Genomic DNA, 144,179 nt, shown 5'->3' on the forward strand with positions numbered 1-144,179 from the left:
ATTCTAGCGTCGCTTCAGATGGGATACTATTTGGTTCACTTTTGATTCCATACTTAAAATAACGATTCACCGAGTTTCGTGCTATGTCGCTAACTAGTCGGCATGAACCATAATTGGTTCTTCTCACAATATCATTGTTGACTTGACATGTCTGGTGCTTTAAGCCCAACTTAAGAGCTACTTAAATGTTTGAGTGGATAAGACTGTCTGCCGTGCAATGCGAATGAGTGGTTGCAGAGGTTACACGCACATAGTACTCTCAGATAGGACAAACAAGAATGAAATATATGCTTGTACTTTGAAAGTTATTTCCTGCTACAAAATAGACTCTTTGGCTGTTCCGAAACATACTTCACAATTAGTCGGACCATTTACATCACTTTAAGCGGGCAGTGCTTATGTTTAATTTAGGAAGTGTAATGCGGTTCAAGGGTGCGGCGTACGACAGGAAAGGGGGGGGGGGGGGGGGTGACAGACAAAGAGAGAGAGAGAAAGATTGGGCACATAAGGGTAAGGTCAGCGAAGGTTTACAATTGTTCCCGGGATGGAGAAACTCGCACTTTACCCAGTTAATCTTGATGGCTCCGAAAGCAAGAACGGCGTAACCAGTGGCGATGCCCACGCAGAAGGCGCCGGCATGCGCGAAGGGCTTGAAGTACACGTCGTTACCGGCTTCCACCGTCTTGCTGCAAGTGAAGATGTCAATCAATACGAGCTTCTCTTGTGAGACAGCAATTAATCCCTTCTTGCGAAAAACGTGTCAGTCACAACTAAAGCAAAACTTATGACTACCTTAGCTTTCCCGATGGCGAATAAAGCTGAAATGGCACAAAATCGATATGTGTACCGAAATTCAAAAGAATTAGAATGGTTCGGTAACATTTTAATATTATATCTTGTCGGTGTTTAATTTAAACAAATGTTATATGAATTGATTTATAGTGATTTTTGAAGTTCCAACTTGATGTTGGATCGAGCTAAAAATGGTAAAACGCGCTGCTGTTAAAAAAAAAAAGAAAAAAAGGTTTTAGCCAGTCGCTAATACACATTTGAATAGAAATGGTGGGCCCACGAATGCGCGCTGAGTGTGAAGTGCTTACACCACTTCCTTAAAGGACACATGCAAAGGAAATTTTTTAAACAGCCTGGTTGGGAAAAGGAAGTCATAAAACGAATTTACAACAAAAAAAATTTTTTGGAGCTATATTTAAGGCGCTATACCAATTTGTAGTTGGCGCCCGCAGAAGAGTGGCCGCTATTTGTCACGTGACTCGCCGCTATTTGTCACGTGGTACTTGCGTTCTTTCGGAAGCTTCCTGTGGTCTTTAAAAAATACCTGTTCATCTTTCTTGCTCCTGAAAAAGTGCAAGCAGACATGATACACCTGTGCGCCGGTCAGATGACGGCGACGGCGCCGCGGAGCAGACGAACTTGCTTGGCGGCGCGGCGTGGAGAAACGCGTTGAAACGGCGGCGCACAACGATCAGCGTGAGGCGGCGGCGGCGGCGGCGGTGTAGCGGCGGCGGCGGCGGTAGCGGCGGCCTGACTTTGAGGTGGCAGAGGCATTGCGCGACGACGCACATGTCTACCACGTGACCCGCGGCGGCTCCCGCGGGCGCCAAATACAAAATTCGTTTTAGAACATTCTTCTTCCATCTAAGCTCCCCTTTTTCACTCTGGTATATATATATATATATATATATATATATATATATTATACATGTTTCGCATTTTGGGTTTATTGCAAGTTTTTGTACTTGATGTTCGAGTCGGTGTAGATGGCAGTGGGACCATAGTGATTCATCTTAGTCTGGACTGCAACAAGCGTTGAAGTTGCCAGGGTGACCAGGAACAGCAGTGCGAATCCCAGCTTCTTTCGCCTTGCACAATGAAAAAAAGGAAATATTATTTGTTGCATTCGGCGCAGACCTTTGGCGCTGTAACTTACCTCAGCATTATCATTGGTATGATCCAAAGCACGGAATAAATCTGCCAGTCTACGCTAACGTACCAGAGGTGTGCCAAACACTGCAAGAAAGCGCTCGACTTAGGAACGTGCGAGAGGCTTGCGTGTATAACTCGATGTCGACAAGGTAACAACACTCGCCATGTCGAAAAATGGAATCCAGTTGTTGATGTGGAGCAGCACTCGCCACCAGTTCTTCTCGCATTGTCCGAAGAGCACGTCCTTATACTCGGAGTACAGGGGACCCGTGGCAAAGAGCGGGAAGAGCAGCCATATTGCCACCACGAACATCACGGGAGCTGTAATCCTATGGGAACCGTGAGAGTGAAGAGAAAGTTCGTGCTTTAGATCGCGCTCGAGGCTGCTAGAAGCGAGGCTTGTCTGACTTCATGAGATTGGACTGTCTATAATACAAGGAAAGGCGTCGCTATACGTGCTTACCTGACCAATAAGTGCCCAGCTAAAGAAACGAAGAAACAAGCCGAGTACGCCTGTAATACTTGTCGCGGGTTTTGCAAGCTACGGCAATGCAAAACTTGCATAAAATTAAGCACAACAATATATAATGATGAACACTTCGCTCAAGGTTGCAGAATGTATCGGAGCATAATGCTATAATCAACAAAAGAGTTGCTCTTATTATCGTGTTTTCAAAGACAGTAATTTGGCACCTGATTAAACTGGCCCGGAAATTCACTCAGGGGAAAATAAAACACTTGCGTGTATATGTATTGGATCTGTGACACTACACGTCAGTACACCATTGTGTACACAAAGCTTGAAGGGGAGGGAAATTATAATTCTACGCGTGGTTCTGTAACCATATGGCGTAAGGTGTTTACCATAGGCAAATAAGTAGTTGTGATAATTTATTTGTCCTAAGAGTTAATAGTTATAACTACTACGCTTATACCTGATATAGCGCCGCACAAGCAGCAACACGATGGGAATGACCAGCGTTTTCTTGTAATCCTTCAGGTACTTGAGAACATTGAAGGTCACCAGGAATCCGCTGAAAGATTCATTCATATGGCCTCATACCTCGCTGTCGCTTCAAGATAGAAGATACATAAAGTGTTCAACCGTTACCTAATAAATAAGAAGCTCTGAATGCACGGGTATGCGTTCGCGATCATGAGGAAGGCTGGATTCTGATGGTACTTGACGATGTTGAGGGATTCACCTGCAAAAATTAATAAATATATAACACCAAAAAGTTCTACTGCCCCGAATAGAAGTAACGCTTTCAAATTGGGGCATTATTTTAACTTTGAGAAACAGAGAGAAAGGGGCTTTTAGAGGGGAAAACAAGCTGGTAGAAAGAAAAGACCAGTCAACTCTGATACAGTTGGCAATTCTGAATAGTGTACCGAGGTGTATCCTCTGCCAGTCGCTGCTGCATCCCTTCGAATGGTCCGTTCCATTCAGTCACTTAGGAGGTGTACAAATGATACAGTTAGTGATATCCGGACCTTTCCTAAGCTGTGCACTACCACTCTTGGACTAAAAAAAAATTAAAAAAAAAAAATTTTTTTTTTCTTACTTTTATGGAAAAAAATCTGGTCAAATGTGTTCGTTCACTGGTTAAATAAATCTAATTGTCTACAGAAGTGATGGATCCGGCCTGTGAGGGGCCGCTACACTAGGACGTATGAGATGAACTATGCGACAGCCGGTAGGGGAACTTCGTTAGTTCTGTTAAGTTTAAGTACGACTCCGTGGTTCGACTTCGGACAGATTCGGTTAGTTGGAAAACAAGCACGAACCCCCAATCCAGTAATGCTAATAATGCTTGGAGTTGGGCTAGTTGGTTTGACATTGATGGTATGCTGCGCTGCGTAGTTACGCGGAAAAAAAACAACACTGGAGAAATGAAGTTAAAGCAGAAGTTGTTAGTCTGCGCCAATTCATGCATGTTTTGTTTGTCCTTCTGCTTTAACTTCATTTCTCCAGTGTTTTTTTTTTTTTTTTTCGCGTAACTACGCAGCGCAGCATACAATCAACCCCAATCCAGGCTGCTTCAGATGTAATTCCGGCCGCATGTGGCTCTCATGATCGGAGCATACGCACATCCAAAATCATATCCGAAGAAAATTAGTTCGTACTGGAGACGATGACCCCAAAAAGACTTCCTTATTCTCAGTTTGTTAATACTTGTCACAACTTAGGTGTCTGGAAAGCGTATTGGTGTGCCCATGCATCGAAAAAGGTCCCGAAGTAGTAACAAATGATATCACGCTGAGCCGAAGTGTCATGCTGTTGGATGTCGCGATCCTGGCGGTGGGTGGTAGAGGTTCAGGGAAAAAGTACTAGCGAATTTCGCGAGTGTCGCCGTCGTCACGGCGTCACAACTCTTGGGTGCTGAAGCTTCCGTGAAATGTGGAGCTAGAGCGCGACCTGCAGTAGAACAGGCGTCAGCTGTATGTACCTCCGATCTTATGCCATCACCAGAATCACGGCAGACAACAGCATGACACTTTTATGACGTTGTCAGGGTGAAAACAATGAACCACACTTTAAAGGGACACTGACCCCCCACCCCCCCCCCCCCAATTGTTTTTTGCTAGGCAATTTATTATCGTTTCAGAAGACTACCTAATCAATATTTTGCTACCGCGTCACATACATATTTAATAAAGTAAAAAGACGCAACTGCTCGAAACCGAAACTGGACTGGGGAGGAAGAAGGAATATAGAGGAGAAAGTCACCGGAAGTCACGTGGCTGTGCAACTTTTTTTGTTTTTTCCATCAACGTATTTGCAGCTTTTTAGAAGCCACAAACATGGGTATCATATATTTGTCTACTTTTAGTATTGAGTCTGTGCCTTCGATGATCCACGACTTTAATTACCTTTGACGATTGTGTCTAAACCTTAAAACGCGGCACGTGACCACGGAGATGAGAGTGAGCGTGACTCAAACCGGTCAGTTCGCGATTGGCGGTTTTCGGACGGAAAGAAAACGAATTTCAAGCCGCGAATTGCGTTCTGGGTAGTTGGGCTCTCATATGTTATGTACAAATAGAAACCTTGGCGAGCATAAATACCCTGTCAGTGTTTCTTTAAGGACGCGGTAAATGCACTACTGTCAAAGACGTGTTTCAGACACCGTAGTTATAACTTTAGAAATTTCACGCAAAAATGATTGGCAATGTTGAATAAGAGATGGTTGACTTGCTAGGAAAATAATTCACGACTATAAAAGAAAAAAAAAAATGAGAAGCTAGTTTTTCCAAAGATATATGTGCTGCAGGTGTTCAGATCCCATTAGTTCCGGTCCTAATAGTAACAGCCTGACCTTTATGAAACGCGAGCAAATACATAAGAGCAGTAGGAACAAACCGTGGGTACAGACGTCTACAGCGGCTACCTGACTCCGATCGCCAGAAAGCTGTCTCGATGCACTTACCAAGGGCAGTAACGCTGACGAGAAAATACGTATGACCCAGGATGACCCAAGACGAACTCCAGAATCGCATTCCGTGGATGAACCGCAGTTTAACGCTGTCCGAGCCGGATGCTGCCTTCGTGGTGAGCAGCATCTTTGTGTTAGACACTACGGAGAAGCTCACCAGGAGTTTGGTCAGCAACACTGCAGGGGTGAGAACGTGTAAGAATTCACTCGCATTTTCAGTGTCCATAGTGCGCCTCTGATTTACACACAAAATAGGAAGGGTATTGTCAGAATGTGTTCCCGCAATCCAACGTGCGCGCTTTATAGGTGTTAAAACTTACTTTGTAGGTTATAGTAAAAACGCTTAATTAAACGGTAGAGGGACGGAGGAGCAAACTGAAACTGTGTACTTGATTTTTGAAGATCTGAGTATTTCGTAAATACAGGTATTTTTTGGACAATTATCTTCCGCATATATTACCTGGAAGTTTCTTTTGCTTTTCATTGGGGAGGTAGTAACGGACGATGTCGTACGCAGTTCCCAAGACAAGAATCACAGACAGCACTCCTATAAACATCCTGAAAAAAATTAAAACGTATCACAGCACAGAACAGCTGAATGAAATATATATAAAAAATTATGCAATCTGAGTTTGACTGTACTTCTCTGAATGGTTCACAAAGGCTAGTTACAATGAATCCTTGGTTTGCCTGGATTTTCACACTTCATAATGCCAAAGTTTGTTAGAAGCTTCAGTTGCATGTCAACGACATTTTCAATGGTGTCTATTTTTATTATAAATATAAGCACCCATTATAAAACGATGATACGCAGGACAAGTTACAACAGTTGTCGCTAGATCATTAATTGTAAGCACGCGAAAGTTCGAAATTTCATAATTGCGACTCGCTTTCAATGATTCTCCGTTCGTACCAAACACCCCTATCGCTCATCGTATTTCAGGAGCAAAAAAAAAAAAGAAAAAAGAACAACCAAACATTGGTCTAAAACGCAGATGTTCTGATGAAAGTTCAATATAGCGACGATTGACCCGAGGCCTGGTGTCGAAATAATGAAATTAGCTGAATAGAAGGAGGTTCTGAAGAATGCAACACTTTCAAACTCTCGCGCCTACCACCTGCCCCTTTGTTCATATTCTACGCCAGATTAGGTGCAAATATCATGATATGAAAATGCGTACAACATTGTATTTGAAATCTAAAGCATTTAAGTTAATGTCCCCCGAGGTATCTTGTTAGAGATGTACAGTTTATCTGACATTTCAGTAAATTACCTCCGTGATCAAACATCCTTTTTTGTCACTCAGGGCGTGCACCATGAAACATTCTGTGGGTGTCCGGACCTCATCGCAAGTTATTCGCATTCTAATGCTTTCACGAATCCTGTAAATGGCTCATATTGCCAAGGAAGTCACGATGATGTTGCCCAGTTGACTGGGTCAATATATGTAACCACCACCCGTTCAAGAAGAACACACAAAAGTTATCCAGTTACCAATAAATTCGAAGCTCAGACGCAGGCATACTTTCCGTGTACTCTTAATGGTGTTTTTGTAATTCAGCCGAGGAACAACACAAAAAAGCAGGGGATCGCTAAACTAAATGGCTTGATACTAATTATTAACACTACACTCTCTATAGTAAATTTCTAACTCTTGCCTTTAGCTGTGAGAAGCTATCACATTCGGCTAACATCCATTGGCAACCGGCCCTTACCAATAAAGCGAAATAAGAAGACCCTTTGAAACTGACTTCTACAAAACAAGACCTGAAGACAACAAAAACGAAACTCAAGAACCATCAAAAACAGCAACACGTAAATCGGCGTAGCGGTTTCTCTTTCTCTGCGCCCCGGGGGACGGAGAGGAACGGAGAGTGGACAGGCCACTGACAGGATTCCTCGCTGGGTGACGGTGAGGGGCCCCTTGTCCTTGACCTCGCATCCGCGGACGACCGTGTGGAAGCCGTAGCGGTGCAGCAGCGTGGCCGCCATGTGGCGAAGCTCGCCGCCCGTGCACTTGGACGGAATGCACGTGCCCAGCTGGATCCCGAAGAACAGGTCCTGGTTCAGCCAGTTCAGCGGGTTGTAGGCACCCTGGGACAGCGTACAACGGCTCCAGCTGTACAGCCGTGGCCAGACAACGTGGGTTTCCCGTCGAGCCGTAGCGCCTTAGACTAGGTTTTAGGGCCAAGTTTATCGTTTGTTTTTGTTTTATTTTGACGGCAACTTTGATGTGAGCGGAAATGTCCTAACTCGGGGGTTTTGAAACTCTTCGACCCTGAGGAACCTTTACCTCTCTTGATTGATGTCTGAGAAACCCTTCTCGGTCATGGCACCGATGGAATAAAATCGGTGCAGGAGCCTACATAACTCGTATGCAATCATGGCCCGCTGGATTTTGCCGTCCTTACCGGCCGCTGGCACCTCGTCAGGTGACCTGTTTGCCTTTTGTGCCAGCGGACCGTTCAAGTCAATTTTGTATTTGACTTGAAAAAAAAAAAAGATTGATTGATTGATTGATATGTGTTTGATTCATGCATCAGTGACCCATACAGCACAGTTCTCCGGGCCGAAATTCGGCTTTTGTTTGAGAATTCAGGACTTTGAAAAGTCTGAAGAAGTCATGATAAAGCCAAATTTGGCCTTCTGTGACAAGTGTCAGGATATCTTGGTTCTAAATTGAGTGCCAATGCTAGGCTTCACTGCCTGGTGGTTCGGCTGTCCTCTGGAATCTCTTGGCCTAAATTTCCAAACGAGCGCAGGAGTGGCTTAGGTCCTCGAAAATACTGCTTAAACAACGAATAACACTTTACTTAAGAGCAGGGATGATCATAAAAATTTGACAGCTCTGTGAACTCCTGAGGGTAAGCAGGAAGCCCTTGGTTACCTCAGACATCAGGTTAGTTATGAACCCGTGTTTTAACTTATACGTACGCCATATTTCTTTTAATACATTTAAAATTAATATGCCGCGAAGAACTACAACTGGCATTTGTGTGTTTTGTTTAGGTGGTAACAGGAAAAACTACGAAGCGCAGAAATAATGTTTTGTTATGAAGACATGTTGCGAAATTTTTGTTAGTTATATAGAACAACTCTGGCGCTTTTGGTTACTCTCACTTTTTTTATACATATCTCTGCCTGTAAGTATATCGCGTAACTTTAGCAGCTTCTATCGATCTAGGCTTTTACAACAAGAAAGCTGGTCCCTTAGTATAGTAGCAACTTATAATTAGATGATTTACGAGTGAGGTACAATAAACCTAGCGCACTAAAAACTTTAGTGCGCATACTTTCCCGCAGAACACTTCGGGGAAACCGGTCTGCGCTGTGATACTAAGCATTGCGAAGGCTCGTGAAATGTCATGATGTGTCACAGCGCCGACTTCTTTTTAGATCTAAACGTATCTTCCGCCTCGTCATTCCCGAAGTCCCTCCGTATATTACAACGATTGGCTTTCAGAAATGTCTTGTGGAAAAGTAAACGCACCCGAATTCTTAAGGTGCTGACGTTTAGGGAAAAAAAGCAAAAAAACTCAGATAGAAAATAGTTAATTGTTGCTCCAGATTAGAAAAAACAAAACAAAAAACTTTCTTGAATGTATTAATAAACGCAACAACACACCTGAATTTCTTCTGCGATTTGAAAGACGATTCAAACTTGATACAAAAGATAATTACAATGCCGTGCATTCAACTTTTGAAAACAATTATCTCCTGGAAACAAAAAAAAAAAAAAAGAAATCAACCGAAAGTTGGAATAAATGAACTACGGGTTGTTATGGGGAGCAGCAGGGTGAATACCCGACTTTTTCCGTTTGTCTAGTTTTTGAGATAAATGGTTCAAATTCTTTGCTCTGTTGAGGTGGCAGGTGACCGCTTCGGTACCGGGTACTTCGGAACCGTACGATATGGTACGCCGAACGTTCTGGTATACGTGGTCGTTTCGACACCAAAACAGTCGCCCCGAAACGTCCAGTCGTGAAATGTTCCATGTCAATGTATCCTAGACGTCGTTGGGATGACTACAATATGGACATGACGTCACTTCTTTGAAAGAACTACTGGAACACTTTGAACAAGAAAATGTCAAATACAATAGGACTGCAATGAGATATTCAAGAATGTGAGGCATGGTAGAAATTTAGCTTCAGACTTGAACAGGCTGTCATTTATACACTTGCCATCTTACATTGGCATTGTGTACGCATATGCGCTCTCTGAATCCTTACTCCGCCTGGCATGACACGAAATAAATGACGACTGTATCCCGTTATCTGCACAAATTCATGAAGCCTTGCCTAAGCACGTGTAGTCACAATAGGTTGTGAAGACAGGTAACAGAATACCGAACCCAGACGTGCCTACACAGCAGTCACTGAAAGTCCTAACAGGAGTAAACGAACGAAAGCAAGAGTCATTGACGTCCGAAATAGGAAAGTTCTAGTCGGAATCCTCCGTCTCCCTTGAAATTCCAGCAGCGAGTTGAACAGAGACAAGGACCGGGGGTTTCCTCGTTCATCGGGGTATATTTGAGCTGTCATCGAAGGATCAGCTTTCAACGTTGCAGTCGTCAAAAATAAGCCCCGAGGTACGAGACATCACGCCGCCTCTGTCAAGGTTGTTACCCGTCGCGTGGGAACAACGAAAGTCGTAAGTTACGCAGCCACCTGTATGCTTGCATTCCCTTGTTCTTGGGCGATAAGAGGAAGAGATGTCTTACGAGTAGCTCCCCCTTCTCCTGGAACTTGCTGATCATCTTCTTGAGGAAAGGAACTCCCCTGGGGTTGACGAAGAGGCTACAATACTGGCCCGTGAAGTCGACGTCTCCGTACAGGTCTCTCACAACCACATCGAGGCATTCGTCGTAGCTGCCCAGATCGGCGACGGTCCCCTGAAGAAGACCCGCCGGCGGTTTGCCGTTGGAGTCTGTCACTGCGGGTGAAAGACAAGGGTAATCACAGTTATAGAACAATTAAAATCTACGATGTTCCGTTTAACTTAAGTTTGACCGCAGCCGACGCTTAAACGCGATTATATGGGGCCGACCAAGCGGTACCAAAAGGGCGTCGTTACGGCGCTTGTCGTCTTTGGGCGTTTGTTATCCCTGGCTTAACCAACCAATCGCAGTGTATGCGCCATGAACCGGCGCTTTGTTTTGTTCCACATTAGTTTTTGGTCGGTGGTGGCAAACGAACAAAGACGGCTAGCGCCATGACGGTGCACTTTTGGTGCTGCTTGATTGGCTCCATCGAATTGCGTAGAGTCGGCCGCGGTCCCATTTAGTGTGAAATGGATTATACACTCTAAAAAAAAGACTGTGCGTCTACTTTCCCGCACAGCACTCAGAGAGCCAATCACCACAACTTACAGAGGCAGCTTAGCGAATGACGATGCCGAAACATATGTATAGACCAAAAAACGCAGTCTGAGTTTGGACATTAAGCAATGCAAGTGTGACGGTTTGCATTGCTTCATGTCACAACTCAGACTGCATTTTTTTGTCTAAACAAATGTTTCGGCATCTTCGTGCGCTGAGCTGCCTCAGTAAGTTGCGGTGATTGGCTCTCCGAGTGTTGTGCGGGAAAATAGACGCACAGACTTGTTTTAAAGTGTATCAACTGAGCTAACCAGGTGTTAGGCGTCAAAAGAGCAAACGGGTTTTATCAGCTGCCACCAGTCTAATACCAACAAAGGTGAACTGCCTGCATTTTAAGGTTATGATGATAATGCAATTAATTCAAAAGCGGAAGCGAGTTGGACAAGAATGATGAAAATAATCCCTGGAGAAGGGAACGAGGGGGACAAAGGAAAAACACAAATCTCCAAACATGACTAGGTTACTGGTGGCAGCTGATAAAACCCGCTTGCTCTACTGACGTCTAACTCCTGGTTACCTCAGCTGGTAGAGCTCTCCACTGGAAAAAGAGAGGCCTCTGGTTCAATACCAGGACCAGGCGGATTATTTCGGTCACGCACCAGTCACCTAGCTGTGTTTGGACACTTTTATTCGTCCTTTGTCCCCCTTGTTCCCCTTTTCCGGGGATGATTTTTGTCACACTCATTACCTTTAAAATTAATTTTGTCCCAAATAAAATGACACAATTGTTGTTAGTCTGTCATTTGTTAACTTTCATGTTTATAAAATATTCGTCTGCTTGAAGTAAGTTTTACAAACCAAAAAAGAAAACAAAAATTAAAATTTCCTTCCTTCTGAGCGCAGTTTCTGGACAGGCTGTATACGTGTCACGGACATCCAAGACGATCTCATATAACTGCGATCATCTTCCGAGCGTCGCAATATGCCTTGATCGCTTATTTTATAAATACGATAAAACAAAATACGATAAAATGATTTTCACAGTGGTTGTGATACAAAGAGTTCTTTGTACGAAGGTAAGCAGACGGCTTATAAGATGCCATCCAGATGCTTTTTTAACGTATATTCATACTTAATTTTAGGGAAGCTGCGAACTTTTTCGAACCGAAGTTTTGATTATCGAATCAAGCGGTTGGAAAGGTTCGAAAGATTTCCAATTTTCGTACTTTCTATATTGATAAATATGATAGTCGAATTTTCGACCTTGATGAACTAAAAAGTTCGACGCTTTTCGAAATTTGGAACTTTGCACATGTAGAAGTGCAATGTTTTTCGAACCTTCGACCTTATTACGCTAAAAATTCGATCCATTTCAAACTTTCGAATTTATTACGCTGCGAAATTCGATGCTTGTCGAACTTTCGACCTTGATAGACTAAAACGTTCGAAGCTTTTCGAATTTCCTACACTAAGAAATTGGATAATTTTAGAGCTTATTTATTTAGAGAAATCTAAAATTTTCGATTCCTGAAAAGTCAAAAGTTCGACGAATTTCGAATTTTTAGAATAAAAGTTCGCAGTTCATCGAACTTCGATAGATTGGTGGGCGGCTTCATTTGAATTCAAACAGTGAGGTACATTCGTAACTTTTTTTTCGAATTTTTACATGCGTTGTCGCATTTTTTGCGAAAGACAATGACGTCTATTTCAATTTTCTGGCATGCTTAGTTAAAAAAAATATATAATTCCCGAAGGAGCTAGTAAGGACGACGGGTTTCTGACGATTTTCGTTTGTGCCATATTTGAAGCGCGCTATAGCCGAATCTATTTATGGTAGAGATGTTGAACTTTTTAAGGATGATCTATGTCTAGCCTAAGTAATTGTGTCGTCTTAAGTTATGATTATTGTTAATCAATAGATTTTCGAAGAAATGTCCAAACACGTATCTACGGGCATGATGGACATTTTTTTTCTGTTCCAATAAGCTGTATCAGCCTAATCTGGTAATCCTATAGAACATGACCGATATACCGCGGCGTTTATTTTGTGTACTAAGTAACACCAGTAAGCTGCGTCCGAAGTACAAATGCCCAATTATCTTTATTAAGTACGGTCGGAACACATTTTATTTTGCGCAATAACGACGCCGAAGTGGTCAACTTCCTCACCGATTACCTAATGAAGGGCTCGATTTAGAACGAGCGCATGGCGCCTATTAAAATACTATCAGAAAATAAAGTGGACAGTTCTTGATACTGGCACGTTTCGATGAAGCAAGAGACGTTTTGTCACGAACATTTAATTACATTGAACGCTTAATCAAATTTCGCACTGAACGAAGTTCCGCAAGCATTAGTGTATAGTTTCATTTCGAAGTAAATGTGCGGCCTTACCAAGGAAGTCTCGTAAAAGATATCTTTAGTTCCTATTGCTGTGGGCCGTGGACGCGGTTAATCACCGCACTCTTTCAGAGTTGAATCCACAGGGCATTTCTCAGCGCTGTTTGGGATTATACAAGAACTTGTAGTAATTAGCAAATGAGCGGAATTGAATTCAACTTTTCACAAAAGGTGGTTCATTTTTTATACCCAAGTTTATGAGTGTTGGATGCTGGAAAAAAAATGCAAGCCAAAAATGCCCCGTTATTTTTATGGCCAGGGGGAAAAACGCAAATAAACCGTTTGATTTTTGCCGCTTTTCACAGATGGTACCACAAACGCTAAAATTTACTGAATCTGATTTCGGGTACTCATGGCAAAGAGGCTTTCAAATTTTTGTTTCGTGCTGTGCCATCCGTGGATATAGCACCGTCAACCAGACTGTTTGTCTCCGTTTTTTTCCCCGCAGTCATAGAAACAACAGTTTTTTTGGCTGGAAGTTCTTTTCCGAAATTATACACTTACGAATGTTTAGTATGGTAAATGCACCACTTAGAAACACCTTTGTGAGAAGGTTCATGACATTCCAGTCATTGGACTTTTTATATGTATTGTTTTACGCCCAATTAACACTCAGAAGTGTACCCTGTAGACTGTCACGAAGACTTGCATGGCACGATTGCATGTTGTCTTATTACATGAACTAAATTACTTCGGAAACAGCAAATTTGCGATTGCTTGATTATTTTATTTTTTGAAGTTTGTAAGTATATATGTTAATTACTTCCAGATTAAATTTTTAAAGAGTTATTACTAATGGTCTAAATTTAGTGTATAAACATCTAGATGGCTGTTTTCCCTACGAATAAAGGTAGCCCCACGCCCCCTCCTCCTTTCTCCGCCGCGCCTTTTTCTCCTAAACATTATTGTTTGGACAATATTTGGGTGTCGGGTTCCAAATCCATCCAAGTTTGGCAGTAATCTTGGCTTTCGAGATCAATTTACCATTCAATAAAATACTGAAAAATGATCCACTGCCATGTCTTGTGATAACCTTGCGAATGTAATTCTAATTTTGTTCAAGAACGCATGGAAGATATTCACGTCTGTCTTTAGCGTGGCGACCTTCTAAACAACAACTTTTAAGTATGTACACTTTTTTCTTTTAATGCTGGACTCAATCACCTATCTCGGCTGACAGACGCCTCGAATTATTTGCCTATTTCATTTTCGGCTCACAATTACTAAGACGACATTGAAGCCTTATTTATTTAATAGCGAGCAGGTGTAGCTTCATTAACACCACTGAATCATAAGACAAACTTACGACGTCGTGTTGCGAACCCATGAAAAGTATCCAAGGTCACTTTGCCTTCTCCCTCAATTCAAGTTGTTTAACCAACTCAAGTAGAGGCGACAAACAAAGAGAAACACAAATACGGTTTGTCAGCGGCACTGCCCGCTAGTACAGATGTCTCAGGTGGATCGACTCGCGTGTAGTTTCGTCTTTTAGTCTAAAATTAGTCCATTATTTTCCTCTTCACATTGACACGACGACACTAACGCCGTATTCTTATCAACGGCTGTTTCTCCTTTTTAATTTAAGGAATATCGTTTTTTTTTTTTTTTTTTTTTTACTGGTAGGACTTGTTTTTTATATTTGTTCTGGTTCAGTTTGTATTTTTAACCATGTCAAGCTAGTTCTGGCTTAGGGTAAAGGTAGCGATCAGATATATAGGTCAATACATTTCCCTCTTAACTACAGACCCCAACAAGATTATCCGACTTTGCGGTTTGTCTCCGGTCTTCTTTTAGCCTTTCGTTATCTGTTGGCGTCTTTCTTGAGGATTCGACATTTAGGTTTGCCCTGTACGCTGGTTTGAAGATCTGTAGAACGGGTTTTGGACGTTGGGGTAGCTAGAAGCGTGTACGTGACGTGACCCGGTAAAAGCTGTCGGGCTTATCGCTTATAAATAGACCGTTCCATATGAGAAAGTCACGCATTGTTGAGCGGGTAGCCAGGGGACATGAGCACAGCCTCTTTTGTATTCCCCTTTCAGCATGTCGCGAGGATTAGTTAACAAGATGCATCCATTGCCTGGTATCCGTTGCACAGATTTTCAAGCTCTGCAGAAAATGAACGGAAGTGTCGTAATTGTACTCTGATAAAGGTTCCATATTCGAAGATTGTGCTCCAAATTTTAATAACTAAGAGCCATATCTTTCTTCTATTTTTGGTTAAGGATAGCTCTTGCAGCAAACTTCGTAAATTTTAACGTCATATTCTAAAAGGAAAATGAAACTTCTAGCATCTATTTCTTAATAAAGGAGGCATGCAGATTATGGAAGAAGTTATTGATGACGACAAAATAAGTGTTATATTTAAAATATTCTTCGCTCTCAGATGCCCACAACTACGGTAAACGGCCTAATCGCTTCAGTGGTTTTGAGACGGCTGAGTCGACAAATTAAAATCTCGATTAAGGTATTCTGTCATTTGGCTTCAAGTAAGTATGACTTCAGTTGCAATTGCTAAGGATCTCGGTGTAGACCAGGATAGTCAAATCATTGGTTTTTCGTTCAGACAACCTTCGTGCTCTCTGCATGTGAGTCGTCCCATTTGTGTTTTCCATGCATTATTCGTCTTGATTATCCTATGTCTAGATTAATTGATTAATTTGACCACATGCAGCGATTGGTCGTCAGATCAAGCCGCAAAAAAGTATACAGGAAATTTCACACCACATATTTTGACAAAATTACACCCGAATGGACCGCTTGTTGTGTATGTTTTGATCGGTAAGAATGAGAAGCACGTTGTTTAAGTCCTGTTCGGTAGAATATAAAAGAAAGCATGTCGAAAAGCTTACGTATTTACTCGAGTAATAACCGCACTGTTTATGAAGAAAACCTGAGGGTTCGCTTTTCCGCGGAGCACGCGGATTGCCAATCACCGCGATCGACAGCATGATTCCAGCGGTTTACAGGACAGAGATAACGTCTTCGCGCGAAGATACCATCTGTGAAGGTTGCATTTGTATGGAGACTCATGTTCTTGATCTGGTTATTCGCTATGTTATTTATGCGCAACGCGATGATTGGCTCTAAATGTGCGTTTCGGGAAAGTAGACACAGGGGCCTAGTTCATAAATAGTGCGACTATTACTCGAGTAAATACGGTACGTAATGTGGGTTGACTTGTCTCCGTGGCCCCTACAGCGGCAATAATTTGAGCCTCTCATTTGATTCAACTTTATCGCTAAAAGTTCCATGCCCCTGTCCGCATGACTCTCAGTTGCAGTAAGCATTTGGCTTATTTGCACGAGAAAGCTTTGAATCGCACAATATATATGGGTGTTTTCATCTCAATTCAGAGAATTTAGGGAATATATAATATTGGACAACAAAAATACATCTTTTTGTGACCATTTTTTTTTTAATGAAAGAGCGCAAACGGCAAGCTTGGTGATTTATTTTTTTCAAGTTACTGACATTTTTGACGTCAATAACTAGTTATTGTTATTGGCGTTTTTCCCACCTGTCGGGGATCGCATGTATGTGCGCTCGCTATTTATCACTTCTGGCACTACTGCACTAGAACACTTCTGTGACTCTCAAAATAGGTTTATTATGCTTAATAAATTGGAAAAATAATCTTGTGTTTTAGAATAATGTTGAAAAAGAAAATGTCGAACTATATCCCTTTAAGAAATTTTGAAAAAAGTTTGGCAAGTCCTTACACGTATAGCTATTTGAAGTATTTTAATAACTTTGAAGTCACCAGAAAGTTCAAACTGAGCTCTTTTTGTTGCATACAAATTCAATATTATATGAACAATTTGAAATCCGTTGTTCTCTATAAGGTGGCAAAGTATATCTCACGCTATAATGGAAGCCAAAAAAAAAGAAGACGCTTGCACAAAAAGAATAAAAAAAATACCGAACGTGCATTGGGCAGGTCATTTTTACCGTATGAAATATCAAGACGTAGTCCTCTTTCTCTAAAGGTTGAGAGCAACAAACTTGCCAAGATCAATGTCGGGCGTGTCCGCAGAGGACCGCGTTAGCGACACTATTATTTGTTGCGCCATCTCCCCAAAGGCGCAGCGGGCACGCAACAGAATGGATCTTCTGTTCGTTTCGTCTATCGGGAGATGGCGTCACAAGCTAATGGCGTCGCTAACCCGGTCGTCTGCGAACGCGCTCGACATTGACTTTGGCAACATTGTTGCTCTCATTTTTTTTACAGGAAGAGAAGTACACATTGAAAGTTCATACGGTAAAACTGACCTGCTCAGTGCACATTTTGTGAAAGTTCGAGCTTTCTTTGTGTAGGCGCCGATCTTTTTCTTTTAATTTAACAGCGTCAGGTTGACCAGTGCCACCTTATATATTTGAATGAGCGAACTTTGCGAAAACCTAGCGAATCCGGGCTCAATTTTGTTTTTAAACCTCATTTAATATTTGTGTAATTTTGTTTTTATAAGTAGTGAGGCATGAGAGTGATCTGTCATAAAATGTTAATAGGATATATAGTGTTTTGCTTTATATGACCGGAAATAAAGCTTCAATCATGTTAAACGTGCGTTGTGAAACGGCAAGCTTTGTTGCCGAGTAAATCAACTCTTACTACGCATCACGCAAAATTTAAATTATATTTAAGCTTACACGTGAAGTATTATTTTTAGGCAATTAACCATACACTTGCTTCAATATTGGCTAGAATAGCACCCATGCGAAGACAGTCACAACACAGAACTTTCAAGATAAAATCTTCAATCGCGGTCATACAAACAAAATACTATATTTTCTTTTTATGTTTTCTGTTATACCTCAATCATGGCCCGCTACAAATAAAACATAAGTAGATAAAAAAATATTTTTTAACAAATAGGTCCCGAATTTTCTCAGTTCTCTAAACTCATTCAAATGCATATAACAATTTTTTAACATATCATATTGAATTCGTATGCAATAAAAATTGCTATTTTCGAGCTTTTTAGTGTTATCAAGGTCATCTATGTATATCGAATAGGTCACACGTAAGAACTTGCCAAACTTTGCCAAAAATAATTAAGAGGACACAGCTTTACACTTTAATCTAGTTATTTAAAAAATATCTTTCCAATTTATTAGCAAAGATGTGTTCTATTTCTTGAGTCTCACAGACGCGTCCTCATGAAGTATTTTGAGAAGTAACAAAATAGCGAGCGGTCAAACATGCGATTCCCCACAGGTGAGGGATATGTAAGTTTTCGCCTTTGTCGCTTTAAAACAAAATCCGCAAGCTTGTCATTTGAGCTCTTATTCATTTCAGGAATTCACTGAAAACATCTACTAAAAAAAGAAAAAGAAAGGGTGACTTTTAGGTGATATGTTAATTCAGATGAGAACGTTATGATGTCGATGCAATTAATGCAAAGACGTCGCGAGCTGGACAAGAATAACAATAATAATACATCGAGAGAGAGAGAGAGAGAGAGAGAGGGGGTGGGGGACAAAGGACAAACACAAATCTCTAGACACAACGAGGTGACTAGTGCGCGACTGAATAAACCCGCCTGGTCCTGGTATCGAACCAGGGACCTCTCAATTTCTGGAGGAGCGCTCTACGAACTAAGCTGAACAGCAGTTGAACGTCAGTGAAGCAAACTGGTTTTAACAGCTGCTACCAGTCTAGCACCAACAAGGGCGAACGGCCTGATTTCAAAGTTATGATGTTAATTCAGTTAATGCAAAGATGCCGCGAGCTGGTCAAGAACAACAACAATAATAATCCCTGGAGAGGGGGGGGCAAGGGGGACAAAGGACAAACACAAATTTCAGACACAAACACAGCTGTGCATTATGCGAAGTAAAAGTTATTTTACTTGCCTACGAAGCTTGCCATTCTACATTTACATAAAGATTTAAGCTATATTTCAGGTCATATATACAATTTACTATATATTATATTTTATATTTTATCATAGAATTATACCTTGCTGCTAATAAAAAAATTTAGAAAATAAATATGAGGCTCTTCGAAAAAAATCAACTTCGAATTTGTACATTTTTATGCAACCATCGCTCATTCAAATGCACATAATGAATATTAATTTGCACATATAATATTGAATCTGTATATAATAAAAAAGCCAAATTCGAGCTTTCTTCTGATATCAAGGTCATTAAAACAACTTGAACAGATCATATGTAGGAACTTTCCGAACTTTGCCTAAGAATGATTAAATTGATATAGTAGTTCCACATTGTTTTTAAATAATCCTTGAATACGATATTTTTTAAGAACTTATTAAGCGCTATAATATTTATTTTTAGATTGTCCAGAAGAGTTCTAGTGCAGTAGCGTGAGAAGTGTCAAAATAGCGAGCGGTCAAACATGCGATCCCCAACAGGTGGGAAAAACCTACAATTTTCGCCCTAAACTCTTTCATAATCAATTACTCAAAAGAAGAAAAAAGAATTCACAAAGCTTGCCGCTTGCGCTTTTTTTTTCTTTTCAAGAATGTTCAAGATACATATATTCTTTTGAAGTTAAAATTAAAAATTCTATCCACAACTTTCTCAGACTTCAACGACTTGCGGATGTTTTAAAACAACTGAACAACAACAAACATCTCAGTGTTCCTCAGGAATATTTTAGATAACAGTGATAAAATATCAGTAAGCATTAAGCAATCGTTTGGCCGCCTGTAGTTTTTATTCTACGGCTCTACAGTTGTTTGCATCAAAGCCTAGAGGCCACATTCACAAAATTATAAATTTCTGCTTTTCTTGGCAAAACATCGTAATGCTCCCGAGGTGTGTAATTGCCTGGGTATCAGAAAACGCAAATCAACTAGAATTTTTACAGCAAAGTTGTTCTGTGCTAGGATCTGGGGAAAAAAATGCGTCAACAAGAAAACTCCAGTTTAAACGGCGCTCCTTCGTTTCGATTGGTCGTGGTTAGTATAAATAAAAAGAGGGGGCAACACGCGTGAGTCAGCCTTCCTCGGCATTATTAGATAGTGAGGTCCTGATCCCTTGTTATCATCTACGGTCACCGACTTATTTTAGCTAAGAGTGCGCTGTGATGAGACTGAGGTATTTTCTTTCGCTTCCGCGACGCTGATAAAGAGACTTGGCCTCAATCGGAAAAAAAACTGTCCTCGAGGTGTGCCTCGAAAAATTGGGTTTACAACTTACAACGTCATGTATTGAAAGAGCTCATCGCCTTTATGTAATGTCTTTGTCTTTATTCAATCATATAGCAATTCGCTGTAATGTCGCTGTAAAACCTGAAATAGCTACCAACCAATGGCTGTGTTCCTTTGTCTCTCGACGTAGCCATTTCCTAGTAACGTTATCAGTTGCCCTTTGGTCTCGCCTTGGGTATAGGCCGCGTGTTGTTCGCTCTCAAGAGGAAACGCGCGCCTACAACGACCGTTGGCGCGCTCAAGAGCGCGAATGTGTGCGAAAGCGTCGAGAAGCCGAACGCGCTGTGGCCCAACGTGGTGCGGTCGATGGTGTGGGTCCATCGGCTTCGATTGATCCTCCACTCACCGAGGAAGAACGTGCCCGCGTCTATACTTCGGCAGCAACAGAAGCGGGAGTGTTAACGTCGTCGCCGGATGAAAATGACCGACGAAGATCGGGCCGCCGATGCTAAGCGGAAAGTAGTTGCTTTTGTCGTAAAGATAACAGCTTTGCTGGTCCTCCATCTTCACGTAAAATGGATGGGCTCTACAATTTAATATTTCCTTTATATATTTTTATTTCACGGAATGTCCCCAAAAAGTTGGCCATGGAACCGAAGACCCTGCCTGCAGATTGAGATGAAAACACACGTACATGGAGGTCTGTATTGCGTAAATGTCAAGCGCGCTCGTAACATTAGGCGGGTCGAACGTTCGCGGCAATCTACGCGCAGTTATACTGACCGATACATCTAGGCTGATGTTATCGGCCCAGATCGCTCAGTAAACTGCGCGTCGTTGCCTCGAATATTCGACCTGGACAAAACCAGACGAACATGCGGAGCGCATGTTCTTCTGCTTTTCGCTCACGGGTTGCGATGGCATCAAAACGGCGAACTCTGATTGGAAAGATAGTGGATAGACTTCACATGCTAGCCACCTTGAGGTCTACCCATTATCCTTCCAATCGAGCCAATCAGAGCTCGGCATTCTGGCGTCAACACAACCCCTCCAAAGGAAGCAGACGAACTTGCGCTCCGCATAGTCACCACTGGCAGCTGTAAGAAACGCTGGGCGTGGCGAGTCCCGTGCATCTCATTATCGCTCAGCAGCCAATTAGGTCGCGCCATTGGCTGACGCTGAAGAACCAATCATGAATCGTCAGGATAATAGGCCACGCCCTACGTTTCTTAAGCTCTCGACTACTACACGAATGTTGAACTTTAGCTAAGGAAGGCTTTTTGTTCATTCGCCACATAACCAACGTTCCGTGGCTATGTGTTCGTGTCCGATAAAAGTAGCCGTGGCGTTGTCTATGAATGGAGACATGATTGCTACAAGCTTGCTGCCGCCCGCGGTGAGTGATATTGTCGAGGAGCAACGGATTACGAACCTTTGCCCGAAGAGAGATATAGATGCGCCTTGTTTTCATGCTAAGCGTGTGAAAGGTCGTGTCATAGACAGACGCTTCGGTGCATGCAGGCTTTCCTTGGTTAATCAGTTTCTGGCTTACCTTTTGTAAAAGGTTATGACGCGAGAGGTCTGCCCAGAAGCGGCATTGGCACACAAGAACTCATGTGCGGAAAAGAGCGTTTAAGTTTGCTAGATTGGGAAAGACTGTTTAAAACCAACAGTTATATATATTTTTTTTTGTGCGTGTAAAACTTCGGTTGTTTGAGCCATAATAGATATCTAGCAACTTCCGCGCAATGAAGATGAAGGTCACTGGAAACAAAGACGAGCAGGGCCGTTATTAAGCTAACAGATAAAATGACTTATACGAATATATATTTGTCTCGGTTCTAACAACTGCTACACCATATTTTGATGACAAGCAGCAAATTTCTATTCGCACTGCACTAATAAACTTTTTACAAAGTTTATTAGTGCAGTTTAAGTAATTAACTTGCTAATTGCCACTTTGCACTCGCAACCCGACGTCCGCCGCGGGAGATAACGTTATTCTGCGGAAATAATTTTCTTATCTTCAGTATCTTCTCTTTCTAAATTACTTTCTCGTTTCAGAAATAAAAAAAAAAAAACACTCTTTATATATGCAGTGTTCATTTAAATTCGAAGATATGAATTAAAAAAAGAGTCATAAAAGGAACACTAGGACGGTCTTTGTAGGCAGAATAAACGACCGGGTAGGACATAATTTACGGCGTTAATTGTCACGATAAATAGGATAATTAACTATAGTTTGTTAACGTTTGAAATAGTGAAGATGAACATATGGTTCCAATTAGAAATTTTATAAGCGTAATCGACTGCTTCTAAGTTAGTGAGTTTTCGAAAGTATTTTTATCACGTGAAAAGGGCGGGCGAGCTCTTGATTTACCGTTTGTGCAACAGGCGTAAGGTTAGTGGTATAAAATACGTATGGTAAGGTAATCACCCGCGTTTTCTAACCACCAGCCTTGTGCCAGCTACACGAGTGGTAACTTCACTCTAAGAAATGCCTGCCCGTCTACTTACCCGCAACACTCAAAGAGCCAATCCTTCGGATCTACGAAATCAGCTCAGCGAATAATGACGCGAAACATCCGTTCAAACCGAAAAATGAAGTCTGCGCTATGCAAAGCGTCATGCTTGCGTTGCGTAATGCCACAGCACAGACTTAATTTTGAGGTCTACACAGATGCACCGCCTCATCATTCGCTGACCTCATTTCGTAGATCGCAGAGATTGGCTCTTCGAGTGTTTTACGGGTAACTAGATGCGCAGACATTTATTACAATGTTTAGCGCACTCCCGTGCATTCCACGCGGTTTGCGATTACGCTCAAAAATTTTTTAATTGAAACCACACTAAAAAAGAAAAAAATCCATCCTTGAAAGGTTTTTTGACGCCTCAAGAAATTTTTCAGCTTGTGAAGAACGGTTTCGCATCAAGCACTATCGCCCCCTGGCGCACTAAAAAGGCAACTAAAAAAAATAAAAAAAACTCGTTTACAAATAAAAAAAAAAAAAAGCTTGAAACAATTTTTTATGTTTTTCACGAAGAACCCTTTCATCAGGTGCTTAAAATTACTTTTTGGGGTGCAAAATATGGTAAAGCCACAGAACCCCCAAGAGTTCTTATACGTCCAGATTTTGTTTCGAGTGCATATATTTATTTTTCCAAATTATAAAGCTAATGAACAAGTTTGACTTAATTGTCTCATTTTCTTGACGATTATTAGTCGCCTAAATTATGACCACTTGGATGCATCACCTATAAAAATTATGTTTTACTTTTTATTGAAAACGTGTTGACTTCTTGTTGGCTCTAAATACTTATTTTTGACTGACTTCCTGTAGACATGGTCAACAGAAAGTTTGTTGAATTTCTGTTGAAACTTTAGTGGTGATTTTCTTCGCCCTTAGTCAAAACAAAAACTTGACTTTCGATTAATTTTACGCTGATTTTTTTTTCTGCTGACTTTCTGTTGACAGCGTCATCAGAAAGACAACAGACGTTGTTCACTTCGTGTTGGAAATGTTCGGTTGACTCTCTGTAGCCAGTGTCAATAAAAGAGCTACAGGCTTTCTGTTGCTTTTTTATTGAACATAGAACATCTTGAATAGATGTCAAAAGTCAATAAGTTTCTAAATAGTCTGAAAAGTTGAGAGCGGTAGGGAGGAGCTTCAATTGACCAGCCTCCAGCGCGAGGCTTCTACCCTTGACAACGCTTAGGCGTCTCGTGCAACTCGAGTGCGCGCGCACAGTCAAAGCACGACGGAAGGCATGGGGCACGTGCCGGAGGCCAGGCGTTCGAAAGACACGCCCTGCCGTTCTCGCTTTGTAAGTGACTATAGTGACTTTATTGGCCCCATTAAACTAGACAACTAGTAAAGAAAAGCAAAATAACTATTTTAAAGTGTAGCAACTGCCTTGACTCGCTTCGTCCTGAGTGGTGCTATGCAGAGAAGCGATGACGTTTCTCCTAGGACCCGTTTTTGGGGATGTTTTAGCGACTGCGCCGACTTATGATTAGTTGTACCAATGTCTATTAGTAAGAGACAGAGTTCACGAGCTTCAAAACACTCTTCCCCATTCATAGACTCCCGAGAAGGAGATCAAGTGCTGAGACGGCCACCGACCAAAGGATTGCCTTCAAAATGCAGGCTATATAAGGCTCTGGAGCACTCAACCGGACTCTGATTTAGGTGTTGAGTGCTTCATGGTGTTTGTGTTTGTGTTCGCTTCTGATGTGTACATTTGTGGGATATTGTGCTGCGTTCAAATGCCACAGGACACTATTTCCTATAACAAAATTCAAAATATGTAAAAATCGGGTGTCCTTTTTTTTTTTTTGTTTTACGTTATTCTGCGGCAGCTAATTTGGAGCAGAGTGGAAAGCCGCAGTAAGCCTACAAAATGTGTTGAATGAATAGCTAAAGTGTAAAGCATTTTATTTTATTTTTAAACGGCGTTAGTTGTTCAATTATGGAGCTGTAGCTTTTCACTTGAAAGGCTACAGAAAAAGCATCTTGAAGGCGACAAAGTGTGCCAGTATTCAAAAGAAAGTCAACAAAAAAGCAATAGAATGTCAGATAAAAATCTGTTGACATTTTATATCCTCTAATGACATTTTCTAACAACCTTTCAACAGAAAAGCACCACCGTCTTTTTTTCTTTGTAAGGGATAACTCACTTACACAGACCGCATTCGTGTACCTTTAACTACGTTTTGTTTAATTTATCTTTTCGAATTAAAATAAACAGTCTCTGCAGAGATGTTCATTTGGAGCTTTGATGAACTCACAGAAGCTTCTTGAATGCAGGAGATCGAGAGACATCACTGACACCGCCTTTATTCTCGTTCTCTTCGAGTTCCTCCTTGAGGTACCAGAGCAACGGAATACAAAGTTGTCCTCGAACCGACATGGAGGACATGAATCCATGGAGATAACAACAAAGGAGTGTAAGTGGCGGGACAAGTGGCGGTTGCTCCTAAGTTGACTATGATTGACCTCGGCTTGTTGTCACTTGCAGCGTTTAGAGCAACAGGATGCCTTTCGGTTCTTTCGCTTCCAACACGAGCGCGCCACCTGATGGAGATATTCCACCATACGTGTCTACATCGGATCGTTTGCTTTGCTTGTAGATCAAAGGCACGTGTACTAGTGCTACGTGCTGTGCAGTGCTGATATTGATACGTCCGCTGTTAATGTATAGACGTTCCGAATTATTTTTTTTTACCGTAGTACATGATACAGTACATAATGACATCTCCACTAAAAATGTGAAGGAAGCCTAATGCAGAGAGCAAGTTCGTTTGCTTTTTGCACAGGGGTTCCGATGATGTCAGAACGCCGGGCTGTTATTGGCTGATTGAAAGAAATTAGTGGGCAGACCTCAAGGCATCTAGCATTGAGGTCTACCCACTATCTTTTCAATCAAAGTCAATCAGAGCACGGCGTTGTTTTGACTTCACCGCAACTCCTGCGCAAAAAAACAGACGACTTGCACTCCGCATTGCCACATGAAGCCAGCTCGCTGGTGATAGAGTAGAGAATCCAAAACAACTTTTACGAATAGTGACGTATAGAATGTATCGCGGTTTTAACATTGGCACGCATATTGAGTACCATTTCCATACTCGCAAATATAACCGTCCTCCTAGATTTGAAACCATATTTAAAGGATGAGTCTCCGCTATAACATGCCGCCCTTCAAATTTGCGATCTTAAACGAATCTGCTCAAGAACACAGTTATCCGAACAGACCTCTCCCAAAAAATGTTGTGTTCTACTGCGAGTTATTCAGCTCATGCAATGTCAGTCAGTGCAGCCAAAACGTTATTATTTTATTGGGCGTTCGGAGAAACATTATATTACCATTCCAATGTTAAAAAAAGAACAAAACAAATCACAGCTCAGCGTGCGACCTCCACAGCCCAGCCCGCGCGTGTTCGTTGCCTTGGAAAGGAAGGCAAGCAAGGGCGTACACACGAACGCTCAAAATGACGCCGGTCAGAAGCTCGTTTCTGGCGAATATAAGCCGGCCAAGCCGTCTAGAAGAAATACCCGTTTAGTTCGGACGTGTGAATACGTTATGGATGGGTCTGCACAGTGAACAAGAAAAGCGGGAAGGGCGTCGAGGAAGCTTCGAAAACAACAGGCAGGAGGTTTCGCGTGGTCTGAATCCTTAAAAGGAGTTCGTTATCGAACGAGAGAAAAGCCCTTACTATGTGGGGGAGGCTCTTTCAGTGACCTCTGACCCTGTTTCACCCTACAGTGCAACTTGCACGCCCTACCTTTAGAGAGCAGCAAGCTCATTCTCTGGGTAATGGATGATTGCCTGCGTTTCAGATCGAAACAAGTTCTCCTTGCATGGGAGTAGATTGCACGTTGTTCTCGTACCCGAGGAAGCGTGACTTTATATATACCCTCCAGGAAACTCTGCTGTATTCTGGTCCTGCATGCATACTACCCGTAGTAGGCACAAGCTCGTTGCGACCTGCTTTTTATCTTGGATCACTTCTACTCGTGCATTCAATTGAGCGTTCAACAAGACTCTGCGTTCAATTTTCTTTTTTGGTTTGTGCGGAGAAAGAGAGAGAGGAAACTGAATAAAAAGAAAAAGATCGACGGCGCTGACTTTGTGATTTCTCCATATAACTTCGCGTTCGTTCGTGAGCTCCTGGTTAGTGCAGTATTGTACATTCTGTCCCCCTTGTGCTATGACGGCTTTTTGGTTGTAGTGGGGCATTTAAAGTTTTTCGTGAAAGATAACGAGCGAGCATGTTTAGTCAATTATAAAATTAAAAAAAGTAAATACCCGGAGGCAAGCATGACAAGCTCGGGTGCCTTTCTATTCGTTTGCAGCTTTGTTTATGTCTTATTCATCATAGTACTTCTGGAGCAGACTTGTACCGTACGCATTACAAGTAATCAAATTACTTGTAATCAATTACTTTTTGGAGTAATTCTGTAATCAGTTGATTACTTTTATTAGGCAGTAATCACAAGAGTAATCTGATTACTTTTTGAAGTAATAAAATTACTTGTAACCGTTGCAATTTGTCCACGGTCCCCCCCCCCCCCCCCCCCCCCCCTCCCCGGGCACACGCCTTTTTTTTTATGCAATGGCAAAATTAAAATTTGCTTTTTTTTCTTTTTTTTTCGAACGGAAAAAAGATAGATTTTTGCGGAGCTGTAGGCAACAAGGTCAATATATTTCTATGTACAGTTTCTGTGGGATGTCCGTTTTGTTTTTTCGAGCTGGGACTGGGAGTTGGAAGCCCCAGGAAAGCCACAGTGCGTGACAAAGGCCATTCAGGTCGAAGTTTGAGGAAGCAGAATGTAGCTTTGTGAGTCCTTCGTTCAAACTAGCCCCCTCACACACACACACACACAGAAATAAAAAAAAAATCCTGCTTAGGGTACCTACTCGCAGCCCGTAGGAGAATGAGAACCGAAGAATGCCTAAAGCGGACGCAAAATATAACAAAAACAGTTGAAATATTTCCCCATTTCCCCTACGTGGTCAATGTTTCCAGTTCAGAAGTGGTCGGGGCGATCTCTTCCGCTAATAGATACTACACCTGATCCGTTTCAAATCCTGGAGCTGCTGCTCCAGGATTCACATGCGAGCTCATCCACATGTGAATAATAAAATGAGCAACGCGAACTTTGAGCGACAACCCTTGCTCAAGCTTAACAAGATCTAGAACCCCCTCTGCTTCCCCCCCCCCCCCCCCCCACCCCCCCCCCCCCACACACACACACTGGCGAACGTCCAAATCATTAAACGTCTTCAAACGAATTCTATGCTTGTGTCCGCATTGTGAAGGTGCAACGATCTCGAGGAGGGAGCCACTTTTTCTTCTTCAATACTTGTGCAAATGTGAAATATAGGTTGGAAGTAGTTCATTGTTATGAGCGCTAAAAATGTGTCTTCACACAATAAAGTAATCGGGAAAGTAACGATTACTTCTTTAACTAATGTCCAATTACTTTTGCCGTCGAGTAATCGAGTAATCTGATCGAATACTTTTTTAGCCAAGAGTAATAGTAATTGTAATCGATTACATTTTTTTTTAGTAACGTGTACAAGACTGTTCTGGAGACATATTTGTTTGTCAGCTTATGTTATTCGGATGAATAAATCGAAGTTTTTTTTTTAGTGGGATTTATTGGCATACGTTGCTGCACTCGAGGATGTTTTAATGTTTCACTGGTGTTCCATCTTTGGCTTAGTTGGTTCACTGCTTATTAGCCTTTTCTGTCGGCTTATACAAATAGCCAGACTCTGACGGAAAGATAACTGTGGTCTGAATTGTGGTGTGTGCCAAACGCAGCAGATTTGAATTCTAAGCCTGACCATAGGTTTCCACGTATATTTCTCCCATCAAAGCATCCCGTTTTATATTCCTGTTTTCGAAACTTTGTATATGTGTGATCCAGACTTGGTAAATCTTTGGGGCCTTCAACGAAGACATGTGTTTCTATTCTGTAGCTTACAGGTCCATGGAATTTATTTTCGCTGAGTTTTGGTGCCGTCCATCGATTAATGTTTCACAAGGCAACGACGCGAAAGAGCGTTAACTTCTTGTTTTTATTCAGCACGAGAGGCTTCGGATCCCAAGATTATTTGTAATGAGAAAATACAACTATCGCATCACGACCCCAGCGGCATCGACGCCGCCTAACGGCACCAGCGAGAATTTCCGAACGGAAGTCCTTTCGCCGTGGTCTCTGGATTTCACTGCGTCGTCCTCGTACTCATAGACAACATCGTAAAATTCAACAAAAAACATCACGCTTCAGTGGTGCCGCAATAAAATAGGGGACGAAGATGGACGTCACTGCACTCCAATAGTGTGCCATTTTTTTTATCTGCTAGATGGAAAACAATGCCACCTCGAAATACGTGCATGTTCCCACCCGTAGCTCGTATCGAAGACTGTTGACAAAAGCATATTTATACAAAAAAAAAAAAAAAAAAAAAGAAATCGGCGAAAAAGGGAACTTAAAAAGAGAGGAACAAATAAACGCCGTCGAATGTAGAGGATATTTTTCTGAAGCGATGTTGCCTTGAAGTTTTACATTGCACGGTGCTAGGTGAATTATGCGTGCGTTGTGTTATAGCGGTTGTATGGAACTGAGGGGCTTTCCTCGTTTTTGTGAATAGGTAATTGGCTTTTATCTCTACCATTAATCTGGACAATGGCACTGTCGCACTAAATATTGATGAATGCTTCTCGACTGGTGTGGTGATGCACGGATGACTGAGAACAATCAGATGATTAACGCTGGTAGGACGAGTGAAATCCGCATACGTAATGCTCCTCAAACTTTGTCTGCGACACGTAGAGCATTTTGCAGGTTGCGCAGTTCACTCCCCAGACACCAATATATCCTAAAAAAACGGTTACAGGCTTCGTGCCAGATCCTCTGAACATAGTCGATGTCTTGATCTTTGAGCAGATGACCTATGATCGAAATCAGAGCCTGTTTGCTGGGGAGCTGGTTTAGTGTAGACACTGCTACCCTCTAGCGCGAGGAGGAACTCGACGATCAATGACAGGCTTGTTTATGTCCTGGCCCTTGCCACGCTTCAAGGTTATGATGCACGTACTACTTGGCATTTTTTTTTTCTTGATAATATCACGGGAGCGTCGACCGGCGAGCCGGCCAGCGCCGTACGTAACACGGAGCTCAGCGGCGTTATCGGCGAAAGTGAGCGCGGCTTTGTTTTGGCTTTGTGCACACTCGCTTACTCTCGCTGATAGAGCTTCTGATCGTAATAATAAAAAATAAAGATATAACAAAAATAATAAAATAAATATAATACTAATTAAAATAAAGAGCTAGATGAATTCGAACGAACCATTTCGGATGTCATCGTACTTTTTTCAATTGCTACCACATGCACGATCTCACGCTTCGAGAGACGACTGTTTTAGATAAAGAAATATCATCACAATACACCACTTAGGAACACATTGTTACCATCTACCTCTTTGTTTTTCAAGATTAGGCAACATTTACAAAATACAGCCCATCTTCGCGTCCACTACCTATATGCGAACTCTTCGATACGTTTAACAATACCATGATGGAACTCTTTGCCCGACCACATAGTCATTGCTAACAATATTGATACGTTTAGAAAGCTGCTAAGCGAATATTTGGAATCCGTGCGGTTGTACTCCTACTGAAGTGATAACGTGCTTTCAGTTTATTTTTCTATTCTTTGTATGCAAAACTTTTCCTCACTTTTATGAATGCGAAGATCGTTCTTAAAAGGGCACTGGCAGCCCACAGGTCGTTTTTTTTTTTTATCCAAAACGATGTAAGTTTTAGTCATAGACACGCAAAAATACCACAACAACAAAACCAAGTTTTCCCACGCGCGCGCGCGCCTTTTATCTTTGCCGTTTTTCTCTCCCTCTTCTCACCTCCTGGCTTCTTTTTATTTGTGACGTAATCGATTATAAAATTGAGAAGCTTTGTAATCGACATTTCTATAATATTTAAAAACGGCATACGTAAAACATGTTTTGTAACGCCATTGCGAACGGCCCCTTCTTTTGAAATATTGAAAATTGGAGTCCGTAAATTATGTCTCCTCCGGGCTTTTTGTACTCCCTCGGAATACATGGCGGAGCTCGGTACATGCAGCAGCGAGGGTGATCGAGGAGTCGGGGAATCGGACGTAGTTTTCCTTTCGGTACACTACGACCTCTCAGACTTCGAAAAGCAAATCGTCAAACGGTCAAAACAACTGGGTTTGGTGCCTGTGCACCTACTCTCGGTTGTGACTAGAGATGTAAGCGGTTGAAAAAAAACATTAAAAATTTCGGAAAAGTTTTTTTTAGCCAGAATAAAATAAAAAAAAAAACAAAAAAAACAATAAAACAGAGCTCTCGAACTGTGAAACGCTGCCGCGCCGCCTGTCCACCTCTCGCTGGACATGGGAAACTTCTGACTAACGTCGCAGAATACAGAACCTGCAAGGGAATTTGGTCAAAAGAAGGAGTTTAGGAGTTTGCGAAGCACCTGGATCTATCTACGTGGTCAAGGACTTTGCTTCAACCAACCCTTGAGTCCCCTCGCCTTTCGCGTACTGGAGATCCGCCCTTCTTCTGCGGCATGTGAACGAAACTGGTCCGAGTTTAGAAATGTGCACACCAAGCTACGCAACAGGCTTGCAGGGGATTGCGTGCCAAAACTTGTGTAGTACGTGCACTCTAACCTGAATGTCTGGAATGCTTCGTCCGCTGCACAGCGAAGCGTTGATGCGTCAAGCGGAAATGAATCGGAATTATCGGGCACGGATTGATATAAATGTCAGTTGACGCTTTGATGTGAAATCAATACCTTGACGTGAAATCGTACCGAGATTTAGAAACCGGAAGCTCTGCTGGAGCCTGGGACTTTTGTAGTGCAATAATGTAACAATTAAATTATTTTCAGTGTTAACCAATTAAATGTATAGGGTTTTTCATAGCTCTGTGCACAATCGTATTTTTTATATTTCGTATTTTTCTGAGAAAAACATGAAAAAAAAAAGTTTTCTTTTTTCAAGCCCCTTAAAATTGTACGAAATTTTACATCTCTAGTTGTGACACCGCCGGGGCAGCATTTCACTCAGCACTGCCGTGACGTGGCACCTAACGTCACTCACAAAAGTCCACTGCGCGTTCTTTTCGACCTCACACCGTTTCGAAGAAGTTGACACGCTGAAAGGGCCCTAAAATAACTTTGAACTCGAAAGTGACGCGTTGCCTGCTCACAGCGATACGCGGCACCCACGGAGAAGAGCGGTTGATCGCGGGACGAAGGAGAACACGACACTTCCGGTCAGGACGGTTCGGAGGCGGGAAAGAAACTCGAGTTACAGGACGACTCAACCTTTGACGTCACTGCACTGGTGCGGATCGCGCGGGAACTTCAAATTCGGCTTTTAGGAAATTGTTTTTTTACTTCGCAAATACTGAGTTCCCATGCTTCTAATTTTTAGTGCAATGCAAGGCATTGTTTTTAATTCTTTCGGATAATAATGATGAAAAAATACGATATTGACCTGTCAGTGCCCTTTTAAGTGTATAACCTTTGTCATCCTCGAGTGTATTTGCAACTTTATCTACGACTCAATTTTCAGCAGCCCACCGCTTGTGTGATACTTTAGGGTACGTTTTTCGAGGTATTAATGCTAGATGAAAATAAAAACGACCCAATTTAGGCTATAAGTCAACTCTCGAGAATCATTTGCACTTTCAAAGAGAGAGAAAAAAAAAAGATGCTAGCGCTAACAAATAGAACAACCCTTCAAGATTTATAGTCACTGTCAACTTAAGAAACGCAGAGTGCGGCTCATCATGTTTACGTTTCTTGCTTCGCGATTGCTTCTTTGAATTTGGTGAACGCCGCAATCCTATACGAAGAGCAAGTTCGTCTGCTTCTTTCGAGGGTGACGTCTAAGCGCCGAGCTCTGATTGGTTCTGAATGAAGAATAGTGGGTAGACCTCATGGCAACTTCCTTTGAGGTCTACACACTGTCCTTCGATGAGAGCCAATCAGAGCTCGTCGTTTTTCTGACGTCACCGCAACTCCAGCAAAAGAAGCAGACGATTTGCTCTCCGCATTGGCTGCTGACTGATCATAAGACGTTCAAGACTCGCCCTGATCTGCCTTTCTTAAGTTTACAGTGGCCATAAAAACGCATATTAGCGCAGAACAACGATATAACTTTTTCCTAAAACGTCGAACGTCTCAAACACATGCCCGTGAAAACGCAAGCAGCCTGTGGGAACGACGCTATATTTGAACGCTTCGTTTCCTGCTCTGTCTTGCTCAGATTATTTCTTGTGGGGTGGTTTTCTGATAATATCGGAATATAATTAGGATGTTGGGAAGGGGGGGAGGGGTGTTACAAATGGAAGAGCCGAGATGCTTAGCTGGATTAACTTTTCGTGTGGGGGGCTTAGTTTCGTCGGTGTGACAGCGGTCGTCTTTCCAGGTCACTGCGTGGAAACTGATACCAGAAACACGCTTCTCACAATTGGGGCCACCGATACGCGAACGCCCATTCACATCGCGAACGGAAATGATGCAAGTCAAAATTAAGACCTCGATTTGATATCTCCCCGATATAGATTGCGCGGGTCGACGCCTATATATTTGAACGATGAAGCGGATTACGCGAAGAAGTGTGCGCGGTCAACAGCCTCCCGAATGTTGGGGCGCACCTGCGGGGAGAACGGGCTTCGTGACTTTGAATAATCGATGCGCGATCTCTAATAAAAGGAAGGAAGCGGAAGGAGGACGTAACAAGTTAGGTAACGAGTTTGATGCCTATATCTCCTATACACACCAACGCCCGGCTCCGACGATGAAGCAAAGCGTTAGTAAATGGCCTTTAGGTAATCCGTTGGCGCGAAGTTTTCAAAATGGAACTCGTTGTTTTACCTTCGCCGAGGCCGATAACGCATTTACAAAAAAAGAAAAAAAAAAAAGAAAAAAGATTGATATATTTTTAGTCCCCTAATTTAAATAATGTTTTTTTCTTTTTTTTCTGAATTAAAACAAAGACGAAAACATATTGTATATCTGCACTAGAGTCATTGACAACTTAAAAGCGCTGGGCGTAGCGGATCCCTAGCATCTCAATATTACTCCGCAGCCAATGAGATGGCGACATTAGCGGATTCAAAAAAGAAAATAAACGTCAAATTGCCAATCACTAAGCATGATCACGAATAAGCCCCGCACCGGGTTGTTTAAGCTGTCGGTGAATCTGTACACTCTAAAAATCGTTTGCCTATAGGCTATATTCTTTTCAGCAAGGTACTTTAGGAGAGCCAATCACTGGAACCTATACGGAGGGAAGGGGCTTAGCCAATGACGAGGCTGAAAAGTGAAAATATGCTTACGCCTAGAAAAAAGACTGCGGTGCGACACCGAGCACGTCGTTCCTCGTGCTCGCGTCACGTGTCACAGCGCAGGTACATATATATATATATATATATATATATATATACAAAGTTGAAAATCCCAAGTCAGAGAAACAAAAACACGGAAGGTTTATTTCAACGTTTCGGCAAGAGTCTTGCCTTCGTCAGGCCTGACGAAGGCAAGACTCTTGCCGAAACGTTGAAATAAACCTTCCGTGTTTTTGTTTCTCTGACTTGGGATTTTCAACTTTGTGTACTCCACGCCTTCGGCCAACCCTACGCGACCATGCCCTATATATATATATATATATATATATATATATATATATATATATATATATATATATATATATATATATATATATATATATATATATATATATATATATATATATATATATATATATATATATATATATAGTAATGAGGTCGCACTTCGAAACGTTGTTGAAGTTTTAGAGCATTTAGTGAGTCGACGTTTCGGCCTGAGACAGGCCTTCTTCAAGACTTGTTGCCAGAGTCGGTTACAGAGTTGTTTTCGGTATCAGGTATCAGATGTATCAGGTCTGAGCCAATCGAGCGCTTTTTTTCTCCTTGCGGGTTGAATAAATTAGCCCGTATCATTCTAAAAAAAAAACAAAAAAAAAAAAAAAAAAAAAACGCCAGTGCGTTTACTTCTCCGCAGAACACTCGGAGAGCCAATCACCGCAACTTACGGAGGCAGCTGTGCAAATGACGATGCCGAAACCTATGTTTAGACCAAAAAGCGTAGTCTGAGTTGTGACATTAGGAAGTTTTCGCAGACCGCGTATCCCCCTCCGCTAAGCCCTCCGCAACGAAGAAGCCGCTGCTGCGCCTGCGCGCCGATTGCCTTGACTGTAGAGTTCCGGGTATCGTAGCGGGTTGCGGAGAGCCTTGCGGGAAGGCGAAAACCATCTACGAAAACTCCGTATTAAGCAATGCAATCGTGACATTTTGCATTGCTTAATGTTACAACTCCGACTGCGCTTTTTGGTCTAAGCATATATATCGGTATCGTCATTCGCTGAGCTGCCTCCGAGAGTTTGCGGTGATTGGCCCTCCGAGTGTTGTGCGGAAAAGTAGACGCACTGGATTTTTTTTCAAGTGAATAGCGGTGAAGTGAAGCAAAATTGCACCATTCACATGGTACGATTTTGCTCGCGAATTAGCGGCTGCGACGTCGGGCACCGCAGCTTCCTTCCCCCAGGCTTTTGGTTTTTTCCCCATTTTTTTTTTTTGCACGAGCAACGTCGCAACTGCGAAATCGCAAGTAAAATCGCATGCGTAAAACATTGAGCGTAAAACGGGGTAAAGTAGAAAAGGATTTTCTTTTTTTTTTCAGTCAGCATAATTATGGATGAAATTGGCAGCTAAACCCCAATATACGTCACCATAAAACCGTCGCGGATATGTCAAATTCAAGTTAAATTAATTTATATTTTTTTTACTAAAAAGGGAGAGGCAGGAAAAAGAAAAAGTAAAAGCAACTCGGGTCTTGTTTGACAGGCCTCTGCCTCCGCCACAGCAGGAGGGAAACAACATGAACGTATGCCCTAGTTTTGTCGTTCTTTGAGGGACAGGCCGCCCTGATGTCTCAGTAAAGCTCGGTTTCGAGTAAAATGCATAAAAATAAAAACGCAGCTGACTTTAATCGAATCGCCTGCAGCGACTCTGCGTCTATCTCGACCAACACCGTGCCAGACGACGGCGCCTATATAGAATATCGCAGCCTAATAACAAACTGGAACGCATCTCTCGAGCGTATCGTTGATAATGTTCGCCACGCTCGATAGTGTGTTCCCGCCTCCGGGAAGGTGCGGCGCACGGAATCGCATGTTTCCAGGAAATTCGGCACTTTTTCGGTGCCCCGACGCACGTGGCTGGACGCAAAGAGAAGGGACTCTGATCGGCCTCGGAAGTCAGTCGCGGAGGGAGGAACTGGTTCTTCCGCGCATCACGTACGGTGCGCGAACCGATCCGAGCCGAGACACCCTTCGTGACGTGCTTTCGGACGCGGTGCGTTAGGGCGCAACGCGCGCCCGCCTCACGCCTGTCTGCTTCGTGCTTCTAAATTAGATCCAGCGTTTGTTTTCTTTTTTTTAATCTCCGCCCGGTTTTTTTACGCCGACGCCTTTCTGTCTGCGGCGTCAATGGCAGTGTCTCGGGCTGCGCAATACCGTAAAGGTTGAGCGTTAAGCTAGATATGCGCCCTATTTTGTAGAGTATAGATATATGTGTTCCCAAGACGCGGAAAGACGCTTTCCTTGACGTATACCTTCGCGATTCTGAACGATGTTTTTCTTTCTGTTGGTGTTTGGCTTGTGGCAGGTAGTTTTACGTATTTATAGTTTAATTAATTGAGCACGGAATATAAGGCCGAGGGCGTTACCGGTGGACGTCTGCTATTTTGCGTTTAAATAATAAATACTGGGAGATCCGTGTTCAAACCAGAGACATATACTGGAATCGCAACAGGAACCGAAAACCGTTAGAAACTGAAGTTTTGGGGGAGCCGCAACCGGAACAAAACCGATATTTATGTTTCACGATATGCCTAACGAAAGCGGAGCCTATACAGAAAACAATATTAATCTGTTATCGGTATTTACTATAACAGATTGCAAGTAATAAAATATTCCTAAACACAAAATAAAAACAAATCCTGAAATGCTGTTTTCAATCGACATTGGTTTGTAGAGTTTATACGCGGATAACTAGTGGGGTTGCAGCCAATAAGCGAGGGGTACATATAGTTATAAACCACACAGAAACCCTTTTTTTATATATATATACAGAAGAATTTAACAAAGTTGGGAGAGCGAATAAAAAGGTACGTACCGAGTGCCAACAATTTCGTGTGCGAAACTGGGAGAACGATGCACAGGTGACATCAGGACATACGTTTTCTACAAATATAAGTAATACAGGGAGATATTTTAAGCATAAAAATAATAAGCAATTTCGCATCAGTTGGCTAGACGCTCATTGAAAAATATGCACGCTTTTTTTCATCCGTTCAAGTTTATACTTGGAAACTGTTGTGCTGTCTTTTGAACTGTTGTAACTAGATGTGCATGCTTCGGCTTCAATATCTGAAGTTCTCAACTTGGGCCTTTTTTTTTAATATGTATCGTTCCTATATATTCACCACAGACATGTGCTAGGGCAGGTCTTATTGCAGTAAAGAAGAAATAAAATTGCCTAAAGTTTCTTAATTAGATACGTAATGATCATCTAGGAATAGATAAACATCAGTACATTTAACATTGTTGCCCTAGATCAACCAAACGTTATCATAAAAAACGCGAAAGCCATATATAGTTCCAAGAATGACGCTAGAATTGTTCTTCTCCGCTAAATTTCCCCATCATTTTTCGCTAAATTTAGCGGGGAAAAATTTCCGCTAAATTTAGCGGAGAAATTTACCCATCATGCACCGCGCGGTTACGCCGACGGCGACGGCGACGGCGACGCCGACGCTGTTCAAGCCGGAAACGGGCGCCTAAGAGCTGCGCTCTAAAAAAAAAAAAAAAGTGCGGAGTGCACGCGTTGACGAGGTAGTCAAGCAAGCTCCGTGACTGGCTGAGACAGAAAGGGGAAACAATAATAGTGTACTGTTTTGCAATAAACCCATTTCATTCATTCATTCATTCGCGAAGAAAATAAGAATCCCATAAGCTCATCTAATTGGTAAACCGAACCACAAGATGCGAAAATTGCAAATGCGCTTGCATACGGACCATATTTGCAATGGTAATCGCCCCTCATAATCACGTAATCTTTAATACATAGATAGAGTAGCTTAAACTAGCTGAATTTGTACGAGTAAGAGTGAGTAAGGTTTTTTCGACAAAAGATTTCGTGGGTACTTTATTTGAGATACTACACCTTCAGAAAAAGCCCATGCGTCCATTTTCCCGCACAACACCTCAGAGAGCCAATCCCCACAACTTACAGAGGCAGCTCAGCGAAGGACGATGCCGAAACATATATGTTTAGACCAAAAAACGCAGACTGAGTTTGACATGAAGCAATACAAGGTGACGTTATGCATTGCTTAATGTCATAACTCAGACTGCGTTTTTTGGTCTAAACAGATGTTTCGGCATCGTCATACACTCAGCTGCCCCCGTAAGTTGTGGTGATTGGCTCTCCGAGTGTTGTGCGGGAAAGTAGACGCACGGTCTTTTTCTTTAGAGTGATACCGCAAACATTTAAAGCCTAACCACTAAAGTCGAATTTCGCTTGCAGTGATCCGAGCTTAGTTTTTTCTGTATTTCAGCGATCTCCGATTTCTGACTTTTCCTATTTCGAAAGTTTTAGCCTGTTCCGCGTTGGTTTGCTTCATTATTTATCTGGTCCTAATTGTTGGTCACCTTTTTTAGTCAGACATCTTCAGACAAAAATTATTATGTCATTTTATGACTTAAACGCGTCACGGCAGCTGGTCAGCTCCTTGATAATACCTTAACCAAAGACCGAGCACGACTGGTTCAAAAGTTACCGCGCTAGGCAACAATAGGGAGTTTTAGTAAAATGAATTCCTCTCTCCGCTAAGCTATCCACAACGAAGAGGCCACTACTGCTTTTGCGTGCCGCTAGCCTTGACTGAAGAAACCCCGATCTCGTAGCGGGTTGCTGGGGACGGCTGAAACAATCTACGAAAAGTCCCCAATGTCAAAGTGGCGTGACTTGGGAATTTTGCACATCTCTTGCTGGTGACGTACTTCGTTTTATATATAACAGTAACCTAAAGACTTACGTGCGCATGCCATTTTGTAGCTATGCACTCTTCCTCTATCTAACAATATATGTCCCACTTTTGTTTGACAAATACTTTCCAAGCAGTAAAACCGAACCCGCGTTACGGGTGGCTGTTTCAGTAGTCGCGCCGACATCTTGTCACTTGTACGACATTAGAACAAAGCGTTTTTGTTGTTGTTGTTGTTTTATTTATTTATTTTTTTTTGCAAAAAAAAACAACAACAACAACAATAACGAAATCTACTCTGCGCAATACTCCGTTTCACCTTACGGTAGACCCGAGCGGACGCTACGAATAATCCCAGTCAACCGTGACTCCATGTTCCACGCGTCGCTGCGCCCCTCCCAAACGTCACGTGACACTCCCACGTCATTGCATTGGCCTCTATGGCTATTGAAGTCCCCTGTAATTCACCGTAAGGCCAAACGGAGGGAGCATAGTGTCTTCAGCGCGGACAGCGGCGTTGGTGCCCGGAGCGCGTCCCGACTCGTGTGTTTACCGCAGCCTCCAAAGAGGGTTCCTCGATTTCTGCCCGATGACGTCATAAAAGTGTCGTGCCGTTGGCTGCCGTGATCCTGGCGGTAACAGAGCAGCGGAGGTGGATGTACGGTTGACCCCTGTTCTCCTGTAGGCCACTCAGTATACTATACTTCGTCTCACCATACGATGGACTAAAGGCAAAAGCTACGGACCGCCAGATCCAATCACGAGCCACTTAGGAGTTGCGTGGTATTGCGCTTCGATGCACGCATCTGTGCCCGCGTCTCGGATCACTAATGGGGATGGGCGTACAGTGATTCGAACCGAAGAGGACTGAGTGACTCATCAAATTTACATTGCAAAGTGGCCATGACATACAGGCTCTTTGGAGTCTCGAAGCTATAGAAATAATGCAGGGCGTTTTGATTTGGGGCATTATTCGTACACCCCTAATCAATGTTAAGCATGTCAGAGTTTCGCGTGGAACGTGATTGTACCTGGAGGCCCGTGGCTTTGGACTTTGGTCCATCCTATACGATGAGACAATATATAAGATTGTAAGCGCTTCCGGAAAAAAAAAACCTACGTTACTTTGAAATGAAAGAAACGTGTTACCGTTACAGATAAAAACCAACGACGTGTCTTTCGCGTTCCTTTTAAATTTATCAGACGGCAGCGTTTTTCGCCACTGGGACAAAAAGAAGCAAAATTTTGAAAGTATGTGAGATCAGTAAGAATTATAAAATAACTCCTAGAAACAACGAAAAAAAAAAAGAAGTAACGAATAACGTATCGTACTTAACCCTACAAATAAGTATCGTAAACACGGTATGCGTTACTGTTCAAAGCAGAAAATGTAACAAGTACGTTACTACGTTACTATAAGTAACGTGTTACCGATAACGCCGTTACTTGTAACGGATTACATCCAACGCCGAACGGTAACCAAAGGAGACGCGATATGGGACATCGCAACGACAGCGACCCTTGCGTCCGCTCGGCGTTTTCGCCAGCATTTCTACGGCCGACCGCCAAGATCGCGACATCCTTCAGCATGGTCAAGGCGTCGACTGCTGTGACGCAATTTGTTGCCGCTTCGGGACCAGCTTCGACGCATGTGCCGGCATACGACGGTTCATTCGAAAACGCGTTCCAGGCACGGCAGACGTTAAAAGCTTCCTGTGCCATTCTGTTCGTTTTTACATCCGTTCGATTATCTCAACTGGGAAAGAAGCGAACAGTCGCAAGGAGAAAGGAACACTCTGGAAGACGATTACTGCTTTCCGGTCCGTCGACCCCGGCTAAAGAAATGCGTATCCTTCGCGTTGTTTTGTCTCCCAGCCTGTAGGAAACAACGAAATACACGGGACACGTCGTTATTCAACCGGAAACGGCGGCAGTTAACGGTCTAGAATATTCCCGTAAATTAGGCGCCTACGGTGGGAAATAGCGTGTTCTGCCTCCGAATAATAAGTCTCGGGTTAGTGGTGCAGATCGTGAAACGGCTTTGGAAACGAGCGTCGTATGAAGAGTAGCAACTCTAAAACAAACCGCGACGATGTTTTTTTTTTTTTTTTCTTATTTTTACGTGGTTTTTGAGCAGCTAAGCTGCAGGCTTACATACTGCAATGAACAGTTCGGTCGTCGTGGGAAAGGGAAGGACATGCAGCAACAAGCTATGGATGTTCCGAGTGTCGATAACTTAAAATCATGCTTGGTCGGAATAATGTTTACGAAATAATGACATATAGCAGGCTGAAACCCTTTAAGACACTATATGTATATATATAACAATAGAAGGCGGTACCTGCGTTCTTAGTCCATCGGAAAAATAATACAAATGTTTAACCGTCCTCAGCATACTTTGAGCGGATAATGTTTCGCGGGAGGGCACCTCGAGAGTGCTGGCGCAAGAGCGCGTGCGATTAGGGCGCGCGACACGAGAGCGCTGAACTAGCTCAGCGCGCGTCACAAGAGCGCTATCGGGGCCGAATAATACATTGTACCATAAGAATCCCTGGAGAAGGGGAACAAAGGGTAAACAGAAATCTCCAAACACAGTTATGTGACTGGTGCGCGACCGAAACGATCTGGCTGGTCCGGGTATCGAACCAGGGACCTCTCCACTGGAAATGGAGGGGTCCTTGGTTCGATACCAAGACCAACCGGATTTTTTTGGTCGCTCACCAGTCACCTATTTGTGTTTGGAGATTTGTGTTCGCCCTTTGACTCGTTTGTTCCCCTTCTACAGGGATTCTTATTGTCATTCTTGTACAGCCCGCTTGCACCTTTGCAGGTATACGTGCAGGACGAAATTGTACCACGCTTTAGAAAGATGGCCCAATCCAACCATAGCCCCTAAGAATAAACTCGGTGCGCAATTCTGTCCGGGACCATTTTGTACAAAAATGATGTTGGCCAGGATTGTTTTCGCTTCCCTTTGCCCGTGCCTCCTCAGGGTTGTCGATTGTGCTATTCATAACTAAATTGGGCTATTTGTTTGTAGGTGGCATAAAAGTTTGCTGTAAGCCATATTTCCACGCGCGTCGGCGAACGAGCGCGTACGTGGCCGAGTGGTTGCCGCTTTTGACTTTCGTACGGAGGCCCAGGGTTCGATTCCTGTGAGTCACGCGTCATTTATTTATTCTTTCTTTTTATGTTCCGGTAAATTCGAGAACCCTGTTGCTTGTTCGAAGTTAGAATGTTCTAGTCGCCGAACGTTCTACGCCTAATATTCCAGAAACACACGCGGGTACGTAAGGACTCCGCATATCGAGTCGGTCAGTCTCGCCACGGCGCTTGATTCTGCTGTTTCGCCGACATCGACGCCTGCGACGCTAGCCTTTCTCTATTTTGTTTTGGGCACAAGTTCGCCCCATTAAATGTTTAGTTTCTTCAGTTATATGCCGCCTCATCATTTGTCATTCGAAACAATATCTTGGGTTACTTTTGGGGAATTTACAAGTCATGGCTTGGAATCGGCAGCAAATACCCTCAAAATAAATTCTTGCTGGTAAAAAGATGAGGCGAGATTTTATTTGGAATATCATCATATTTCTGAAAGCAGTACCATTGTGCCAAGCGAGCTGTACGGGCCCGCTTATTCTGAAAGTGGTGCCGTCGCCGTGCTATATACTTGTAGTCATCGCTTTTCGACTTCCCGGCTGCATACGGCTGTGCTGTGCGTACGTCATCGTACATCATCGTTTAAAGTGCCCCAGTGCCCCAGTATCAGCTTGGATTCTCCCGCATGTGTGTGCTTCATATTATTGTGTTGTTTGTGATCTTTTGGTCTATCAGCATGCGCAAAAAAGCAGTTCCGGTCGTCTTATCACTTTAAAATCGCTTTGTCGTCAGCTTCTTCGTCTTTGTGAACGCGTGAACTCACTGCATTCACGTGGTGGTCCCAGTACGGCCGCGGGAAAAACAACGACGCCACTACTCGAGCACTCCGGTTGCTCGGACGTCTCAATGAACTCGGAAACAAGTGAACCTCTAGGTAAATGGCAAAGAACACGAACATTCGAGAAATCATCGGCTTGGTGTAGGCCCGTAGCACCGCGGAACAGCATCAAGTGTGTCTGTGGAAAACTGAGCTTAATAATACTACAGTGACCTAGAATACGGTAGTGAGCTCAGCGCCCTCTATCGCTCACGCTTCGAGTTGAGGCGGTTTATGTCTGAGGCCGACGAAGGCGCCGCTGTCGACTCCTCCTGAAACATCCTGAAACATCCTTCATCCCGGCTACGACAACACCACCGTGATAACAAAGCCAGAGTGCTGGATGAGATGGCGTCATCGGCGAAGGCCAACGGTGGCCACATACCGGACACGATGATTGTGTCAACCTTCGGCTCAAACTTGACTCGAAGCTGAGCCCTTACGCAGCACTTATTTCCACATTGTTTCCACCGCTCGTCTTTGCTGGTTGCGCAAAAAATGTCTATACGGCCTTGTCTACTAGGCGGTGTTGGCTACGCCCGGCCACGTGCGTTTGCGTTCGGCTTCGGTGTTGGTGTTGAGGGGATGACTGCAATTCATCTGTGCTCCTCTGCGTGCCGTTGCATTGTGGTCACTGAGATTACTGTTGTTTTGCGGTTTTGTTCTTTGACTCAAATGTATGAATGCCTAATTGTTGGCGAAACTGTTGTTTTTGCGCCTGGCTGAAGAACAGGATACGCTTGCGTGAAGCGCACGCCAAGGGTGTCTTCGTTTGGTTAACCCAAAGACGAGGAGCGGTGGAAACTGTGGGATAAGAACTTGCATCGAGCGGACAAGACGTTGGATGAGACCTTTGCTGTGTGCGAATTACATCTTGAATCACACAAAGTAATTAGAAATTACGTGCACGTCGTCAACGGTGAAGAGGTACGCGTTCAGCGTGGGGAACCAATGCTCTCGGTCGACGCAGTTCCTGCTATTCGTCCGAATCTTCCCAGCTATCTGACGAAGAAAACACCGACGCACACACCCGCTGATACGCACGCGATCGCAGAAGCGCGCGGGAAAATTTCAAGAGGAGTCGACCGGAGCGCCATCCCTCAAGTTAGACATGAACCGCCTTAGCAAACTGGCACGGTGAGCCCGCTACCTCATTCAAGGCCACTGTAATGCTCAGGCTTGTGAATAACGTTTAATCGAGAATGAAAAAGGAGGAGCTAAATATACTTTCTCGGGGAGCGAGAGTACTCTAAAAGTCGTTCCATTCTAATTGACAGCCTGTGCTACAGGGTACAGATGAACTGCGGGGGCCTGCACACAAAGAAGAAACGATCTACGGCAAGGCCATGCCTGACGCGCCGTAGCTACTTGCATCTGTCAAAAACAGGCAACCATGCCAGATGCCTGAAAACTGGGTGGAGATGAGCTTTCGTGCTCTGTTTTTATTCAGTTTTATTTTGTTTACGCAAGCTCCAAACGCTAACAGACTCCCGACGGTGGAAGTTTTTTTCTGCGGTCTGGATTGGTGTTAAATTGTTAAGTAACGCCAACCTAAATCAAGTTATGGCATAATAGACCACCACAAGGTGGGTGAGGTTCGTTTGCTACCTTCTTGGGGGTAAGTGTTGCGCTTCTATAATCACGTTTTGTTAAAAAACAAATTAAAACTTGCTGTCAAAAAAGTTGTTTTTATTTCAAGTGATGCATGTCGGTAATCACTGCTCTTTTTGTTTTAGTGATTGTTATGATAATTTGAATTACAGGCGCGCTTGATACATGTCGTCGCAATAAAATTTATAATTACCAAAATACATGGAGCAAAAGGTGTTATAAAAACCGCCGCCCCAAAGCAGTGCAGATAGACCAACGGATAGACCGCTACTGAGTGAGTGCTCAGGAAGTTTCCAACGTACGGAACATTTCGGCACGCCCTATTGTGTCTCGTGCCCTGTAATATTACACTCTAACTAACGTCCAATGGGGTGGATATACATTATGAAGCAGATCGCGGAACAAATCTAAAAACACTCTTTTTTCCTGCCGCTTAGTCTGGCTCTGTTTACATTCGTTAGCCTCTCTTTTCGGGGGATGCTTTCTTTCGGGAACACATAATAGCCGATGCCTTTTTTTTGCCTGGTGCTGTTATTGTAGCACCCTGGCACACAACAGGTGAAGCCACCCATTGAAAATCGTGAGCAAACACCCGATTAAAAGTCTCGTGCTAACTCGAAAATTTCCAAAGGCCAGGCGTAGGCGCATTGACGCGACCGGAAAACTAGAAAGATTTCCAAGTTCAAAAATGCACCGCGGCGGCGGTAGCGTCGCGCACCTCCTGGTGAGATCGATCGATTGCCTTTGGCCGAACACCACCTACTGAATGCTTCCCTCTTTCTTGAATATGAGTCCCTAGCAGGGCACGTAGCAAGGGGGGGGGGGGGGGGGGGGGGCGAGGTGCCCATGAAGCCCGCCCCCCCAAACCTTGCATTTTGCGGGGACCTCCTCTCTCCCCTCCCCTTCATACAGCATTTTGTCATGGGCGCCCCCTCCCCCCCCCCCCCCCCCCCCCCCGAAACAAAATCCTGACTACGTGCCTGGTCCCTAGGTAGCTCTGTTCGCCTCGAGACCCAGATTGTATTTAGGGGAATTTTAGGGGGGAGGCACGTAGTGATTACTTCTGTCCACGGTGCTTCCAAATACTTGGTGCTTCTGTCCACAATGTGGGAGGAGACAAAGCATCCACACTAGGGTGCCTCAATGTCCTTCTGTTTAGGGTGATGCCACCCTTTGTAGTACCCGATGCCGACAGCATGCGCTCACGGGTAAAATACAAAGAAATTGACGAAAACAAAATGTCGCCATAGCACAGTCAATGCCACAAACGCGTGCAGGGACACGCTCTCTCAAGCGCTTCTGAACAAAAAATAAAAATAAACGTGTGGGACAAAATGGTGAGATGTCTCCACCCTAAGCAGAGCGCCCATGAAGGCACCCTAATCCGCACTAACGGCACAGAGCACGAGTACAGAGCACGAGCTCAGCAGTTGATTCCCGTGCGCGAGTGCTGCATTGGTGCCTCCATGGCTTTGGCCTCGCGTGCGTAGCATTTGTCTTGCTCCAAGTAAAACAAAGCTTAGTTCTGCTTTTCACCACATGAGCCGTGCCGATCGAATCTTGAGACGAAAAGTTGCGAATACCGTTCTCGAAACTTTCTACGGCGCGCACGCTCCCGTGACGCGCGCTTAACTGATTGCGCGCTCTCCTGTCGTGCGCTCTAGAGGCCATGTTCCGCACGCTTCGTTGGCAAACTAACTGACGGTATTGCTTGCGTATCCTCCGTTCGTGCATACAATTTTACTCCGATCACAGTTAAGCATGTTTCACATGCAGCGGTTTTGGCCCTAGAGCGGCGCGATTTCTGCCGTCGCGGCGCTCTGGCCAGCCGCAGCGGTTGAGCGGCACGAGCGCCGCGACGGCAGAAATCGCGCCGCTCTAGGGCGAAAATCGCTGCATGTGAAACACGCTATAAGGCTGAATGAACTCCATGGAGCGAATTATGCGACGAATAACTGACGAATGCCGCCCGATGGCACGCTCGCTTTGCGCGCGACATAGCAGCCACTGTGGTGATGCCACGCGCAGACCAAAAGCCGCCGGGCAAAATTCGTCGATTTTTCGCAGCATATTCGTCCCATGCAGTTCAGCCTTTAGATGGACACTTCGCGGATTCCGCGCCGTCTACCGCGCTCCATTTTGACGCGGGCCATTTTCGGAACTCCGCCAAAATATTCCAGATTGACGTCACGCCGCTCGACATGATTCTGACGTCACGCTGCGCGTCACGTCACCTGTTACCTGGCGTCAGCTGGCACCATAATGTGACATTTTCATGTCAAGTCACGTTGCACAGTGACGCCACGCGACTTAATGTCGTCATGTGACATTCCGAGTCACGTGATGTCATGACGTCACGTTATTCTGTTACCTCACGTGACATTCAGACGTCACGTGGCAATACGTCGTCACGTTACACCATGATGGCGCGCAGGAACATAAACATGAAACTGCTGATTATGAGAACCATAAAAACGAAGCGTTTTCGCTCATTATATCTGGAAGATCTACGGGCGATAAAACGAATATGTACAGCTAGGTGGGTGCTAAGCCGGTGAAACCACGGGCGTGAAATTAGGTGGAGCTACACGCTTGAAACTTGCGTGCGCGAGCTCGGAAGTGTTCTTCAGTGACCACGAGGAGGCGTTAGTTTGTGTCCAGTAACAGTGGATAAAACGTTCAGGCAGACGCACCAACAATAGGGAACGGTTCACTCGCGCTGCAGAACCCAGGGATCCTGGGTTCGAGCCCCACCCCTGCCCGTTTCGATCTGGATGAGCATCGTACCGGCGTGCGGTCGTGTATCACTACTGCGTGGTGCACGTTAAAGACCCCAGGCTAGCGGTTGCACCGCACTGGCTAAATTTCTCATCTTCAGCTGGGAGACTCGTCGCCCCTGTGAGGCAGACCAAGTTCTAGGCTGTATAAACATACACACAACCCAATTATGCATTCTCATGCATTTTCGTCGTTCCCTGGATTTTACGCTTGGGTGTGCGATTTTTGAAGTGTTCCTCACGTACCACGAGGCAGTCGTAGTTTGCGCCCAATAAAATTGTTCCCCAGGTTCACGAAATGCTAATTAATACACGCTCATTGGCTACAAAGCGCTCTGAAATTTTCGTCTGGTGTGTTACTCGGTTTGATACGAAACGGCCTATGCGGGTTCTATTGTGCGCGCTCACTCCCTGAGCGTTCGTTCATTCCATCCGCTCTGAAATGCCACCTTAGCGGCTTCGACGTAGCACCTCAGCTGTCGCCGTATTTCAGCTTACGAGTAGCGTAAGTGTTTACCCAAATTTTAACCTCTCTAACCGCTGATTCACACTGAAAGCGGATCCGCGTTCGCAGAGCGGTTGCGAACGCGGTTGTATAGACGCTTTACACACGCGCAAAATTACAGCCGCCATTGCTGACCTTCTCTTGTCTTTTCCATATGCCGAGCCACTGAAGCGAGAGTTGACAAGCCTCCACAGAGGCCAAGGCTGTGGAGAAGGACGCAGTACAACCTAAAATATCGATAACTTGCCCTGCTGTGGTTACGATGAAGTGAAGTAAATGTAATAAGAAGAAACAAAAACTGTAGGTCAGTTATGGCGGCGCCCATGCACAGCTGCTGCAAAGCGTCTATAAAGATCCAGCACAATGGCACGCGCACTCGATGTCATCGAGTGCGCCCGAAATTGTACTGGATCTTTATACAACCGCCTTCGTAACCGCTTTGCGAACGCGGATCCGCTTCCAGTGCAAATGAGCGGTAAAGCCAGGTTCACACTGGTCGCACATCATACAAAAGACAAACTGCAAACAAGAGTCACCGGAATATCCGTGGTTCGAATCGTTGCCCTGCGGCATTCGAAGCACAGACCTCGGGATGACTCGCGTTCGAATTTTTATGCAGACTGTCTTTTTGTATAATGTATAGGCAGTGTGATCCCGGCTTCAAGTTGCTTGTATTTTGAAGACACACTTACTTCTATTGTTTTATAATTAAAATCTATGTTGTTCGGAGGGTATTTATTCCGACACTTGTAACACAAAAACAATCTAGTATTTCGTTCCTCTATAGAAGCCGTCTACGTATGTATTTCTTAAAAAATAATAGTTGTTTAGTTTTTGGTGAGGTAAATTCCCATTTATTTCACTGGGCGTCATGAAATGTTGATTTATGAATCAAAACTTCTGTCGTAAAAACCGGACTGTAAACTATAAATATTAAGTGCTAAGTGTAAACCAGGCATAGGGTTTCCCGTAGTAGCTTGATTTATATAGAGTTTTACCGAAGGCAAGCCATTGGTTGTAATATTAAATCTTTATTTGGGTTCATCTGGACAGATTTCATGCTGTTTATGAATTCCTCTTCCTCCTCATAACCGTAATTTTTAGCCATGCTTCTCGTGAAAACTATTTTCGGAGCTCGTTGGCATATTACGTGACACTAACACAATAATCTGACAAAAAGACAAATACATTTGAAACCTAGTTTGGAGAAAAGATTGTCACCAGATGTGTAGCTACAAGTGCTCTTTAGAACAAATTACACGCAAGAGATACAACATGTAATAACGAAACCTTGGAACGACATTGCCGTTTTTATTTTAAACTTGACGTTATTTGTTTGGAAAATCTTAATATCCAGTTTCTAAGCAGTGACATTTACCAAGTAAGACCGGTACCAAGGCTAACCAGGGTACGCGTTATTTTTGCCTATTTAGACTGAACGAGTTTGACCGATGGACGACCATCTACAAAGTACTGCTGATCTCCTCAGGCATAAAATGCCATGGTTTGAGGTATTTGTGTGTCTCGTCAAACTGAAGCGTGCTTTATCACCAATATCTAGTAGTTGCCCAGAGGTTCCAACCATTTGAAGAGATATGTTTCTGACCGATCGTTTTCATTATATGAATGTATTGCATTATTATTTTAATGTGTTTGTCTTGCAGAATGTTGACCACAGCAACATGAAGACGCAGAATTTTAGTGGTACCACTGGTCCCCCTTTTTAGAAATTGTAGAATATGGTGCGTAAAGTAAGGTATGCTAAAACATGCAATACTAAAACAACAACAAAAACAAACAAAAAAAATACATCCGTGCCAAAAAAAAAACAAAAACAAAACCGACGTCATAGAATTTCATATAATTTTACTACGGTCAATGCGCACTCACTCGTGAACCAGACAGGAGTTGATTGATATGAGCACGGCTTATTTGTTTAGCAGAATAATTTAGGGCCCTAAATATGTGATTGTTATTGTTGTGATTTATAAGCTATGTGAAGTTTCATAGCTATGTAAAAGCTACGATTTAAAATATATTGGTCTTTAGGATGGTTTTTTCTAATGTTTTTAATATGGCTGATGGCGTTCAAACTCAAAGATTTAGTGGCTTGAGCAGTTCTTAAATAGTAATCTTCTACATTGCTCGCCCAGCAAGCATATTTTCTTATTTCATATTCTGATCTGTTTTGAGTTACCTGGCTTGTTCAAGATATGTATTAAATTAAAATTGATTTATGCACACCCACCCTCATGCCACGTGGTATAATTACTTACCCGAAAACATTTTCAAGGACTCTGCGCCAGAGGTCGTTGACCTGTAACTTATAGTACACCGGACTACAGCCTTGTATAGTTAATACATATAAGTACTCCCTATTAAATGTCGTATGTCTAACAATATTCCGATTGCTCAGTGAACTCCTTTCTTCCCCCTAAGAATGAATAGGTCGTATTCGATAACAACTTGCCTTAGTGCAGGCATCCGGTTTAGGCTACTTTTAGGAGATGAATACTGACTGCCGCGCTCCTTAGGCAAATGTCATTAACCGCGTGAAGAGCGTACGCTTAACGCCTGTTACACAACCCCTCCGCACCGCTACGGCGAAGCGCCCGCGGACGCTCGGATATTTATGGGTCGGCACACCATCGGCAGCGGGAATCTTCGAATGGTCGCCAGCGCGGAAGTAACTGCGGAGGCAGAGGAGGCTCCAAGAGTTGCTGTAGTAACCTCACGCACGTGTCCGGCAGACTTCCTGGTTCCGGCGGAAGCTATGTCTGCCGACGGCCGGCCAACGCGACTACGGAATTCGAGATAAGTATTCCCGCCGTGAATGGGGTTAATGCCACGGCTCCGAAACACCGGCGACGGCAGGAGCTATAAGCCGGCCATTATTCTTGTCCAAGTATGTGCTCATGATGTTCGAAATGGGAGACGCTTGGAATAGATCATTCCAACCATCCCTTTCTGCGCGCTGTCATATTTGTCTACTGTGTTTTGGAGCGCGCTCTGAGCACTTGCAGTTGCTCTCGCGTCGCGCATGCGTCCATAACGAAATGACTCGGCATTTTTCGCCTCGTTCATAAGTGTTGGAAAGGTAAAATTATCCTGGATTATTTTAGTTGACGGAAAAGGCAGGAGTCGGGTATTTACTAGGAAGTCTAATGTCATAGTTGAAATGTTTGAAATGCGAGTTTCTTGCGAGGAGTGTCTACTATGGTTGTGGCTACGGATCATAGAAATACACCTGGTTATACTCTCAAAGATATGTCACTACAAGTATACTTCCTGACGGTGTTCTGCGGCGCTAATATTTGACCTAGATTTAGTCAGTTTAGCCAGTCAGGAGCACGTGCGCCACAGCACTTAAGTTATATCTCAGTTTCTGTAGCTAAGGTATTCGTGTTTTCGCAGTAAAACTACGTTGCCATTAATACGGGACATGGCCAACTGGTTTTACCGCGTAGAATTGCATTATCATTCTAGTGTAATACCGTGAAACATCCTCACGGGCTAAGCTGAATAGCAGCAAAGCAGCGAGTGATGTTCTGACGACAACGTAAACTCTTATACTTGAGGGCAGTTTCGAAAGCGAAAGACTACGGGATTGCCAATTGCAGCTTGAAAGATCGCTGTAAAGGTTGGCCTGTCCTGACACCAAAATATTATTAGTCCGTGTTCACTTTAGACGGGCGTTTGTTACAAATCAGCCAACTTCCTTTGGTATCGTTACTTACGGGTGCCCTGAATTACAAGGGGTCTGTTTTCTCCGAAACTCGAATATAGTAGGAAAGACTAGACTCCATGTTTTTCTCGGCAATTATCAAGCTGAAGTGGGAGCTAGCAAACCGTTTTGAAGGGTATGGGTTACCTTCTTATATTTACGCAGATTACTCTGCGAAAAATAGAGAAGAAATTTACAACTTTTTGATTGTTTAATATACAGAAGCATGCTGAGAATATACGAAACTATAAAAGCATTAGCAAACAATGATGGATTCTTCAATGTAGTCCACTAAGCCCGCAGGGGTGCAAGTTTAAGTAGGAAGCTAATTACGATTACTTGCAGTTTGAACATGCGTGCCAATAAGAATTGTTCAGCCGCACATTAAAACAAAGACACAAACAAAGAAACAACGGAAATTTTAAATATAGTTCGGTTCATCAAAGGCTAAAATAGCACGTGGAGAGAGTTCAATAAATGCGATAGCCAATTACGCTGTTAGCGCCACCATACCTAAGATATAATTCAGTTTTACTTGTACCCTATATTAGTGCTAATCTATTTTCTTTACGTACTTCATTGAACAACATTTGAGTGCATTTTTTTTTCACTGCGTGTTTTACGTACCTTCATTTGTGTATCAAGTCCAAAGCCGGGGCCACACTGCTCATACATATAAGCTTCGTTCGACTTACCTTCACCTCCTGCACCGGTGCAGAAGGTGCAGAAAAATAGAACGAAGCTCTCCTACAAAAAACAGTCTGCAGACACGAGTCACAACAATATCCGTGGTTCGAATGCCGCGTGCAAAGTTTCTTCTTGAAATCATTGCCATGCGGCATTCGAAGCATAAATCTCGTGGCGACTCGCTTTCGAATCTTTATGCAGACTGTCTTTTGTATGATGTACATGCATTTCGACCTTGGCTTTACGGTTTACCCAAAGCCCGAACTAGTGAAAGCCTTAACATAAGCCCCGAGCAAGAAGCTCAATCTATTACGTGCTTTCTCAACCCTGTGCTGTTTTAGGAACGCCATCGATCATGTTGTCCATCCGGGCGGAACAGACAGGCGAGAGCATTTTTAACGCTCCCGAATCCAACGACGCTCTCACGACGTCGTCACGTCTGAGCGGGTAACACCATTGCGCATTTTAGTACGCCGTGTCTCTATAAGAGCATTTCATTTCTCCTTCGTCGAACCTGCCAAGCGCGTCGAGCACGCGAACGCTGCTAATGAAATGGGTTTGGCCGTAATTTACTTGGGCGAGTCTCGTGCTTCGCTCGGTGCGTCCGGGCGAGATGAATGCTTCCGTTCACCGCTCTCGCTACCTGCGCGCGTTGTATTGTGCGCCTGCATCCACCAGCCGAGGCTCCGGACCATAAAGCGATTCGCCGGAAGAAAAAGGGCTTTCTATTTCGGGAGAGCGAGCTGGTTTTAGGTTTCTTGCCGCTCGCTTGGGGGCGTCGATTTGCCTGTTTCCGGATCTTGTTGCGAAAGGTTATTTTTTTGTTTTTCGCCGAAGTTCTTTTTGTCGCTGTACCCTGAATGTGGCTTCAAGAGAGGTCTACGCCCTACGCGTTGTTGTTGACAGCATAGTCAGTGAGGGGATATGAATGGCTGGGCCTCTCTTTCGTACGCCCAGCCTTCAGCATGCGCTCGCCGCCTTCCGCTGTGCTTTGACTGTGCGTGCACGGCTGGAACTTTGTCGAAGGTAGGAAGCTCGTGCTAAAGGCGGAACTATTCAAGAGGCCTCCCTGCCGTTCTCATACTCTCAGTGACTCTAACGTAGTATTTACGCGCCTGTCCATGGGCTGATTGATGTCTTCGTGTCGCGTCTGCGGACCCCATCTAATCGCGCTGTCCGAGATGCCTGGAATGGTTCGCCAAGAAGGAACATGGAATATTTTCCTGCTGTCCGCGAACGTGGTCATTTGTCTCGTGCGGATAGCGCGGGGTCGAAGGCGTGTGACGGATGCTTTCAAAAGGAAAATACATCGGATTTCAGGCTTAGTAATGGCCACTAAAGCTTGGAGTGAAGACCGAACGTTTGTTGTGCCAGTTTCAGCCTCCTTTGTAGTTGGCACTAAGATTGACAGGATGCAATCAATTCTTCTTTTTTTGGCACGCGACCGCAGCCGATAATGTTTGTTCGAAGAGATGTAGAACCTACAGGAGGGCAGTACAAGAATCGCAAGTCTTCTAGGAGTCTTCTATTTTGTAGTTCTGCGGATTGTGCCGCCTCTAAAGGACGAAAATGTTTTCTCCGACCCTATAAATTATACCCATGCCTACCCTATACTCCAGCCGACCCTATAATGTACAAATGCATTTTGACCCCTCCTTCCCCTCTCCGCACCCCAAGTCATGGACATCCCAGCCACCTTAACCCCCCCCCCCCCCTCCCCCACCCCCCCCCCCCTCCGAAAAAAAAAATCCTCGGTTTGTCAGAGTTATTTTTGCTTTGCTTCTCAAGCATATTACATCGAAGTCTTATATGAATTGTTGTGTGAATATTGCAAATAATGTAATATACATATAAACATGCAATGTAAAAAAACTGCCGCATTCCGATCAATCTCTTTCTCTCTCTCTCTCTCTCTATATATATATATATATATTGTAAAATGGAGGTAAATGGTTTAAAACGTATTCATTAGACAAAGTTTCAAGCGGGGACCACTCTTTATGAGGTCGTAATGTTGCACTGGAATCTGGAAACTCGCTACTTTAACACAGTGGTTAAAAAAAACACACACACACACACAACAGAACAACAAAGAGGAAAAGCAAACAACTTTTGAGAACCGACCATGGGTGGACGAAGCCCACGGCCAGGAAAGGGGCAATGCTTGCGCCGCCAAACCACTTTGTGCTAAGCGCCGTTGGAGGTCGGCAGTGTCCAGAATGAAACAAGGGAAGAAAACAAAACCAAGGGGGCACAACAGCGCTATATATATATTTTTTTTTTTTCACGAGTATTTTTCATTATCCTTTGCCTAATGAATCAAAGTTTTACGAAAAACTGAACGGCGGAGCCAGGATTCCAGCTCTGGGGCCTCCAATGTCCGACTGGGTGTGCTAACCACTACACAACTCCACTTTTTTTTTTCTTTATTGCCTGCTTAGACACATTTTTCACGAGAAACAAAAGAGAAAGGCTAAAAGATGTTAGCCATAAAATGGTAGCCGTGGCTTGCTAAAATCTTTTTTAAAATGGCCAAATCATCTAACAGTGGTAACCAATCCAGAGGTGTGGCCCAGGGCGCGGTGAACCTCTCTTACATACAAAATGCTCTCAATAAAGTTTTCACTCCCAGTGCGAACATTCACATCCGCGTGCCTTATACTTATTTTTGTTTTCCACATACTGTGGAGGCTCACATTACACAACTCTACCTTGTCTTTTTGGCGTTTCCTATCTGTCTTATTAATGCACAAAGAAACGAAATGTTTCCAATCAGACGTGTTCTTCAGACACAAACTATGGGCTCGTGCAAGCAATCTTATAATAAATAAAAATAAAACCATGCCTTCCTTTAGTTGCAAAAATAGGAATCTTGACCTTCGAAGTGATATTTATTTAGAGTCCTCCGCCTATTGAAATAGTTAGTAAGTTTAAAACTTAAGGGGTGATTTTCACGAAGCACATGTCCTGGACTGAACATGTGAATTATATCATTCCTAAACTCCCGTGTATCAGTGGTTTATTACACAGACGTCGCCATTCCCTTCTAACTGGAGTTAAGATTGCTTTTATATAACTCATTATCTGAGCTACTGTAATCTAATCTGGGGTACGACAACTAAAACTAATCTCTAACACTATTCTTCCCAAGCAGCACATAAACGTGAAGAAAACGTCGAAAGAACGTCGAAGACGTCTGTAACGTGACGTCGTACAACGTCGAAGGTCCGGACGTTACCTTCCTTCGACGTCGATAAAACCTTTAAATGTCCGCGAGAAAAGGTGCACAGAAGGTCGAGGGGACGTTCCAAATGACGTTTGTTGCACGTCACATGCACGTCTCAGTGGGCCGTTGCGTCCTACTTCGACGTTTATGATACGTGTGTTTACGACATCCGGACTACCAACGACGTTCACAGAACGTCGAGAAACCTTTCCAAATTACGTTTCCTAGCCGTCGTGAGAAAACGTTGTGTCCCCCCCCCCCCCCCCCCCAAAAAAAAAAGAAAAAAAAAAAGAAGTTTTTTGTTAGTTTTAGTTTGTTTATGTGAAGGCAAGTTGCTATCATGCAAGTACGAAGGAAGTAACTAAAACACAGGTTTGGTACGAACTGTTTATTTGAGCATGGTCAGACACGAGATACAATCCGGAGCACCTCCAAAAGACGTCCCTGGATGTGCCAGCCTCAAAGATATAAAAGAACAAACAAATTCACGTAAATAAGTGAACAAGAGACGATGTCACGCGGCGCGGAATGTTCCACCGCTTACCTCGTTCTGCTTCTGATTAACGCGCTGACGCGCGTGCTTCAGCCGTCCCATTGCGCGTAGCTGGTACTCTCGCTGCGTGCACGGGAACGGTTTCACAAGGGGGTCCCTTCCGCTGGGCGTTCTTGATTGGGATCGTCGGAGGCGTCTGAAGGGTCTTGATCGGAGACTGGACTTGACGCGCCGTTATGTGCACTGCCACTTGTTTTCCGAGGGGCGTCATTCATATCCTCACAGGCACCTTGATCCGAGCAGTAGTACGATTCAACGTGTGAAGCGTTACGGCCTTGAAAAAGGTCCTCGAGCCGTGACTGAATACGACGGCATTTTTGGCGATCACCGACTTCTTCATGGGGGCGGCTTGAACGACTCATCCAAACGCAGCACTTATACTGTATGCAGACTCGAAAAAAAAAAAAGAAATCACGGCGACCATAGCAGCCTGCCTCGTAGACCCGTAGAAGTGACGGCCGGTGCTAGTGACCGGCTTTCGGAAAAAGCCGGACGGGTCCCAGAGCTGTTCTCTATCGGCCAATTCGAAGAACAGAACATTCAGTGAAATATTTTGGGAACGACTGAGAAAATACGTGCACCCGGTACTTAGGCTTGTCATTTGTTCGTCCCCCGTCGCTATCTTCCCCCACTTTTCTCTCTCGCCCTCTTCTTGCCGAGTTTCCCGACGCATCGCATGGGGCTCTATGGAGATGCCACTGGCGTCTCCTCTGCCTACCTTTCCCCCTCTCTCTCGCGCCGTGCCGGCTGGTTTAGTTTTTTTTTCTTTTCTTCTTTTTTTTTTTTTTTGTGTGTTTTTTTTTCGGCACGTAAGTGCGGACTGGGCTTGAACGCTTTTTGGACCGTCATCTGGGCCATTCAGGGGTTGGCATCATGAATGTCGATTTCCACAAACCGTTGACAGTATCTACCAGATTTCTTCATTGCCGGGCATTTTATTTATTTTTTCTTCAGTCAACTCCAAAAATGCGCAAGTGTGCAGTGAAGTTGTGCTCTGATATAGTGTGTGCTGGCATGCGATTTTCGTTTGGGTACGTCACCAGTGGAAACGAGAGCCAGATCTGTACTGACAGTCACGTGACAAGACTTTGCGCCCCGATCTACCGAAAGCGCTAAGGCGCTGGATGTTGGTGTTATGGATGAACTGTGATGTTGATGCGAATTTTTTGGTTGTGCGCAGGTGAGCATGGGTTACAAAATACGAAGAGAAATTGACGAACCTTAAAACAATCTCGGGTGGTCGCGGAGCAGTATGGATGCTCTTAGGAAAGGACGCAGGCCTGAAATCACATGGAGAGGGGATAGTGTAGCGGCGCCCCTGAGGCGCATGCCAGGGCCCAGGACCCATGGAAGACGACAACGCGCTTGCAAAATGCAATAATGGTACAATTCGATCCGTTCTAGACGCCATGGGCTTCGCAAATTAAACCCGTAACAATATTTTAAACAAACCAAAATTATAACAAGCACATCTAAAAGGAATGATACTCCCAACATGCTTTCATATTATTTTTTTTCTTCCGTGTACATTGAGCTTTGTAAATGCCCTCTTTAGCGTCATCGATGTGCAATTAATAGCATTTTGAAATGCGCAAATTAATGTATGAATAATTAAACTTCTCAACCTCTCAAAAATTAAGTTTTGTTTGCGGCTCTTGAGCACTGTCACCTTGACCACACTGATTCTGCGGCTGGAGATTGAGCTGCAAAATCTAAAAACATCGAACAAAACGTGAGTGGTCGACGTTGCCAGCACGTCTTGTATGATGTTTACGACATTGAGGTGTGAACGCGACGTCGCTGAAACGTCACTGACGGGGCAATAATGTAACGTCACCCTGGACTTCATTTTAACTTTGAAGACACGTGAGTGTTCGACGTTGCTAAAACGTCTTGTCTTGACGTCGTGGCGACGATGACGACGCTAAAGTTGAAACGTGACGTCGCCAGCACGTCACTGACAGGACGATAATGGGACGTCATTTATAAACTTCAGTTCAACGTCAAAGAAACGTGAGCGTTGGACGTTGTGAGAACGTCGTGCATCGACGTCATGGGAACGTTGACGACGTTTGAGTTGAAATACAACGTCGTCACAACGTCACTGATTGGACTCTAATGGAACGTTATATAAGGACGTCACCTCAACATCGAAAAAACGTGATCGAAGTCATGCGGGACGTCACGGACGTCCGGGACTTTTTCTCGACGTTTCCAGGACGTTTTGTGCTGCCTGGGTTACTTCAGAAAAGAGTGATAAGAATCGTGTGCGGTGTTCCTTATAGTCATCATACTAACCAACGTTTTGAAAGGCTGGGTGTTTTAAAAACAATATGTATATATATTTGTAAACTATGAATTTTGGCTTTGTAGGAAGTAGAAACAGGAATGGTCGTAAGACGAATAGCTTTTTAGTATTTTTGACATCACTTAGAAACAAACCAATAGCATACTCCACTCGCCACTCGGATCTCTGGGTATAGACCCTCCAAAAAAAAAAAAAAGAGCGTGTGACCGGTGCCATTTTGAGTGTTCGCTCGCTTTCCGGAGCGACGAACACGCACGTGCAGGGATGCGAAGATCGCACGCTGGACTGTGATTTTTTAAACATTGTAAAGGTCTATACCCCGGTGAGGGAAGCATGCTGAAGCTACAAGAGCTCTGGGCTTTCAGCGTCCCGGCCAAACACGCGCGCTCGTGCGGTGCAGGCGCTGTTCAAGGCCACATGCTCGCACTTGTAGCATCGGCTGCGTCTGTAAGTAAGCTGAAACAAAGTATAGGGAGTATTCACTGGTGGCCATAGCTGTGTGCGAGAATGCTGGGCGGGTGCTGATGGCGAGCTTCCACAGTTCTTTTGAAACGTGCATTCCGCACCAACAAGAGTGCCGGTCTTAGCAGCCTATTGATGTGAGCTCGTTCTGAGCATGCGCTCTAAACCGCACCCACAAATATGGCGTCCCGTGAATACTCCCTATATAAATGCATCACGCACAGATTATGTTCTTCAAGTATATAGCAAGACCTTGCCGACATGACTAAACACGCTTGTGCGCTATAATTTTGATATAGAATGTTGTAGCACACGTGAGATTAGGGAATATTTTTTATTAATATAAACATTTTATGCTCTTGTTGATTACTCAGTAGACGTTTTTTTCATTGCTTTACTCTGTTCTTGGCTGAGTATTTGGATTGTTTCTTGTGCATGTTTTTCCAAACTGCTGTGCACTTGTGGGAGGCTGAGGACCAGTCAAGCTTCTTGTGCAACCTTTTTCCTCAGCTCCCGCCATATTTATATGGTAAAATGAAGCTATTATCGTGATTATTAATATTATTAATATTATTATTATAAGTTTTTAAATTAAATACGCTTTTTTGTCGGTTTCTTCGACATCTAAAATCATTTTGCGTTCTATTTTCTATGATTTATAATAGGATACGTGTTGTCATGATATCTGTAATCTTCGCTTGAAACATCCATAGCTTCAAGTTCTACAACCTCTAGCAAAGTTCTTTTTGAAATATTCTGAATATCGTTTTGTTTTATTTTTTTATTGCCGTAATCGTGAGGTCATTCGTGTAGCAATGACGTGCGTCACCTGACTCGCCCGGTTCAAATCTCGAAAGCGAGACAGCGCCGCTGGCGCTGTCTGTTTATAGCCGTATTGTGTTCATCGGCTCTATCGATGCCAAAAAGTCCCCGCAAGCTTCCGCAGAGCCGCAGCCGTTTGTGTCAGTGCCGTAAGCGCGGAAAGCCATTGCGGTATATTTACGACCGTACGCTCAGTCTTCCGCATTTCGCGCTTCTGTCTTTTCTTCTTCATGCAACGTCTGTATCACTTTTGTTTGCATTATTATTACTTTGCTTCTTGTATGTTTTCAGCTCCCTTATTCCGGAAGAGGTCTCGCGTTGACGCACTGATGGCCGCTCAACGGTTCTGCTGTCGCAGTTTTTCGTCGACCTTCCATGGGAGCTTGCTTTACAGGAAGCTCCCCCTGTGATTTCCCGGGCCTCAAAGGTCCGTGACTTGTTCCCTGGTTTAGGGTTTATTATTTTTTTTGTCGACTGCCGAGACACGGGTTGTTTTGCTTACATGGGCTTCCATTCCGATGTACACCTGTTGCCCTCGGAGTGCTACGTTTTGTTTGCGATATGCATTTCAACGTCGAACGACAGCATTTACTGCCTAAGTTGGCCCCTCTTGAACATCTTCCATTTCATTAATAGAACAAGTAAGATGAAACAGCGATAAAAAAATGCATATAGAGAAAAGAACCCAAGCAACCACCGATTAGTTTAACCATAGACGTTTTTTTTACAAATTTGTTTTTCTAAATAAATTTTAAGGGATTTTTAGCCTGTTAATTTCTTGTCAATTCGACTAAATCTGCAATGCTAACGCGGGATCAGAGTGAGACACTTTATCTTCATTCCTTTACTTGCCTCAACTCAATTATATATATATATATATATATATATATATATATATATATATATATATATATAATTGAGTTGAGGCAAGTAAAGGAATCAGGGATGGGCAGTATTTCAAATACTTTGTGTATTTGGCATTTGTATTTAATTACAAATTAGGTAATGTATTTGACGTGTGTATTTAAATACTAAAACGTAGGTATTTCAAATACAATTGTAATTAAATACAATTGTGTGGGCGAAAATACATTCCTCAAATTTATTGTCACTGTCCAGAGCAGGAAGAAAACTACGTTCAGCACCGAATGCAGTGTCTCTCGATCAAGGACAAGCGTTTAGTGACTTTGTGAATACGGTGCTAGTCCAGGGCAAGAATAGTGACGAATCGACGTTCACAGGCAGACTGGCTAAATAAGTGCCTGTGACACCTTGCGATGCTTTCCAGCCTGATTTCCGTCCATATTTTTGCCTGGAACATTCTAAATGCACGGGTCGTCCAGATTTTCGTAACTGGTGCGAGTTGCAACAATAAAAAATTCTCTAGCTAGTGCTGCGCGTCTTGGTCGTCTCGGTTCCTTGTTGGTCTACACCAAAATGTAATCGACAAAAAAAGCTGCTTTAATCTCTGTACTTTTTTCATCTATTACGTCCGAGCTGATTACATTTTTTTCTGATTATATTTCTATTACGTTACTAGAGCCTCGCACACTAACTCCCGAGTGTGCCATGCAAAAGTAAAATGAGATACCCAGAAACCCGTTGCAGGTGCTCTGAAGTCGCTGACACAAATTTTGAGGAATGTATTTGGAAAAGTATTTGGAGGAGACCAAATACATTTGGTTGTATTTGTATCTTGTACTTAAATGCTTTTTTGGAAATGTAATTAGATTTATAATTAAATACATTTTTGACGAAGTATTTTGTATTTGTATTTCGATACATATTTGCATGTATTTTGCCCATCCCTGAAAGGAATGAAGGTAAAGTGCCCCACTCTGATATTTTTTACCCCCATCTATATATATATATATATAGATAAAAATTATAAAGATTGCGTGTTTTTGCTAACTTCGTCGCGCTCTGTACGTATAGAACTTACCATGCAACGAAGCGTCTCTGTATTAGGCGTAAAGCTGCTGCACAGAAACGATTCCAGACCTCTCTGCTCAAGGGCGCCTTTAAGTGACTTTTCTGATTAGTTTTTTTTTTGTATTACTCCACAATTGTTTGTCAGCTGCTAGTAAAAAGCGTGCTTAAATATAGCAGAACCGCGCGCCTGTTACGTTCGACTGCCCCTACGCAAGCACTGAAACTTACAAAAATATGTGTGATATATTATGTAGAAATCAGAGATCTACACGTTACCCCCAAGAAGTAACTAAATACGTTACTCGTTACTGAGTTTCAAAAGCAACGCGTTATTTAACCTCAAAAGTTGCGAGTTAGTTTTCTCGTTATTTTGACGATCAAATACACAACTGCTTTTGTTTCATGGTTTATTGTTTTCTTTTCAGTAGTCGTTGCGTTTAAAGGAGCGATGCAACAATTTTTGTACTTTGCGCAAATACAGCTTAAAACGGATCCCTAACGTTAATGACCTATGAAACACGTGTTCGTTCTTCACCCCACGCAATAGAAGTCCCAGAAAAAAATTTAAGAAAAACGAGCAGCGTTCACCCCCTCAACTCACAGCCAGAACAAGCGGCCACGTGATCTGGAGCCGATTATATGCCGCCAGTGTTGATCATAGTCACGCGCTGGGGTTGGCAAAGTGCAGGACACGCGCTGAGTTGCAGACATTGTTATGGCTCGGCTGTTGTCGTCGTTGCAGCGATTGGACACGGGTCACTACCCGAATGCTTCTCGAGCTAGCAATTATCACGAGCCAAAGTCGAGTGCCCACGCGATGCTCGGGTCCAATCTATGAACCGCATTCAAATATCGTCACTTGGGTGTACTGCGATCCCCACGTTACGTCGTCAAATTTTGCAAAGGAGAGATTGAATGAAAATGATCGCTTTTGTCCTTGAAATTACACCGCAACAAAGGAGTTTCTTGGCCAGTGGCGTTGCGTGTGGGTATCCTTGAGTCCCAAGTGTGCCAGTAAGCTCGTGTAGAGTGAAAAACATTCCAATTGAATATCGTTGCACCGGTCCTTTAAGCACTAGCTGCCTCTCGGTGTTTTCATCAGTTGTGTCTCCCCGCTTCATTGAGAATACATCTCGGGCGACGCTAAGAGTCATTCTGCTGACGCACTCGAAGGAACGGGAGTGGAGGAGCTGGTGCATCTGAGCTTTTTCTCATTTGTTCTCTCTGCTTCTAAAGTTCAAAGTTGACAATGAGCGCTATGCCTTCCCGCGTTGCCAACCTCCGGGTTTATATTCGGTCTGTACACGATTCTAGAAGGTTTAACCAACGAACCTCGTTGCGTTCTCTGGGTGAAGTACATTCCCTGCTCCTTAGCCGCCTCGGTGGCTCTGAGGCAATGCGCCGGCCTACGGATCCCCAGGTGGCGGGTTCGAATCCCGGCCGAGATACCCGAAATATGACGGAGGCATATTGCGGGGAAGACGCCGTGTTACCGAGCTTTCGGTTGCACGTCAAAAGATCCTCAGGTATAGTCCGAATTAGTCCTCAATACTTTTCTGGGGCTCGCAGAGGCCCGTCGTTGGTTTGGCACGTAAAACCCTCAAATTCGACACTTCATTCCCTGCTGTAGAGTTCGACTAACGCGTTCAGTGATAAATGTTGCTATTGTCATACAACTTTAGTTGTTTTTCGGGCTCCTAATAACCGATTCACACGACGGACCGAATCGCGATTTTCGTCCGCGGACCGTGTACCACGTGACCGCGGACACGCGGAATAATAAAGTCGAGTGCCTTTTTCACTCGCGGACTTTTGGCCTGAGATTGACTTGAAAAGCGTTTAGTCTGGCAACGGTATATGGTTTTCTTGTTGTTCTTTTTTTGTTTTTGGACGATTAAAACAAAAATGGCGCATCGTTGTTTTGTGCGTTCGTTGGTTCATTTTGTCGCGCGCGATTCTTGGTACCACGTGTGAAAGAAACTCCAGAAGCTGACGTGACGCGACGCAGGTTTCGGTACTCCTCCGGGTTCGTGTCAAGAAGCTCCCGTCAAAACTCGCCTAGCTCGCCGCGATAATTCTTGCACGTCCAATCAGGATTTCACCGAGCAAGACCTCTATTGTGGATGCCGTGCGCTTGAGCCTTGTTCACGAGCGGGGAGTGCGAGAAGGCATCTCCAAACGCCCCTCCGCGAGCCCAGAACTTCGTTGCTTCTACGCCGAAGCCTCCTCGAGCAGGATCATGCCTGTGTCACTGTCATGCTTTGGGTTAGTAAAGTTAGTGGTGTTTCGCGCGAAGCCTATCCCGGTGTTTTGTTTCTATATGTACGTAACAGCGACGTAAGATTCTTTATCGCACTAGCAAACGTCGATTTCTCACTTGGACAATGGTGCCATGGTGCGATGTTAGAGTTTCGCGGCACTGTATAGTGGCGAACAGGTTCGGTCCGTCCTCGCTGGCGTCTGCTCGTCGTCTCTCTCGTGTGGGTGCGTTTGGGAGACGGACGAATCGCGGACATGTCGTCACGTGATCAATCCGTCCGCGGATCAGTCCGTCGTGTGAATCGGCCTGTACCTACCGTTCTCGCAATAGACGCATACTTGGGTTAGAATAAAAACAAAGCCGCTTAAGCGTAGTTGTACACGTGACTCCTCAAAAGTAACGAAGTAACGTTACTCGTTACTTGGCCTTAAAAGTAACTAAATACGTTACTCGTTCTTTCTGTAAAAAAAATAACTAAATACGTCACTCGTTACCGAAAAAAGTAACGAGTTATGTACATGTCTGGTAGAAGTAGACAAAAAAAAGTTAGGACAATAATGTACGTGGAACAACCCCCCCCCCTTTTTTTTTCCCAACGCTGCGCATCTTTATAAATATGTAAACGAACTCAAGCAACAATTGAGCACAAAGGGGGCACACCTCTCATTAAGTGTACTCGCATACTTCTTGTAGGTATCTTCAAGAAACTGTGACGCTCAATTCTCTATTCTATATTTAGCGCAATTTGCGCCTGCCCGCAACATTAAGAAAGAGGTCTGTGACCTCGAAAGCGGTATAGGAGTTACCAAGCTCGGAAAAGCGATACGCCCTTGTCTGTTACGTGAGGAACGAGTCTTAGTTAAAGCTGGCCCAAGAAATCGAGGAAAACTCAAAATATAAAAATTTGCATGCAGGTTCGTTCCTGAGGCCTCCGGCCGCAGGACCAGACGCACTCGGGGACGGCGTCTGTTACCGGTGCAACTGGAGCATCAGGTCAAGTGAAGCGGAGCAAGAACGTCATGACGGGACGGCCCCCGTTGTCTTCCTCCTCAAGTAGTGGATATAAGAGCTCGGAGAAAAACCACAAAGCAAAATAAACTGCCTCCGCCTAGCAAGCGTTCAAACAAATTGACAGTGATGGAGCCTAATGCTGTCGGTTGTTCCGCAAGGCACGCCTTTCTCCGGGTATACGCCGATTTTGCTTTACGATGGACCCAAGCGCACGCCACGAGCCATATCTCAGCCAATCAGATGCCGCGTGAGTGTCACATGGCCTTTGGGAAGGGCACATCAACCAACGCCATCGAGTCCCGCGAACATCCTCCTCTTCCTCCATGGAACGTGTTCACGGATGGACGGCGCCAGCTCGTCAATTGGACCCGCGTCCGGCGTCGAGCGTGCTTCGACGCGCTCATTGGACACGAGGACCAGCCGAACTCTGATGCAACACTCGTTTCCAATCGGTGTGTCTTCGCTCGATCTCAATGTGATGCCGTGAAAAAGAAAGTCTTCTGCACGGGCTTTGATAACCCTATAGGTGGTCTTGGCGGGGACAGCACGGGGCGCGTAGTCACGCGACTCGTTCGGAGAGCTGGATTGTCTCAGATGGTTCGTAGCGTCCACTGCGATTCATCGTAAGCTTAGACGGGGCAGGGGAGCGACAGACGACGCGATCCCTTTTACTGCAGCCGTGAAAGAGAAAGAGAGAGAACTGCGGAAGTAGCAGTTGCCCCAAGGCTTCCGTTTCCCGGAACCTTAGGTCAAGTAGTTGGTAGGTATGGGGCGCACAATCAATTCCCTCCGAGATCTACTTTTACACCCCCCGCCCCTCTTCCTGTGTAACACTTTGGATTTTTTCCCTTGAAAAATTTGGTGTTTTAAACTGTCTCTCGAGCCGTGATGGATCGATTTTCTTTCTCGGTCTTTAATATAGTTTTTTTCGCATGACTCTTGCTTGCGTATACATTTCTTTTTGTTTATGTTGTTTTATTGATCGGTATCGCTGGTTTCCTCTAGAAAACGTGGTAAAGTAACTCGAGTTTCGTGGCATATTACGGAAGCGCGACGCAGTTATCACGGTACGAGGCATTGCATTCCCCCCCCCCCCCCCCCTCCGTTTATATTTCAGAACTGGAGTTTCTCTCAATACTATTTAAACTATGGGACGTACTCATTTGAAGCCTGAATTTTGACGCCAAAGGTTGATGTTCCTTGTTATCCTGTTTAGGCCACAATCATGAGATTTCAAAATTCCGGACCCTTTTATGGTCTTGACAATTAACTGCGTACCCAGATTTGAGGAATACTCATTCCTTTTTCCACTCCGATGCGAATATATGACAAAAGGGTATATTTTGAGTATTTATAGAAGGCAGGAGTTGCGTTCACATGTATCCTTGGAAAAATTGAGGAAATGGAGGGAGGCGAGAGCGTTTAATTACTTTGAAGCGCCGAGATGTGATTCCAAGAATAGGGCAGACGTAAAGATTAGCTGTCTTTGTAGTTATCCACTGTCTTCCTCCAATCGGAGCGAAGAAGGGGTCGTCTGTTCGTCGTACAGGGTCTGGCGTTCGGCGTTCGAACACGAGACCTTGTGCGAGAAGCAGACGACCCCCTTCTTCGCTCTGATTGGGGGGAGACGGCGGGTATAAAGGCAAAGGCAACTAATCTTTATGTCAACCCTATACGTCCAGTCACAGCTCGGCGCTCTGATGTAATTGAACGCTCTCGTGTCCTCCATCTCCTCATTTTCTTTCTGTGCCTGCTATAGGAGAGCATGACTTGACTGAAGAGGGTCCAGATGTTACAAATTTAGCCTTTATCACACCTACCACTTATTCAAACTATAAAAACGGACGGTTCCGTGTCTAGAGCTTTTACTATTTGTAGACGGCTTACTCTTTATACCTCTTAAAATAGCAATCGAGGCCCTTGCTGCGGAATAGGGTACGGGACTTCTGGATACGTGGATTGGCTTTTGCTTTTCAAACCGTACCGCGAGTGCTATACTCTAGATGTTAAGCTTAGAAGACTTAAAAGGAAACCTATAAGGTATTTTTGCTTTTTTTTATGGTCTATCATCAACGTCCTATAGGGGCCTAGAAAGTAGAAACTAACCGGTCGCGAATGAGGAAGTCCTTTGAGAGAAAGCGTCGATACGCGTTCTGCTTCAAATCACTCATGCCGAAAAAGGTTTGTGCCGATTTGACTATTCACGGTAAACGGGACGATTGATACCGTGGAGAGATAGTGATCACCTAAATGCGGCGCTCGTGTATATAGGGGACTGAGTGATTGCTTCGAGCGATAAAGCTACTTAAGTCGAAAGAGGAATGGTGGTACATCGGTTCGGGGGTAAACCGATAAAAATACGTAAAATCTGCTGTAAAAAAACAAACAAAAAAACTTTAGTTTTATTAGGAATGTTTACGATGTTCCATGGTTTAGTATATGTTGCTTGATCGTGGAAATAGACGGTGCGTGTTTTCCCATAGACCATGTACTTGAATAATCCTATGTGTAGGATATTTTGCATCGATAAAATATCAAAGTGCATAGTGTTATTATGCTTAGTCGTGCATGCTTTGATTTGTCACTTTTCATCGTCCTTCGCTTTTTTTTTTAAATCTGCGTGACTGGTTTTCAGCTGGTGATGTCCAACCCCCAAAAAGCGACGAGTATTGTGGCGATGCACTTTTTTCGTTGTTTGATTGGCTCTATCAAATCGTAACTGAGTATGGCCAATACGGATCCTGATTACTGCATGTATTTTCGTTTGTATTGTTTTCGTAAGAAGAGGGAAAGAAAGTCCTCCAAGGCTCTGAGAAAAAAAAAAAAAAAGCCCGAGCGAGAGAACGCTACTCATTCCGGTTTTCTGTTCTGGCGGAAGTGGCCGCGGGATGCTGTCACAGCGTCAGTGGCAACTAGTATAAGCGATCGGAGGCCAGGGAGCGTATAGAGGCACATCACCTCTTGCGTAGTTACGCACGACTCCTGTCCAAACGGTCGAATAAATTTTGACGCGAATCACCTCCGAGGAGACACGGGGACGTGCCGTCGGTGATTACGATCCGAACGTCACGCAGGAAGCTTGTTTTAGAGAGCGAATCGGCCCGAATGTGTCGGAAGTGGTGTGGCGAAATGTACTCCGGTGGTCGGTCCTCGTGTGCTGTCCCAGATGCAACGTTGTTTTCTTTGTCCCCCGACGGCCACGGAGAAGGAAGTTATCGGGACGGAAACGCATTTCCTGGAACGCTCCGAAACGCGCAGAACTGGGCTGCATTATGTAAGGATTGTTCAAACGGCACCTAGTTTTCTCCCCTCCCCTCCGGTCGTTTTCTTTTTCTTTTTGCCATGCAAGCTCGACTGTGCCTCACCCTTTTTCGCTATGTTACTTGGTTCCTGGTGCTTGTCTCGAGAGGCAAGTTCACATGTGAAACCCTGGTTACACGGGCAAACAGGTTACGCTGAATGACAGTCACCGCAATATACTCTTGAACAACTCTGTGCAGTAAAAGCTGTGGGTACACGTGTGCTCAAGCACCTTGAGCGTCCATCAAAGCTGTGCACGCGCACTCTTCCCAGAGTATACTGTGTTAACTTATGGTTAAGTGTAACTGCAATTAAGGGTGACTTTAGTGCAGTTAACGGCGCCCGTGTAACTAGCGTAATAGTGTTCCATTTTAGATCGAACCGCAGGTTTTGATTAGGTTGAGGTGGAATTCTTAGGAGTGTACTACTATCCCAAGAGTCGCTGCTCTGTATTACTTCGTTTCTTGTCAAGGTTTAACAAATTTGGTGCCAATAATGCACAAAATATTTGAGTGAAGGGACGAAATCCTACGTCAGTCTTAGAGAGAGCCTTGAGAAAAACTCAAGACCAAACGGAACGAGCCACTGATATGGGCTTAAGGCAGTGCACGTCGAAATTATAGTACATTAACTGTCGAGCTAACGACTGCAGCCATAAACTGACATCGTATATTCGGTCAACAAGAGGTCACCCGGAAAATGAAAATTCGGGGTGGGGAACGTGAATGAAAACTGGAAATTCAATTTAAACCTAATTAACCTGTTTTGATACAGCGTTGACCGAGTTGGATAAAACTTGACACTGCCCTTCTAATTAGGCAATCTCTCTTTAGCTACAAGAAAAATAATGAATTAATATCACAGGACAAACGCATCATGCAGTATCAGTCGCAATCCAGAAAAACAACCAGGAATTAGAATTTGCCGCACAAACAAATCGAGCACAAACGCGAATCTTGTCTCCGGTCATCCATCGTTTTCGACATTGCGATGGAAAAGTGTTTCTCTAGATGTGCTGCGTCACGCTCTAAGCGATTCACTGTGCAATGACCACCACCGCGCGTTTTTACCTTGATGTTGCCCTTCCTAGATTGAATGAAAAATAATAATCGACTAAAGTTTGGCAATGGCCTGTCATGCGTACAGTCAGGGTTTGAGGGAAAATTCAGTCGCTACGAGTCACTGAGGAACTGTTCTGTGCAGTTTGGTGGCCATGCAGCATTGTTATCAGATTGACGCTCTCTCTCCCGCATCTATGGTCCCGCATGACAGCTCGAGGGGGGAGATGGGTTGAGCAACTTCGGGTTCTGCGCTCTTTCGAATGGGATCAGCACCGGCGATGCGTGCACGTGACTATTCAAGGGCGGTTGATGTCTGGCCTCTTTCCTTGCTTTCGAAGCTCTAAATGTATACAAGATGAGATTGGAAAGAATGCTGTCAGGTCCTGGCGTGTGAAGGTGGCCCTACTTTCTGTTATCTGATCTGCTAGTATAGCCAGTCTATTTTGTGGTGCGAGGAATCGAATATTGACAGCAAGGACTTTCGGAAGGTCGGCGACTAGTTGCTTGCTCGCCGAAAGTGTCCCTACTTTCTTATGCTTGGTATTTCGAGACACAGTGATGTCTCGTTAATATGAAAACCTCGGTTCCCGTAAAAACTCGTCCATAATGGAAGTTGTCCACAATAACGAAACAAAAATGCATGCATTTTCTCAGTTTGTCCCCGAAAATGTGCCCATATAGCGGGGTATCCATATTTACAGGGTCTATGTTAACGAGATATGACTGTATCGAGTCTTTTTTCGTGGTGTGATGAGTACAGCGCAACAAGCTTCTACATGATTTATACCCAGGAAGTTAAATTTCGATCAGTCCTCATTTAGATTTGGAAAAGAAAAATGACGAATAGCTGTAGTTAAGGGGGACACATTATAGCGAATAAGTATATTAAACAATCCACATTACAGCGGTTGGATTTTGTACATTTCACTTCTTGGGTTCTAGGCTTTCAGAGCTTGTTCTTTTTTTTTCTTTTGGTTGATTTTCTAAATTATTTTTCTGTCGTATTGTTTATGTTCATCTCTGGTTTACTTTTGTCTGCACCTCACACTGTAATTTATAAACATTTTATTGCAATCACTCTGCCTATATCTTCAAATATTTTTTGAGTTTGATTGAGAAAGTACCATATCAACAAGAGGTAAATACTTACTATGTCTGTTACTCATTTAATCTGCTGTAATTTTATTGTAGAGCTTTGGTACTGAGAAGACACAAACTTAAACCGTTTCGCTTGCTTGATAAAATTACTTGCAGCATAAATACAATTTTTACATTCGGGACAAGTATCGTACAGCTAGGTCGTAGATTTTTCGGTGTTTATATATAAAGGAAATCGGCAGATGGTTTTCGGTGTGTATTTTTTATAATATCGGCGTATTTTGGTGATTTCTTTCAGACGAAGGTTAAGAACGGTAATTATCGGTAACAAAATTGCGTGAAAAACTCAAAATTCAACCATAACAGCGAAGGGTTTAGACAATAACAGTCCCAGTTGGAGTGAAAACTGTGTGGAATCGGTGTTTTGGGGTGTTAATTAGGTTTGTGTTTTGGACAGGAACAGTTGTTTATCAGCGTTCTTCGGTTTTAGCCGATTTTGTATTTTTGACACCGACGAATGCATATTGGTGCTCTTCGGTTAAAACCGGAAAGTCTACAACTTACGTATAGCCCGTCAAATTGTATAAAGTGGTTCTTTGGGAGATGTCTGAAGCTTCTTCAATATATTAAATGCGTAACAACATGACAAAAAGCTCTGAATTGTCTTAACATCAGATGTTGTAAACAATAGGATGGCGACCTTTTGTCTCAGGTGAGAAGTGACTGGCCAATACAGTTCTCTTGCTTTGGTTACTGCAAATAAGAAACTATGAAACGTAAGATATATCATAATAACTTTTTACGTTTGAACTGAGAAATCTTAAATTGATTTCTTGAATCCTGAGCAATCTTTAATCTCCTTTAAAGTGCAGAACCTCATCTAAATCTTAAAGGCCGACGTACAACCTTGGTTTTCAACAAGGGAGATTATCCTCTCATCGATCTTCCTCTCCTAAGCTGCAACGGGAGTCATGCTGGGACAAGGTGGAAACTAGACAGGATACAGGAAAGGAGGAGGCGGGCAAAAGTGGAAAGCGCGAAGTGTACGTCGGTGTTTAAGGGAATTGGAATTTTTTACAATATAGCTTTTGGTAAATAAATATTAGTCCATTTCATGCGAGAAGGCATATCCTTAGTCATAAAAAAGTGAAGTTGAGCATGGGTGAGAAATAGAGAAGTTTAAAACATTCACATTCAAAATAATTTGGCTTAAATTTTATGGGCAGAAAAGGCCGCAAAAAATATTGTAAATATATACAATAATTTAATTTCCGGTGTTGGCTCATCCGTTCATTAAAACATACCCAGTTGACTCATTCGTAGGATGGCACAACTAAACGGAGGTAGTGAATGCTCGCTAGTCACGGGTGACATTTCTGATAGGAAGTGCAACAACCTTTACCAGTCATTCACGAAGGCACGAGTTGACTAGCAACAAGTTGGCAATCAAGACACACGCTCCCAAAATCTTGCGTAAAAAAAAACATGGTTCTGAAAATTTATCGAAAATGAGATTGTTTTATCTATAAAAAATAGAAATCGTTTTTATTAATGGTCACGTTATCGTAGTATCAGTAGTCTGCTGCACTAAAATATTAGTCTACGCGTTCACCCATTCCTTTCAAAAACGGTAGGTGATGCACTCACTGCGAATCGCCCAGGGCTCCATGCGTCGCAGTGCGAGCATGGTCTTGACGAGCGCCGCGGAGCACTCCCCGGACACATCGGGGTCCGAACCGAACTGCGTGAACACCGGTAGCCCCATCTTGAAGACCTGATTCATGGCATCGGCCACCATCGGCTCAATGTCTTGCACGGTGGAGGTCTCCGAAAGGGGAGACTCCGAGGTCGTCGACGTCTCGGAGGCACTGTCCTCGCTTCCGCCGACACCGATGACGGCGAGCACCAGGAGCAGGGTTACCAGGCGGTGGTCCATCGTGGTTGTTCCAGTGTGGAGTCAACCTGGCCGCCGAATATCCAAGGACACACTGGGGCCTCCCCTGGCAGCGAAGGGGGCTTATGACCGGGAGGAAAAGAGTGCGCTGCGGCGAAAGCGAAAGGGAAAGAAAGCATCGGCGCGAGGGAGAGTGCGAGGAAGGGGATCTCACTTGGCTGATGTTGCCGTTGCGTCGCTGCCGTGGCCGAAACTGGGCCGCTGGCCCGCCCCTCTGCCGCGGCCGCCGGCAGAAAGGGTGGAGGACGGTGTCCGGTCCTTGGGGCTTCCGAGGTGAAACTCGCGTTGAACTTGAATTGTTAGGGTCTGGGTGTAATCGAACACCTATTTGCCAACATTTTCTGGTAGGTTACACAATTTTTCTGATATATAGATACGAATTATTTTGTGTCAAGTTACTTAGTGTACGCGTTATACGTACTTATATTCGAGATATGTTTGTTAAAACGTCTTAATATCGTCGACCGTATGCGTGAATGCTGCTATTTCAGGATAGTTCTTGCTTACCACATTCAGCGATATTACTCGGGTGAGACGGTAATCTGACAGAGTTGATCGGAAATGCAGCAAAACACACATTCCGTAACTTTGTATCGAAGTTAATCCCTGTTCACATATGCAGTTCTTTGTTAACTCAGCGCAGATACTGTACTGACTTTGCGCTCGTTTTTACAAATTGACTCCGTATTACAAGTTACACACTAGCAATTTCACTAGGGGTCACTGTGGCTAATAATACGTTGTACGCAAGTTACGTATTGTCGGGCACATTGTGGTGATGCTGACGGCAAAAATAAGCGGGCTATGTGTTCTTTTTAATCAGCTGGGAGCATCATTTTATATTAAAGTATTGCTAAGGATACCTCGATTCTTTTCTCTGTTGCTTCGTTTATATTTTCGTTATTAATGCGCTCTACGTTCAGCGAAGGGCCTGATAACTGGTCAATGGTGACATATTTCGACACAATTATAACTAACCTTCCATTTCAGGGAACGGAACAAAGGGAACACTTCAAGTAAAAAGCCATTTAAATGAAGAAAAAAAGGCCTTTCCATTCCTGTCTATTAAAATCCTCAATATAAGTGGCCCGACGGAAGCGCCGTTCTCTTTTCCCGGTTGTATGTGAAAAAAAAAAAAAATTGGACACAAAATAAAAAATTAAATTTCAGCTTTTTTTATATATAAGGAGAGAAAGCAAGCAATATACTTTTTTTCTCTTTTATGTAGCTCCTGATAGCCCTCTTATTTTCTTCTGCGAAGCGAGAAACAAAGACACAAGAAACAGAAGTAAAAACGATCACAACAGCGGGTTCTTGCTGTCTTTCACTCTGACTGTCTGTGAGCACCATCGCCCTTTCGGGGACGGTCTACTTTGAGTTGCACGGTCGGTGTTTACCAATAACTCGTCTGGGAAAGCGTGATGCTTGCAAAGTTTCACTGCCCCCCCCCCCCCACCCCCCCTCCCTCGTTTGTTAGCAGGTAATAATCAGTGCTACCTACTCAGAACTTTGAACTTTGTTAGACATGTTTGTACCAGGGACACTGGACAAAAAAACCTCCAACTGGAAGCTTGACTAGGTTCGGTGTCACTGCATGTACAGAACAAAATAGAGTAATAAAATAGATCATCACTATTTCCAAAACAAAAAAAAAGTTCACACTGTTTTTTACTTAAACAATGAATATTAATTTGATCAAAGACGAAGTTGTTAGGCAATGTGAGCAAGTTATGAACAAGGAACTTAAGTTCATAATTTATACGAAAATGGTGAACAATCCGAAATTCCTGGCGTCGGATGCTTAATATAGATTTGAGTTTAGTCAAGTCTGAATGATGAGACAAGTAAGCATTACACTCCGCGTTTAAGAATAAATACAAACATAATAAACGATGGTCATAGACACTGCCAACATTCATTGCGACTGAAAGAAAACGTTTCTGCATGAGTGTCACAAGGAACATTCGCAATGAAGCGCAGTGCTCTTTTTAAAATCATTCGTTTGTTTACTCTGGGGACACGTCCCTAAACGTGGTGACCTTTAGAAATATTTTAGTCTGGTAGGGTCGCCCAGTTGTTTTTACTGGAAAACGTGGAGGCTTTAAGAGTTTCTTTCCAATTTCTTTTTGAATCTTCAGATATTTTACACGCCGAAGCTGTCTTAGCGCACTTTTTGATCCAGATGATTAGACACACCACAGATTTGTTAGATAGTACCACCCAGCGTTGGGAAGCACTTTAAGTTCATCGTACTTAAAGCACTACTTCAAGTAGGTTTAGGAACCTTGTAATTCACTTGAAGTAAATTCTCTGAGCATGTGCTTGTACTTCACTTGATGTACCTTCTCTGAGCATGTACTTGTACTTCACTTAAAGTATTTTTTTTTTAATCTGGTACTTTCTAAAAAAAGTACAACTCCCGACTTCAAAGTACCTTCCTCGCATTTTGTTTTGCTAAATTTGTATTACAAAATTATGTTTTGTCAACTCTGAAGAAATAGTGGGAGGGATATTTTACTCTCTCCAGAAACGCGAGCAGACGACGCATCGCTCCGTTTGCTCTGGGGGCGACTTTCCCGTAGCTTTTTGAACTCTCGCTACTCCTCGCTCTGCCAGTGCTAACGAGGAGGTTAAAAATATGAAGAGAGAAAAATTAATCATAATGTAGCACCTGAGACTATTGCGCGGAGAAAGTAAACTTTCTAGTCGAAGAAAAATACAACAGAGGAGAACGTCACAACGGTTTGAGACGTTCTCTTTTGTCTTTTTGTTCGACTTAAAAGTGCCTTAAATATTTCGCACCACGATCTCAGGTGTCGTATTATGATTAATTATCAGCAGCTCACCTGCGCACTCAGTGTTTTATTTTTCTTCTTTAAGGAGTGGACACTTCTCTACGAGAGGATTGCTTGCGGAATTGACGGGGCTGACGTCATGCTTTCGCCTAGTACATTTAACCCCATTGAGTGCAATAAGCCAGTGCAAGCGGCGCCAAATTCAGAAATCGGAGGGACTTCTGAATTTTGCGCCATTTCTGAAAATAACTACTCTTTGGTCACTTGAATTTATTCAATATTCGCCTCCGTATCCGAAAATAGGTCATGCACACGTGAGGCAATGCATAACAGTAAAAAAATCAGTATAGGGGAATGAAAGGACATCATAAAAAATTGTGTGCTTTACTTTGAAAGTACAATACATTTATAGTACGTCACTTCAACTGCATTGCACCCAGGGTACTTACTGCTTTACTCGAAGCGGATAACCTCTCATTTACTGTAGTTCACTTGAATCACTCTTCAGCTGTACTTTACCCAACACTTGTATCACCAAACTCGGTATCACGTTCTCCCCAAAGCTCTTACGAAGTCGTGTCACTACTTTAAGACACAGCGCTAAAACTGAAGAGTCTTCTACGCAAGCTTATAGCTTAAAACGCGATCTAAAATGATAAAAAGATGCTATCATGGCATCGGCTGCCAGCCGAATATTTGGCGCAGCTTGAAAGCGGAAATAATGTGGTGAACCGCGTTGCCGTGTGTGTGTGTTAACTTTCCTTCTTTTCTCGTGTTAAAAAGACCCCGATCTACTGTCTTCATGAAGTGTGACACAACATTATACGGAGTCATGCAACATGATACGTAGTCATACATTAATGATCCGAAAATAATTCCAGGATTCGACTGTACGTAAGAAGAAAAACAAAAGAAATAGTGAAATAGAACAAGTTTCAAGATATATAATGCATTGAATACTAGCGTAAGATCCACGCTAAAATCTTTGTCCTTCGTTTTGTTTTCGTGTTTTTTTTTGCGTTGTTTATTTTTGTTGTTAACGTGCGCCACCAACTCGCATAGCTTTCCACCGTATTAGTTTCTTGGTGACGTGTACACTGAGCTAGCATTGCGAGTGTGCAATCAAAATTTGATAGTTTATAGACAATACCCGTGCCTGCATTATTTTTTTCAGTTACATATACACATACTGCTTTAATAGTGTAAGTTACGAGCGCTTAACAAATTATTGTGTACAAATTATTTATAGATACTGGGAACTCATTGAGATGGGATTCAACAGCGGAACTATACAACAATTATGATGCCAAAAAATTAGGCAATAAAATAATGAAATCTCCAAGAGAAAATATCGATCCAACGTTATAAGCAGTCATACATTATTCGTCCAAATGTAATTCCAGAATCCAACTCTACGTGAGAAGAAAGATGAAAAGAAAATGAAATAGAACAATCTTCAGAAAGTATATAATGAATTGAATACTACGCATATGACCCACGCTAATATATATATATATATATATATATATATATATATATACACTTTTTAACCCATAAACAAAACAAATAAGTAAATTGATGAAGATGCGCCATCTATGTAGTTTTTGTCTTTTTCTCAACTGCTCTCGTTTACTTATAACTTCTCGCTAAAATTCTGGTTGACAATGCTTTTTTCCTCTCGCTGCATTAGCAGAGAAGTTATAAAAAAAGTCAAATTGAATGGACATTTCATACACGCGGTTAGAAAACGAAACTGTAGTGATTCCAGAGCCAAGTAGTCGCGCGTTGTTTTGGAGATCTAGGCATTCTTATAAATGTAGAGACACGCGTAGGGTCTTTTGTAGGGTTTTACAAAAAGTACTGCAAAAAGTTTTGCAAAAAAAAGTGGTAACAGCGGGAAGTGATAAACTTTCTCACGGCTGTAAGCGGCATGTAAACAGGCCGCTTACAGCCGTGAGCTTCGATCTCCTGGTTATAAATCGCCCAATAACCGGCATTTAACTTGGAGTGTCACGTAAATGACTAAAAACAACATAAAAAGGAGCAATAAACGTAACAATCGGGCGAATAATTGATACAAATATTGAATAGCTTACGTGTGCACTCAGTTAATTTTATCAATCACGACGCAGAATTCCATTCGAAATTAGCTATCGGGAGGGACCAAACATAGTTTCATTGGCATTCCTATAAGCTAAGAATAGCTACGATTCACGGATTAAGAAACAAACGCTGGTATTCTATGCATTACACAAGAGATAAAAAAAGAATTGCATGTTTTGCTACTCATTCAGGTCCTCGGGACGAAGAGAACCACTTGTGGGGAGAACACAGAATTGGAATTAAAACTTTGCCTCAATCATTGGTGTAACCTTTATCTCCGTCTTATAAAATCACATATTTTTATAATGTGATCCGATAAAGAACAATTCAATAGGAGAGATGGGTCCTCAATAGCTGAGCCTTCATCAAGGCGATATCAGAAGATTCAGTTATAACTCTGAAACTAAAATGAAACTCATATATTAACATTTCTTCTGCGTGATAATTATACTAGTTTACTACTAAAATATAGCAGACAACTCTAGAAACATTTTCCGGCTGTCTTCTGCATTATTCGGACGGTAGTGAAAGTTAAACAACTTATATTCTAAAGAAAAAGGAAGGTGGTCAATCTGTTTCTTCGAACCGTCTTAGAATCGCGATAAACCTTTGGTTAAATATAAAGGCAGGAAACTGCAGCACTATGTTTAGACACTAAAAACAAAAAGAAAGTCTGCCTGTTGCTTAAGAGTGGTTGTTGATAAACGTTTGGTTAAATTAAACCCTGCAGGAAACTGCGACACGACGCTTACTTTGTATTGACTAAACTTCTATGCGCATAAACAGAGAACGAACACGAAGGAGAGGACAAAAACAAGCACCCAACAACAAGCCTCGCCAATCCTACTTCGTAATTACTGTTTTAGCACAAGCCGGTTCTGGCCAGCTCATTAGCGATAGGACCTGGAAGAAACAACCTAGCTAGGCTATACGCGCAATTTCGTTCCACCTTTGTCCGGAATCGCCTTGCAGAGATCTCTTGGGTTATGGTATGGAGTAGACAAACACTGCGCTAAAAAAAAGATTTTTTTTGTTTACATGCAGCAGCCTAACTATTTTACTATAATTAGTATTTGCATTAGCATAAGTATAATGAAAAATTAAGTCGAAAATAAACTGAGAAAAAAAGTGTGAATACTAGGTCAGGTGTGTACTACCTCGTCGTAAAAATGAACCGGGCTTATCTGCCGAGTCTGTAGAAACATTTTACATTCCTAATTGTATACTTTGAAAAAATTAAAGACGTTTACAACTCCCTGTAATGCTGAATTAGAGCGCAGCTCTTGAGGAGGAAGAAGAGAGGGTACGGAGGGGAGGGTATGACCCCCTCCTCCTCTTTCTTGCTCCCCTCCCACATAGCGGGAAATTTGCGCTACATTTCCCACTAACATCAGCGGAAAAAATTCCCGCTAAACTTAGCGGGGAAGTTTTCCCGCTAAATTTAGCGGGGACTTTTTTTGTTATATTTAATGCGGAAATATTTCCGGTAAATTTAGTGGAGAAAATTTTCCCGCTAAACTTGGCGGGAAAATTTTTCCGCTAAATTTAGCGGGAAACTTTACCCGCTAAATTTAACGGGGAATTTCTCTACTAAGTTTAGCAAGGAAATATTTAAGCTAAATGTAGCGGGGATATTTTTACGCTAGACTGAATGGGAAAATTTTCCCGTTAAATTTTGCGGGGAATATTTTCCGCCAAATATAGGGGGGAAATTTTTCAGCCATATTTATTGGGCGAATTTTTTCTGCTAAATTTAGTGGGAAAATATTTCCTCTGAATTTAGCGGAAAAAAAATGTTCTCCTCCTCCCACGCGACCCTCGTGACGTCACGTGTGACGTTATTATGGAAAACGTCCCATAATGCACCGGACGGTTACGCCGACGGCAACGCCGCTTAAGCCGGAAACGGGCGCCTCAGAGCTGTGCTCTGAAAATTTGGTGCGTCTACTCTGCCGCGAACCACATGCCAGTGAAAATTTATGCAATCAAATAAAGAGGTTGAAAATAGATTAGACCCAAGAGATCCATCTGCGCTGCGAAAATGAGCATGACGCTTCACGTGCATACGTCTTCGCCAGTTTCGTATATAAAGTGTCTTTTGGGGATTGAAGGTTAAACACAATCTCAGCCTTGCCACTCGCCTAGCTTCCTCCTTAGATTGCAGTGATTATCCCTCCCCAGTGTCTTCGGAAAGTCGACGCACTGAACTCTTAAAGGGGCACTGAAGTCAGTTTTGAAAGATGTTGTTTTTCGCCTCACACGATTTATTTATTTATTTATTTTATTTAAAAATACGGCTGATCCTTCAGGGATCGTGGCAGGGTGGAAAGTAACATAAAAGAAAGCGATAAACTACCAAAGAGGGTCTCATACAGAACTCAAAGCGGAAACAAATGCACATACATAGTCTTGGTTGCTAATTTCGTAAGAAAGCCCATCCCATTCTACAATCGTTCGAGGAAAAAAGGAGAATTTGAAACTGTTGATAAGCGGTTGGTAAGGTGCAGTGGTAAGTGGGGTTCTTCCTCGGGTGGCTTAACCAGTCGAGAAAGTGATATATTCGTCAACGTTAATTTTATACTGTTCTGAATTAATTGAAATAAAAAACGAAGTCTGCATACATGGTTTCGTTCTTGAACCGGGACGAACCCAAGCTGTTTGCTAAGCTCGGAAATGGACGCCTTCTTATAGGCGTTAAAAATGAATCTAACAGCTTTATTTTGTATTCGTTTTTTGCGATTAATTCCTACCAGTGTAAATTGGTCCCAAATAATGTTTGCATATTTTAGGGCCTGTCAGATAAGAGTCTTGTACGCCAGGAGTTGATTATCTGAAGTGGCTGATTTTAGCGTTCGCCTGAGAATAAATAATCTACGGAGGGCGTTAGAGGAAATTAAATTGATATGTTTATCTCACCTAAGATCGGAACTGTTCCAGAGGCCCAGATATTTGAATTCAGTAACTTCTCTCGGGATATGTTCGTTCATGTGATAGGAGAATGAAAGTGGCTTCTTTTTATTAGTGACGAACATACAAACACTTTTCATCATTTATACACATTTGCCATGTATCACACCATTTCAAAATCTTGTTCAAATCATCATTAAGCTCAATTTGGTCATTGACACTCTTGACTTCGGTATGCATCACATAATCGTCGACATAAAGACGTGTTTTGACAGAAATCTCATCAGGAATATCATTGATAAATAGCAGGAACAACAAAGGAGCAAGTACCGATGCTTGGTGGACGCCAGAGTCTACTGAGAAAAGAAGAAGAACCCTCATTATTAAATTCTACATATTGGTAGCAGTTTGTTAGGTAAGCGTCGATCCAACCAATAACTTGATTATTTTAAGTAGTTATTCAATTTTTTTAGAAGTTTTGCATGCGATACTTTATCGAACGCTTTCGCGAAATCGATAAAGATGATATCTACCTGACTTTTCTTGTTCAGGGCGGAGGTAAGGTCATGAACTGTCTCAAACAATTGAGTCGTTGTGGAAATCCTCGTCTGAAGCCATGTTGGCTGCTCGACAGTACGTTATGTGTATCAAGAAATTCAAAAATCTGTTTATTAAGAATGTGTTCAAGGAGTTTGCAGACAAAGCAAGTTAAGGAGATAGGTCTATAATTAGTAATCAGCTCTTTGGTTGTGGTTTTAAGTAGCGGTTTAACTCTGGCCATCCTCCAATCAATCGGCACGTCGCCTTCATTTAGTGACCTGTTGAATATAACGACTAGATATTTCGACACAAGCTCTGCATATCGTTTTAGAAACGCGTTTGACAAGCCATCTGGCCCACTAGACTTCCGTGGGTCTATGTTTAAAAGTAAGGTAAAAATTTCCTGTTCAGTCACACGCACATTCTCAAGGGCTGGTAAGTGGTCAAACTTGGTAAAAAGGGTCACGATGCCATCATCACGTGTGAACGCAGATTGAAACTCTGTGTTGAAATGATCAGCTATTTTTCTAGAGTCTGTTTCAAGAACGCCATCTACCATATATGTGGAACTAACACAAATCTGAGTTCCCACATATACCAAGTCCTATATTAGAAAACCGCCTATTCATCTCAGGGCAATAGAAAAACATGTGGACTCTTTTCCCTCGCGGACTACTTTGTGTGGACCAATGAAAGCCCTACAGTACGCGCAGATTCCGAATGTTTTTATTATAACTTGTTTCGAAGAGAGTCTTATAGGTACACATTCGGATAAGACTCTTCCTTTTTTCCGCGGGCGAAGCCATCGCTTGCAACTCGCCGACAAGCGCCCTTCGTCGACCACTTCACTCAAAGGGTGTCGCGACCTTTGAAAATGCTTTTCAACGAGGAAATAAGCTACGCACGATTGTGATTTTTTGTCTGTTGGAATGCTTAGAGCGTCTAGATTGAGTTGTCACCACAAAAGGACGCTCTCAGAATCCACTTCAGTGCCCCTTTAAAGGGATACTGAAGCGAAACTTGAAATACACCTATTAAGGTCAGAAATAGGTTTCATATGATCAATGATATCCGTAAATCATAATCGCGCGTTTGTATTTTGAACGGATGGCTATATTTTTCACCCTGAGGGGCCCGATTGGGCGCGCGCTCAAAAATCAGCCATCGGAGAGCGCGATGCGTCGTGGGATATTGGGCGCATTCGTGACGTCACTTGTGCCAGACGGGAAAGGCTAGGGCGTGGATGTTGTGGTTACGAGCGTTGCCACTTGGTGGCGCGTCGACGATTTACGACCCGTGACAACGTGGCCGTTTGAGATGTGCAAGGGCTGCACGCACGCTGCACCACGGCAAGTCGGCAACCACGGTGCCACTGACAAAACCAGCCCTGAGGCGGGATTCTCAAAGCGAACTTGCGACGAAAAAAGTGCGTACGACAAATTTGAGAGAAAACCCGTATTCTCGAAACGAAAGTGTCGTAACTTTTGCGCAGGTTACTACACAATCGTACGACAGCTCCGCAGCTGCCTTACGCACTTTTTACGATCAAATAAACATGGCCGACAGCGTCGCTCAGTTACTTGGTAGCGACGACCAACGGACATTTATTTTTCTACGTGCTCTTCTCGTGCGTCCCGACTTCAACCAGCAAGAAAAAAAGGAAGGAGTACTTGAAACAGCCCACGACGATCAAGAACGCAGGATCCACAAACACCCGAGAAGAGCTACAACAGCCACGATTCTACCGACCAAGCGAGCTCGGCAGAATATAGTAGGCCTAGCAGCAACACCGACTCGGCGCACCGTTGCTGCCGTTGCTCCGGCGGTCCTTGGCCAAGACCGTCTGCCCCTGACCGGCTGGCCTGCTGAATGGAATATGCCCGCGTGACCCTTGTGGACCCTTCCCGGATGAATAGTTTGATTCCTGAACTAAATTTCAGAGGTCAATCTTTTCTCCTTGTCATCTCGATCTCCTTGTTTACCGAGACAGCGGTGACAAACGCTGTCGTCGAAAAGGAACTCTCATGATTCCATCTTCTTGTTTTGTGTGATATAGAGCTCAAATAAACGACATACGGATTACCTTCGCAACACGGTATGTACTATCGGGGAAAAAATGAAATGCGAATAGAGGAGCGCGTGGCTCGCGGTACAGGCTGCGCCGCCTGGAAGTGAACCGAGGGGCGAGGGTGCGTGGCCTACTTCGATGTGTTCACGCCTTTTGATTGGCGCTCCCCCAGCTTCGGCAGTGCGCCTCTCGGTGCGCTGAAAGCTGTCACCGCTATCTTTGCCTGCTCGGCGAGTGCGGCGAGCTTCTTTGCACCGCACGCGCTGAGCCAGCAAAGATAGCGGTGATAGCTCTCAGCGCACTAAGAGGCGCACTGCTGAAGCTTGCGGAACGCAGAGGGAGGGGCGTGAACACGTCGCAGTAGGCCACGCACCCTCGCTCCTAGGCTCACTTCCAGGCGGCGCAGCCTGCACCGCGAGCCACGCGCTCCTCTGTTCGCATTTCATTTTTCCCCGATAGTACACTTTGTTATTAGTATGCCATTTTTATTCTGACACGACTCTACGTCACTGTCGAGCAGTTCGTGGGAGCTACGCGATGTCGGTCCAACCTACCTTTGCCGAGTGTCATGTCAGTATCGAGTTGCAATCGTAAAATATCGGTCCAGAAGCGCTTACCGAAACGCGTTCTAACACTGACAGAGCAAATCCAGCACTTCGATCAAACGCGCGTGTCCGCTCCGAGTGTGAACAGGTATTTGCGTGGCTCTTGCTGACACTCTCGTAGTTCAAACATATCTTTTTTAACGTAAACGCTCGCAGCTCGCGACTCGCAGCAACTAATACCAGCCGTGCCACAAGCATGCTCGGGTCGTGTCGTGCAAAGAGCCGCAACGAGAACGAGCTCACTGTGGCCAACTACGCTTTGACTTTCTCCGCCAAGGCTTTGCAAACGCGTTCAGGCCTAGGTTAATTCTGCCGGCACGCCGTATTGCCGCAGAACGGCGCTGCTCCTATGCCACAAGTGATGTCACGAGAACTTTCCCACCATCCACCAGATGTGAATTTGAAATCGTTTAATTGGGTTTAAAATTAGTTCTCCTGTGTTTTACAGCGCGATATTGATATTTCTGAGGTGGTGCCTGTCCCTAGCCCACATTTATGCAGAAAGACCGGCGCTAAAATTTCGTTTCCGTACCGCTTTAAAGGTTCAATGAAGTGTAAATGAACATTTTGTCCACGGGAAAGGTTTATTATAATAGATCTAGTTTGTAAAGCATACTACTACAGAGTCGCTCAAACCATTTATTGTGAGATACTAACAGTAAGCTCTTCAGTCCCTGCGAACTATGGAGATAGGAAGCTTCCGGAGGTGACATGACGCCACCAGAGTCCCTCCGCACTGCAGGCTTCACCTCTGGTGGCGTCATGTCGCCTTCAGAAGCTTTCTTTCTCCACGCTGCGAACCATCAGATAATTATGCTCTTTAGTTCTAATTCGCCCAGATAGATATGTTCTGTGGGTGAGACCTTACGTGTGACACTAACAATATATTTCAGTAGGTCACGCATTACGTATGCAAATTAAAGATACGTTTCCTTTTTTTTTTGTTCTCTTTGACAGAACTATATTATATATACCGCGGTACGTATTCAAATGCATCTCTACATGTTGAATTTCTAGTTTTGTTTTAAAGACTTCTACCACATATGCTTCCATTAAATATAATATTGAATACTATGACCGCGCACTGATTGAGAGGTTTTAACCGATTCATTGATGATCCATATCCGTTAAATAAATGGACAACTGGTGTAAATTGCGAAATCGCAAGTCTTCCCGTATGCACTTGAAAAACATAATTATTGGCATTTGTGGAACCTTACGATGCTCTAAGAATACGTTTTCCATAGAGCCATTTAATTTGATTTATTGCTCTGTTTGTCTTACGTTCCTATTCCGTGGACATTGTGTAGACATTTTTAGTGACGTCCACTTGCCAGATACGTAGTAATATTTTAGTAACGGCGAAGGTCTGAGGTATGTGCTATCCCCGTAGAAATATTAATTTCATTCAAATATGGAATATAAACATTAACCAAACAACAGCAACAACAGTACGCTGATTTACTGTTTCCTGATATCTCTTAGCTTAGGCAACATGGGAAATGGAACGCAACGACATAAAAAGCAATATTCTCCGGCAGGAAGCTAAGCATATCATTGGCTGCGGCTTTTAGACGTGCTCATTTATTCGATTTCAGAACAGGTTGTCAGTTAGGCACCTGTATTTCAAAAAAAAAAAAATTAATAAAACGATATCAAGTTTGTAACCATTAAAAGTTTCACTGCTTGGCACTGACTCAAAAGAAATTGTAGTTCTCCGATTGTTCCCCTGGACCATAAAACGTTAAGCCGGGGTCACACTGCTCATACTTCATACAAAAGACAGTCTGCAAACACGAGTCACCGCAATATCCGTGGTTCGAATGCCGCGTGCCCAAGTTTCTCCTTGAACTTATTGCCATGCGGCACTCGAAGCACGAATCTCTCAGTGACTTGCGTTCGAATCTGTATGCAGACTGTCTTTTGTATGATGTGACCCCGGCTTACGGGTACATACTGCCATGCGAATAATTTTTAATGCCCTAGATGATCTTAGGCCTCCCATATTTACACGCATATTTAGATGAAAAGGAAGGTCGCGGTTGTGTAGTTTGAAGACATGACATCTCGGAGGGAGAAGCAGTGTCTTCGGTGAATAAAACCTTGGTGCTGAGTTTAACTCGACAAAGATCATGCCCGTGACGTCCCCATAGAATGGTTTACTTTGCAATTATTAATAATTAAAAATAGTGGAATTAATTGTTAATAAACAGTCAGCAAAATATGCATTCACTGATTAATTTCACAGCTTTGGTAAAGACATGCGCGTAACTCTTACAACAAGGTACTGCGGTGGGCTAGTTGGTTCATACCAACGTTACTAAAACACTCAGTTGGGAAACTCCCATAGAGACAGCCCTTAAAATATGGCCCCAATCTGTCACCGAGCACCGAGCTAATGACGAACACAACGCCACCATTTCTCCCGCAGCGGCCACTCGAGAAACTGCACGCGACTTCTATTTTTGGCTTTGACAGGGGTGCCACCCCCGTCTCCCCGGCGGACGCGCCGCGTTGAACTACCGAAGTTAAAATGTACCTAGGTCGGGACGCGCTACCTGAAAGGCCCGCTGAGGCATGGTTTTATAAAAACAATATTAATTGTTCCGCAAAACCTTGCGAACTAAAGATGATAAAAACATCACGCGCCCATCATTTGGTACTAAACTCCAATAAATTTAATACAAAAAAAGTCTTTTCCGTTTGTTTTTACGCAAAAAACAGGCTTTCAAAAAGCTCGAGGTGACCGTAGTGCAGACAAATGAAAAAGAGTGGCGCTGTTGTCGCATTTAGCTCGGTCTCGGTGGACGCCAGCGGCCCAGGTTTCGACGGCGAGTTTCCCAACTGAGTGTTTTAGTAACGTTGGTTCATACTTAGTGTTTGAACAGCGCTAAGACGACAGGAAGATAGAAGAGAAGAGGACAGGACGAGCGCTGACTATCAACTGATGCTATTTATTCAGAAGAGGATGAAGTGCGCGAGACTCGAGAGTGCCAAAATGCACATTTTTCATCAGACACACGCGCGGCAGCTTTTTGCACGGGAATGGCCTGTGCCAGCCGGCGTCACCTTTTCTTCAACCGAAAGCGCAACCAGAAAACATAAGAAAGAAAAGAAAAGAAGGAAAGAAAAGAAAAGAAAGGAAAAGAAAAGAAAAAAAGAAAAAAAAAGAAAAAAAGAAAAGAAAAAAAGAAAAAGAAAAAGGAGAAAAAGCACGTGCTATAGTTTGCTGACCCAGGCGTGGTAACCTTCGCCACCTGGAGACCATTGAGCGTGCGATTGCCGCCTTTCTTCTTTTAGGAGCCTTTGTGTAGATTCTGCGCATTGTGATGTCCAGCGGTCTTCGCCTGATGGTGACCAATGATCTTGGAAAGTGTCAACTGAACTAAGGCCTTTCCCGCACATGCCTAGGTTGCTCTTCAAGGAATTCTATTTCTTTGGCAAGCAAGGTTATTGATGGAGAGCTGATGGCTCCTTCCCCTCTTTTGTATATCGAAAAGGCCTCCACGATCTCCCGCGTCCTAAAGTCGTGATGTCTTTTTAGGATGGTACATTGACCGAATAAAGGGGAGCACAAACAGTCGCTGCAATGCCTAACCAAGTTACTGCCTGAGGTGTTTCCTATGGAGGCGGCATTTTCCCTCAGTCGATCATTGATACATCTTCCGGTCTGCCCAATGTATGAACGACCGCAGGAGAGAGGTAAGTCATATACAGCACCTTCTGTACATTCCGTGAATTGTCTCGCGTGCTTCTTCCCGCATGGTGTTTGGGAGATGGAGAGGGATGTAGAATTCACCTTTTTGCACATCCGGCCAAGCTTGTTGGGTGCCGAAAACACAACTCTGACTCCTACCTTGGCTGCAGTTCTTTTGAGGCTGTGGGAGATTCCATGAAGATACGGGATGACTGCCGTGGGTAACTTTTCCTTGGTTACGTTTTGACAAGGTTCAGCTTGGCTACGAGACTCTTGTAGAAGCCTCTCCGCCACGCTGCATATAGTATGATCTGGGAAGCCCGCATTTTTCAGTCGATTCACTTGAGTGGTAAAGCTACTCGAGACCTGGTGGTGATAAGACCTGTGAAGGGCGTTTTTTATGGCTGCAACCGCAATGCCTCTCTTGACTAGCTTTGAATGTGCGGATGAAAACGGAAGGAAGGATTTTTTAGAGCGGGGCGAATACTTCCAACATACATGATCTCCGAATAGAAGTGTCAAATCTAAAAATCGCAGCTGTTGCTCCTCGGGTAACTCATTTGTCAGAGTGAACGGGCAAAGAGTAGACTTGAACGTATTAAAAATATCTCCCACATCTTTTGATCCAGTGTCATCGGATGGTCTGTACAAGACAAGAAAGTCATCAACGTATCGAAATATTTTGATGACTGACGAGTGCCGGAGTGAAATTTCTAATAATCTGTTATAGAAGGTTAGGAGTAGATCACTGAGCGCCGGGGCTATGCATGATCCTATACAAACACCTTCGCGTTGCCGGTAAAACTCACTCCTGAACACTACTGTTGTGGAGCGTAAGTAAAGCATGAGGAGATTCAAGAAGTCCTCAGCTGCGATACCGACTGAGTTCTGAAATTTTAGAGGTCCATATCTATCAATGCCGTCGTTGACTGTTTCACAAATAGAGTCGTGAGGAAGGGAATAGTATAAGTCCTTAATGTCCACAGAGAAGGCCAAAACCTTCCCTTTGGGAAGTTGTTGAAGGTAATCTGACACCATGGACGGTGTTCTGACCAAGTAGGGATCTTCAACTTCCAAGGCGAATAAGGACTTCTGGAGGTAGTACCCCGGAAGGCGCTGCCATGTTCCTCGTTCCGAGACAATGACCCGAAAAGGGCAAGCCATCTTGTGTGTCTTGGCCGAAAAGAAGGCCTCCAGGGAAAGGCCTTTCCAATTCCTCACTGATGAAGCGAGTTTCGTTAGATTTAGCCGCTCGCACATCTTGACGGCTTCCTTCTTCGTCTTTTCAGGTTTGTAACTCTTCAATAGGGTAAAGTTACTTGTGATGGCCTCCGCGGCCTTCTGATTGTAGATGTCGTCGGGAACTATGGCGAACCCGCCTTCTTTGTCCGACAAGAGCAACTTTAAATTTGCCTCACGGAGCGCGGAGATTGTGTCCTCAGTGCGAATCGAACTGGTGCCTTTTGATGATCTGCGGAGACAATCCACGCCGTCTCGGATGACTCCTTCGACGTTTTCTGCGTCCGCGCGGGCCGCGGTGCTTCTTACCATGGAAAGCAGCTCGGGCTTGCTTAGTTCGGGTTGATTGCAGAATTTGGGGCCTAGGCAAAGGACACGCCGTGCCTTGTCCGGCACGTCGGTGTTGCCGATGACGTGGACTGCCTGACCTTCCGGTGAGCGGCATTCCCTTTTCTTGGGTGGCGTGGCCAGGATCTGAAGCCACTGGACCTCTGTGATTCGTGATGCGGTTTGTAGTTCTCTCTGAACGCGCCTTGTGGCTTGATCGAAAGGTGCCTCTCGGTGGCAGGCTTCATGAATGCAATCCTTGAAGAAGCGGATTTGCCTCCAGGCTTCTGACCTGAGGATGCGGCAGATCCGAAGACAGTGACCTCGGGAAGGTGGTAGAGGGCCAACCAAATTGGCCATATCCGGAGGAACGTATGGGTGCTGAATAGCAAACGCTAGCAGTCGAGCTCGGCACCACGGATGAATAAGGTGACGGGTGAAAATGGAAATGGGGGAAAGAAGACTTGGACAGAAAGGGCCCGATGTAGAAGAAATAAACTGCAACAAGGTACTGCGGTGGGCTAGTTGGTTCATACTTAGTGTTTGAACAGCGCTAAGACGACAGGAAGATAGAAGAGAAGAGGTCAGGACGAGCGCTGACTATCAACTGATGCTATTTATTCAGAAGAGGATATGAAGTGCGTGAGACTCGAGAGTGCCAAAATGCACTTTTTTCATCAGACACACGCGCGGCAGCTTTTTGCACGGGAATGGCCTGTGCCAGCCGGCGTCACCTTTTCTTCAACCGAAAGCGCAACCAGAAAACATAAGAAAGAAAAGAAAAGAAGGAAAGAAAAGAAAAGAAAGGAAAAGAAAATAAAAAAGAAAAAAGAGAAAAGAAAAAAAGAAAAAAAGAAAAGAAAAAGGAGAAAAAGCACGTGCTATAGTTTGCTGACCCAGGCGTGGTAACCTTCGCCACCTGGAGACCATTGAGCGTGCGATTGCCGCCTTTCTTCTTTTAGGAGCCTTTGTGTAGATTCTGCGCATTGTGATGTACAGCGGTCTTCGCCTGATGGTGACCAATGATCTTGGAAAGTGTCAACTGAACTAAGGCCTTTCCCGCACATGCCTAGGTTGCTCTTCAAGGAATTCTATTTCTTTGGTATTGATGGAGAGCTGATGGCTCCTTCCCCTCTTTTGTATATCGAAAAGGCCTCCACGATCTCCCGCGTCCTAAAGTCGTGATGTCTTTTTAGGATGGTACATTGACCGAATAAAGGGGAGCACAAACAGTCGCTGCAATGCCTAACCAAGTTACTGCCTGAGGTGTTTCCTATGGAGGCGGCATGTTCCCTCAGTCGATCATTGATACATCTTCCGGTCTGCCCAATGTATGAACGACCGCAGGAGAGAGGTAAGTCATATACAGCACCTTCTGTACATTCCGTGAATTGTCTCTCGTGCTTCTTCCCGCATGGTGTTTGGGAGATGGAGAGGGATGTAGAATTCACCTTTTTGCACATCCGGCCAAGCTTGTTGGGTGCCGAAAACACAACTCTGACTCCTACCTTGGCTGCAGTTCTTTTGAGGCTGTGGGAGATTCCATGAAGATACGGGATGACTGCCGTGGGTAACTTTTCCTTGGTTACGTTTTGACAAGGTTCAGCTTGGCTACGAGACTCTCGTAGAAGCCTCTCCGCCACGCTGCATATATTATGATCTGGGAAGCCCGCATTTTTCAGTCGATTCACTTGAGTGGTAAAGCTACTCGAGACCTGGTGGTGACAAGACCTGTGAAGGGCGTTTTTTATGGCTGCAACCGCAATGCCTCTTTTGACTAGCTTTGAATGTGCGGATGAAAACGGAAGGAAGGATTTTTTAGAGCGGGGCGAATACTTCCAACAGACATGATCTCCGAATAGAAGTGTCAAATCTAAAAATCGCAGCCGTTGCTCCTCGGGTAACTCATTTGTCAGAGTGAACGGGCGAAGAGTAGACTTGAACGTATTAAAAATATCTCCCACATCTTTTGATCCAGTGTCATCGGATGGTCTGTACAAGACAAGAAAGTCATTAACGTATCGAAATATTCGTCATCATCTTTTGATCCAGTGTCATCGGATGGTCTGTACAAGACAAGAAAGTCATCAACGTATCGAAATCAGTCATCAAAATATTTCGATACGTTGATGACTTTCTTGTCTTGTACAGACTATCCGATGACACTGGATCAAAAGATGTGGGAGATATTTTTAATACGTTCAAGTCTACTCTTCGCCCGTTCACTCTGACTAATGAGTTACCCGAGGAGCAACAGCTGCGATTTTTAGATTTGACACTTCTATTCGGAGATCATGTCTGTTGAAAGTATTCGCCCCGCTCTAAAAAATCCTTCCTTCCGTTTTCGTCCGCACATTCAAAGCTAGTCAAGAGAGGCATTGCGGTTGCAGCCATAAAAAACGCCCTTCACAGGTCTTGTCACCACCAGGTCTCGAGTAGCTTTACCACTCAAGTGAATCGACTGAAAAATGCGGGCTTCCCAGATCATAATATATGCAGCGTGGCGGAGAGGCTTCTACAAGAGTCTCGTAGCCAAGCTGAACCTTGTCAAAACGTAACCAAGGAAAAGTTACCCACGGCAGTCATCCCGTATCTTCATGGAATCTCCCACAGCCTCAAAAGAACTGCAGCCAAGGTAGGAGTCAGAGTTGTGTTTTCGGCACCCAACAAGCTTGGCCGGATGTGCAAAAAGGTGAATTCTACATCCCTCTCCATCTCCCAAACACCATGCGGGAAGAAGCACGCGAGACAATTCACGGAATGTACAGAAGGTGCTGTATATGACTTACCTCTCTCCTGCGGTCGTTCATACATTGGGCAGACCGGAAGATGTATCAATGATCGACTGAGGGAAAATGCCGCCTCCATAGGAAACACCTCAGGCAGTAACTTGGTTAGGCATTGCAGCGACTGTTTGTGCTCCCCTTTATTCGGTCAATGTACCATCCTAAAAAGACATCACGACTTTAGGACGCGGGAGATCGTGGAGGCCTTTTCGATATACAAAAGAGGGGAAGGAGCCATCAGCTTTCCATCAATAACCTTGCTCGCCAAAGAAATAGAATTCCTTGAAGAGCAACCTAGGCATGTGCGGGAAAGGCCTTACCGCCGAATTCATAGATCCCACTTCACTCGAACTTAACTTCCAACGCCCTTGAGTGGGTGTCATTACGTTTCATAAATCCCCCTTCACTCGAAACGCTCCCTCGCCTCGCACTTCACTCGGACTTTTCTCGAAAAAATTCAAGTGAGCGGTGGCACCGCCCTTCAACTACACTCGAGCCTCCCTTCATCGCAAAAGATGGCGGGTTACCCGGGTTATCGGAGTGATGCCGCTCGCAGGATCGCGTCTTTTGAGTTCGCTACTCGTGCGTGCGACCTTGTGTTCGGCGTTATGTACCCGCTCGGTCCGTCGGTGCCGCGGCGTAATCTATCGGACCGCCTGAACCCGATGGAGCTGTACAGTGACCGCCAGTTCCTCGCGAGATATCGCTTTAAGAAGACGACGGTGAGGGAACTCCTGACGCTGCTGCCTCTCCAGCAAACCGGCGACAACCGAGGACTGCCGCTCACCCCCCTGCTCCAGTTGCTGCTCACCCTTCGCTTTTACGGCGCCGGGACCTTCCAGATGGTAGCGGGAGACCTGGTGCATGTCTCCCAGCCGACTGTCTGCCGCACAGTGAGGACGGTGACGACGCTCATCGCGAGGGTGCTCTTCCGGAGGCTGGTGCACTTCCCGGCTGCGTCGGAGTACCACGGCGTTATGCGCGACTTCTACGCAATGGGGCAGTTTCCTGGCGTCACGGGTTGCATCGACTGCACCCACGTGCGCATCAGAAGCCCCGGCGGAGATGATGCGGAAGTTTATCGCAATAGGAAAGGAGTCTTCTCCCTGAACGTCCAGGTGAGCTCATATTTCTTATACCCCCTTTATTGACGTAGCTTGCCTACTAAACTGCCAGGCTGGGAAGCATGGGTAATGCTCACGCAAAACGATTTCAGCTGTTCAACCCGATCATTGTAAAACATAGGGAAACCCTTTCATCAGCTGTGTTGTTGCTGCTTATTGTACACCTCTGGGCCCGCTCGAAATAGCCATTGCACAGCCTATACCTAGCTTGCATATGCGACGTTATTTACGGGCAACAGGCACGTAGCCAGCCCCGGGGGGGGGGGGGGGGGGGGGCAGTTGTTTCACTTGTTTTCGAGCATGAGCCAACTGGCCCAAATTGCCGTATTAATGCAATGTTATATACCTGCAGGCCATCACCGGCCCACAGCTACAGTTCTTTGATGTTGTGGCAAGTTGGCCAGGATCTGTGCACGACAGCCGCATCTTTGATGGCAGTCGTGCGCGTGCCCTTTACGAGGAGAGCAGAGTGCCCGGCGTCCTGCTGGGGGATATGGGCTATGCCTGTCTCCCTTTCCTGATGACGCCGCTCGCAAACCCTGGAGCGGCAAATAGTCCCGGAGGGAGGTAAGCCAAATCATCGGCAGAAGTATAAGATTTGTTTTGGTACTGCACTGACAACATCACTAATGTCTGTAATAGCAGGCAGTCATTGCCGGTGACAAACAGTTCTTCAAGCGTTTCATGGACAGATCACTTCGCCGATATCCAATGTTCTTTCCTACCTTGCCGAACCCTTGGCGGTTTCGACAAGGCTTGGTGCAAGCTCGAACTTGAGATTATTTTAGCACCGAGATGTTTCAATGGCGCCCTGTTATGGTTTCCATCCGTGACGTCACGAGTGGGATTTTCCTCGACGTGACGTCACCAGTTGTTATCTTGTCTACTTACCATCAGGTGCGACGACGACTTCGGTGGTGTGTTTAAAAAGCACAGTGGAAGCTAGGAGTCATTGCAATCCGAAAGTAACACCGTCAAAGCTGACAATCTGACAATGGTCATATGCCCACGGTTTGGCCAATCGTCGAAAGCTGACCGCAGCGGCGCTTTTGGTCGCGCACATCGCTAATGAACCATTTCCCCTAGCAGAGCGGAGCAAAGCGAGGTGTGATCGTGTGGTCTGTTTAAGACATAGCTTGCCCCGCCGTCGGTGGTTCATTCACTAAAAAGTAAATTCAGTCTAATTTTTCTTTTTCAGCATTAGGCAAATGAAAAAAAAAATCATTAAAATTTGACGACCGCGACCACTAAATTCAATCCACCTAGCAGAAGAAAACGTTTGTCGACGAAATGTCGCAAGAACGAAAAAGTTTCCATGAGATGTCAACAGTATCATGAAGCCGTGCGTGCACGAAAAGTTGTCAATAAAACATATCTAACCTCGACAAAAGAATGTCAACCTGTTATTTCCATACTGAAAAAGAAAATACAGTGATTGCAAGTATGTTCCCAGATGCCTAAAAATTAGGGCTGGGCGTCGATTAAACATTTTAACCCGATTAATCGCCACCCTTTAATCGATTAATTAATCGATTAATCGGTTGTGTTGATTTTTATAATATATTGAAAAGAATGCAACCACTTGGCTTGCCTTTGACGACTTTTCTTACACTCTGGCGCACGCCGCAGAGGACGTTTGCAATTGATGATACATATAGTTAAACCTAGAGCCACTAAATGAGCTGCGCTTAGAGTATCGGCACTCCGTTCCCCGGCATTGTTGTGGGCGCCGAAATTTAGGCTCGTGCCGATCGTCATAATTCAAAAGTGCGTCATCCTCAGCATTAGATTCGGTGTTAGGAAGGTCACGCAATATTGATTTGCTGTGTCACAAACTGTTTAAACATTTGTGGATGGCAGAAAGGCGTTTCCTGTGATTTCAGATAATGCTTCAGAGAACTGGCAACCATGATTTTAAGACACAATATGGCCAAATGTCGTTAATTTTAGTTTGGGCAGGACGACCTGCCCAAACTTTTTGTTTCGGCAGGTCGTCCAGGATAGAGCCGTGCGTGCGTTTAATCGACCTCTTTTTGGATACTGATTAAAAAACCGATTAACCGGCTAAAAAAATTGATCGCGATTAAAGCCTTAATCGATTAATCGGAAGGTTAATCGATCAATTGCCCAGCCCTACTAAAAATCGATCACATGCCTTATAATTTGATTTAGGTACAACAAGGCCCAGATCCGAACGAGGAACTCCGTCGAGAGGGCCTTTGGGGTCTGGAAGAGACGATTTCCCTGTTTGGATATGCGGCTCCAGCACAAGACTCGCCACTCATGCAGCATCATCACCGCGTGTGCGGCTTTGCATAATCTGGGACGTGCAAGAAATGAGCCCCTACCTCCTCCTCCACCCCCGCCACCAAGTCCCAGGGCACGGAATGCCAGAAGGCGGCGGCAGCCACACCTGCCACCGATTCTCCCGGAGGACTCTCCTTCGGGTCTGCGTATCCGGCAGAACATCATTCTGCTGAGCTTTACGTGAGCTGCACGTAGGCTCAAGAGGCCCATCACACAGGCCATGAAGGTGAGGAGTCGTACTTCCAAGTGTGTGATACTTCAGTTTGACTTTAAAAGTGAACCATCAGTAAAGCAGGCATAGCAGTTTGAACATGATTTATTGTGCAGCCTTCTGGCTCAGCTCCTGCAGCAGTATGTTTTCCTTGATACACAGGAGCTTCATCTCCATTTCGTGAATGGCATTTCTTTTTTTCAGCTCGTCCTCGCGCAATTTAATTTCCATTTCATGCAGCGCAGCTCTCTTGCTGAGTGCGTCGCGGTGGTCATGTTCAAGGAAGTTGCAGCGCAGGGCATGCTCCTGCTGGACAAAGGCCATCCTCATATCGTTTTCCTCTGCGAGGCTCCTTTCCAGCAGCGCCATACGTCCTCCGACCTGGCGGGCACCACTGCCCACAGCTGCTGCCGCACTACCACTGTTGCACGCTGCAGCAGCCGCAGGTGTAGGAGCTGGTGACCCTGCAGTAGATGTCTGGCTAATCAGGCAAGCTGCTGGGGCTGCTGCAGGTCTATCAGCGATGCAGGCAGCCGCTGGTGACAGTGGTGCACCGACGTCTGAGGCAGGCCCAGCTGGTGAACCGGGCTCCTCTGCAATTGAAAGAACACGTAGAAGTTATGAAGTGAACAATGGGACATACATGAAGAGTAGAAAGGGTTTTTATAAGTTTGAGATTGTATTTTTGTTTTTCATGCAGTTGCAATTTGAAGTATTTGATTTTTTTTTCTGCTGCTGATCTAATGTGTAACAATGTTTTCATCCATTTTGAACCTGTGCCATAAACTAGGCCACTAGATCACTTAACCGTTTCCACCTTTTGGAGTGCTTGGTATAGATATTTCTTGGCAGAAATCATGCTATGATTATTTTAATACCCTGTGCTGTTTGTTTCTTTGTCAGGGGAGTATGGTCATTGTTAGTCTGCAGTAGTTGCCATGTACTGTTTTGAAGCTGTATGGAACCCAGCCCTGCAATGATATATGTTACCTTGTACATAAGTAATGTACATGCTGTTCGCACCATTTGTTCATTTTTACTAAATTATCTTGAAATTGAATGTTGTCATGCACACTTTTTACTTTGTTATTGACGACACTGTCATCTGCAACAAGATTAATATTAGATGAGATGGTTGCTGCAAGGTCATTCATGATTATTAAAAAACGTAGGGGTGCCAGTATGTACTACTGAGGAACACCAGGTGAAACATTTCTGAAGGCAGACTCATTATGATCTATAACCGTATCCATGCATATCCATGAGAAGATCAGTGGGTAAAGACGAAAAGGTACCAGTTTAGAAAGTACAGGTCAAGACATGGAAACGGTTCAAGCATTCTACCCAAGTCGGCATCAAGAGGGTCCTCCTCGCCGTCCAGCATCGGCTGCAGTAGTCGGAGAACTGGGAGGCTGCAGACCGGGGGCAGATAGGGTGCCCCATCGCTGTCCTCCATATTTTCCTGTCTGTTGAACACGTGTGAGGCCACCGCCCCAACCAGCACGGAGGTGGCGCTCATTGGCTTGCCAGGTGGCCCCCCTCCTAAAGGAGCAAACAGTAGTCAATCTAGGCACTCCAAGTTCTAATGTTATCTAAGATCTGTTTTCCTTTTTAAATATACCCCGATTTATAGGCATGCATTTGCTGATAGGGAATGTTCATCCCCTCTGCCCCATGCGTAATGAAATGAAATATTGAGCATCTGGGTGTTGTCAGTTGTGATCTACTGTACATGTCCGCCGCAAAAACTGCAAGTAGAATTACTGATTTAACGGTAGTATTATATCGTGCTGCGGTTCCGTTCATGCTGCTCCATTGTCAGGTTACTACGGTATTCAACTGACAGCATTAGGTTGCATAAAGGTGTATCCACACGACGGACCAAATTGCTGTTTTGGTCCGCGGGCCGCGCATCACGTGATCTTACGTCACCGCTTTTCGAGGTCCGCCGGCGGTCCGCGGCCCGCGCTTGTGAGAAATGCCAAGCGCTTTTCTCGCCCGGACCTTGGCGGCGGACCGCGGCGTTTTTAGTATAATTGAAGTGCTAAGTCTGGCAACAAGCTGAATTTTGTTTGGATTGGAATCCAAATCCAACGTTGTCTTCTTTTGGCGCCAACTGTTCAAGACGAAGAAGACGAACCTTTTGTTGTGCGACGATGGCGGCATGGTGCGACGATGCAACTTTTTTACTTCATCGCGCTCGTGGAGCAATTCCCCGCTCTGTGGGACAATAGATGCATGCCCTTTTCGGTTCACTTAAGTCCTCCTCGTCCTCAATAGTCAACGCCAGGACCACCGCGGCCAAACTTCTCTTTCGTTCAACCTCCATCTTGGCTCCTTACAAATAGCCTCAAAGCAGCTCGCTGCATGCATTTGGTGGAGCTGTGAGGTCGAGGGTTAGACCGGCCCGTTCACACTGTCGTCTGCTCTTTTGGTCCGCCGTGTGGATGCTCATTGCAGCCGGGCGGCCCGCGGGCCGCGCGTCACGTGATCAATCGGTCCGCGGCCCGGTCCGTCGTGTGGATACACCTTAACCGACTTGTCTGCGCACGTTCACGCTCCATCCCCATGACAGGTATTCCAGAAACAACAGTTCGAAACAAGGGCGAATTTGTGACCGACAGTTCGGGCTACAAATGTGACCCATCGCTCATTCCGAGGCACTTTCAGCGCGATGAGAAACCTGAACGAGAGACTTGCCTGTTTTGTGGACCTAGTTTTTTTCTTTGGAATGGTCCTTCTTCGCTTTGGCCTTCACATTTTCCCACCATTTTTTTAGCTGTTTCACGTCCCGTCGATATACACCGTGGTTGCAGTTATACTCGTTGCAGAGTCGAATCCAAGTTGCCTTTTTTTTGTTTAATGACGATTCGTCGGTCTTTTTACATTCGATGATTTTTTTGTACGTCATTACAAGTTCCATCAGTATTGCCTTTTCGATCTCTGTGAACCGCGCAGCGGGTGCCTTGGCCTTATCCATTACACGCTACGGAAATGAAAACTTTAAAAGAACAAACCAGCAGGGCAAGTAAACACGAAAAGGCAACGGCGGTGGTGGCGTTGGAACAAGGATATCGGAAGGACTTGGAATGTATTCAGCATGGATATTGATGGCTATATTGCTGGCCAATTTAGTTTGAAAGAAGATGCACGAGCTACGTTCGTTTCTGAAATCGCAACATGTTTGTTATGTGCTAATATTCCTTTATAAACACAAATTATGTAAACACACTAAGAATTAACTTACTTTTGTGGTCTTACGCAAAGTATAAATATAAATTTCTTTTCTACTCTCGCTCCCGGACGCATCCCGTAGAAGGGCTCCCTTCACTTGCTCGAGTGAAAGCGAAGTGCCATTTCAGAATGGTAAACCTCACTTCAAGTGGAAGTGCCCCTTCAACCGCCCTTCTGTAAGTGAAGGGTCGCCCTTCACTTGGCATGACTCGGAGTGACATCTATGAATTCGGCGGTTAGTTTAGTTGACACTTTCCAAGATCATTGGTCACCATCAGGCGAAGACCGCTGGACATCACAATGCGCAGAATCTACACAAAGGCTCCTAAAAGAAGAAAGGCGGCAATCGCACGCTCAATGGTCTCCAGGTGGCGAAGGTTACCACGCCTGGGTCAGCAAACTATAGCACGTGCTTTTTCTCCTTTTTCTTTTTCTTTTTTTCTTTTCTTTTTTTCTTTTTTTTCTTTTTTCTTTTTTTTTCCTTTCTTTTCTTTTCTTTCCTTCTTTTCTTTTCTTTCTTATGTTTTCTGGTTGCGCTTTCGGTTGAAGAAAAGGTGACGCCGGCTGGCACAGGCCATTCCCGTGCAAAAAGCTGCCGCGCGTGTGTCTGATGAAAAATGTGCATTTTGGCACTCTCGAGTCTCGCGCACTTCATCCTCTTCTGAATAAATAGCATCAGTTGATAGTCAGCGCTCGTCCTGACCTCTTCTCTTCTATCTTCCTGTCGTCTTAGCGCTGTTCAAACACTAAGCGTAACTCTTGTTTTTGAATTTAAACCAAACAGATTGCCGCATCCGTGGCAAGTGTATATTTTGTGCATGAGACCATGACACATTAAATTGCGACTGGAGGAAAAAATAAAGCTAAATTTATACTCCGTTTTTTTTCTTTTTTTTTTTTTAGGAAGGCGCTACAATTTAGGCCTAATCTGCTCTAGTTATACCTCTTCTAGTGGAATGAATTTTATTTTTAATTTTATTGAAGACCAAAAGGTTTGGCTCTCAACATAGGTGACAGATTAGTTTTTGTTATTTCTGAAAATCGCCAGACAAATTTCACTCTTAACCGTAAAGAGGTTATGGCACTTCTCAATAGACCCTTTTTAAAAGTTCACCGGGCAACGCTGGTGACAGCCATATTTTGGACGTTGCTTCCTGCGCGAAGCGTGTGATTGGAGCCGGGTTCACGACAAGCGGTGACACAACTGTCGTTTCGAATAGATTTGCACTCGAGCACGCACCGAACGCTGACGAAGCAGTTGTATTAAATCCGAGCTCAAAATGCGTGCCGAAGGTATGGCCGTCTTTGAGCAATTACTGTAAGGCAGGCGCCTTTGAAAGGGGCCTACAAAAAGAAAAACTGTCTGACATGTACTTCCAAAAAAGAAGTCTTATCAATACTTCAGATCAGTCTCGGTACCAAACTGTCTTATATAAATTAGTTCAAGACTCTATGGGTTTTATCTTTTAGAATATTTAAAGCACTACACAAAAACTTAGTCCACCGTCTAATGCTCTTTTCAAATCAGCAGCGTCCACTTTCTCTTTTCCCAGAAGTAAGGTAGTTTTGCACTAGTAGATCGGTCTGTCTAAGTACGCTTGTCCAAGCTTGAATAGTTCGTTTCTAAAGAAGACACGAGTTATAGAAATCGCGCCAAGTTCTTGAGAAGAGTTGTCTAAATGACCGATCATGAATAAAATTCTGATAAGTTTTAATGCGAATTGCGTATAAGCACCATCTTGAACACTAAACTCAGGCAGTGGTGCACACTCACCACATCGAACGAATGGGCGGTCTGCCAAGGAGTCGCTTACCAGTTTCACCAAAGATAAATAAAGGAGAGTGTATTGGGGTGCGTTATTTGTCAGCATACTGCTGAGCCAACGAGCCAACGGCACGAAGAAATTGAATACGTGACTCCCGGTCACGGTGCTCCCGGTATATTCTTCCTTTCACCGATGTTTTCAATCAGGTGTCCGACGAAAACATACGTGTATATTTGTTTTTCTTGGTTGACTTATTTATGGGACGTTTTAACACGACCGTATTTTTAAGTAACTGACATGTCAGTAAAGTGCGGGCAGCGCAACCGCTCTCTTTTATTTTTTTAACTTTATTACTGCCGCAGATGGCAGGTCTAATAATAACGGTGCCGTAGTTGGGTTCATCTTTCCTTGATGTGGGACGTGCAGCATGGCTCTGTGTAGTCTTTGCGCAGAAGAGGTTGCAGCACCACGGGTGTCGCCGCAATTCATTGGGGGAACACGCCAAGGAATTTTCTTACCTCGAAAATCACCACATGGTAGCAAAAAAAAAAAAAAAAAAAAAAAAATATGGTGGAGGGAAATTTGTAGAAACCACAGGAGTGATTATCTAAATGCGATAGTACTGATCGTTGCACACACGGACAGGTGTTGGGTTCACCGCTAAATGTAGCGGGGAGCATGAATCGGTGCATAGGTCGTGACGTAAATTTTCCCGACAAACTTAGTGGGGCAACTGAACTGCTGCACAGGTCACCTGACGTAAATATTCCGTCAAATTTAAGGGGGGAACTAAATTGGTGGATAGGTCACGTCACCCCGCTAAATTTAGCGGGGAAAAAGTGCTCCAGGCCAGAACACACATAGGTGAAAATCTTGAGTAGTAGCTTAACGACGGTATGGTATTAACAACATGTTTGCAAACCTGCGGTAATTCGCAAGATTGGTTGGGTTATTTTTTCTTTAAATGTCCATACTTTTTTTAGTTGGCAGTCAAAAATTGCCGATTGGTCGCTCACTCCCTTTCGTATCAATGACGCCCGCAGCCGACGGTACATGATTGGATGAAGCCAATCAAGCAGCGCAACAGCACCGCCACGGCGTTCGTCGTCTGCTCGCGCTTCCCAACACAGGATACACCAATCGCGCGCACATAATAAAAGCGCATGATCACGGGGCATTCACCGTTCGTGATTGGTTTAGTCGCAGAGAGGTGGAGCGTTTTAGGGAACCCTTTTTGCACATCCGACGGACCCTCCAGTATCGGATGTGCACTCACTGCGCATGCACTGCCCCAGAACCCCCGGTTCTGCGGTCGCGCATGCGCAGTGCGTACCGGATTGCCCATCGTACAGTATCGGATCTGCAAAAACGATTCCCTAAAACTCTCCGTTAAACGCACAAAGGCGACGACGAGCAAAGTGGAAAGTTGGGCCCAAGTTGGTTCATAGTCTAATATATAAAAACGACTGGGACAAAGATGGGTGGAAACAACACAAGGCGCTGTTGTTTCAAAAGTGCCTGGTCACGTCGAGCGTCGTGACCATGTACTTTTGGCGCTGACTCCTTCGGACCGTAGTGTCGGCTGCGGCCTGACTTGGAGTGAAACCAAGTATAGTGGCACGGGACACGTGTGAGTACGGAATCCAAAGGCAGGACCGGATATGGGGACACCAGGAAGAGGGAGAGGGAAGCCAGACGACGACAGAAACGGGTTGTATGTCAAGCGGGTCAGTGAAAGGAGGAGTATGTTTAACGGCTTTGACGGAATGTTTAACGCGCTTAACGCGTTCCGCATTTCTTTCCCGTCTTTTATTTTCTTTTTTTTGTTTTTTTCGTTTTCGTCGGCTGGAAGGGTGCCTTTGTGCCGTCTTCAGTCTGCTTCCTCTGTTGGTTAAGCACTTGGCCGCGTCGCTCGGCGAGGCGGGTGGTCCGTTCGACATTGCTTTGTATGACGCACCGAGTTATTTGTAATAAAAAAGAGAAAAACCAAAACACGAAAACTTTTACACTGTCTATACACAATAATATATCGTCGTGGTACGAACGATGAACATAATATTTGCAACGTTCAGAGACGACGAAATATTTGGTGATGCAGTTAGAAAGGGAAATATATCAAAACACTTCCACCGGAAAAAATATTTTATCGGAACTCGATAGAATGAAAATATTAAAATTGAGTAATGTGGGAGATCTTGAAAGGAAACTATCTGCCACGCGGCACATTCGCTTCCAGACGAAATAACGAGCGCGCAAACGGTATAGTTTATGTCTATCTTGCTGCAAAAACATTACCCATCAATATCTTAAGTGGCCGGCCTTTCGAAAATGCATCAAATATCTTTTATGACGATTCGACCTATCGAGCAAGTTCGCTTATAATAAAGCTAATCTTGAATTCGACGAGACTGACCACTGTTCTCGACTAATATAAATCATAATAGCGCTTCCCAACAAATCTATGGTCCATACTTTAGATTCGTATAGTGAAAATGCTTTGCGTCTAAGCGACAAGGCTCGAAAACGGCATCCAGCAAACGCGTTATGTTGACGCGAAACGAGAGTGCAGTTCATAGAAAAATCATCTATTTCGGTCGCTGGAACTGCGAATTGATTGATTCTGCGGTTGAATCTTTCTGCGGCAGTCGACGTTGATGTAGTCACCATTTTATGTACGGACCCGCATGTATCGAAACGACCCCATAGAATAGTTTTAAGGTGCACAGGCGCACATCATCATGGGAATCACGTAGCAGTGTTATCACTATTCTATGTGATGGTCTTTAAATATTCGAGGCTATCAGCCGAGCCATGCTGTTTTAATTTTTCGACTACATGTTGCATGATCCATGGTCATCATACTACGACGAACCGACCTCCTGCTGCCAAGATGTCTAACGTCTACTTTTTTCTTTCGGCGTTATTGCCAGTTCAGGAAGACCGAAAGGTCAATGCTCAATAAGGAAATGAGCCGTATGGCATCTATTGGCTTGCGTGGCACAGCGTTACCCTTCACGTCGGTTTACTTCGATTATGTTGCCTGGAACGCGTCTACAACTGATGCGTTTACCCTGTCGTCATTTGCGGTTCTTCGGTTTCCGACTCATGACGTCATATAACTGTCATGCTGCCGCCTGCCGAAATCATGGTGGTGACACCGCGGCGGAAGTGAACGCTGCGGACGCATGTTCTGCTGCAGATCGCTCTCCAGCTTCACAGTTCACGAAAGCTTCAGCAGCAATGAGTTTGGGGACGCGGCAGCAACAGCGGCGCTGGAGTTTGCCCGCGCTTTTTGCAGAAACGTCTACGACGAACCACAAGTACCAAAAGTCCGACGGTATAACGGAATTTATTGTCACTCCGAGACTATTTTTGATGCGTGGGTGGTACATTACGCTAAAGCTAAACACACCAGGTCTGATACGCGTTCCAGCCTCCACATTCTTATTGTCTGCAAGCAGACGCCATATTATATAACTCGGCCTTTTATTTTTTTCTGCCGTTCGATTATTGCAAGTGAACAGACGGTAAAATTATAATTGTGTTTTTTGGATGTTTAGACGGTGGGAGGTTAACCAGCCCCAATGGTTTTTTGGTATTTCCGCTGAAGGTGAGAAATTTTGCCAGCAGCGCGACCCCCGGGTCTTTAAATTGCACCACAGTAGTGATGCACGATCGCATGTGATGTTCATCCAGATTGAAACGGAGAAGGCCGGGGATTAAACCATATTAAACCCGCGGGATTCCTGGGATCGGTAGCGCACAGGATCCGGGATTAGACCCAAGATCGTTCTGCATTGTGAGCTTTAGCTCCGCGTGCGGCGAGCTGCGAGCTGCTGTACGGCCAACGCACTCGGGAACACCGATCCCCCTGAACGGGCGCTGGAAGAAAGCGTACTTGGTAACAAGTCATGAGCACCTGACGTTTTGTCGACTTCGTGGTGGGAAAATTATGTAGTTTGAGTAGCTATTAGTTTCTTGAAACAAACGTTTTTAGGCTATTACTCAAAATTAACGTTTGTTCATCGCTAACATATTCTGCCGCAGTGACGGGATCCCCTATCCCACACAGCGGGAGCTGATCACAGAGAGAATGCCAGTTACGCTCGGGGACTATTTATTTCTATTGTTACTTCCATTCTAGAAATCAACAAGGAAGAATTACGTCTTATTGTTGCCGTTTACACACCTTCGCATTAAAAATAATAAAAAATTACAATGTTATCATATAATTTCTTATTTTACTCAACCTGGGTCAATACGTGAGCTGTATATGCATGTTTATAGAAAACGAGCAATTATATCTTTTATTGAAAAATCAAATTGAAAATTGTGTTTCTAGAGTATTTTGTCCCACTACACAGCATCATAAAAATAAAATAAAATAAAACATTATGGGAGTGAACTTAGAGGAATAAGAAAACAACGAGGGTGCACGAAACAAAAAAAAAAAAAAAGTTCAAGAAAAGAAAAACACGATAAAGGATGGTTTCTGAAGCAGTTCTAACGCTGGCTCTCGGAATCCCACTCCTGAGACCAAGTGTAAGGTTTGAGGCTTTGGTAAAACGGGAAGCGCTTCGGGCCCACAGTTTATCGCGTTTATTTTTCTTCCGTGTACCCATTTTCCCGGTCTTGTGCATTCCCTCGTCTTATTATCCAAATTAACTCCCATAACATTATTATGAAAGCTTCCGAACGTCACAAATTACGCGCCGCCTTCCTCCCCACGAAGCGTTTATGGCTGTTTATAGATGACATTCGTCACATTTCGCACTTACAGCTTGGTTCCTGACACTTCTTTTTTTATCGACGTTCGAACTTAGACGCACTGATGCACTGCATCAGTGCGTCTAAGTTCCTGATTTTGCTGCCTATGGGCACTGAATCAGGAAGAACCGATGCCGAGCTCCACTTCCAGGGTGGCTTGGCCCCCGTCGCATTTAACAACGCTCGTCGGGCACGATTATGTTGCACTGCTGCGGGCCCGCGTCATCTCTGCCTAAGCGCAGTACCGGTTTTAGTAGCTCGCGGAACTGCTCAACGTGACCGAACACGCCTGGAAACTTTCTCTAGCGATATCGAAGAGAGGCCGAGTCTGGCAGACACCGTCTTTTCCCACGCATAAGTCGCACCCCTTGTTAGCGTCGCTTTTTGCACTTCTTTGTATGGTCGACGCGCTGCGAAACTGCGCTGATGAGGGCCGCGCCTATGTATTGTGCTAGCGATATGTGGACCAGAGGAAGCAGTCAGTTTCAGTACTATCGACAATGAATCGCACGAGAAATACGACATCCGTGGTTAACCTATATTGAATACAAAATTCATTCCAAAGTTATGAAGAAAAAACAGTCATAAATGTCGCAGTGTTATTTATGAATAATGTTTATTTTGATGCGTCCTCAAACAGTAATGAGTCTGAAAAGTAATACACTGTCATAGAAAAAACAATAATTAAAAAATAAAAACGCGTACAAAGAACTACAAGCAAAGTTATCATTATGCACAATCAAGTGGCTCGATTGTTAGTCTAAAAGTTTTCGCGTCACAAAAAAAAAAAAATATATATATATTACAGATTTGTCTGACTTGTTATATTCGAGTTGCAGTCTTGTAATTGGTGACGTATGGAACAAAACTAAGCGTTAAAAAAAAAAAGAATTGAGAGGAGTCGGACCGAGGGGAGGCATGAATGCAAACAGCGCTCAAAAGCGGGGATGAATCAACATCTGCGTTGACAACCTTATCTATAAACCGTATATGATATAAACAACGCCTGTTAAACAAAGAACAAAATCCAAGTTATTGAAGTAATCTGTCATAGCTGTAGTAGCATTTGACCGCAACATATCTGTCGTATTTAATTCCTATGAACCGCCTTTGAACGCGTTGAATGAAAGATGACGCAGTATGATGATTACAATTATAAACGATACAAAACAATGCATGCTTAGTGCGCACCAAGCAACAAAATATCCGCACGTAGCATGCAGGGGAAAAAATTGTTTTGTGAAGTCACATGTGGCACCAAGAGTCAGTCAACAGTGAAACCTTACAAATAGTTGACACATGGTGACTGAAGTTCAATGCTAAGTCAACTCAAATTACAAGATCACGAATTAAGAACACTCAGGCAATCACAGAGCAGTCTAAGGTCTAAAAAAATACAAATGAGTTAGGATTCCTGCTCAGCAACATTGCTTTTGTTTTCAGCTCGCTCAGAATGAGGTAGTTAAGTGAGCACTACTTAGACACTGCTAAAGCGTCATTCTGAAGAAGCGCGCAGTCAGAAAGGGAATGAATACAACGAAACAGCATAATGTTACCAGCAAGTAATACTATTTTTGAGCTCTCAACACGCAGTGGAACCGCATTTACCCAAATAATTAAATATAAAAGTGGACCAAAATTGCTTTAAAGTTGCTCTCCGGAAGACAATGAATAAGGACCAGATAAAGAAGCCGAAACACAAATACAATTTGTGCGGCATGAAAGATAACTTTTGAACCGATCGCAGTAGCTAGGACACAAACTATAGCTCTCTAGTTTAGACAAAAGAATATTATGATCAACCTTGTCTAATTTCTTAGGCATATAGAACTAAATTATATAAACTCGTTTTTGGTTACGTATACAAATGGCACGGCGTAATTAAAAAAGAAAACCAAAATGAACAAAGGTTCGTTTCCACCGATATCCCCTTCAAAAATCCGCGTTGCTCAATGCACACTTTCTTTTACTAAAATAACTGTAAAAACGATAATGCAATATAATTTCAAATAGCTTGAAAAATATTACACGGCAATGAAACGTGGGGACGATAGTTGTTTGGAATGCTAGGGTCGCCCGACCTGTAAATTTAAACGACCGCCGACCGTTTCCAACTCTACGGAAACATTCCTGATTGTGATGAAAATTTAAATATGTGCATTAAAACAGGAGAAAAAAGTTCGGCACATCATTTTAAAATAAAGCTGGTAATTCTGTCCGCTCTAGCAGACTGCTTCGGTTTCATGCTGCAAATGCATTCCCTAATTACAAGCTCATCGATTGGAATAAAAGAAAGAAAATCAGATGTGCCTTGACACGTCAAGCTCGAATTAGGTACTGCTGGAGATGTAAAACAAGAATAGAAATGCTCTGCGAACATATTGACAACTTCTTCAGGATAGGACGTATAAACAGAACCTTCTGGAAACTGAACCGAATTATCCTGTCTCTTCTTTTTTGTAGGCACACGATTCCATGACTCTTTAGCTTAGAAGTGCAAAGTGGAATCAAGTCGCGCCATACGCAAGTTCTGATCCTGTTTTGACAACCACTTTGCCACTTCACGATACTCGCTGAATTTTAAATACCACTTTTGTAATCCTTACTAGAATAAAAGAAAGTATAGACCGACACGCTGTTTACAAACAAGCCCGCGTTTGCCCACACCAGGTGTGGGCACTGCGCGTGCGCACAAACCGAATTCACGCGAAGTGAATCGTCTGCGCATGCCTCTTGCCGTCGACAGCGCCACCGCAGCTGCGTGACGTCAAGGCCGCGTGTTGGTCTATATGATAGTGAAGCTTGCGTCGCAAGAAGCGCCAAAGATCTTTAGAAAACCACGAGGGATACTTGTTCGGTCAACTTTTGCAGACTTTATTAAGGTCTTTAGTAGTCAATTCAACGTACGTTTTGTTTAGAACCGGCTTTCAGTATTAATAGCACTGTAAATATTCGTACAGTCTCCTACAATATGAAAGACCCACTGGGAGCTCGTGCCCGAGACGGCGGCGGGTAGGCGATGATGTTACGCGCGCTCCATACGATTCCATGCTACGTTGATGCGAGGACACTCACTCGGGGCTCAACCGAGCTTAAGCCGTCGTCGTCAGACAAGGAGATATGGTTGCGAAGGCTCGAAATAAGCGTAGTCATCACTGTATTTCTAATATAGACCTTTTCATTTCAGTAGTTGCCTGACCGGCGGGTAGAGGGCGCTGGCGCACTCGGCGCCATTAGGTTGCTTCAATAGACTACTTCCATAAAGCCCTGCATGCAACACGGCGCGCGTTGCACTCTGGGAACTAGTTGGCCAGGGAGGAGGGCGGCATGGTTTCGGTTTCGATCGACACGTCGACAAGAGATTGTTTCCTGGTCCCGAGAGCGTCATTTGTGGTCTCTAACTAACCTAAATGGTCATACCTCGAAGCTTTAGCACAATCCCGAGACGTATAGCTTGTCTTAACACATGCTTGTTGTATTTTTGTACTTGAGCCTTCCTGTTAGCGTTCCAATCGAGGTATGTGGACGAGCCAGTGCTGCGAGTCTCGACGCTGCGAAGCTCGGCTGCTCGGGGATCTTGCTTGTGTACGAATCAACAAGCTGTAGCAACAAATAAGTATGCATATATCGAGCTCGCGCCTTTACATTAGTGTTGTTTATCAGGAAGTTTGTTTGCTTCGTGCGTCCATAGACGAAATATTACTTTTTGCCCCCACCCGCTTGCATTCCACTAATATTCAACATCGCGTATGCGCATAAAGTTATCCTGCAATCATATAGGCAAATTCGCGCATACAGACCGTTTTAAGAATGCAAAGTCGAGCACTTGTGTGAAGAATGTCGCACCGTTCGCCGGAAGTGCGTCAGACGGGCATGAACCCCTATGCGCACCGCATTGGGGTTCATGCCCGTCCGGCGCACGGTGCGACATTCTTCACACAAGTGCTCGAGCGAATTCAAAGCGCATTCACGGTTGCTAATGGCCATAATATTTGTTATGTGTTTGCTTTCTTCCTGCCTGAGTATGCCGAGATAATTTCAGACACACCGTTCCCGGCACAGATCTCGGGCGTCAGTAAAAACTCGTCCAAAAAGGCTTAGCGAGGAGTAGGGGACGCTTTTTAGGGCCTCCGTCGTAGCTAGCCGATCTCAGCGTTTGTGAAAAGTTAATCTTCTATCAGCATAAAATTTGAGTGGGAGATATATGATGACACGAGAAAGACATCATAGTAACTTTTGTGCAGTAGTGAGGTCGAATTTATTGCGTTTCCTTAAAAGTTCATGCGTAAACGCTGGCCTCAACTTTGATACCCTGTGAGGATGCGGCTTACTTTTCACCCAATGAAGTAACAAGAAGCGGACGTTTGGCAAACAAAATGCATGTAAGGCTCTAGACGAACAAATTTTAGTTGTAGTTCACTGGTACTAGACGGGATTACTGACATTGAGCTCAAAGATACACTTGTGAAGTGAGGTGACTAAGCCACGACTTACTACGTTCGCATACGCACGCACAATATCCGGTGTTTCGGGAACCAAGGAAAGTGCCCCGGTCTTCGTTTTGCATCGCTCGAGAATGAGTGTAGTGTACATTCGTCAAAAGTCAGATAATCGAAAACGCAAGCAGCGCGTTCGGTCGCGGCGTGATAGCATGAGATGAAGCTGCTCAGTCGAAACCGAAACTGAGTGGCCAACTAGTTCCCAGAGTGCACTGCGTGATATTTCGCCGCGATGGGGCGCGTCGGTTTTGGAAGAAGTCCATTCGGTCGGTTTCGGTTTCAACGTACACACGATTGTGATGCTGTTTCATGCCCCTTTCGATTAATTTTGCGATATGAATTTCTTTCTAGTAGCACACAGCGAATGAAACAATAGTATTGAGCCACTTGGCAAACCACGAAGTGGTTTCGAGCCTAAATTGCGATCTTTTTTTACGAACACTATATGCGTCTGATTCCGTCCATCATTAATTTCGGCCAGGTTCGGCCGTGAAACAACTGCGCTGATGCACAGGGAGGAGTACCATAGTCCACGTCCGTACCCGCGGGCACTAATTTCAAGAAGAAAAAAAAAATGAAGAGCAGGACAAGCTCCGCCTGCACCATGCGCTCGTTGCCTGCCGCCGTGCTTTGGCTGTGCGTGCACCGAGCGGTACGGAAGTAGATAGCTCGCGCTCAAGTCAGATATTGAACTGATCATCTTATATTGCAACAGACTATATCGCATCAGTGCTCAGTGAAAAATCAGGTCGACAACATGATTAACAATCTGCTGAATCACCAAGAACAGATGAACTGACAAGTTTACTGTTCGATGTTTGGTTTCCGTACACCAACCTTGTCTAACTTCGAGACTGGAAATGTCTTTTATAATGACCAGACAAGTTTTATATAATCACGTAGATAATATAAAAAATGTGATATTGTCTCGGCCTGTTTTATTTAAAAAAATTAGGCGCTCGACAAATATTTTGATAGACCAGCCTATGCTGACTAGAAAATTTCTTTAACTAAAGTACTCGTTTACAGTATTTCAAAATATTGGCCTTATGAAATAAACTTTTCGTCACATGGACATTTGCTTACGACGTTCTCAAGGTATGAGAATGGTCAGATAAGTGAATGCCAGGCTTCAAATAAAGTCTGATATTCATCTTCCGTAAAATTTGCCGAATGAAATTGAAGAGCGCAAAAGAAATGATCTTTGATAAGTTTGGCTGAAGTCGAACGCCAGGCGCCACCCAATGGACCTGTGTGGAAAGCTGTTCACTGATTTGAAACGATGCTCTTTGCACATTTTGACGTCGCGATCTACTGAAAGTAACTCCCTATGCGCCGTCGACAATTGGCTGCACTCTGGTGATTTTCATGCAGAAGGATTCTTTTCGGCGTCACGTTTTATTAATCATAGGCACTATCAAGCTGTCTGTGGTAGTTTCTTACGCGGGGAGTTCAATTATTTGTGTTGAAATAAATTAATTGAAATTGCATGGTTATATTAAAAATTACTAAAGCAACTGAAAACTATGGACATGGGACCAAGCACGATATACAATTCCGTGGAATTCATAAATAAACCGATAAAGCGAATGCTTATATCACACACGCGATTAAGAACGTAAAACAGATATAGGTGTGATTTTGCGAACAAACAAGTTGCCTAATATTAAGGTACCATTATTTCTAGCATAAAAAATTATACAAACTAAATGTTTGTTCCCGCGCCCTGTCCACTAGTTCCCTAGTGTAATCAAAAGAAACTGTTTTCGATCTGTTGGAACTACAAAACACCATTTTTTCAGGAAAAACACGTGGCTAATTACGCTGGGTGGTTTTGTTTTGTTCCTTGACACCAATGCGCACTCATATATATATATATATAATAACAGTGGGCTTCCTATTGCACATGTTCCGCCCTTATTAGTAACCACTTCAGTTCTCATAAGTTATTGGAATTTGAACCCTCGAGGCTCTCTTCAAGTCATATATGTATTTAATTTGCGCAAGTGCTAACGCTGATTCCTGTTCCTAAAAAACGTTTTCACACGTATCCCGCACGCCGACGGTAAAAAATATTCAAAACGTGTTACAAAATCAACTACAGAAGTTGCACGCATAATGATGTAATGCAATTGCATAGTAAGTATAAGTATCGGACGACACTTTACGGAGTAAGGCAAGAGACGCGGTGAAGCGCGACGAAAAACACGAATTCAACGCATCCGCCAAGGCGCGGACGGGAGAGCGGAGCAACAAGTTGAAGCAACCTAATGGCGGCCGCATCATGTGATTCCAAGATGGCAGCGCCCATGCGGCGGAGGGTGAAAAGGTCTATAAGTTGTTTCAGATATAAAATGTGAGAACCGACGCTGTGAAATAAAGAAATATTACAGTTATGCCTGTGTCCTATATTTAAAAGATCAAATGCGTTGAAGAGCGCATTCGTTTGTGAGAAGGATGGCACGGATCTCACGCTTTAACGAATACATAATCATCGCCTTGGCTCAGGGAGGTCTTTCTCAGGCAGCAATTGTGGCGTTAGTAGGACATAGCCGCCGTGGCAGGACGTTGATGAATTGCTCTTTGCCGCGAAACCGAAGCCAGAAACTGATAAACGCGCGTTGCGCTTCAACGGATACGCTACACGCTTCCGTGTGTAATATGTGTTGTCCTGTTTATAGAAAATTAACTTTGCTTTTGATTCATATTGTAGTCTGTTTTTCTCCTTGTAAAGCTAGTAGATCATATTGTCTTTGACGAAAGAAGAGAGCATTATTAATTAGTTTCATGACCACCTTAATAATCTCGAGAGAGAAAGTATACAGGGCGGTTTAGGAGTCTATTTATTTTTATCGGCGGATTGCGCTTCCCAAACTAACTTCAGAAGCTTAGGCATCTATACTTCGTCTCACCCTAGGATGGACTAAAGGCAAAAGCTACGGACCGCCAGATCCAGTCACGAGCCACTTACAAGTTGCGTGGTATTTCGCTTCGATGCACGTATCGGCGCCCGCGTCTCAAATCACTAATGGAGAGGGGCGGACGGTAGTTCGGATTGGATAGAACTGAGTGACTCAACAATTTTACATTGCAAAGAAAGCTATGTCATACAGGCTCTTTGCAGTGTCGAAGCTATAAAAATGATGCAGCGCTTTTGGACTCGGAGGATCATTCGTCCAGCCCTAACCAGCAATGCTAAGCGTGTCATATCTTAGCTTGCAACGAGATTGGACCTTGCGGCCCTTGGCTTTGGCCTTTAGTCCATCGTAGGATGAGACGAAGTATAACATAATAAACAATACCACAATATTGGAAAAAAAAGAAAGTCTCTAACGCAGAAATGAAATAAATAAATGAATGAAAAAAAAAAAAAACACCCACAAAAACAGCAGTAAAATGATATCTTAACATACCAAAGTGATCGAGCAAGAAAATGATTCAACGAGAAAGAAATGCTTCATCTAAGGTAGGGGGATGAAGAAATGTGGCTAATGGCGCGTCTATTTTGTCACGCCACTGGATCTGTGATGACTGACTGTGCGTCGATGTTCGTCATTCAAAGAAATGCTGACGTGAAGCAAATTCCGATCTTGTTTTCTTTTTGCGTTTGCTAACTTTACTGTATCGGTTAACTACGTACGCAAAACAAGTCCATTGCAATCATGGCGTTGACGTGCCGTTTAAATCTGATAAACAATATACAGTTTAATTCTGGAACCTTCCTGTGTAATTGGTAAGACTAAGGCTTACGTATGTAAAAACAAAGTAAATTGAGTCATTGTGACTGTTTATACAGCGAGAGGTGGATCGGCAATTGAAATCTGGTGATATAGGTTCAACGCTGCAAGATAAATTCTTAGCCAGTACAATGCGACCGCTAAACTGGAGTCTTTCATTTTTTTATTGAATAAAATAAAATATGTGCTATTGCGGCCAATACGGGCAGAAACGCCGCTCCTCATGGCGCCCGGTGCTGTCGCATATATATATATATATATATATATTTTTTTTTTTTTAACTGCGTGGCACGCTGAGGACAAGACAACTTCCCTTCGGCGCTCGCGGCGAGATAGTGCAGTTCCTTGTCGCCGACTACTGAGACTCGGAGGCAGAAGTTCTCAACTGCGGCAGGACTTTCCGGATGAACTTCTGGATCGCCGGGTCTTTTTAAAGCTTCTGATCCATTTGGAAGGTTCACAAACACAGCTGCGACGATCTAGCGGTTCTGCTCGTCCACAGTAACTCGAGAACGCTTTTCGTGGGGTGCATTTCCAGGTTAGCCTTTATCCCCGTAGGCTTGATTTTTGCGATTCACAGACGTTAACGACCTTCTCCGTATCATTGCTCTTTGCCATTATTTTCTAATGTTCACATGTCTCGTCCACTTCCATCCTCCGAAATTTTAGATGTCCCTCTGGCGAATACAGAGGAACATCAGTGTTTGAACAACTCATTTGCGAACTGATTATTAATTCTTGTTTTTTCCGTCTCTAAAACGTTCACGATATATATATATATATATATATATATATATATAAATATTTTATATTATTGATTCTTGTTTTTTCCGTCTCTAAAACGTTCACGATATATATATATATTGTGCCATTTATAGGTTTTACTGTTAATCTAAACTAAGGGATGGCTATGAGGAAACAGCTTGAACATTAAGCATTAAAGGGATGTCGGCTTCACTCTCTTACTAGTAGACGGCACGAAAGTGCAGTGTGGCGCAACGACCGCTAGACGAGAGTTGTCTTGGCCTCTGCGTGCCTCGCAGTATGGAGAACAATTTGACACGAGGCTCTAATGTTACCGCGTGTCACGAAAAGCGGCGTATTAGCTCATATCGACTGCAATAGTACGCTAAAAAAAAATTAGACCAGTCTGCGGATTCTTACTGCATAATAATAAAAAAAGACTTATAGAACATAAACCACAAAATTCACACTCATATGCAGGCCCCATAGAACTGTGGGCTGCACCCACAATAAGGAAGAAATGAGTAAGAAATATTTGGGGGGGGGGGGGGGGGTTATTTTTCTACTCATCTCACAGTCGTGACCACACGACCGCACGCCCCGTCAATGTGCGCTGAAATCGAAACCGGTAGGGAAAAGAGGCTGAAATTAAGAAGTCATGCTGTGAAAGAAGACAAAACACAAGGCACTCCAATGAGGTCGCATGGTATGGGCTAGTTCATGTCAGCTGCAAAGAAGCAACGCAACAGTACCGGCCAAATCACCCTGGAACAGATAAAAAAAAGTCTAGTTTATGTGAGTGCAAGGTAGATTATTATACTGCTCTGTGCAGACTCGCCACAGAATGTTAGCTCAACTAAAACACTGAGCCGCTTTCGAGTATCGTTGCTCACATAACAGCACTACAATTCAGAAGAAGGGATAACGTGTATACATCACTCCAACCATCTTTTCTTGGCGCTCAGTTGATGTCTGTAAAATGTCAGCTATAATACCCTGATTCGGAAGTGAGGCTAGCCACCCTGCATTTATATAAACTCAGTTGGGATGGTAAAGAAGTCTATTTCAGGATAGAATATACATTCGTCCACCTGTATCCTAGCTCGTCCAACCACAATGCAGTGATGTCAAAGTGAAAGGGATGAGGAAAAATGGTCTTATTTTGACCTATTTTGAATGTGGCTGGCAGGCATCCTGATAATCACCATCTTAGGCGATCCATAACAGCCACGGGTCTCGCGGACTTCTAAAGCAAACATGAGTGTTCTTTGGGGCCTGCGAAGAAAAGAAGACACAACACACTAGACTCTAAAGGTATGTACTACGTTTTCTTAGAAGGGACACGACAATTATCAAGGACTCTGTATTTATACTATAGGTGTCTATAAAGATTTTGTAGAGACTGTTGTCGCTGTGATCAAGTGCATTTGCTAATGCTCTTGGTGACATCACATCGGCATTGGACTTTGGGACGAGGCGTAGTTTCTCCGAAACGCTTGCACTTGTAATTAGAGTTGATTGTTTTGCTATATATGGGGCTGCTGTGTTTATTCCAGTTGACGCGCTCGATGCCCCTTTAGTTGTCTACGCGTTCTGCCTATAGTTCCTGCTACGCGTACGTGGTCTTAGTTTTCCTCACGCTGGTAAACAAAAGCTGCTGAAATCTGTTTTGTTTTCTTTTGCTAAGCGTCTATTGTATACATTTTTGTGCTAAAACAAAACATCGTCTGCTCTATGTTTGAAACAAACAGTGCTCGGAAATAAAGGCCGTAGCCCGTTCCGAAGTATCGAGAGAAATGTTTTATGACGAGGTGTGGAGGAAAATTGCCTCTGCGTTCTTTTTGCGACGCTGATCGGCACTGGGTTATTATGGCTCTGCGAGAAAGTATAAATAATGTTGAATGATATGTTTCAAGTTTTGTGGCGCAAGAGCAACTAGAGGTCATATAGGGCCAAATCTAGTTGTCACTATATCTTGTTTTGGTGTAGATATCTGGATAGAGTTAATTAAACTACTATAGTTTAGCCTAAACTTATATGATGGCGTATGACCTGCCAAAATTGAAAGTATACGCAAAGAACACAAACGTGTTTTGATGCGAATATTGTATTTCGTATGTAAATTTTTAAATACTTCCTGTGCAGGTGCTATAAGATGCGCCATGTGCCGAGAACAGCCAGTCAAGTCATGCACTGCGGCTTTTTTCTTCCTATTCTCAGCATCTATATCTTTGCTTTAAATAGAATATCAACTTATTAATATTTATTTAATGCAAAGCTTATGTTCCCCCCCCCCCAAAAAAAAAAAAATCTTGACCTAAACCAGGTAATAATAAAAAAAGCAATTAGGAGATTTTACATGTTTTTGGTGTTCTCATTGAATCCATCAATCGTTCTAGTTTTTTTAACGGATTCAAACTTCTGGCCAAAATAAAATGATATATTTCAATATGAATTTAACATTAAGTTGTTTAAATTTTATAAGTGTGATATAAGCCAGAAATTTAGAGCAGGTTGCAAACTGGGATGGACATGTGTCATGATTTATAAGACAAGGAAAAAGAAAAGGAATAAAGGAGAGATTTTCGGCGGCGTGAAAAAAGAAGGATGAAGAGGCGCGAGATTTCAAGCAATCCGACGAGGCGCTAGATTTGAAGGCTCTCTTCTGGGGCTGCGGAGCTCGGGTCGGCTATGTCCCGTCCTCGAAATCGACTCCCCCAGGCTTGGATCACCGCGCTGGGCATCGCCATCTTGGTCCGAAGGGCACATACGGGCCGGGCATCATTCTCCGACGATCCGTCCAACGACGATCCACCTGCCATATCCCATGGTGACTATGCAAAGTGATGACTATTTCGGTTGACAGTATATATATCTTTACTTTTGAATGCTAGATTTATTTCATTTATCCGACGCTTTGATCGTATTCCGTGTTTTTTACTTTTCCTCTTTTTCCCTTTATTCTTACAGTAAAGTACGTTCGAGTTCTCCCGCTGACTCTGGTTCCCATGATTCTTTCTCACCTTCACGAACGAACCTGACAATATGCCAGTTTTTTTCGTTAATATTACTAGTCTCATTGTTCGTTTTACTACCATTAACTGAAAATACCACGTTTTCTCATATATGTCCGGATCTCTAAAGGAATCCTAACGATATATGCTCGTGAGTACAATGCACGTTTTATTAACAATAAAAGCCACTTATGAAATCAATCTATGCATTGTAGTCATTAGACTGAGCCTTAGTAATGGGGAGGTACTGGCAGTTTCTATTTGCCAAAGCAGTAATTTCAAGTTGGTCCACTGTGCGCACAATAATTCATATTCATGTACCCCGATGCTAATTGCGATTTGGTGATCGTATTGGTTAAAAAATACGAGACTGTCATAATATTGCTGAATTATCTTTTTTCCTTTCTCGGAATACTAGCAAGAAAGTACTGCGAACCTCGTCCTGCAAAATTCGTCGTACACCACTCACTCGGAAGAATCTAGAGGGAGAAAATATAGGACGAAGAGCTTAGTCAAAGTGGGTGAAGACTTTCGGGCGTGCTCGCAAGAAGTCGACGCGAGGAACACGGCAACTCCTTGACGGAGGCGTCCACTTCGATCGAATTGGAATTCCTGTAGGCATCGAGAAGGGCTGATTCCTTTCTTTCTTTCTACCCCTCAGCAATGCGCCTATTTGGAGACGAGATTTCCAAGTTGCGACCCTCGCAAGCCGCTTTTAACAGGTCACTCGTCTTCATCCTTGTATTTCTTTGTCCGGCGCGAATATTGCCCGCAGCATATAGGCAAAAGTAAAGAACCGATTTGTGCCCGATTCCTCTCCAGAAACTGTGATTCTTGATTTTTTTTACTTAGCACTGCTATAAAAGAAGGAATCTGTTTGTAGGTTTCGGGGACGAACTGAGAGCCTCTTTTTTTTTCGTGTGAAACGTCAATACATGAACCATATATTTTGCTGAAATTGTATTCGATCTCACAGCAAGTTGAGGAAACATTGTGTGTGCTTCAATTTTTATGTGTGTCCCTGAACATACTTTATGTTGAAGGATGGGAGCAGAGAATTATTATTTTAATAAGATTGCTGTTTTCTGATCGCCTTTGTAATGACGAAATACTTAGGAGACATAGAGGCAGTAACGTTCATTAACCCTTTGATGTGCAAGGGAGATATATGTTCCTTAAATTTAAACTAAACATATAGAAACCTAGTCCTTTTCCTTAAATCGCTCTCTTGTTTTGAATATAGCTAAAAAATTTAATCTGTCAGAATATCACAAAGCAGCTGGCAACAATGTCACCAAAAGGCCTCTAAAATGAACGGCAGGATACCATAACAAGCGACTGCTTTGTCTCCGATTTGCCTGAAATTTGGCTAAACTCACCAAGAAAGTCGCTAAAATAGTATCCCAAATATTAGGTCAAAATAATTTTTTTTCGCGAAGTTATTCAATTCACAGTTTTGGTTTTTAACGTGTTTTTCAAACTGAAAATCCCTACTGGCAACAACGAAGAAGTGACGTCTGTGAAAGGCAGGGGTTCACTTTTTGGACTGTAGAATTTATTCCCAACTTTATTCGAAGCATTTTCATGGTGTCAATTGAATGATTTGGAAGCTCGCTCTAGTACCCGCGCTCCAGCATGGAACAAATGATTGGCATATTCTATTTTTTAGACTGCTTGCTCGACTGGCAAGCCTGCCTGCCACTGGCGTCACAGCACTAAAAAGTGCGAATATACTTGAATGTTGGTTTTTGCATCATTTTAATTTGCCAATTTTATAATAAATATTATAAATTTCGCGATACTAAATGGCATACCGGAAAGGGTAAAGCCCGGGGAGTGAGAACATATAGTTAGCTGAGGTAGCTAAAAAAAAACTGGTGGAGTACCCCTATAAGTAAGTGCGATTTTGGGTTAGTAATAGTTATCTCAGCATGCTCCATATCTGACTTTTAACCCTATGAATAACAATAAAATAAAATAATGCACTGCGTGTCAAATAGTGCCTGCATCGCGACTGCTGGTGTAGGTGGTTTGGGGCTCGTCAAGCTGTTTTTACAGCTTTTTTCCCAAGTCACCTTTTCAACATTGTTTTTGTTGGAAAAAATAAAGGTACTATTATTATTAAATATGACTGATTCTTAGAAGGACAGTCATACGACACTATGTCCAAATGCGCGGGACTGAACATTTCTGTTGTTGCATTTCACTATCTTTGAGTTGTCATGTATTGTCTGTGACTGTAAGGCTGTAGTAGAAACATTAATGTTATGCTTCTCACTTATATATATTTATATGTATTCTCCTGGCGTTCTCAAGCTTTCTTTTCACAACGATATTTTTTATTCTTTTCAGCAAAATGTCCAGAAAGCCCTGTAATTACCTTCTGGATAAGGACTAAATATATAAAATATTATTTGCAGGTGACATTGATGATAAAACTGCGTTAAAGGTAGAAGAAGAGGGCTTGGCGTTCCTAGAGAAAGATGTTTGCCTCGTCGGCACAAAAAATTCCCTTTGAGCATTGTAAAAAGTCAATATATAAAACAATTAAAATAAAAGACGGACTAAACGGTTTTGCTCTTCAGTCAATTTGCACGCCTCGGTTCATGAAAAAAAATTAAAAAAACGATAAAGCTGTGTTTTGGCTGAAAAACATAAAGCATACTGTGCAAGAATATTCACCTGTGATCTTGATTTGAACTACGGTAAGGTACTAGGTCCTCTTAGAACAAGTTTGGGGTCTCAAGAAGACGACTGAAGTATTTTCGGCAGTGCGGAGCTTAAAACCTGCTTCACCGACGAACCCCATTCGAGTTGGGTTACGTGCACAAAGTACGACCTCCAATCAACCACTTCAATGAGGCTTTTCAAGGCGCGCTCACACCAACAAAGAGGCAGTGTACCGACGAACACGCGATGAACTTCAAAGGCCATACCATACCGTTATATCCCGAGAGATAGCCCACCTAAAAGCGAATGCAAATCGCGTCAAAAAATAAGGAGGGACTAACTTTCGGTGAGCAAGAAAAACAAAATACTAGTTTTAGATTTTGTTACTGGCGAAACTTAAGATCGCAGGGAGGGGCGATGAACCAAAGCAAAGACGATTGTCGTTCCCAGTCAGCAAGGTGCGCTTATCTTTTGTCGTGGATAAGTAACGCAATTTCTGTCATGGTCACAATTGGCCAGGACCCTACTTGAAGTAGGCAATCTTTCGGTGTTTTTGAAAGAAATAACGAATCATGCCAAACAAGGGGTGTGTTACCTTTCGGAAGTGGGGCATTTCTCAGGATAATATGGTAATTAATAGTTTTGAAAGCCTATTAGGCAATAAATACAACGCGGTGACTTCGCTCCCACACTTTGTATTGTGAATACACAAATCATGGCTTACCTCTAGAGTTTTGAAGCTTACACTTTTGTTTCCCTCGGGTTTCATCATCACGACATATGAAGCGGTCTACGGTAAGTGAACGTAAAAAAAATCCATTCCGACAAAAACAGCTTTTCTTTTTTTTTCGATGAATAGCATATTCCAGTGACCCAGCAAAGGGCACGTTTTATTTTATCAATAATCAATACCCACAAGCATGCACTACCATCACTAAGCTCCCCTGCAAAGCCTCGCGATTCTATTCACGTAGACCATTCGCAGCTAAACGGAACTCCCCCTAGCATAAAACTCTTCTTCACAAGGTGAGTATATTTATTGTTTCATCTTGTATCGCTTTTCAGTTTATTTGCCGAACATTCTCCAACTGTTGTCAACTTTGTCGAGTCAAAATTAGGACAAGGTCGAGCGCTCTCGCTTTCGCCTGCTTTTAGCCGGAGCAGCTGAGTGAAAGCACCGATCTCGGCAACATTGTCAAGGTCGCGTCTTTAATGGACTTTCGTTTTCATCAAAGCCTTCGGGCAGGCGTGCACCCATCCGGGGTGCCCCCTTAGCGAGGAAGATTGCGGACGCGCTCTAGTTGCCCGACCCGTGAGGCACCGTGAGGTTTTTGGTGCTTGGCAAATTTACGAGTAGGAGCGGAATGCAGCGTGCGTCCACTTCCCTCAATTAGTAGCAGCGTTGTCCGGGTATAGATAAGATAGATAGATATAAAAAATAAGAGTCGCCATTTGGAAAGGAACCAGTCATGCAGGGGCAAGTTCTCCCGTAAAAAGGGGCCCCTCCTTAAATATCAAGCGCGCGGTTCAAGGACGGCCATCTTAAAAATGGTGCCTATTATGTCTTCTTGCTTTTTTGATCAGACGTTTGGTTATTATGGAAAGGGACATTTTTGCTATGAGTATTTAACGTGATTCTTGAGATCGTGAATTCTTGCACTGAATGATAAAAATGTTATATTATAATGCCAATAAAATCTCCATCACTCGATTGAAGACAACGTTTTCATTGAAGTCATAAAAAACGTGTTTTCTTAAAGAAGTAGTTGAGTGAGATGTTTTAAGATGGGAGCTTTTCGTTTTAATTTTAATTACTATCAGCAACTGACTAATTTAATTAGTTATGTATTGGAGTACTCGTTTTTAGAAGAAACCCCAGATAACATACACACATGAAGCGCCCACGAAGTCGGCCGCTTCGTCTATGTAAATAATTGTTTATTCTCTGCTCTTTTTTTCTTTGTCTTAGGAGAGAAAATGGTCTGTTTGTCGGAGGTCTCGCGGGTGCCTAAAACAAGTACAGCGTGTCCCAAATAACGTTTTATAGAGTTTTTTTCACGAAAAAATAAACGACGCATCGCCGAGTGCTTATTTTTTTACCAAATGTAGCGCTGACGATCCGAAACAGATGCCAAATTAGTTTTGGAACTAACCGTTACCTTATCCGTTATAAAGTTATACGCGATTTTATAAGAATTTCTATGAAAAAAAGGGCCTAATATTGGTAACTGGCGCCACTCAGCTCCTTGTATTCGACGACTCTATTCACCGCCAGTTTCGCATTCAAACGTTCAGAAAATCACTTATAACGCTTTAATAAGATAGCGGTTAGTTCTTAAACTTTTACGTAGGGTTCGGACCTCTAGAACTACATTTCGGCTGGGAATGTAACGACGCGCAGTTTAACTTTATTGCTGAAAAAAGATACTGCAATCTTCTTGGAGGGACATCTTGTAACTGGCACTCCACAGGCAGCTTGTTCAATCGCCGTTCAATACATGCAAAAACAGGCAACCAATCACAATGCCCCACACAAGCATTTCTCAGCCGTAAATAGTATATAACTCCACCCGCCCAGCATGTCTCTAAGAAGTCAAAACTGAAAAAAATAAAGTGGAAAATAGTGCTTTTTTTGTCCTAAGACGAGACACAGTTACAACCGTCGTATGACCGTCATGTCACTGTTTTTGGGTTGGGCTCCAGAACCGTATATAAAATGAAGGAACGCCATTGACCAAGTGCGGGTTGGGTCTGTCGTTAAACAAATCGTTTAACCAATCACAAGCCGCAAAGAACCACCTAAATATAGTGGTGAGAAATAACTGTAAATTCCAGTGAATTGTTCCGTTTTAATGCGGTGGTAATCAGTTCGTCGAACGATGTTTCATCAACAAATAGTTCTGTCGACGCTCGACATTTTTTTTGAAAGCAGTGTTGGCGGTAACGCGTTACAAGTAACGGCGTTACCGGTAATGAGTTACATTTTCCGGTAACGTGGTAACGTACTCGTTACTTTTTCAAAACAATAACGGGTAACGTACTTACGTTACTTATTTCGAGCGACGGGTAACGTAGTGACTTTACTCGTTACTTGCTCTTCCCAAAACCTAGAAAAATTAAACCTAATTGTTTTCTCTCGTATTTCTAGGCGCCAAGCCATATACATTTTTGAGTCTATGAGTTCTTTATGTTTTTTCTCGTGAGTATTTAGGTGGAACCATAAAAAGTTATGATATTTATGTTCAGTTTCTGGATGTACATTATTTTTCTTGGAATATGGCTCTTATGCATACCTCCAACGCCAAAGAGTAAAGCGTGTTAATTCATGATTCGAAAAAAAGTAACGCAGAAGTAACGTGCGTTACTTTTTAACGGTAACGGTGACGGGTTTCTTTTATTTTGAGCTAACGTAGGTTGGTAACGCGCTTCTTTTATTTGAAAGTAACGTATTTCGTTTTTTTTTTTCGGTAACGCCTACAACTCTGATTGAAAAGTACCCGCGTTTGTTTAATCGACACATCTTGCGACGTTTCTTCGAATGCTTCTTTCCGCGCACATCGCGCGCCGTCTAAGGTGGGAGGTGATCGTCATATGAAACGCCGACTCTGCTTTCGTACAAAGGGCAATATGTCACGCTGTTGCTTGGTGGTCTGGTTGCTGTAATCACGCCTCCTTCCTTAGTTATCTACGATCCATCAGCTCGCAGTTAAGTTTATAGTATAAAATGGAAAAAGCCACTGTCGTCGAACAGATCCAAACAATGAGCGCAACGGGCATTTTAAATGTATAACGCAAACGAGCCGTCGCTCTTGCCCACGTTCATTTTGCATTTCGCATGCCCGAGTTGGGCGGCCATATTTTAATACGGCACGCGGCACTGTATAAAAATATTCATAGAGCACTAGCGCCAATAAGACTATTAGAACAACCAGCAACCCGTGACATTCAGACTCCTCGCTCAAAAATATGTTCATTCGCTCCTTTTGAGAAAGAGAAAGGGCAGCACACACGGGCGATTTTACGCCTTTTCCGTTCTAACCATGCGTTCATAAAAACATTTTGCCGTTGCCAAACTGCGAAGAATTGTCTTGGGAGATTTTGGTTTACACAACACCAAGAAAGGCGAACGATATGCGATATGTTCTAATATTGCTTCACATAATGTCATCGGGACTTTTCGCCGGTGACGATAGTATCGACGAAACATCGTTGACCCATAGTCAAGGATACTCGGTGTCGATCGGTAAGCCCGATCGACGAGTAATCATCGCAGCCCACGGTTAAAGAGAGGAGGTATAGTACAAGGAGCATTCTATTCGGGTTTGGTCTAACCTAATTTTACGCGGACGAGAAGTAGACGAAGGAAAAACTGCTAGCACGACTACGGCAACCCCAGTCACTTTGTCCGCGGTCTCAATGACCTGCTTCTCAAACAAACTTGACCGCAGACGTTGATCGAGGCTCCGAACGAGCTTTACATTTCCCGCCGGGCATTAGTAAAATGTTAATTATGAAAACGAAAAGGTCACGGGAAGCACAAAAACGAAAAAGAAAGACGAAACGAAAGGTAGTGAGTGGGATATCCTGTTGCCACTGACAGCATAAGAAACGGATACGATGTTCACGCTTCTCGCTGAATGCTTCGTCCTTCGGCGCGGTTTTAACGACTAAAGCCACAACCTGAGAAGCTGCGGAGCGATAATAAGTTCTTCATCACTCGGCACGCCCTTCACTTCACAAGGTGTCAGTGACGAAGACGTCTGCTTCTCTTATTTCTGGCACCGTTGTACTCCGCGATATTATAAATCTGGTGCTCTACTTCCTTGAAGAGGCAAATAATAATACCAACAGCAGCGGAAAAAGGAAAGGTAAAAAAAAATTAGAAATGTCAACATCTGTCAACGTTTCGGCCTCCTGCGTGGTCGAGGCAAGTTTTGTATAGGATATGACGCGCTCCATGCTGCATTTATCGGTTGCTGTCGTGACTCGTGAGTGACAGTCGCGACGATTCGAACAACTGCGGTTCGCGATCGTGTCTCCTCCGTACCGCCTTGAAGACGAGGCTCGCTCATGACGTCATTGTTAGTGAATCCCCGACCCGCACCCCAAGCGGCAAACACGATGAAGCACGGCGAAAGACGTCTCGAAGCGTCTTGGCGTCGCCGCGTTGTCTAAGGTCGCGCTCGGTGTGAGACATGTACTCTGTTTCGCCGTATACACCAACTCATGTTTACAAACAAACCGGAGCGCCCCTAGCGGACGCCACCGGCGCCGCGCATGCGCGGTGGATGGTGGGCAAGAAGCCCGCCGTCGCCCATAAACAAACCATTGAATTGCGTTGTTGTCGGCGTCGGTGGGAGTCTCCGTGCTCTTTTTCGCGTTGGAATTGTTGATTCTACGTCTTCCTAACAATGTCTGACTACTTGAGCGGCTTCAGCAAAACTATCGAGGCAAAACTTTGCGTGAATAATGTGACGTGCGGCGATTCATTTCACGTGGACGCCGCAGAATGGGCGCTAAAGCCTGACTCCCACGATGAGATTCTGCTCGCTATTTTCAGTCGTGACGTCGCTCGGACTGCAAAAGCGTGGTCCGTAGCTGAGATGGTGGACATCGATACTGAAAACCGCAAGTAGAATCGGGCATTACAAGTCGGTGATGGCCACTGGTAACAATGATCAACAACTTCTTGTATCTGTTTACACTTAGCCGACTTACCCCGACCAACCTTCAAAAGTGTTTTGAGGCCTGCACTTAGTTCTTATCGCAATTACCGGGTCAACGTTTGGTTTACGGGCCGCTGTCGTTTGAACGAACTGACGACAAAAAGCAGCCAAGTTTGAAAGAGCAGACGACAGTTCGAACGCACGCGCAATGGAGTGCGGGCAAGAAGCACCCCGTCCCGCGTCGACAAACCATTGGAATATCACGTTGTCGGCGTCTGTGTGAGTCTGCATACTCTTTTTCGCGTTGGAGTTGCCGATTCTACGTCCTCATCGCAATGTCTTACCACTTCAATCGCCTGAGCGAAATTATCAAGGCTCGTTACGCCGCTAAACTTTCCGTAAATAATTTGACGCCGCATTCATTCGCACGAACGCTGCAGAATGGACGCCAAAACTATGATGAGATTCTTGTAGCTGTTTTCGGTCGCGACGTCGCTCGTGCTGCAAAAGCGTAAAAGGTAGCGGCGATGATCGACGTCGATACTGAAAATCGGAAGCGGGAACAGACCAAGCGTAACAAGTAGGTGACGGCCACCGGTACTAATAATTAACATCTTGTATCTACTGTTTACACCGAGCCTACTTAAGTCTTTTGAGGCCTGCAATTACTTCTTATTGCAATCACCGGGTCAAAGTTTGGTCTACGGGCCGCTTTTGTTTGAACGAGCAGAAGACAAAAAGCAGTCAACTTTGAAAGAGCAGACGAAAGTTCGAACGATCAGGCGGCCGTGTGAATTTGAAGACGCACTGAATCCGTGGGTGGTCCGGACAACTTGGGGGTTTTCTCTCGTTCATGTTGGAACAAAGCAAATACACCTGGCGACCACAAATTGTGGCCCGCACACGCAATCGTAGTTTGACAGCGTCTGGTTTGCCCTTTTCACGGCTGCTATCCACGTTCTCGGACGAACGGAGGGTGCAGAAACACATGAAAACTGATCTTCAAACCTTTCCAGACTCTCTTTGTAAATCCCCCATCGCAGCATTTTGACGAGAAGGCAGGTTTTTTGTCTCGTTTCTTCCCAAGGAACACAGGAATGCATGTCTGGCACGGCGACTTCTGCCCACCGCCCCAGACCGGAAGTGCGTCCGGCGCGCCACCACCGCGGAGTGACGTAGGAGAGTTGAGTTGGTGTATACGATGGACCGTAGCGGACGCTACGAGCCATAGGAGCCAATCGAATAACCGCGTGATTGTCACGTGATCTTCGGGAAAGAGGCAGGGAGCTGCGCGGGGTGATCGGTGACGTCGTACGTTCGTAGCGCTGAATTCGCTGGGATGGCTCGTTTAGCGTTCGCTGCGGCCCATCGTAAGCTGGATGGATTTATATCCATCCAGCTCGCGCGACGGGAAACTCGTATCTCCGGTTCCAAGTCGCGTGACTCGGTTGTCAAGCGATTGTGCGGCGACTGTCGTTTTCTCCGCCCCGGCTGCGGCGTCGTGACCCTCTTTTGCTGAAAGCGTGTAAATAAGAGCGAAGAGAGATGGACCCGCTCGCAGAGGATTGAAGCGGACGACAGGAGTAGAAACGTCCTCTTGTAACCCTCTGTCCAACTTATTCTTCCTTGTCTGGTTAAGTTGCGCTGTGTTTATGCCGTTACGCTAGTTTTGTGTTTACTCTTTTGCTGCAGGAGCGCTTCCTGGTGACGAACAGGGTGCAGGCAGATTTCAGCGCGGCTCGTGCTACAGCCGTTATTATCGCCCTTTCTTTATATCTCACTAAAACAGCTGGCCCATGTAGCTCAATTTTTTTAGCAAACACGTTGGCTTTTGTCGGGGAGTTCAGGACTTCAGAAAATCCTAAGACGCCAAGATGGAGCAAAACTTCGCCTTCCTTGGCCACAGTCTAAGTATCTCAGTCTTAATTCGCCAAAGAAGTACCAGTGTTGGGCTTTGCTGTTTGCAGTTTCGCTGGTAGTTGAGCAATTAGGTGGCGTTAAAAAAAAAAAAAAGTCATAGAAAGGCAAATGAAAACTATTCTGGTATTAACGAACGCAATGGAACAAAACCGCATTAAGCCCTTAAAATTGTTAGAAAAAAAATAGAAAAACAGCCAAAAGAGGAAAGGCAAGTGGAAGGAATAATTACACTCAGCGCTGACTGAAAACTCCAAATTTTCCTTTTGCACGGTATAGTGAGTAAACATGATACTTAAAAAGTGCATAAAAACAAACAACCCGATAACGTCAGGCCGACACACGCCTACACAAACAATCGGCAAGTTTGTATAGGTCTGTTATCGGATTGTTTGTATTTGTTTCTATTGCTTTCAGTATTATATTTACGCGATGTATCGTGCAACGGTAAGAGTATTTAATTGTCAGTGAGCGCTGGGGTCTATGTGGTTATTAAAACTGCCTTCCGTATTACTAAAAAAAATTCCAGAGACGACAGATGAAGCAGGGGCCAAACACAAAACAACTTGACGGCAGCCGCAAAACGCGAGACGTTTTGTGTTCGTCCCCTTCTTTGTCCGCAGTCTCCGTCTTCTTTTTCTTTTTTTAAATGCGTAACATTATCCAGCTGGCCTGTTTACATACTCTTCTCGTGTTCCGTATTTTTCGCTGTTTCTCTTTCTTTTTTTCACTTCAATAACACTCGTTCAACTAGCCTAACTCCACGCCTGGCAGCAGTCCCTAGGATTTCCGAGCTTGAGGTTGTGCACAGTTAGGCGTTTCTGTGGTGTGATACCGGGGAGGGGATGACACATCCACACGAAATTTGCATTTGTATCAAACCCTACGGTTTTGTCTGTGTGTGTATGTGTGTGTGTGTGCGTATGGGGGGTGGGGGCTTGGCTTGAAGGAAAGCTGTGAGGATCGGCGATGGAGGTCCTGCGATTCATGATTATGAAGCGCACCATAATTGGTATGTTGGAAGCAGTGCCACCTTGCACTTCATGGCAAGAAAAGTAGAGAAGTTAACAATAAGTGAGCGGATTGAGCATTTTGTCTCACTCTGGAGAGATATTGTTCAACCTTAAAGGGATACCCCGACGAAGTTTCGAGCTACCGAAACTAACTACTAATATGAATCTTCGGCTTTTACCCTTTCCGGTATGGTATTCAGTATTGCGAAACTCAGAACAATTTCAGTAAAATCGGCAAATAAAAATTATGTCAAAACCAACATTCAAACACACTCGCGCCTTTTATTGTTGTTACGTCAGTGGTCAGTGGCAGGCGGGCTTGCAGGTCGAGCAGACCGTCGAAAAAATGTACTATGCCGAGAATTTGTTTAGTGCTGTTGCGGGGTTGCTGGAGCGAGCTTCCAAAGCATTTATTTTACATCATGGAACTGGTTGCAATGGCTTGGGAACAAATGCTACACTCCAAAGAATGGACCCTTGCCTTTCACTTGCTCACAACCGTCAGTTGTGAGCCACAACTCAGAACCGTCAGTTGCGAGTTAAAGCCTGTCTTGTTCACTTCTTAGTCTGTCCTTGTCTTAGTGCTAGTTGTGATTTAGTATCTTCTACTGGCGTCACTTTTTTTTGTTGTTGCCAGCACATACTTTCAGTTTAAAAGGCAGAGTGAGATCCAAATTGTATATTCAATAGCTTTGCCAACAAAAATTATTTTGGCCTGATATTAGCGTTGCCAAATAAGCGATGTTTGTTTGTGTGTTTAGCGAATTTGCGGTCAAATCAGGGACCATGGAAAAAACGCCGGAGTACCCCTTAAAGTTGGAACACGACATTTAGTACTTTTTAATGCGGAAGCAATAAAAAGCCCATGTCCAATGGAGTGGAGCCGGCGGTGTCTGTAATTGCGAAAAACGGCACCGAAAAACCCGTAACCGCAAAAAGCGGCACCTAAATTGGCTGCAACGCTTCACATCAGATGCTTTGTGACGGAAGCCGGCGGATGCGCTCAAGGTAAAAGCGGACGCGCTTCAGAAATAAAACACAAAGAAAAGCACAGCAACGTAATGCTTCGTCACGGAAGCTTTCGTGAAGCCGGCAAGGTTCTCCGCGCCTGCGCAGTCGGGGAGCGTGATGTCACCGCCGCAGCGCCGTGTGCGATAGGAAGACGTGGCGCGCTGCTTGTAGAAATGAGCCGCGTGTCGGAACGATTTCGAAGTCCTACATGTAAGCGGTCTTAAAGGGATACTACGACGAAATTTCGGCGCTCTTTTTTGGTCTATATGTGTTCAAAGGAGCAGTATATAATCGAACACACCAATTTCTTGATAAAAAAGTCACGACAAGAAATTTTAAAACGATTTAAATGATTAGCAAAGAGAACCTGGTGGATGTCGCTAACGCCTCGTTTGTAATGCCCGTCTAGGAACCTTGACAGCTAGTGACGGTAACTGTCTCGCCTCCGGCCACGACGAGAGAAGAGAAGGAGGAACTCCCTCTCCAGGAGACTCTCTTTTGTGTGTCCCAGAAGTCGCTATTGTCCCTCTACAAGAATATAGAAGATTAACCTGTCGCTCAAAATTCTTCCAAATGCAGCCACTTTGGTGGCTAGAACGACTAGGCCATCTTTTCAACGTCAGCCTCGCCGTAGCTTTGCTCGTCCCGAGACGAACTTCGTCATGATTGCGGCAGATGTCACGTGCTTTCCGCTGCTGCTTTTCGAGTGCTTGCCAGAGTGGGCCGTTTATAACGAAAGATGCAGCCACCAGGCTCAAAATACAAACGTGCGATTGTCCTTTACGGATGTTGTGGATCATATTCAACCTATTTTTTAACACAACGCGTATATGTGAAATTTCGTTGAAGTTTTCCTTTAAGTGTCCCAGCTGAATTTCTTTCTTTCTTTCTTTCTTTCTTTCTTTATTTTTTTATTTATTTCAGTACCTTCAAGGCCCAGGGGGCGTTACAGAAGGGAGTGGTGGAAAACATAAAAACAAACAACAGGTAGTAAATACAGAAATTGAAACAGAGAATGAAAAATGCAGACACGCCGGTTATTAAGAAAGTATATAACACTCAAGGGCGGACCTGAAAGTGAAATCGTCGGTAATCATTGCGATGGAGGCGGGCAGGTGGTTCCATTCGTTACTAGTCCTTGGGATAAATGAATCGAAAAACAAGTTAGTGCGACAATGTGGCACGCCTACTTTGTTATGGTGGTCTGAACGAGATGAGACGTATGATGGCTCTGAAAAAAGTTCAGCTTTGAGGTGCGGGTTATAATAATATATTTTATGAAATAGCGTAAGTCGCGATATTTTTCTGCGCAGAGAGAGGTTCGGAAGGTTCAAGGTTTCCTTCATAGAGGATACACTAGATGAACGGGAGTAGTTCGACAAGACAAAACGCGCGCTGCGATTCTGTATCGATTCTAAGTTATTAGTAAGAAATTCCAGGCCTGGGTCCCACACCGAAGATGCGTACTCCAGATTAGAGCGGACGAGAGTTTTGTAGAGGAGAAGCTTTAAAGATGATGGTGCCATAGAAAAGTTACGACGCAAATATCCAAGCATGCGGTTAGCGTTATTTACTATATGTTTAACATGCATTTGCCAAGACAGATTAGCTGTTATGTGAACCCCTAGGTATTTGTATGACGTTACTTGTTCAAGTGCACTGCCTGAAGGTTGATAATCGTAAATGTTGCCACAAACGGTCTGACGCGCAATCCTCATTACTTTACACTTGTTAGTATTTAGACGCATTTTCCAGATATCACACCAATTAGAGATTTTGTTAAGGTCAGACAGAAGCACATAGGAATCGGAACTAGTAGAAATGACTCGAAAAATGACGCAGTCGTCAGCAAACAACTTGATGGATGAGTTGATAGAGTTAGGAAGGTCATTAATGTAGATGAGAAAGAGAAGAGGGCCAAGAACAGACCCTTGCGGCACACCTGAAGTGACGGGGGACGAGGATGATTTGAAGTCGTTATCAACTACAAATTGGGTTCTGTTAGACAAGAAACTTTCAATCCATGCGAGAATGTTAGGGTCAATATTTCATCTGCTTAATTTCAAACAGAGTAGCTGATGAGATACAAGGTCGAAAGCTTTAGAAAAGTCCAGAAATACGCAGTCAACATGAGATGCATTATCTAAAGCAGCAAAAAGTTCATGTGTAAATGAAATGAGTTGTGTCTCACAGGAGAACGTCTTACGAAAGCCGTGCTGGCATGATGTAAAAAATGCATTACTTTCAAGAAAACTAACAAGGTTAGAATGAATTATATGCTCTAGGATTTTACAAGGAACACTAGTTAAAGATATAGGTCTGTAGTTAAGGGGAGAATGCGAAATTCCTGATTTAAACGAGGGTACCACCTTGCCCACCTTCCAATCGCCGGGCACAATGCAGGTATCTAGGGACTGTGAAAAAAGTTTCGACAAAATTATGGAGGAATATACTTCGGTGTTCTTCAGGAACTTTGAGTTAATATCATCGGGTCCAGATCATCATCATCATCATCATTTATTTTCCTTGAGGGCCCCAGGGGGCATTATACAAGGGAGTGAGCACAATAAAAACATCAACAAAAATATTTAATAAAAAACACGCTGTAACCTATACTTGTATTTCAGAAAGAAAGAGGTTAACGGCTGCAGCAAACTTGTTAGTGTCAGTCATGTTTACAATGAGGTCAGGTAATGAGTTCCAATCGTCAATAGCAGATGGTAAAGTCGACATTTTATAGGAGACAGATGACGAAGTAATTGAGCGCAGTTTACATGAGTGGTCAAAACGAGGGAAAATACGGTAGGGAGGTGATAGTAGAGAATCTTTTAGATGGTTGTTGTGGTAAAAGATTTTGTGAAGAAGAGTGAGACGTGACACCCTTCGACGTAAAGAAAGTAAGTCAAGGTTAGCTGATTTGCGTAATCCTGATATGCTAGTGTATGGGGAGTAGTCAGAGTAAATAAAACGAAGACCTCTGTTTTGAACGCATTCAAGGTTGTTAGTTAGATATGATTGCCATGGTGACCATATGGATGAAGCAAATTCAAGTTTAGATCTGACCAAGGTCGTATAAGCTAGTAGTTTTACTGAAGGTGTAGCTAGTCTGAGGTTACGGCGAAGAAATCCAAGAGTACGGTTAGCATCGGCAGTGACAGCATTTATGTGAGTAGTCCATGACAGATCAGAGGTCAGGTGAACGCCTAGGTATTTATATGAGGAACAGGTAGCTACTGGGATAGTGGAAAGGTGATAAGAAAAGGATGAAACATGTGAACTGCGGGTGAATGATAGAGATTTACATTTATTAAAGTTTAAAGTCATTTGCCATTTGTGGCACCACTGAGTTATAAGTGCGAGGTCATTCTGCAAAATTTGATTATCGTGGTTTGAATTAATAGGTCTATAAATTACACAGTCGTCGGCGAAGAGACGTATTGAAGAGGAGATGTTGAGGTAGAGATCATTAATGTATATTAAAAATAGAAGGGGGCCAAGAACGGTTCCCTGGGGGACGCCGGAGGTTACAGCGCAGGTGGTAGATTTGGTGTTGTTAATAGATGAGTACTGGGTGCGATTTGTGAGGAATTCGAAGATCCATTTGACGACTGAGGGATGGATATTAATATTTCTAAGTTTCAGTAAGAGACGTTGATGAGGGACCCTGTCAAATGCCTTGGAGAAATCAATAAATATGGCGTCAGTTTGCTTATTAGAATCAAAGTTTGAGTAAACGTCAGTAAGAAAAGCTGTTAGTTGCTTTTCGCATGAGTATGACTTGCGAAAGCCGTGCTGATGCTCGAAAAGAAGGCTGTGGGAGTCTAGAAAGTTTATTATGTTAGAATAGAGTATATGCTCTAAGAGTTTAGACGACACACTGGTGAGCGAGATGGGGCGATAGTTGTTGATTAGTTGGCGATCACCTGCTTTGTAAACGGGGATGACGTTAGCGATTTTCCAATCGCATGGAATTTCAGAAAGTTGAAGAGACTGCGAGAAAATGTCGCAGAGGAAAGTTGAAGAGACGTGTTTAGTATTTATTAATATTTTCGAGTTTATTTGGTCGTCGCCAGAGCTAGAAGACACCTTCAGCTGTTCAATGGCCTTCAGTACACCAGAGTGGTCGATCATGATAGGATTCATAGGAGGATGAAGGGGTTGGCACAGGTTGGGCATACTTGACAAGTCTTCATTGGTAAAGATCGAGCTAAAAACGTTGTTAGTTTCAAGAGCACTATGTTCGTCAGAAAGTGGAAGGCCATACTCGTCAACGAATTGTAATGGAAGAGAGAGTGCTGGGTTAATTACTTTCCAAAACTTTTTAGGTTTATTGGTTAAAATGTTGGGGAGGTCATGAGTATAAAATTTGGATTTGGCATCATGAATCGCGGATTTGTAGGCCCTAGCGCATTCGTGATAGGCGTTCCAAGATGCGTTAGTGTTAAGAGCCTTTGCCCTCGTATAAGCTCTTTTTTCCTGTTGGAGTGACAATGAACTGTTTTATCGTACCAAGGGTTAGTGTTATCGGATATAATTCGAGTGAGTGGAACGAGACGTTTGATTAGGGATGTTAGTCTATCTTTGAAAAGAATCCAGTTTTCATTGACCGTCCTTTCCGCGAAGTTGACTGAGAATATGTGATAAAATTCTTCGAGGTTGGTGTTGATAGATGCGTAGTCGGCTCTCGCATAATCGTGAATGAATTTGGAATAACGTGATTTCTTTGGAGTAGTGATGGAGAATGTTAGCTCAATGACGAGATGGTCGCTAATGCTGGGTAAGTATGTGACGTTGCTGAAGAGTGAAAGGTCATTGCTTAAACATAGGTCGAGTACGTTGCTGCAGCGATTGGTAATTCTAGTGGGTTGAGTGATAACATTAGAGAGGTTAAAATCTAAACAAAGGTCACTAAACTCTTGAGAAAATGCACAGCTAGAACAAATAGTAGACCAGTCAATATTTGGGTAATTAAAATCACCAAAAAGGGTAACTAAAGCGTTAGGATATTTACATGCGAGTTCAGAAAGGCATTTATACAGCTCAATAACAAAATCTCTTTTATTATCCGGCGGCCTGTAACACACACCCATTATAACGGAAGGCGTTGTGCAAAGATACACCCAAACAACTTCTAGGTCAGTGGTAAGCGGTATTAGCCGTGATGGTATATGGTCTTTTATGGCCAAAAGTACGCCCCCTCCTTTTCTAGTTTTTCTATCAGATCTATACACTCGAAAGTTTAGTTGCGAGGGAAATAGCTCAACGTCAGATATATCAGGGCTTAGCCACGTCTCTGTAAGTACAACAAAAGCGGCATTACACGCTTCGATTACTGAAATTATTTCGTCTCTCTTTGGTATTAGGCTTCTAATGTTAGTAAATAGGATAGAATGACTTGAAGATTTCTTAGTGATAACATGGTGCTTTGCCGGTCGACTCCTAGAGGGCGACGAGAAGAAGCGCTGGCGTGGCTATGTGTCTTTTTCTTTAACGGCGCCAAGAGCGGCATCGAATACGTAGCACTTATCATTTATAAAAAGTTTATCATGACGCAGTCTGTAGGGGGTGCCTTTTGACCTTGCAAAATCAAGAAGGTGACGGCGTGCGAGCCGGACAGAAATTGGGAAGTCTTCGCTGATGGCTACGCGAGTTCCTTTAAGCTTGTGGGCTGATGAAAGAACGCTATCTTTATCTTTAAACGAAGAAAACTTTACTATTATTGGGCGACATTTCTGAGGGTCGAATGCTCCTAGGCGATGCGCCCTTTCAATCCTGGATGATTCAACTTGCACGTTTAGTTTTTCGGAGCACAAACTAGTGACCAAGCACTCTGACTGAGCCCACGTTTCCTTGTCTGCGTCGGTGATGCCAAAAAATAAAAGATTACAGCGACGGGATCTGCCCTCTGCATCATCGTAACGTGTTTTTAGCTGAGATAGTTCGTTTAAGGCTGCAGTAAGCTGGGGTTCAGTAGTCGCGGCGCTACTAGTATCCTTCTGCTTTAGTGCGTCGAGTTCACTCGCGAGTTTGTTAAGTCGCTCCTCAAGTGTTGAAACTGTCTGTTCACTTTGTTTTTGTTTTTCTTTTAGAAGGTTTACTTCTTGTTGAAGTATAGCATGACTGTTTTTAAGTTTATCGACTGTTTCTTGTAAGCTAAGTAATTGTTCTTCTTGGGGTTTTGACATGGGACCTGGGTTCCGCTCAACATCACCAGACAACAACAGCAGCAGAACTCTAAAAGACTCAATACAAGCTTCGGGGCATGGAAGCATAACAAGGCAAACATTGTCTGATTTAAAACAATGGCAAGGTTTTTGTTTACTAACCTGCGGGAGGACGAAAAACATGAGCAACTTCATGGCTGCAGAGCTTCCATGCCCACTGGCACGCTGTCGCAAGGGGAGCTCCTTTATAGCTGCCGCTGTCGATGTCCCTGCTGATGACGTGGTGTGAACGAGGTTCTCGATGAACTTGATACCAGGACAGGACGGTGCTGTCGACGAGTGATTGGCAGGTTGAAGATTGTCGTCCGGATGCCGGAAGAAAACCGCGCCGTCATCGTGACTCCAGTTAGTTGGGGACCCACGCGCCGACACGCTCAGGAACTGCGGGAGGACGAAAAACATGAGCAACTTCATGGCTTCAGAGCTTCCATGCAGATGACGAAGAAACTTTTAAATTTCGGATTAATTGCATCACACCAACCCAGTCAATCAGCACAGGTTCTATAGGAAAAAAGCTCGAATCAGCAACATCAGGAAGACAAACGGAGGGTAGATTCAAGAACGACATTGCAAACACTTCATTAAACACAGAGCAGCAATCAGACTGAGGAATAGTCACACCATTGTCGTCGTTTAGATATATCTAATTCTGTTTCGGACCACCAACGACGTTCCAGAACTTTTTAGCGTTGTTTATCAGTAACGAAGGAAGTGTGTTATGAAAGAAAACCCTCCTAGCTTCTTTCACTGCGCTTTTAAACAGAGCTGTAAATTGACGATAAGCACACCAGTTGACATCACTCTGACTCTGTTTGGCTTTGCGATATAATCGCTTTTTCTTATTTAAAAGACGCTTTAATGGAACGTTGAACCAAGCGGCTCGATGCTTGCATGAGATTACGCGTAAAGGTATATATTTTTGTACTAAATAATTGACCTTGTTCCTAAAAAGATACCAATTAGTTTCGATAGTGCGTTCCGAAAAATCCAGCATGTATTCATCTAAAAACACTTCAAGCTCTCTGTTTATGGATTGATAGTCGGCCTTGTTGTAGTCCCTAATATACTTTGGCTTACTGACTGAACGATGAACAGATCCTTTATGTTTCGTACTTGCTTTATTTTATGTAGAGCCTAATTTTCATGGAATTCAGGGATCTTTGCCGTTATGATGCTGCTGCCTGCTTACAGATGGAACAACGGAGATATTGAAATACAAGGTATACAGTTTGGAATAGCCCTCGATGATGTGAGAAGCATACCTCGGCAAACCTCACTCATGAGGGCCCTCACTCACCCTCATCTTCACAGGGGAGGTGAGGGCGAGTGAGTTTCTGAACAAGGAAAATTCATGAGTGTGAGGGTGAGTGAGTGCCTTGAGGGCTGTGAGGACCGTGGGTGCGTGAGGGCCGTGAGGGTGGTGAGTGCGTGAGGGGTGTGAGGGCCATGAGTGCATGGGAGCGTGATGGCGGTGAGTGGCGTGAGGGCCATGAGTGCGTGAGGGGTATGAGGGCCTTGAGGGCGGTTAGTGCGTGAGGGCCATGAGTCCGTGAGGGGCGTGAGGGCGGTGAGTGTCTGAGTGGCATGAGTGGGTGAGGGGTGTGAGGGCCGTGAGGGCCGTGAGTGCGTGAGGGGTATGAGGGCCATAAGTGCGTGAGGGGCGTGAGGGCGGTGGGTGCGTGAGGCCCCCCTCAGACGGAGCAACTTTCTCAGCAATTTTGGTGTTGCTGGCGGGTTGTTCCCTACCTTTCCCTAGATCAACACGAATTTCTGAGATTGGGTCCGGCTCGAAACAAGCGAGCAACTCGGAGCAATTCCAAGACGTTTGAAGCGTCTGCATCCAATCAGGGACGCAATATTTTCACGTGATACCTCGTGCCGGTGATGATGACAACAAAAACTTGGTTCTGGTTTGATATTGATCGTTTTTGAAAAAAAACTGTTTCAGAAAGATGCATTAATATTCTCAACAAGATTTAAATGCATAAAAACACGTTTAGCGCGTAATTGTGTCTAAATAGTGCAAGAAAAATAAAATTCCATGATGATGATGGCAAATTTCAGCAATTGGCTGCTGCGTGTGAACATGTTCGCCCCGTGTTGCTGCATGGTGTTGCGACGTCAAGTTTCTGGGCGAAATTGCCCCATATGCAGCGGGCCTGAGTGGCGTGAGGGCCATGAGTGAGTGAGGGGTGTGAGGGGTATGAGTGTGTGAGGGCCGTGAGGGCGGTGAGTGCGTGAGGGGCGTGAGGGCTATGAGTTCGTGAGTGCCGTGAGGGCAGTGAGTGCGTGAGGGGCCTGAGGGCCATGAGTGAGTGAGGGGCGTGAGGGCGGTGAGTGGCGTGAGGGTCGTGAGTGAGTGAGGGGCGTGAGGGCCATGAGTTAGTGAGGGACGTGAGGGTGGTGGTTGGCGTGAGGGCCATGAGTGCGTAAGGAGTATGAGTGCATGAGGGCCGTGAGGGCGGTAAGGGGCGTGAGGGCCACAAGTGCGTGAGGGCCGTGAGAGCGATAAGTGCGTGAGGGCCATGCGTGAGTGAGGGCCGTGAGGTTCTTTCAGGGTGAGTGAATGGCTGACGGGGAGTGTGACTGTGAGGATTAGGGTGAGTGAGGGGCTGAAGGTGAGTGTAGCTGTGGGGGTGAGGGTGAGTGTGGCTGTGAGGGTGAGGGTGAGTGAGGGCGACCTAAAATGCTGACCTCTGGTGAGAAGTGAGCTATAGCAACAGCTGCTTTGCTAGCCCACCATACTGGGTTGTAGTATTGGTAAGGAGACCAAACTTTAGGGGACACTTTGTTTCGCAAGTTTTCCACAGAGCTCGGTGTTTGCCCCTACAAGGCCTGTGGACGGATTTTTTATGTCGTCTACCTCTATTTAGCACGGGGCACAGCCTTATACCTGATGCTGCGTCATCGTTAGGCTGGGACTCGTTCATTTGATGCTTCACTGCATGAAGACTAAACCCCGTTGAGCGCTGCGTCAAAAACACAAAAATGAAACTGGCGTTGTCACCATGGGTTTATTTTTCTAATTCTCCACTTGGCCGCTAGGGGCGCAGCGGCTAGATCTCATCCCCAATAAAAAAGCAGAAGTGGTGGCAATTTTTACACTTGACCCTCATTGTTCTCTTATATTTAAAATTGCTCTTTACTTACGTTATCATAATCTGAAAATCACTGCTTTGTACTCACTGTAGAACGAGGAGATTCGAAGGCAATTGTTTACGAACTGTTGTGCCATCGCGTAAACCAAGCTCGCAATTTATAGCGATGTAATTCGTTCTGTTTTATAATATACGACGTAGTTTGTAACGTAATTATTATGGTTAATATAGAGCGACTAGAAAAGGTGCATAAGAAGACGCGTTTTTTTCTTCATGATCAATATATGACAAGAGCTTTATTACTTGTTTTTTTTTTTTTAAGATCTAAAGTCGACCTTCCGATCTCGCAAAACTAACCGTCTTAAGTTTTTAGTCACCATTGTACAAAGCTCATCTCGACTTTCATTACAGCGATATATTTGTGCCGCTCAATACATCTAGCAAAACTCGTCATCAACATCCTAACGCAATTGTGGTCAACACGGTGGCTTGGGCGAGTTTGTTATCCATGCCTTGAGCTGTTATTTTAAGTAATTGTGGTACCATACAGCAACATTTACTCTTAAAAAAAAGAAAAACAAAAACAAAGATCACTCATACCATCAACGCATGGAACAGCCTTAAGCATCCACATTTAAAGTGCGTCCCCCTTCGAATAATTTTTTTTTTTGATCACGTCACAGTAACTTTTCAAGTTCACTTTACTCTTTTCAAGTTCAAGTGTATTTCTTTCAAAGACGTTCACGAGGAATGCGTTACATAAGAGAGAGGGAGAGAGGAAGAAACAACAATGTGCAAGAAACGTAGATCAGTAGTACCGGCAGATATTAATAACAAACAGCACCAAACATAAAGAATTACTGAAAAAAAAATTGACATATGCATTTTAGTTTTTCACACATTATTGTTGCGTCACTTTAAGTAGCAGTATCATCTCTGAGGGAGTCCCAGTTAATAATATACAGATATAGAGCTAAGAACAAAAGACTATTATTTCAACCCCCCCCTCCCCCCCCCCCAACTTCTCGGGCGCACATGACGCAGACGTGTACGACTGTTTAAAGACTTATGATTGCGTCAGCGACCACAGCCGTTGGGACGATACCTTAAAGCTCGGCATCGTCATGTTCTTTTTGACGGATACCGCTTATCAGTGGTACGACAACCACAAAGAAGACTTTCTCTCGTGGAATGGCTTCAAAGCAGTGTTTTCAGAGGTTTCTGGGAAGCTTGGGAGCCGCCGACAGCAAGCACAAGACAAGCTTGCTCGTCGCTACCAGGTGGTCTCCGAGTCTTCATCTGGATATATCGAAGATGTCATTCACCGCTGCAGCCGTGCTGATCCTGCCATGACTGAAGAAGACAAAATTCGTCACATATTTAAAGGTTTGTCACCAGAGCTACTCTCCGTCGTTGTGCCTAAGTCGCCACCAACAGTCTAAATCCTCATCAAAGAACGCCGAAAATACGAAGAACGTCGGAGTGGTCGCATATCTACTACGAAACCATTTCAACGACTTCCTGAGGTGGCATTAATGAATGCCTCTACGAATGTTGATCTTCCGGGTGTCATTAGTGACGTCATTCGCGATGAGATCCGTGAACTTTTACGGTCCCTTCATTCGCCTGCTGATGGCTCATCTCTTAACACCGAGCTCCAGCAGATTCGAAAATCTGTGCAATACGAAATCCATGCTGCACTCCAGCCAATCCCACCGACCCCATCCGTCTACACACCGGCGCCCCACACACGTACTCTGATTTGCTCTATGCAGCCAGACACTATACTCGCTGCTACTCAAACCCGTCACCAGACACAACTTCATACCGTCCACAAAGAAACGGACCACCCCGAAGGATGGATGCCTAGGGAACACCCGATCAGCGCCCGGTTTGTTATTATTGCAATACCCCAGGAGTTATTGCCACCGCCTCGTTTGACGATACCAGTTACGACCGCTTCTCAAACAACCGTCGCCCCGCCGCCAACACCGAAGACCGCCCCTCTTTCGACAATCGCCGGTTCGTGGGCTCCTACTCTTCGTATGACAACCGCCGTGGCCGCCCACCATCGCCCAGACATGATTAAATTACTTTCAAAATGTAATTTCATTACAATTACAATTACCTTGCTTCAGAAGTTGTTTAACTACAATTACAATTACTAGTACGTGAAAAGTAATTAATTAAAATTACAAATTACTTTACAATTACTTGTTTCTGAGAGCAACCCGACTTGGGCCATATAACTTTAAACGAGTTGTATAGAATGCAACGTATTTGTTCATTCCTTGCCCCAATGTATGAGGAGGCTTAAGCATCGCTGCATAAATGCCACGTAATGTACTTTCCTTTTGTGAGTTTTGTTCAATTTATGATGGAAATTGACAGTTTGGAGCAATGAAGTACTACGTTCTTATTGTATTAATAAATAATAATAAATTGGTTTCTATGCTGGAAGACGCCAGCCGGCTAACGAAAAAATCAGGTTGACAGGCTTTTGTTACATCGGCAAAAAAAATGCGGCAATTCGTCATATATGAACATTTTACAAGTATTAATCCAGACGCGCTAATACGACCGCATTCAGATACAAACATCATGGTATTGTAAATTATTTACATTGAGTTGCGCATTTGAGGTAGACTACACAGAGGATTGTTTCTCAACCCACAGTGTAAGCGACAAAACAATAAACAACGCAATACTATTTTGTTGTGCGTGTATGTGCATGCGTGTCTATGTGTGCGAGTGTGTCACCGAGCGCTAGGCCGTTTGTGTGAGCGCTGAGGCTTTCAGAGAGGTTACATCGGCTCGACAAAGTCTTGTAATTGTGATTGTGCCTGACATTTCGCAAATACTTACAAGAGAATGTAAATAAATTACAATTACAATTTCTTTTAGCCGGAAGTAATTAATTGCAATTACAAATTACCAAGAAATGGAATTGAATTACAGTAATTGAATTACTGTAATTGAATTATTACCCAAGTATGCCATCGCCATATCCTCGACGTTCCCGTTCCGTCTCTCCACTCTCACTCACTTATGAACTCTTTGTCAATAACTATTACATATTAATTCACGGTGACTCTGACCTTGACCTACTCCGGAATGTCGCCCATCCTATATTCACATGTATGGCACCAAACAGCTCCCCTTTCATTGTCATGACCCCCTCCCCCCACCGCCCCCCCTAAAAAAAAAAAAAGAAGAGGGAAATTACTTTGACTTAAAACGAAAGAAACATACAAGAGGACGAAACAGATGACACAGCTTTCGACTTGCAAATACCAACTTGCAACTTGTTACTGTAGTGGTCGTTGTTCCTGTGTGACCTTGAAGGTTCTTTCGGGGTGACACAAATTAATCAATAAATTCATTATTAAATTTATCTCGCTAAAGCCGGGAGCACTTCTTATTTGAATTTTATCTCCAGAGACTACAAAGGCTTAACGGTACATGGTGCAGAACAAACTGGAGCGCTGGGACTACGTTTACGGGCAGTCGTCCCGAGTGTCGCGTTATTTACGTAGAAGTTTGCCGTTCGCTTCTTCGCTTTTGTTTTTATTCGTGCCCTGCCCTTTCCAAACCTCCGGAAGTCACGCGAAGTTCCTAAACACGCACACTCGTATGTAATGCCAGATTGGAATTCCATCGCAAACGACTGTAGAAAAATACAGAGAAAAAAAAATGATGTGCGGCATCCCTAAATAACGACCGTAATGGATATTCTAAAAAGAGCGCACGTCCGCAAGCGTCCCTCGCTCCGACACAAACTATGTCAGAACAACACAAAGGGTCCAGGAAACTAATAAAAGAACATCTGGTGTTAAAAAAAGACAAGACGTAAAGCCGTAACGGAAAAGCGGAAGCAGGTCTGTTCTCGTCTACAGCCGGAAAAAATCCGGCAGCTACTCAGCTCTCCTCGATTAAAGATAGCGAGAACGTTCCTTGGCTACATGTCTTCGAACCTCATGTATCTGCGTGTGTGGTCTTCAAGACGCGTCATTCACGAAGTCAGAAAGCAAAATGTGTATTTAAAGAGCTCAGTCGGCGGCAACACGAACAGAAACAAAAAACTAGATCGATATATATTTGGATTTTTATTACACAGGAGCCATTGACGCTAAAATTCCACAACAGTTGCGTAAGCGGAGTTCTATTATATGCAGTCGGGCTTCAACCATTTCTAATTACATATTCCCCCTCTCGTAATAAGTAAATCATAGCCCTCCACTCTCGCTGCAGAAAGTTTGTGCTGTGTTCATTTGATCTTAGTTCGAAATGGCGAAGCAGTTCTAATATTGGGAAGGGATAGTTATTCGCGACTGCAACCTTGTGCAGTTAACCCCCTTTCCCCGTATTTTACATCTTGACCGCCAGGCAGTAGCTACCCGCTTATCTCCTTCACGTCTTTACCGCTGGGTGGCGTCACCTTACCAGGAGTTGCTAACTGGCAAGTTAGAGTGAATAAAAAGGGTGTTGGTGACAAACCGAACACGCCTTTCGAGGAGAAGTACGTTCTACGGTGGCGGTCAATGGATAGCGTACTTAAAATAAATGGGAGCGCGTTACTTCACGCCGAATATTGTTAGACAAAGACCGGTTTCTATGACGTGACGTTTCAAAGAAATCGGGTAACGAATCGAACGTTTTTCAATTAGGGTGGCCATGTGGGGTAGTCGGTTCATATTCACAAAAGGGTAAACAGCGCGCAAAAAACAGGAACGAAGTAGGAGTGCACAAAGGACGAGCGCTGACTGTCAATTGAACTATAATTTTTTTTTTTTAAAAAGCAGCTGCGGGTTTCTTAACATTGGTTTTATTGAGCGCTGAGGAGGCGTTGTTAGAAAAACTGAAGGGAGCACCTCTCCCTCAGAGGGAAAGGCCGAGCAAAAGAACGCTTGTCATTCCGCACATACATAAGATTTGACACAGCCTGAAAAAGGTTCCGCTGCAGTACGATCTGCCCTTGGTGTTTCTGCTCCTGCAAGTTGGCGCAACTTTGCCCTAGAGTTTCAAATAAAAAAAGTAATGTTCCCACTTGCTTGGTAAAACACAAAAATCAGTATGTTATTATTTATTTTATTTATGCAGTACCTACAGCGCCAAATCATGCATTACAGTGGGAGGGGGGGATATACATACAAAAAAACACAAAAAACATACAATGTCAGTCAGACCTCTGCTCCACGGCAGATCAATCATTCAAACAACACATAAACCTTATAAACCATACAAGGAAATATAAACTTATAAACAATACATATAAACATAGCTTATAAACCGCGCAAGGGAATGCGAGGTAATATAAAGAACTCAAGCTAGATTTAATCTAACAGAGAAAAAAAGTCATCATTTGACAGTACACCAACCAAAGACGGAGGCAATCGATTCCACTCATAGATAGGTCTTGGAAAAAAGGACGTCCTAAACACCTTTGTTTTGAACGAAAGGTGGGAGGTGTTTATAAAATTCCGCTTACGTGTAAAAAAAGCCTATATTGGTCAGAGTGGCAGATGCCTTAACCACAGATTGCGGGAGCATGAGGTGTCGTTAAGGTCAGAAGTGAGAGAAGGGGGGGGGGGGGGGTGCATTCACTTTTTCATTCTGCTAGCCGTGGGTGTCGACCCATCTTCAAAATGGCAGAAATTATTGGCAAGGGCAGACACCGAATGACTAGGGAAATTTAAGAAGCCTGCGCGATTAGAAAATAGGGCACGAAATCCGTCAGTCAGACGTTGCTGAGTTATACGCAGCGAAGATATTGCATTTTAGACACGTGTTGGTTGACCACCCCGTGATGTGTTCGGTGTTGCTGATTTAGTTTTTTAATGCGTTAGCATTATGCCAGAGTCCCACTAGAGCGACAAACAGAAACAAACAACAGGGACAAGCCTCAAACACATGCAGCATGCTCGCGATGGTGCATTTGGCAGGCGTTTAGTCGTTCGGTGC

General features: G+C 43.9%; 4 protein-coding genes across 4 annotated transcripts; 1 reads left to right on the forward strand and 3 right to left on the reverse strand.

Annotated features, from left to right (window-relative positions):
* Positions 1-371: 371 nt before the first annotated feature.
* On the reverse strand, positions 372-72,131 carry LOC115326409 (nose resistant to fluoxetine protein 6). Its single transcript, XM_042292755.1, has 12 exons — positions 71,843-72,131; positions 10,106-10,317; positions 7,274-7,476; positions 5,842-5,939; positions 5,376-5,558; positions 3,056-3,149; positions 2,880-2,978; positions 2,108-2,273; positions 1,949-2,028; positions 1,758-1,880; positions 532-686; positions 372-379 (listed from the first exon to the last, which is right to left on the reverse strand). The coding sequence occupies exons 1-12, from the start codon at positions 72,129-72,131 to the stop codon at positions 372-374; spliced, it is 1,710 nt and encodes a 569-aa protein (XP_042148689.1).
* Positions 72,132-91,543: 19,412 nt separating this feature from the next.
* On the forward strand, positions 91,544-95,156 carry LOC115316382 (putative nuclease HARBI1). The gene is made up of 3 exons (XM_042292479.1): positions 91,544-92,334; positions 92,693-92,907; positions 94,513-95,156. The coding sequence occupies exons 1-3, from the start codon at positions 91,732-91,734 to the stop codon at positions 94,829-94,831; spliced, it is 1,137 nt and encodes a 378-aa protein (XP_042148413.1). The 5' UTR covers positions 91,544-91,731; the 3' UTR covers positions 94,832-95,156.
* LOC121837201 lies at positions 94,964-96,571 on the reverse strand. The gene is made up of 2 exons (XM_042292756.1): positions 96,203-96,571; positions 94,964-95,451 (listed from the first exon to the last, which is right to left on the reverse strand). Exons 1-2 carry the CDS (start codon positions 96,375-96,377, stop codon positions 94,964-94,966), a joined length of 663 nt encoding a protein of 220 aa, XP_042148690.1. The 5' UTR covers positions 96,378-96,571.
* Positions 96,572-134,367: 37,796 nt separating this feature from the next.
* LOC121837064 lies at positions 134,368-135,534 on the reverse strand. The gene has a single exon (XM_042292480.1). It carries the CDS (start codon positions 135,532-135,534, stop codon positions 134,368-134,370), a length of 1,167 nt encoding a protein of 388 aa, XP_042148414.1.
* Positions 135,535-144,179: the final 8,645 nt, after the last annotated feature.

Source organism: Ixodes scapularis, unplaced genomic scaffold (genome assembly GCF_016920785.2).
Source record: "Ixodes scapularis isolate PalLabHiFi unplaced genomic scaffold, ASM1692078v2 PGA_scaffold3__209_contigs__length_174095766, whole genome shotgun sequence".
NCBI classification, from domain to species: Eukaryota; Metazoa; Arthropoda; class Arachnida; order Ixodida; family Ixodidae; genus Ixodes; species Ixodes scapularis.

Coding starts and splice junctions, on each gene's coding strand:
- LOC121837201 (XM_042292756.1), bottom strand. CDS start 96,377: ATGAGCGCCACCTCCGTGCTGGTTGGGGCGGTGGCCTCACACGTGTTC. Junction 95,452..96,202: donor CCCTCTTGATGCCGACTTGG/GTAGAATGCTTG, acceptor TTTCAATTGCAG/AGGAGCCCGGTTCACCAGCT.
- LOC115316382 (XM_042292479.1), top strand. CDS start 91,732: ATGGCGGGTTACCCGGGTTATCGGAGTGATGCCGCTCGCAGGATCGCG. Junction 92,335..92,692: donor TCTTCTCCCTGAACGTCCAG/GTGAGCTCATAT, acceptor ATATACCTGCAG/GCCATCACCGGCCCACAGCT. Junction 92,908..94,512: donor GCAAATAGTCCCGGAGGGAG/GTAAGCCAAATC, acceptor AATTTGATTTAG/GTACAACAAGGCCCAGATCC.
- LOC115326409 (XM_042292755.1), bottom strand. CDS start 72,131: ATGGACCACCGCCTGGTAACCCTGCTCCTGGTGCTCGCCGTCATCGGT. Junction 5,940..7,273: donor GTCACCCAGCGAGGAATCCT/GTCAGTGGCCTG, acceptor AATTTTTTTCAG/GATGTTTATAGGAGTGCTGT. Junction 3,150..5,375: donor CGTCAGCGTTACTGCCCTTG/GTAAGTGCATCG, acceptor TAATTTTTGCAG/GTGAATCCCTCAACATCGTC.
- LOC121837064 (XM_042292480.1), bottom strand. CDS start 135,534: ATGAAGTTGCTCATGTTTTTCGTCCTCCCGCAGTTCCTGAGCGTGTCG.